Below are 134,275 nucleotides of genomic sequence, written 5' to 3'. Positions count from 1 at the left end.
CCGGTGCAAGAATAACGCCGACTGTCTGTCAATGGTTCGATGTTTATGGAACATAAATCCGACCTGAAGGGTCATTCACTAATTGGGGTTTTGCCTTAATGGGTAGAGGTTTTTATGGTCGACTGGCTTAGGAATGAATCAGTTGGGTTCGTATTTGAAAGATACCTCCATTTCAGTCTTCTTTTACAGCAAATTCTGTTTTACGTTTTCTGTGGTACATCTTCAGGTATTTGATTACTGATTGATTTCTATCCAATTAGTAAAACTAATTTACTATTAATATTTACTTCTTCGTTTACAACAGAATGAATTTCCTGATTTCAAGGAAAAAATATTTAAGCTTCTGTGTAAATTATATTTAATATATAGTTTAATGTTGCCAAATCGCCACTCATCAATGTTCCACACGTCAGTAATTCATATCCCATCAACGACCTTTGATTTCATGGAACTCGCACAAAATTATTTCCTTCAAACACACAAATCAACTACAATTATGTCCGAATTCCAATTTAGAGTGAACTTCCGTAACAACCCTCGCTGCGGCCAGTGCCCCACCAAATGCCAGTTAAGTCACACAAGAGACCAAAAACAAAATAACGAAGAAAGATCTTTGCATTTATAATTTCATGCCAGAATTCCTCGATAAATTGATATATATGCTGGTTCACTTCACCGGCTGACTTGCTGCCCGACCATGGCCAGTGCCACGCCCCTTTCGGCCCACCGAGAGCCCGGCTAATGGCCTGGCCAATTGTCGCAAATTAGTGGAGGCCAGCCCAGCACGCACACATGGCCAACACACACACAGGCGGACGGAACAGGTGAAGTGGAGTCAAGACAAGACAACTGGAGTCAAGACAAACACCTAAAGCCAATCCACATGAGCACCCAAGCTAACGGTACACCGGCAAACAGAAGATGGCCAAGAAGGCAAGAAGACGGCCGAGAAGCCGGAGAGAAAGAACAGCTATAAAGAAGTTTACTGCTACAATTGGCAAATTGAAAATTGCTCGCTGGTGGCGGCGGCGTTGGAGTTTTGAGCCCAACTCGAGGCCCCAGCCAAAGCTGATGTTCTCAAGTTGATTTTGACCGGGCCAAGGCGGAAGCTTCAGACCAAAAGACCCTGAGCGGGCCTAAAGCTAAGGCCCCCCTATCGCAACTCCGCTCACTCCCTGCGATGCGTTCGTCTGACCAGATAAGCTGACATCCACAACGTGCCACAGACGATGATGCATTTGCCAAGGTACTCGCAACTAGTTGCCGCATCAGTCGCTGCAGTCGCCGCACCAGACAGAGACGTTTCAATTTCAAACGAGAAGAGCTCTTTCAACCGACGCCAGAACTTCGAAATACTCTAAGTGGAAATTAATTTTGCATACCTGTCGCATTTGATACGCATTCATTTTATCCACAGTTACTATGTTGCATTAAATTCTTACAAATCAATGATACCAAGTATTGTAAGCCACCCTTAATTAATATAGTATATGAGTAATGTTGTAATTTTAAAAATTTATTTGCTTGTTATTGAACTAGAATATCAAAGATACCCTACCCGCCTAACTAAAAGGTATTCTTAAAACGCAACAAAACGGTTTTGGCCGGGCCAATCTGGCAGGCAGACATTTTAATGAAGCCGCCGTCAGGCAGCATTTGAGGCAGCCACTCTTGGCCGTCTGGCTAGTAACGGTGCCAAGTCCACGGGTCTATATAGCGATAAGTCAACGCACCGGCGTCTGGGGCCGAAACGAATGACTTAAGCGACGAACCTGCTGAGCTAAGTTAGTGCGTTAGATTACCTAAGTTTTGGACTTTGCCTTATATACAAACGTGCAGGTGACTTCAAGAACACCCCGAAAATAGGGCCAAAAATGTCACTTTCAACTTTCGCTACCAGTTTTCCCTGCCAACACATCAAACTTGACCCAATTCTGTGGGGAAACACCCACACGGCGTTTTATGAGTCGGGTTCTCTATAATTAAAAAGACAAGCAAACGAAACGAAACGAAATGAAATGTTAACTTCAAAGTCCACTTGATTTGGGATCCACGCACTTGATTGGCACTGCCACACTGAAGCTGAAAGAGAGAACTGGGCCCAGTCTGTTTAGGCGTTAATTGCGGGTTCTGGCAAATTACAGACTTGGCCAAGCGGCCAGAAACATGAAATGCACTTTCTCTTTGCCGCCGCGAAAAGTGAGTGAGTTAAAATGGATTGTTTTGGATTGAATTGGATTGGATTGGGACTTGAGATAGATGTGCGCGGGCGTAATGCCAAAATCGATGGCAGCTGCTGCTTACCTTTTGTTTAGTCTTCTAATTGCTCCCAAAGATCGCCGATCACATTACCGCTGCAAAAAAAAAGCAAAAGAGAAACACATGAGTAAGCAAAAGAGAAATGCAAATTAGTTTATGAAAACACTCAAGCAGACAATGAACTCCTCAACTCGGTTCCTTTTATGGACTCAGCTCTTCACATATGAGTATGAATCTCGAAAACTACCTTTGCCGTCAGCTACAAATTGACATTGTTTCTGTATTTATTTTCGACACATTCATGTGGCGGCAACTACACGTGTTAGCCCGTTGTTCTGTAAGTGACTTTGATTTCGATTTGATTTATTGCCTGCAATTGTCGCGCACAGCTGAAAAGTGAAAACTTTCCGCCGCGGTTTTGTTCACTTTTGCTTTCGAAACTTTCAATTCGGTGACTTAATTTCTGTGCAGCGCCGGCGGCCTAATGAAATCGAACTGCCGCTTAACAATGGCAATAGCACTTTTATTGTCAAGGCATTGCTTTGCCAAAGAAATTATCAAGTGCAGTTTTTGGGCTTTGGCACTTTTACTTTCATTGTCGTGGAAGTGCTAACAATCGAGCAAACGGGCTCAAAACAATTTTCAATTGAGTGAGTAATGCCCATTTTCCATTTAGCAGCGGCTAATGAGTCGAAAATGCTTTTCGAGCCCATTTTAAAGGGTCGGCAGTCAGTCACAGAGCCAAATTACCAAACAATTTCAATGTCTTTGAATGTGAAGTCGATTTTTATGGGAAAATGTTTCGGAGCGAAAATGAAATGAAGCTCCCATGAAGTGTTAACAAAAATGTTTATGTAAGTAAAATGTAATGAAAAAAAAAATCTTAAGTTGGATTCAACTTTCTAATCTCAATATGAATTCTTTACATTCTTAGAATATAAGCCCATTATTTGGTCAAATATGTAAATTTATTCCCGAATTTGTAAACAACCTTTTATAGTTAAACTAAATGATCATAAACTGATGCCATAAAAATGTATACCGTTGTGTTATGTCAACAAATCGTTTGATTATATTTTAGTGTTGGCCAATCAAAATATTTATGTATCTTTTATTCTTCACAAAACTCTTAGCGTGTCTTTCATTTATGGGAATTAATATTAACAATTTCTGGCAACGTTTTGTAATAATCTAATTAAAGTGAGAACTTAGTTATAAAAGCCACTGATGTATGGCATATTAGGTATAAGGCAATTACTAACTATATGCAAGAATTCCCACAACTTCTGAGCAGTCTGACAATGAGTGTTCCCAGCCGCGAAGACAAGGGCATAAATTGCAGTTGGCCAGTTTTGGTTCACTCTACCGTGGCGGCGACGGGGGCGGCGGAGTGGGCGTGGCCGTACTGGCAACTGCAACTAGTTTGCATGCAAACCATGAAATTATCTGCAGTTGATCTCTAGCAAGGGGCAGCTTGGTCTTGGACATGTTTGCTACTCGAATTAAAAAAAAAAAGAAATACAAAAAAATAGAGCCAACAATAGGAGAGGCAAACAAACGTATCAATTAGCAGAAGTCAAATACCCGAACCCAAGTGGGCTGAGAAAATATTTACCTAAACATTTCCTAAAGATATATATTTTTATAGGAGTTGTATCTTTATCTATGAAACACAAAAACAAAGTACTAGTTTTCGTTTTCCAATATAATTGTCGTATATTGGACACAAGACACTCGTCACTATGAGAGTTTTTAAGAAACAGCAGACGAAAGTCAAGTCTTTTTTCCGCAGCGAGGACATGGATTTGTGCCAACTGTTGCTGCACACGGAAAATGCCTTCGATTGCCTCATAGAGCTGGGACACCATGGAGCCGTGCAGTTCAACAATGTCTACGATGAGGACCGATTGCTGAACAACCTCTACTCCAAAAAAGTGACTCAGTGCTATGAACTACTACGCATCGTGGACAGCCTGCACACTTACATCGTCCAATTGCATGTGAACGAGATATTCTATCCGGATGTCGATCGAGAGAATCGGCTGAAGGAGAAGGATCTGGCCAAGTATAGTGATAGTCTGAAACGCATCCATGTGGAGGCCAGCGCCGTGACGGAGCACTACTACCGACTGGACAGTCGTCGAAATCGCATGATGGAGCACAGCTTTGCTTTGAACAAGGCCAACAAGTATATGGTTTCCGACATGGGCAGTGAACTGCTCTATTCGGAGAGCACAGTGATTGGCTTGGTTCAGGATGCCACGACCACCTCTGGAGCTTATCCGGCTCATCTGAACTATATGATCGGCTGCATCCGAGCTGATAAGTTCTATAGCTTTGAGCTGCTGCTCTACCGCTTGTGCTCCTTCAACCTGATCATACGATTTGCCGAAATGCCTAGTCCGGTCTACGAATATCATTATGGCTATAAGCCGGAAAGGGTGCGAAAGTTTGCAATTCTCATGATGGCCAGCTCAACGATGATCTGGCCCAAGGTGCTCAAGATATGTGCTCTCTATCATGTTAATATCTACGATTGCCCTAGTTCTGCCAGCCAGCGGGAGGATAAGGTCAAGGAGCTGAGCCAGGAGATAGTGAACGTGGAGAAGGTCCTCAAGGAGGCCGAATTGATGCGCCGCCAGATCCTGGAGGTTGCTGGTCGGGATCTATTCATTATACGTGTGAATCTTCGCAAGGCGCTGAAGGTGTACGATCTGATGAATCGCCTGAGATTGGTGGGCGGAGTAGAGGTACCTCGTTATCTATTGGCCGAGGTGTATATACCATCGTCCGATGTTCCCGAAGTGGAGGCAATCCTACGAAGTGCCTCTCGAATAAGTGGTGGTGCGGATATTAATGATTCATCTGATGAAGACGAGATGAATGATATGAAAACAATGCCAGATACTACTCCCTATCCCATTGAATCGGACTTCCAGCCGCTCGAGGATATGAGTGCTGGAGCTATTCTGCTAAAGAAGAACAGACTGGTCAGTCATATGCCACCAACGTACTTTCGGCTGAACAAGTTCACCAGGGGATTCCAGAACCTAATAGACGCCTATGGTATGGCCGATTACAAGGAGTTGAATCCCGCTCCGTACACCATCATCACATTCCCCTTCCTGTTTGCCGTTATGTTTGGCGACCTGGGTCATGGAATTCTGCTAATTTTGTTCTCCTCGCTCATGATTTGGAAGCACAGGGAGATCGAAAGGTATCAGATTAACGCGACCTCGGAGAACGAGATCCTGAATATCCTTTATGCGGGACGCTACATAATCTTACTGATGGGTGTATTTTCCGTCTACATGGGCCTGGTCTACAACATAGTCATGGCCAAGGGCTTTAATCTTTTCGGTTCGAGCTGGAGTTGTCGGTACAATGAGACCACTGTGTATGATCCCGCTTTTCATGTGACCCTGGACTCTTCGCATCCTCACTTCTACTCGGGCCATCCGTATCCATTGGGAATGGATCCAGTGTGGGCCGTCTGCGGCCAGGACTCGATAACCACGACCAATTCGTTGAAGATGAAGATGGCCATTGTCCTGGGCATATCACAAATGATGTTTGGACTGGGCCTGGCTGCCGCTAATTGTGTGCTGATGAAGCGAAAAGCAGATCTCATTCTGGTCGTAATTCCGCAGATGGTCTTCATGCTGTGCCTCTTCGGCTACCTCGTCTTCCTGATCTTCTACAAGTGGCTGTCCTACGGAGGCCATAAGCCGGCGCCCTACAATGCTGCGTGTGCTCCCTCCGTTCTGATCACCTTCATCAACATGATGCTGATGAAAAAGGAAGAACCGGTGGAGAACTGCCTGGATTATATGTATCCTAATGAGCGGATGATAGAGTTCGCCCTGGTGGGGATAGCCTTTTCTACGATACCCATTTTATTGGCCGGCAAGCCAATATATCTCATGCGGCGTCGCAGAAAGATGGAACAGGAACGGGAACGGGATTTTAAGAGGATGCGCCGCCAGACCATCGCGGAAATGCGATCCACGATGAGGTACACGGATGACGATAACAGTGAGACCAGCAGGCAGAAGAGCGTTGACAATGAGGAGGAACACGAGATGTCGGAGATTTGGATTCACTCTGGAATCCACACGATCGAAACGGTCCTGGGCTCGGTATCACATACGGCCTCCTACCTTCGATTGTGGGCCCTCTCATTGGCGCACGATCAGCTGTCTGATGTCCTGTGGCACATGGTACTGACCAAGGGATTCGCCAACACTCTGCCATTGTACTATGGTGTGCCCGTGCTCATGGCCGCTTTCTTCGCCTGGGCCATTCTCACAGTGGCCATACTGGTGATGATGGAGGGATTGAGCGCCTTCCTGCACACCCTGCGGCTTCACTGGGTGGAGTTCCAGTCGAAGTTTTTCGGCGGAGCAGGCGAGTCCTTCAAGGCATTCAGTTTCCCGCCGTCAAACCAGAGGAGTTAGTTATATTTCGTACAGTTTTCAAATAAAATTTATGGTTTGAACTTTTTAGCGATTTCTGACTTTCTAGATAAGTGCTATTATTTATAGCTATTATTTCCATCGTACTTATTAAGGCTAAGTATTAAGATTAAAATCCTTTGCAAGGTGATACAACAACAATTGAATTAATTACTCTATGTAAAGATCCTGTTGAAGAACTACTTAAAGCCGCTCCAAGATCGAGTGTTTTTTTTTTTTTTTTGGATGGACTTTAAATGTTGGCTCCCTCTATCTTTTGGCAATTAACTGTGGCCAAGAGCAAACCGAGAGCTACCCACGCCCGCTGTTTTCGGACTTGTACATTCCTTTGCAATTAGCATTGGCCCGGGTCCATGCAAAAGGCCATAAACCAATGCTGGCTTTAAACAATTTCCATTTGTTTGCTTTATGCCACTGCCAGCTGCTGCTGCTGCTGCAGTTGCTGCCGCTGTTGCTGTTGCTGCTGTTGCAGTTACGACTGCTGCCGTGGCAGGCTTCCTTCCTGCGATGCGGGCGCTGGAAGTCGTCGACCCTTTGGTGCTGCTCTTGTGCCAGTACAGCTATAGCTGCTGTTCTATTCTACATCGCTGTTCTTGTCGAATACCCTGTTTTTGCACAGAAAAGGGGTATAGTTTTACAGGGGCTTATATTGGAAATTGCATGCCATAAATGTAAAGGCAATAAAGACGGGATGAAAGGCTTTTATTGTATCCTGCAGCCTGAGATTGATTTGCTTTAATTATTCTAACCCTCTCTCGGTAATAAAAGTGCTGATCACTTTTAAACCGTTGCTTTCTAAAATTTACCCGGAAAGACAAAAACAATTTACAAAATTGTTAATAGTAAAAAATGTATTTCCTTACTTTCCAAAATAATAAAATGCAAGTAGGAATAAGTTATATGGTTACATTTGTAAGAGGAAATCAAATCCTTCTTTGAAATCTAATATTCTAGTAATGATGACCATTTTATATTTATGAAATAAATATAAAACTTTCCCCCTGTCTTTGGTATGACAACCATAAACCATATTGTTGGGTAATTTCTTGTCGAATAGTTTGACTGCCAACTTCTTGCCAGTTTTCCACACTCACACACACACACAGAGCCAAGTATTTTAGTGTCTTTGCTGCTGTTGTTGCCGCTCTGTTTGCCATTAACACCCACGCCAGCAACTTTGGTTGCTGTTCTCTGGTTGCTGGTTGTTTGGTTGGTTGGGCCAAGACTTGGCATAAATTATGAACAGCAACCGATGACGCATGCAGGCCGACCTAAGTAGACTGGCTCGTGCATAAATAACTTTCGTTAGCCACATGGCCCGTACTGACTTGGCCTGACTTTATTAGATCGCTGCCACGGAAAGCAGAACTAACTCGATGGCCAGTAATGTGCAGTAAGTTTCATGACCAGAGCAGGTTTTTGGCCAGCTATGTAGCACTCTGAGCACTCTACGCAATTGCCAGCGCAAAACAGGCTTTGACTCCATGGCTTTGGCTATAACTTTAAACCGCAGCACGCGCCATTGTTTAGGTGGTGCAGCAAAAAGCAGCAACAGGCAGCAAAAAAGCAGCGGCAGCAGCGGCCCGGGTGGGTCAAGTTTGTTGCCCAAGTCTTTTGTTTATACTTTCCTTGATGCGGCCGCTGTGCGTGGCTCTAATGCTGGGCCCAATGGCCAACTGCTTAGCACTTTTATGGACAACAATTGTCAAGTCTCTAAGGGGCAGCAGATTGGTTCCATGGCAGCTTAGAACGGCTGCACTGCAAGAAATTTATCAAGCACTTAAAGGGCTAAATGAAAGTTGAAAAATAGGGAATATCAAATAAAGAAAATCATTAAAAATATGTTTAGCTTACAGAAAATAAACCTCCAACCAAACTTAAATATGCATTCGGTATGATTTTGATTTTGATCAAAACGATCATAAACTTGGTAATATTTTCGCGCTGTGTGCACTGCAAGAAAAGCAAGGTCGCATTGTTGTCTGGGGAGAATCAATTTGAGACTTAAATGCGGATGGCTTTCCGTTTTCTGCTCGTCAGTCGCATCACGTCACGTCACGTTCTGCGACTCATGCTCTTGGGTCGTCAGTTTTTTGAGTGCATTGCCGCTGTCCTTTAAAGGGTTTTGCCCGTGGATGTTGCTGCTGCTGTTGCTGCAGTTGCAGATGCTGCTGCGGCCGCTGTTGTCATTGTTGCGGCAGCTGCAACAGCAACAGAGAACAACCATTGTTGGCACTGCGACTGTGTCTAGTTCTGCTTTTGGGCCTTTACATGCGCGGCCGTAACAAAAAAGGTGTTAAATTCAGCCCATGGATTGGCCAAAGCGAACTGCTGGCCAAAAGCCAGAGCCGGAGTCAAAGTCAATGCACTCTAAAGAATTCGCTGGCTTGGCAGAAGGACATTTGCAGCTCCAAACTCGGAGGCTGAAGCACCTCAAGTGCTTAAAGCGAATAATCCAAACATTCAAATGAAGTCAGCTTGATGAAAACGTCAAGCGAATACAATAACATGCAGATTTAAATGAAAACATCTGTGAGCTATTAAGCCAATTAATTAACTGGCTACACAATTTGTTGGCCTGGCACATTTCGGTCATTTCGCTCGACGGGCTGTCAAGTGGAAAAATGCCATTTAATTCGCCACAAATTGTGCATTGTTTGGGCTTTAATTAAAATTGTCTTTTGTTCATCTTCGTCTTCATCTGCCTTTTCGACTATCTTTTTTTTTGTTTTTGCAGAACGGAAGCTGACAATTGACCATTAAAGAAGCAAAAACAAGCAAGATCTGCTAATGCGAAGGGGAAAAACTTTCACTCAGCAGAAATGTTTTAATTAAAAATGGCAAAAAAACACACAAAGCTCGAGAAAGAAATTAATTTAAACTAGATATTGTGTGTGTAACCGGTTGGGAGTTTGCATTCGCAATGCTCAGCTGGAAAAGTGAAATTTCTCAGAACCCAATTTTGGCATTTAGCAGTTCATTAGCAAGATAGCTACAAAATATGCATAAAATTAATCAGATGGTACCAAATATGGGCCACAAAGGCGGAAAGTGAAAGAATGCAGAAATACACGCGTGATATGCCCAAAAATTTTGAGAGAAATTTTCGAATATAAATAATACGTCATTTATTTATAACCATATTTTAAAGAAATACTTAATAATTACGTATCAGCAACTTTCATTGCTTTAAAAAATTATTTAAATATTCCAAAATCAAAGACACACAGTTCTATATTAAAAAAAAAGTCATGCAGTTGACATCATTAATTATAGTAAATTATATCAATTAAGAATGGAAAAATCATTGTTTGCTGCTGGTTAAAAGACCACTTAAGTGGATCACACGCTTAACAATTCCCGTTGGGGAAATATTAATTGGGTTTAATGTGGTGTTTTTGTGTCACAGCGAAGATAAGAATCCAAAATTAGTTAACCCAAAATGATGAACTCCAGCAGGAAAATACAACCGTCAGCCATGTGACCCTCATTAAAAGTAAGTTTCATGTATTTATTCCTTTTGATCTTGCAGCGGCGGCGACCACACAAAAACTGCGCAGAACGCTTTTGATTATTTTCACAAGCGGTTTCTCTCCGCCATTTCAGCCTTTTGTCTTGGCCCCAAGTCATGCATAATGAGAACCTGATATATGGCAATATACTATATGCTATATACTGCCCGTATATATGTCAATTACAGCACGATCTTTTGGCAAATTCGCGACACATCGCCAGTGGGTCAGCATTCTGATGTCTGAGCTCTGAGCTCTGATACCGATATTTATGTCACCGGCGACAATAAATTTGTCAGCTTTTTGTTAACCGTTAAGTAAACGCAATGCATGATTTGTGTTTTGTAATGAGGGCGAGTGAGTGAGTGAGTGGCGGCGCGAAAAATGTCGAACGAATTCGAATTCGAATACGTATCTGTATCTGTATCCGCCGACGAAGATGAAGTTGAAGTTAAACTCTGGCAGTCAAGAAGTGAACGAAACGGGTTTGTGTTCAGTTCATAAAATATTCATGATATGCCAAATGTTTGCTTTCATTTGACTTTTTGATTGTTTTCGTATTGTTTGGGTTTTGTTTTTTTTTTTTTTTGCCAAGCAAAATTGCTCAAGATTGAGTCATGAAATATTGTTGGGACATCAATATTCAATAGGCAAAATAATATTTATTACTCGGCGGAGACAGTAAATAATTTAAATAATCTGTTGACTCCTCTTTCGTTTAAAAAACAAATTGCTAGTAGAAATGTTTTTGTGAATTCAAAATTATTATTCAAAGGTGTATTTTTTACGTGGGCATTGTAATTAACCAACAGAAATGATTGAAACAAACAATTTGAAGTCTGACCACAAAAGCGGCATTGACCATTCAAGTGCTCAAAATTCGATGGCTCTCAACACATTGTTTCGATCACTTTTGGGCTGCAGTGGCAGCGGCAACAACAACCATTGTATTAGCAGCAACAACAGCAAGGGGAGCATTACCAATGGCAATAGCAACACCAATTGCCTGACCTTCAGTGGGCCACTTGAGGCACAGCTTCTGCAGCAACAACTCGAACTCGAACACGAAGTTCGCTGGCTGTCAGCCATTTGAGTGACTGACATGCAACACTAGCAACAGCAGCAGCAGCAGCAGCAACATCGCAGCAACAATGCACAATAGCGTGCCACAGACAGCCGAAAACACCAATTGGTGTCAAAGCAACAAAATGCTACCGTATTGCAACTGCCACAGCAAAGGGAATTTCTCGCTGCCGAAATTAGCAATAAATCAAAGATTTCGAGCGCGGAAGGCGTCTAACTAATTTCACTAAAGGGAAACGCGCTGCACAAGAAAAAAATAATAAATTCTTTTAAATACTGAATGAAAAATATCTTTCTATCATATTATAAAACATCCGTAGATAGTTTTTGCTAATATTATTCATTTGATAGTTCAACACGCGTGGCAATATGATGTCACAAATAAATTGATAATATTGGTATTTGTATGGAATTTTTTTCTCTCTGCACTGTAGCACTTTGCAACCGTTTTGGGCTGCCGAAAAACGCGCAGAAAGGCGGCGAAAAGCACTTGGGGATTCGTGGAGCTGCCCACGCCTCTTCAGAGAGCAACAGCAGCCCGCCAGTCACATAAATAAGTCACCATCAGAGTCAGATTCAGATTTAGATTGAGAACGAGCGACGCTGACGCCGAGCGCACACTTGGCCATAAATCTCGAGAAGCGTGGGCAGGTCGGAGCCCCCGTCCTCGATGCCATTCCTCTAGACCCAAAACGAGAAAGACGTAAGCGGCAAATGGGGCCACGCCTCATCGAGCATGTTGGCCAAAAAGCCGCAGATTGAGAGGTGGCATCAAGTGCGTATTAAACACTCTGGTAGAGCCATAATCAAGCTAATGCCATCTTATGACTCAACTTGAAAGCATCTCCTTCGCGTCTAATGGCAATAAAAAGAAGAGTGAGCATGGTAATATTGGTTGATAATCTGTTTATGGTCAACAGAACTAGGCCTCATTACCATATGAGCCACTGCGAGCTGTCACAAACATATATAAGCCAGAAAGTTGCCGTTAGGCCAACGCACTTAGCACCAACTTCACTCCAAGTGGAGCTGGGGATGCCCCCCAATTGACACATTTGGCACACTGAGCACTGGGTTGCTTTCTGGCTCTGAATTTGCATTTATTTTTAATAAATTGTAAGGAAGTAGGAAGCCATGCGCTCGAATTCATGCCAAACCAGTGCCAAATGGGAATATCTATTAAATCGCAAAACTAGTTCATTTTTTTACACAAAAATATAAATAGGTCTTACATATTTTATTTGATTATTGCTGTCATGCGCAAGATATGTTAAAAATTGATATACCAATGCATTATTTAACTAAAAACGTTTTAGGTTTGGTATTCAACTATTCAGTAGCATAAAAACAAATAGCCAAATATGTATGGGATGTGCCTTTAGAAAATTCCTAGAGTTTCTAGCTTGATTGCCATTCAATATTTGCAAAAATTAATAAGCAAATAAGCTCGAGATTTGTTTATCCCCAACTTACCCAAACAAACACGTCGAGATGCGTTAAAACCAGTTCAGTAGCCTTTTCTGTAACGAGCGAAGGGGTAAAACATATTTTTTTTAGTAATTTGCGAGGCATTAAATCAAAATTCTAACAAAATACTTCAACATTTATGGGGCATAAATCTGATGGGTTGGGTGTTAAGAGTAAACATAAATTGATTTATTCCCCAAGTCACGTCGCAGTTTCGACTCAAATTATCACTTGCATCTGATGTACGAGTTGTTAGAGCAAACACTTTCCATGACAAATTCGAGGTGCTCATATACTCGTATAGAAGTGCATACGTGTGCATATGGCAACAATGGTCAGTACATGTACTACATACACAGTGGCTGGCTAGCTTGTTAACTCATCCAAAAAGTAAACCACATTCTTGAAAGCATTAGAAACTGAACTAACAACAAAAAAAAGAGCTCGACAAAAAAACTACAGGCCAAACAAAAAGATAGAACCATGAATAGCCAGAGCACAAAAAACATGTTCAGCGCGTGTAGCTGCAGCAGCAGCAGCAACATCAACTTAAATAGCAACAACACGGGCGGTGGGCGTTGGGCACACTGGGCGTGGCCGGAGTGCAAAATGCAAAACAACATTGAAGACGAGAAAATCTGGCTACTGTAATTTGTCTGCCCACCAAAGACACGACCCCCTCCCGCTCCACCAACAGCTGCTCCTCCACCAAATTTCCACCAAAGCCCCTAAACTTGGTTGGTTGCTGATCGCGTTTGGCCAGCCGGTTGTTGTTGCTGCTGCCCCGACTTGACTTGGTCCGGGCCAGTTTGCAATTGCTGCTCTACTTTTGAGTGTGTGCTCCACCACCCCCTCCACTGCCGTCGCCCCTGGGCAGCCCCCTGCGCCCCCACTGCTCCCCTTTTGGCCGCTTGTATTTGCTTCCTAAAGTTGCCGGCGTCGTTGGCCGCCTTTTGTCGCTGAGGTCAATTTTTATGTTGCAGCCATTTTTCAGAGACACAGCTACAAAAAAAAAAAGTAAATAGGAAAATTCGCTTTTCTGCACTGAGAGAAATTATTAAGGATTCATGCTGTGATATTGCTATCATTTTAAGTTGTTTCCTGTTGTTAAGCAAGTTTTTTTTATAAATTTAAGTCATATTGTGTTCCACCAAAACTAGAACGTATTTTTGCGTATTTAATATTATTCTCTCAGTATATCCTTGGTTTCTTTTCCATCGCCATTTTTTAATAACTTAAGCCGTTTTTATACCTCTTTTTACGCCCTTACGAAATCAGTATTTGTGCTATATAGTATATGTGCCGCGACTTTAATGATGATTATAATTCTTCGGGTTGGTTTCTGATTTTTCTTGGGTTGTCTCTAAAAATTGGAAGTTTCAGAAATGTTACAGAAAGTAGTGGTGCATCATTTTAATTTTTACAGGATATTAATGTGGTTCATATGCCACCGAACTTTGCTTCTTCATCCTCCATTTCTATTTCAATTCTTTTTTTTTTTGTATTGTAAATTTTTTATGTTGTCTGCTGCACTTAAAGTTACGTATGAGCATTTTGTGTAGGTCTAGTTTGCCAGCTTTTTTGTTGCAACTGCCTTTGTTGCAGACAAACTTTTTCAACTTGACACTTGAACCGAAAGAACTCCAGCCAGAATGAACACTCGACTACAAGAGGCGGCCTCAATGGCCTGACACTTTCAGTTGGTAATTAGTTTTGAGGCCATGCATGTGAAATGCAATTTTCCGCCGAGTATCTGAAGGGGAAGCTGCACGAATCGCTCAACCAAAAGGGTCCGTATTCACTCTGAACTGAAATGATGAATTTCGGCTAGACAATCGATTATGTAATCTAGCATTGAATAAGTTTTTGGGGCATTGTTTACTGGCAACCTTGAACTGTTGCAGGCTGAAACTAGGATTGCAAACCGTCTGAAGTGACTGGCAAATGATTGGGCCAGACTTTCGAGTGTCTGTCAATCAAGTCGAATCCGAATTAAATCATTGACAAATAATCAGTAACAAGGCTGTAACCTGCTGTTGCTGCTGATTTTACTTATAGTTGCATGTGGCATGCAATGTTGCCGCTGGTGCTGCTTCTGCTGCTCCTGCCGCCCTGCAGCAATGAAAAGTGAAAATTCTTGGCTGGCTGCTGAAAACTACAAAGTTTTGGCCCACCGACGGGGATTTCTACATGTTCGCCAAACAAATATGAAGAGGCAACGGCGCCCTTTCTCCTTTTGTTGATCGCAAACTGTGCCGTCGTCATGTGCCACATTTGCAGTACTTTCAGTAAGCTGAAAGTAAAAATAAAGCCCAGTGAACTGAAACTGAAACTGAGCATGCAGCATAAATATGTGAATAATGCATAAACAACTAGAACACATTGCACCGGCAACTGTTGCTGTGTGTTGCATGCTCACATCGCAAAAACAACGAGAAAAAACGTCGAAAAAAATTGCTCAACTGCAAAAATAAATATGAACATTTACTGGGAAAAGTTGATGCACAGGTAATTAGAGCCAGCAGTTTTTGTTTGCCATTGCTCATGTTGAATGCAACTGCGAATGCCTTCTTTTTTGCGCCCAAAAAACAGGAGCGTCCAGACTTTGGGGCTACTTTAATTAAATTCTTCGGGGGTGCAGCGGATTCCTTTGCCGCAAACAATTTTCAAATGCTCTTTGTGCACAAGTTGCAATTCATAACATGAAAGGTAGCCGGCAAAGTTGCAAACTTCAAAAAGGAAATGGGCATATAATCAAACGAATCGTACACACTCTTGAAAATAGGGAAAAACTAATAGGACCAGGTACTTGTGCTCCAAGTTCAACACGAACTTATTCCAATAAAATTGCATCGCAGAGTGCTTCCTTTTCAAGCAAATTTTAATTTGTTCTTGAGATGTCGTACCCTGGCTGAGCTATCTCTAACCCAAATACCTCAATAACGAGGAGCAGGCTTTAGGGCATTGGATAAAAACGGAGGAATATTGGGGAGACGAGGAGTTTTCACAGTTGCAGCCCAAAGTTCATCACAACAGCATAGCTGCAGCCGCAGTTGCAGTTGCAGTTGCAGTTGTAGTTTTCCGCACTCAAAGCCAAAGAACAGAGCCACCCCCTCGGCGTTAAAGCGGGTAAATAGGCCAACGCGAAGGGGGTTACTGCCAAACAACCGAACGCAGTGGCGTTGGGGCTAGAAGGGGGCCAAACTGGGCCCAAGGGGCTCTTGGCTAACAATGCATATGACAAACTTTTGTCAATTTATTAAGAAGCAAAGAAATATGGCTGCTCTCCTGCGAGCCAGGCTAACCTGATTCCCAGGAGAAGCCATGAAGCCAGGCGGCAACGTGGTCAGCCGGAGAAAGAGTTTCCTGCTGGATGCCCTCGTGGTAGCCCCCTGTGAAAAGCCCCTCATGAATTTCCCTCATGTAACCACTGATACTCATCATCATCATCAGCAGCAGCAGTTGCTGCAGCAGTCAAGACGCAGTTCAAACAACTTTCGTTCGCATAAATTGTTGATAACAAAGGCCGGGAATCAGTGTTGGGGCTACCAAAACTGGTTGCATCAAACGTTTAGTGCACAGTGGCAAATCTAGAAAATTAATACATCAATATTTTTCTTATATTCAAAATAACTAGCTAAATCTGCCAATCAATCTTTCATTTGTTCCCTGACACTCAGATCATTTGTACATTTTGTGCATTAGGATCATAGTGTTCATTGTATTAATTTTGTTATTTTGACAGCTAATATTGGTTAATTTTTCTCAGTGTCCTGTTGCAGCGGCAGTTATGAATTATGTCAAATGGCATAATTGCCAGTCCAGCTTCAGCAGCTGCTGCACTCGTCGGCGGTTTTTAGTTTTCGGTTTGAGTTTGACTTGCAGTTCGAGTCGGAGTTTTGGGTTTTGGCATCGCGCTCTGGCAGGAAGCAATAAATTCTATGCATTGCACTCGATACAATTTGTAGCTGATAGGATGGAATGGCGATGTCGATAGCTGGGGATGCTGGGCAAGCTGGGTATAGGATGCTGGGGATCGCCAGATAGATGCCAGTGGATAGATGGCTGGCACAGATGCGGAAATGCGAGGAGCAGGCTAATGAACGTGGCTCCCTGCCTTAACGGTTCTGGCTAAATTGTTGGTAATTTACTTTTTCAGCATGCCGCTGCCGATCATCAATTTATGCATTTATCGCTATACAGTTATGGTACGCATCTTGCTATCTGCTCCACATATATAGTATATACTGTACTACTATTTGGTACCCCTTGTTTACCCAACTTTCCCTTGCTCGCTGGAGCTTTGCGAGCAGATTTGTACTCTAATTATCAGGCCTCATGAGCTTCAGATGTTTTATGGCTAAGATTTCACACTCACGCTCTTGAGGGTCTGCCGCTCGCCTACCTCCCCTCCCCACCCCTTTTGGGGCATTTTTTCCCCACCGTCCCTGCTCGTCATGCACTTGAATCCGAATCTGAGAACTCGACTGGTGAAAAGTGAAACCGAAAAAGGGAAAACTCTGAGCGAGTAACATGAGAACTCCCCGAAGACTTTTACCCTTTTAACAACAAATGGAAGATGGCCAAGAGCGGCGGCATTCGAGTGTGAGTGTGTGTGAGTGTGTGCAACTCATATTGAGGTTATTAGTAACAAGGTCACTGCAGCCCACACAAAAAGTGGGCGGTGGTGGGAGGTAGGAAGTCGAGCTTGCAGGCGGGTGAAGTCTTATGCACTTTGGCTCACAAAATGATAATTTATGTCGGCAATATTTGAATACAATTGAAGTTGCCAGCCAGCTGGCATAAGCAAAATTTCAAATTTTCAATTTCCCTTTTACAGAGAACGGCAACGGCAAAACAATGAGCAATCGAAAAATGCACATTTGAAATTCAATGTGTAACTGTAGCTCGCTCGGGCACAAAAGTGGCAGAAAATAAATGTTCACTAGGAAATTCAGTCACTTTTGGCTCAACATGTGCTTTTCAAAATTTTGTGTCATGCTGCAAGGCCCAAAACAATGAATAAACATTTTTATTTTTATTTTCTTTATCTAAATGTTTTCATGGAAAATGCAAAATATTAATTTATACTTGCAAATGCAGACAAATGCAGTAGGTCCAGCTGTTTTTCCCAAAATTATTTTATTTTTATTGAGTTTGTTTATTTCAGGCAAAAATCCTCAAACTCACACTGGCAAACACACATGACTTCACATTATGACATCAGAGGCGAGTTCTCGGGGATTCTTTAAGCCCCTTTTGATACGCAGAATGACAATCAAAAACCCATAATTAACCAAAATTAGCGGGTTATAACATCATAAAACAAAAACAAGAAGTAAAGCAGAAAAACAAAGGCTGATGGAAAAAACATAAAACATATGAGACCAAACAAAAGCATAAATTTCGCATTCGATGAAGAGGCAAACACAGAACATGCACTATGATGTTCAACTTTTTAGGAATAGGTAGGAAAAAATATATATAAGCAATATATATATTTATTTTAAAAATTCGAGTAATGTGAATACAACTTTTGCATATGTAAAACTATATTTAAGTCCACTATAGGATCTTAATTTATTTTTAAGAATAATCAGTATAATGACTTTGGCTGTAGCTGTAGAGAGGGCGTCTCGGATTAAATAAAATCAAAATTGTAGTTAATTTGCATGATTCCTGGGCGTTTCGGAAGAAACAAAAAAAAAAAAATCAGCAAGAACAAAGCAAATAAATTATGCTGGGCATTTCGAAAGAACTTTGTGCAACACATCGAGGGGCTGGCCATAACCACGGCCACGCCCACCATCAAGGCCAAATACCTTCATTTTTTCGCTGTATTCTTTTGGGCTCTGAGAATTTATTACGAAATTGATGCGGCCGAGAGCTTGTTGCAACAATTTGGCTTTCAGGCAGCTCCAAGACATTGTTTTATTCTTATTTTTTTTTGTTTTTAGTGCTCGAATCGAGCGCCGAGTTGAAGTTTGCCCACTGACCAAACATTTAATTACAAAAAACGTCGCGACCTGCAATAAATTTCATTCCGCAGTTGCAATCGCCTCTTTTGGCCGCAGGCCGGGCAAATAAATACATAAAAATTGCCACTTTGCCCGCCGCAGCCCCAACCCCTTTGTTCTGGGCCAAAAAGTTGCTACAGCACTTATCCGGCAGTTGCGAAAAGGATCATCCTTATCCTTGGTCTTAGCCTTGCATAAATATGTTTTTATTTATAAGATGGGCGGCCGGGACTGAAACAAAAAGCCAACTTATTCAAAGCCAGTGAAATTTGTAGCCCTGGTCGGCCTTTTGTTCCGGCTCCCCTCCACCACTTCCCTTTACCCTGCCCCCTCTTTACACCCTTGCGCATAAAGAGTTGGTGAAAAGAAAAAAAATATATATATAAAATATATATATGTATATATAAAACTGAAACTGAAACTTTGTTGCCGCTTCGATGCGCCTTTTTGCCGGACTTGGTTGCCCCTTTTCTGTTGCCTCTTCAGTTAACAGAATTTATTTTTCTCCAGCTTGCCACCCCTCGGTTCCCCCCGCCGCTCCACCGACTGCAGGAGCAATCTAAGTTGGCGCACTATAGGGAAATTCATGTCGGTGGGAGGAATAACTAACTGATAAGAGTTTTAATCGGATCATCATCAACTTGTTCGCGCAAATTTTGCTTTTCGCCTTTTCAGGGAGTACACATAAAGTGAGCAAAAATAATATCAGATGGCAATATGGTGTAAAAAGGAATCAAAAAAGTGGTGTATTGTATAGTTTACAATATGGGTGAAGGGTTAAAGATAGAAAGAACTTTTTGAAGTCTTCCTAAAAACCATTATAACGTGCCCTTATCAACATTTTTAACGACAATACATACATTCCTTCGAAGCTGAACAAATTAATTACAAATTTATGAATGAACTTCAACCCCTTGAGTGTCCGACATCCAATCAACTTTTTGCTCTCCTTCACATTGTTGCTTGATATGCATTAACTTTCGCTTGGCCAACAAACACTCACACCTGTTAATTGCATTTCAGCCACAGTGAAATTGTTACAATATTACAATTTATATTGCGAAAGTGACTTACATCACAGTTGGCTGTGTCCACTCGCCCGCAACTGCCACAAACATCTGCTTCCACCATTCTGGAGATTCGCTGTCCTTTGGGTTAATTTCGTTTTAATTAAAACACCAAATGTGCAGTGGCAATGGCAATGACAGCATCAGCTCTCAAGGGAGAGAGTCCTTCGACATGGGTATTTGGCTTCCACTTCGAAAACCACTTTTTCCTTCGACAAGTTTTGTGCTGACGACGCCCATGCGGCGTATACGTAATATAATGTGCTCGACGACCATTAACGATTGCTGCTGCCACAGAATTACCTCCGAAAATTCGTGACCTCAGCCAACACCCACCAGCGGGCACTTTAATGCCATTCTAGCCGAAAACTCCCCATTCGCCAGTTCTTAGCCACTTTAATCAAGTGCACAAGTTGAGGAGCTTAACTTGGCCGAGTCGCTTTATCAGGCCATGTTGTGTGCATGTTTATGGCCAGAATGGCATGGTGCGGCGAATCACCGAAACAAAGGGCCAAAAGGGAGCCAAAAACAGCAGACAGCTTTGCATGCCTTTTCGCTTGGTTTTAGCCCGATGTCAGCCAAAGTTTCATATGTCATAATTTTATCAGCCAACTCGGTACGTATAGAATGTACATATGTGTGCGCTGGCAGCCCTAAAGTGGAAACATTGCGATGCCATTCATGACACGCAGGCATTAAAGCTTGCCACAGACAACACAGGTGAGATGGGAAACCATAAGGCTGCGGATTCGTTTCAGTAGACGACGAGAGAAATACTCTAACGTCAGTAGATAACATACATATTTCTAATTTAAATACTTTTGGATTATAGTAGCAACAAAAAGGAAACAATATTAACAAAATATATATATTTATTATTTTTGAAGGAGTAGAATTGTACATAGTACCTTATTTTAGGGCAGAATGACAGGCGGCAAAGTCAACTCGACTCAACCTCAAGTCAAGTCGAGTCACAGGCAGGTGCACACACACACACACGCGCAAGCACACACACATATGAGAGTGTTGAGCATGCTAACAGGTACGTTTGCTGTTGACTTTGATTATGGCCAAGGGACTTTGGCGGACTTGGGGGGCAAGGGGATACTGTGACTGCCTTGAAGGGTTCTGGCATTTTATTAACTATTAGCTTTAAGCGCCCTAAGCACTCCGATTCCCCCCGGGCATACAACACGCAACTTGCAACACATTTCTTCAATTCGAGCGCAAAGTGCAACAGCGCAGCTATAAGAACTATGAAAAATATTATGTTATTTTTAACACACTGAAAGCGTGTGGAAAAGTTATTTTTAGACGAGTCGCCACGCCACAAAAAAAAAGTGGTAATACTAGGAAGAAAGGGAGGGTGAAGCGGTGGTTGTGGGGATGGAGCAGCAGGGAGCAGCAATGCCACAATTTGCGGCAACTCGAACGTTGCCGCAGCGGCAAGACGTTGGCTTTCTCGTATTTTTCTTGGTGGACATTTTCTCCATGCCATTTTCCACTGCTCCTCCATTTCTGCGCTCCATGATTTATAATAAATATGGCCAATAAATTGCGCTTTTTAAGTGTGTACTTGCTTGCAGCGCACAGCTTAACGAATGAAAATTGCAATTTTAATAGAACAAAATGGCATATTTATTTAACATATGATTCGGTCGGTTGCCGATCGAAAACCAACAAGATATTTTATTTTTTGCTCGAAATTGAAAATAAAGTTAAGCTCAACAAACACTGCCGCAAACACGTTGCACAAACAGTGAAGGAGCAACAACAACAACTGGTGACAAAAATGCAACTAAAAAAGCAACGAAAAATGCAAACAAAAAACTTCAATAGCAAATGCATTTCGTTGAAGTTTTTAGTGCTGCGGGGATTGTAGATGCTGGGTGGGAAATCCAAATCATAGTGTGGCTGGTTGGGCAAACAACAGGAGCACCGAGAAAAATTCTGGCAGATGTTAAAAATTTCTTAAATATTTTAATATATTAAGAATACCTCTACATATTATGATGAAATTTAAATTAAGTCTTAATAGCATCTACCAGTTTCAAAATATACAAATCGAATGGATCAACAATTTTTTTCCGTGTACTTGCAGCCACTATGCTTAACGCATATTAAAACAAACACAGATACACACACGCGAATGCAATTTCATCGATGGTTTAGAAAGGGGAGTGGGTGGCATTTCAGGGGGGGTTTTCCACGAGAGACATTGATTTGTTTCCCTCTCAAAGTTCGACTTGCAGTCTCCTTGGGGCAGACAACTCACGTAACGCCAAGTTGGAGGTGCAAAAAACACATAGCCACAACAAACAAACAAACATACTATAGAGGAAAAATCGCTTGAAAAATACACACCGAGATTTGAGTGCCAAAAAGTTTTTGAATGGAATTTACGACTCTGCATATTAAATCATTTGGAACACGGCAAGTAGAAATAAAAGAAACGGCCGGAGAATGTAAAATTTATGGGGAGATAGGGCAGACAGCAGCAACAATTGCAAATAAAATATTCATCGAACGGGAAAAACAAATAAAATTCAGTGAAGGACAAACAAGAAAAGTTTATTGAATCGTTGTCTTTTTTTTTTAGCCAACGCCGCCCACATTTCTCCATAAAATAGTTTAGGTTTTTCGCATTGAAGCGGTTTAAAGGTGAAAACCAAATGCTTGTACATATACTATTACCATAATAAGCAATAATAATCTTAACATTGTTCAGGCAACAAGATTCTCTTACAACCCATATTAAATGGTATTCAAGTCAAGCTATTTATATATGAAAATTGTTGATGAGCCCGCAAGGAATTTGCGGCAATAAATTGTTTTAATTAATCTCAGGCGAAAGCAACCTTCATTAAGTCTTGAATTACCGTACCCCCGCTTATCCCTGGCAATCCTTTCACTGGCAAACCCTCTTCAGGAATCGGTTAGCCCACTCCATCATTATCGCCCGGCATTTCCGCAGACGCCTTCAAGCCATTTTTCATTGTAATCCAAAACCGAATCCGAACTCGATGCTGCGGTTACCACGTCGCTTTTTGTGACAGTAAATGTTGCTGGCACCGCGGCAAGGCCGCAAGTCAGCCGAAAAAGAAGTGGAGAAGTGAAAAAGGTTTTTCACACTTAATTGGTAGCACTGAAAAGTACAAACATTCACGCTCCCAAAAGTATATCTGTGAATGTATAGGTGTATCTGCTTATAGACCAAGTTACCCAACCCGCAGCACCGGTGATAAATTAATGAATATGAACTGCAGCCGAGTGGGAGAGAACCGAAATTGCCACATAACTGCTGGTTATGAAAACTCGTTTCTACTCCTAAATGTGTAGCGCATAGATGAAAAACAACAAGAAAAAACAACAAATCAAACCGAATCGAAACAAAAAATATTTCAGTAATTTAAAACGGAATATTTAAGCCAAGTGACGTTTGGGCTTTATTCGTAAAAATGTGAAAAAAAAATCAAGTTGCGGCAGGTCAGTTAATTTGGTTTGCTGCGAGTGCTGAAAGCCGAACTCAGTTGGAAATGCCAACTGAATACTGTCGACAAATAAATAAAATAAAATGAGATGTGTAATTTATGCATAAGCTTGTGCGAATTGAATGTGGGTCTAATCGATTCGAAATGAGTGGTAAAAGCTTGTTAACTGATCTGTCAAAGAGTGAGTTATGTATGCAAGCTGAAATAATGTTCATATTTGGCATTACTATTACTTATTTAGGTTGATAATAATTAGGATTATGCCAAAAATACATTATATGATTTATAAGCATTAGGCCTAATTAAAGTTGATTTAAATGTATTCGATAGTATTTATTGGCTAATAAATAGCCACATCTCCCATTTGCACAGCATTCTCAACTGCTTTCCTTCTGACTTAAATGCCATTATAATTAGCCAGATTTCAGAGCACTTATGTCGAAGATTTTATACTCATCCCAGCTCGTTAAGAGAACTCTGCAAATATCATTGAAAATTCAACTGGAATTTCCACTTAATCGAAGAAGTCGATGGCTGTCAACACTTCTACCCTCCAAACATCTAATCCCAATGTTCCTTTTCTACATGTATCTATATCTACATGTATCTATAGCCCTTTCTGCGCCACCCAACCAGATGGACAACAAATTGCATAATGGCATTTAAATGGCCCAGACGCATAAATGTCACAAAATGCTACAAATTGCCTTACCAAATGAACATCAATAAAAGCACTTTATGTCGCAAGTCACTTACAGACACAAATGCAGATGTCCACAGATACAGATACAGATACAGACACGGATACAGATACGCACACAAGCTCGCACAGCTGCGATAAGTAGCTGATGAGGGCAGTTGGCTCCTGGCTGGTCAACAAACATGGCCAACATGTCTATTCAGCAGAATGCAAAAAAAAGGAGGACATACCTCCAAAAGGAGTCGCCATCGGGAGACGTCGCTGGGCAAATGGAAATGCGGACAAACCTGGACTGTGGAGTCCTAACACAACCCAACGAATCGAATCGAATCGAAACGAAACGAATCGAAACTCAATCAATGATCAATGAAAGGACCTGACTGTTGGCCCACAGGGATGGTGGGGAGGGGGGTTCAGCGTTGCCGGCGGCGGCGGTGCGGCTGCCTCTTGGCGGCATTTAACATTTCCGTTGTTCGGTCTTTGGGGAGGCCCCAAGCAAAACGAACAGAACATGGTCGATGAAGAGCTGCACTGCAACAAAAAGCTAGCACTTCATTGTGTGGTAACCATATGCAAATGGAACTTTAAGTGCTGTGTTCCTTAAAATATATGTTCCCTTTTTTCTCCGAGTGTAGCTGATAGCCTGCGGAAGCTGACGAGCAACGGATGTCACTTGCCACTTTGGCCCCTCCCTCCTCGCATCAGCGTTCCCCCTAACCATCCCCCCTCGCCCTTGATTAATTCAGTTTTGTTTCAGCTGCATTGCTGCAATGGCAAATATTTTTATTGCTCTCGAATGCTCTTGCTGCTCGACACGAACTAATCGCTTTGGCAAATGCAAATTTGCATTTTATGCGACTGCAACTGCGACGGGATTGAAGTTGAGTGGAGCGGAGTGGAGTGAAGTGCAGAGCAGAATGAGAAGCTCTGTCTGTTGGCTTTTATAAATGGCCATATCCATGGCTGATTAGCTCCATCTGGCCACTCGATTATGAGGCAGCAGTGGCCGGTGCATCGGTGGCTGCCACCGTATCCTGCCACATACATAGGTAATTAAATGGATCGTCTTTGCTTCCCCCTCTCTCTGCCTTGCTCACACTCTCTCTGTCTCTCCCTTTCTATCTCTTCCTGGCCAATTGCCAACTTCCTGCCCGCAGTCATATGGCTTACAAATTATGAGCCAGCTGCCAAACTGACAAACGGGCCAGGAGCACTAAGAGCAGCACCACCATGCCGCCGATCGATCCCCATGGGATGCGTTTCGTTTCATTCCGTATCATTTGGCTGGGCTCCCATGGAAATGTGGAGTTTTCCGAGTTCGGGGTGTGGGGACTCGAGTGGTTCAATGGGGAGCAATTTGTTGTGGCGACAGAAAAATATTTGCAAATTAAGCCGCTTGGGAGCCGATCTAACAACAACTCAAATGCCAAACTGTGATTAAATCTCATTTACGTTGAGTGCTCGGATTTGGCAAATATTTCCGATATATGCAATCAAACGTTTTTACGGTTGGACAAATTTGGCAAAATGCTTTTTGGCATTTGGCGAAGTCGGCTTAGCTAATTTAATTAAAATATGTTTAGATGTGTTTATAATAGAACGGATTACTGGCTCAATGAACCATTAGCCATTAGATACTCCAAATAATTGGCGTGCAAAGCTAGGCATTTAAATTGTATGTTAATAATAATAGTTTGACTTTGATTGAATAATCCAACAACTCATACGTAGCTTACGAGATACTTTTTGATAATTTCCAAATATTTCTATCAGATGTTCTGTTTGAATTGAACTCTCACTGCCGCTTTATTTACTTTTACATTCCACCAGAAATCAAATGATTGTGTGTCCAGTCCAGCTGCTGCTTGTTTTCATAAAATTCCAAATATACTTTCACGAAATCAAAACTGTCAAGCTGCTCGAATACATCCGCTTACAACCAGCACCCTTTTTTTCATTTTTTGTGGGGGGAATCAATTTCGCATGAGGAATTCGCCATAGCAATGCTTTTTCAATTGAACTGTCGCACACGTGACAGTAAATGGAAAAAAGTATTCGAGACCAGCAGGCGAACATGAAATTTTCATCAGCGCGCCAGATGATGACAGCTGCTCTTCTGGGGTTAAGCTGATTTGCTCGGAGCGAATAAGTTTATACTTGTATACATACGTGGCTGCTACTCTTGAACTTGCGAAGAAGCGAGCCATATGCGAATTTTTAGCCCTGATGACAGCGCGAATATCTCGCTTTGCGATTCGCAAAATCCTCTCTTTTTGACCTTAAACTTCAACTTCATATGCGGCGTGGAAAAAGGCGAGAAAAGCGAAAAAATAAAATAAAACAGAGAAAAGGCAACGCGAAGACAACACGGCCAAAAGCACGCAAGCCGGGCCAAAAGCAAATAGCCGCCAGCTCCAGCGAAGCTTGATGCGATCGTTGGCTGCCTCGCCAAACGACATGAGCAATTAAAAATTTGCTAAATTAATTTTTTCTCCTCCTTCTGTGGCGTCGGTTTTGTTTTTTTTTTTTTACCAGTTTTCAACTTTAAATAATTTTTCATTTGTTGCGCTCTCCCGCATTTTTGGTGGAATTCATTAGGATGGCTGCCGTTGGCTATCCCTTTTCTGGTTTATCCCATCTTTATTGCTACACTTGACATTTTGTCAGCAGTTGTGGTATATTTAATTTCATTTCGGTTTTATTAAATGCGGGCTCAGCTCTTTGGTAAAAAAAAAGTGGGAAGGGGGAGAGGGGAGAGGGGAAAAAGGGATAGCTGCAGTCGCTTCTAAGTTGACATTTATTTGTGCATATTGCGTATACGACATGTGTGCCAGCAGAACATGGAATGGCATGGAACAGCGTACAGCATGCAAAACTCTGCCATGGCGGTTAGCCAAGTTTGTCACAAGTTCTGGCAACCGACCACGCCCCCTCCGGACCACCGCCCCCAAAACATGTGTGCAAATGTTTGGGTGTTTATCTTCATTTCGGACTTTTGGCTCTGGGGCTCTTTCGGCTGCTAAAGTTTCCAGTCGCATTTTGCTCAGAGTTTGGATTTGGCCAGCATTGAAGTGGCGCCGTACAGAGTGCTGTGATTCAATTAAAACCCTGTCGAATTTGAAATTAATTTAAGAAAATCATAATCTACTACTCGTAGTGTCCTACCGAAAATGGAAATGCTAATGACCAGGAAATGGCCACAAGATGGAAAAGCTTTGCTCGATTAGCATCGCAATTTAAATAAAAGTTAATGAAACGTCCCGTCTTTGTACGAAGTTCTTTAAAACACAATTATGTTTGTATACCTTTAAAGAAAAGTTTATCAAAAAGGGTTCAAATATTTTCAACAATTTTCTTGAATATTTAATTAATTCAAGGAAATCATAGATCTCAACAGTAGTACGATTGTTGCCCTGGAGCGAGGGAAATGCTGATGCCCTAGAAATGGCTCTAAGATGAAAAAGCCAGAAATTAACTAAGTTCACTCGATTAGCAATTAGAACCCGGTGAATTTGAAGACACGATCTTAGAGGGCTAAGAACTTGGGAACTCGAAGCTGAGAGCTATCAGCTATGAGCAATGAGAAACCTGACAGCACGATTTAGTGACAGCAAAAGGGCCAAGCTCAGGAATTATGGGCCATATTTTGCGGCTGCAGCTGCAATTGCTTGCCAACAGTTAACAGTTGCTGGATTTGCGGATTGCGGATTGAGGCTCGTTGACAGTTGGCCCGGTCAAATCGAAACCGATTTCTAGCCCCGAGCGGCGGTCGCATTCCTTGGAGAACAATAACAAACTGAATGAAAATTGTGAGCATCGATCACGATCTGACAGACTGACAGACTAACTGACTGGCTGACATCACCCGCGGCCAGTTTATGAAGGGAAAAATCAGATTTTTGATTGCGCCTCCGCCTCCCAACTCCCCCTCTCCCAACTCCGAAAATCCTAAGGTCACCGGCTTTGAGGGGTAACCACAACATTTTCTGGAAATCTCGCAACCGAAAATCCTCTTTCTTTCACTCCCCGTGGCGCAATTAAAACTTGTTGAATTGTTTGAAATTTAATTCAGCTTATGCTGCACACAATTGACAATAATTTCTAAAAGCAGGAGCCGCAGCAGTAGCGGCCACAAAAAACAAACAAGCGACGGCCAACAAACAACAGACAATTGCCACATGCAAGCCGAAAAGTTGAGTCACTTTTAAACCGATTATCAGCCCGAAACAAAAATGCTTTCAAGCCCAGTCCGAGCCACATTGCTGGCTGGTTTTGGCCTGGTCTTGGCCGGACCCGGGCCACAATTAAACAATTGCAACGGCAACAAACAAATTTATGAGCAACTTACTTCTTTTATTCTCGGTTTCCTCTTATATCCAGATAAGCATAAAGTTGCCATATGGAGAGGCCACAATGCGCAGGCAACAATTAAGTTGGCTTTTCTCTGTTCGAGACAACATGTCAAATGTCATTTGTCTGGCAATCACGATCCAAACGTATTGGATAACTCCGGGATTGCAGAATCGTTCAGACCTGGCTGATCTAATGATTGCCCGAGTCAGCGCAGCTGGCGTAGCTTTCGGTTATTCATTATTTTCAATACGAAACCAATCGGCCTAATGACACGAATCAATTAAAGACTTATGCAAATCGAATGAGTGGTTTCGTTTGGAGAGAAAGAGGAGAAATGCAATAACATTAAGTCATAAAATGCGAGCAAGGGCATTGGACTTGGTGTTATGTCTAACTGAATAAAAAAAAATAAACTCCAACAAATCTTTAATTTGTTTGGTTTCCAATCCAATAAAGTAATAGATTGCCTCAACTAACTTTGCGCATTCCCACTGCTGAATTGCATGCAAATATTCGCATATCTTTTGACTTTGATGAGCGCCGCCATCAAAGGCTTCCCCCTTTTTTTGGTTCCTGCCTTGGGGCAGTGCACTTCCTGCCCCTTAACCCATTACTTACTCTCCCTTAACCCTGCGCAACCCCACTGCAACGATTGCTGACAAATCATTTGGTATTTGACTGCGCTGCGTTGCCTGCATTTTACCTTTGTTTTTCCTTTTTTTTCCTATTTTTATTTTTTTATGCGAACACATTTTTTGTTAGTTTGGCATTTTTACGCTGCGGTTGCCATTTTGGCATGTGCCAAGCAGCCTTTTTTGAGCCCCATATGTCTGGGTTGCCAACTGTCTGGCCATCTGTCTGTCGATTGTTGTTGCAACTGCGACTGAGATGTCGCAACAAGAGTGCTGGGCGAGGAGTGGCATTGTGGAAATGTGGAAAAGTGGAAAAGTTTACCTGTCGGTCCTGTATCGAGGTATTTGTCACTTTTTTGGGCCAATTTGACTGCGCATTGTTGGTGTCGCTGCCAATTCAGTTGGCCATTTTTCACACATATCAATATTCTTTTTCCTTTTCAGTTTTTTCTAGCCCCCCCTTTGTCGGCCTGTGGGCGCGTGCCCCAAATTGCACAGCCATGTCCGGTGCAAAAAAAAATTAAAAGCAAAATAAAACGAGCCAAATATGCATGAACTGGATTTATGTAGAAAAATGCTGCAAATTTATTTTATAGTTCTTTGTCTGCTTTTGGGCACCGGCTAATGAAATTATTTACTTAGGGCAGTGTGCCATTTTTGCCAGCAGCATTAAATTTAATCTGGATAATTAAATCCTTTTCAATTCTCGCAGTGAAATAAGCACATTTTTCCAGCTGGTTTATGTCTGCTTGGAAAAACCATCAAAATTCGACACATTGTTCAATTAAACAAAAAGGAAGGTGGAAAAAGCCATCAGTGAAACATTGGACATAATTGAATTTGTTAAAACTTCTGTGGACTAAAAGTACACTTGGATGGCGGAAAATTCCCCTCAGGTGCTTGGCTAAAAGCCATTTTCTGTGCTAACATTGTCAGTTGGGGATTTTGCTTAATGCTAACTGAAGTAATCGAGAATAAGCCACGATTTGTAGCCAAATTATGAATGGCAAATATTACAAAATAATCTCTGTGAATTTCAGCATTCGACAAAAGAAATTTGAAATTGAGTGGTTTGTGGAAAGGCAAAATTATGTAAAATGTGCAGAAAAACAAATATTACAAAAAAATCATCAATTCGTGCCCGAGCCATTCAAGTTCCCCCCTCGAAAATAGTTTTTGCACTCGATGATGCTTTCAGCATTTTCCACCTCTATTCCAGCTTTTTCCTCCAAGTTGTTTGCCTTTGTCCGTTCAGTATGTTTTTTTGCCCAGACTCTGTCACCGATTGGTTTTTGTTTTCATGACTTCATTATTGTCTTTTTCTTGAACAGTGAATTTCATAACATCAAAACCAATTTCGTTTGGTTGCAAACTTTCAACGAATCTTGTGATAATTTGAAAATAATTGTCAAAAAATGGAAATCATTACCGAATAAGTTTTCCGGTTGATGTCAAATGTTTGTAATTCCTATTGAAGTTCAAAAAAAAAAATATGTTGTATTAAAAAATACAAAAATATAACATCTACAATTTTTGAAACTAATAAATTTTCTAAGTGCTAAGCATTGTCTTTATATCACTCTCTAATTTTGTGTTTAATTTGTTGTTTTCACTCTTCTAAGAAATTCGATTCTTCATTAATTCTTTCTTGGCAATTTCTGGGCCATAATTGATTTGCTGAAATCTTGATATGCCAACTTGTAATTGAATATAATTTGTGGGCATCGATGGCGCTGACCTGAATCTAATCCCCCACTGAATCCCTTAATTTGTGGCTCTTGTCTCCCGGACTTGACTTCTTTTTCGTTTTCTATTATTCTGTTCTTAAGATTTTCTCGGAGTTATTTCCTGGCGAAGGTAGAAATTCATTATCATTGCCATGGGCCACTCAAAAAAAAGGGGGAAGTTGAAGAAGAACTTCACGATCTGGTCGGCAAGAGCAACAACAGCAACAACAACGACATACTTGCCACATGCAACATGTTATTTAAGCGTAAATCATTTCTCAACGTTGGCCAAGAAGAGCTGGCTGGCTGGCTGGTTGGGCTGGAATGGCTGGCAAAAGTTGCGACTTTGAATTGGAATTTCGATTTTTCACAAGTTCACATGTTGCTCCCCGCGATTTCCTTGGCCGTGGTGAATCCACTGGAGCGCGGAGATGATAATGATGATAATGATGGTGGTGGTAGCGATGATGATGAAGCCGCCAACGCCGCCAACTACAAGCTTAGTACAACAAATACATAGCAGACACAAGAAGAGGCAGCATTTTCCATTTTCATTTTCACACGCGGTCATTAGAGTTGAACCCACTTAAGAAGAGAGTGAGACTCGGGCTAGAACTCCTATTTGGCTCATTTTTCACACAGCAACAACAATGGCAAAAATGAAAATAACAAAAAAAAAGAAAATCTTTAAAAAAGACTCCTCTTCAAGCTCGGCAATTGCTGGAGAAATAAATTAAATTTAACTTGCATTTTCCCCGCCGCCGCGAAGGGCCAAAGTTGTTCTCATTCTACCACTTGGCATTGCATGTACGAGTATCTTACAGATACTCGGTTCAGTTCGGATTGGTTTGGTTCTGCCCTGGGTTCTTCAGCTCCGCTCCAGCGCGTTCTGCCATATGCAAATTAAAATTAAAAGCCTTTTTGTACTGCTTAACTTTATTTTCTGCCTTCCCCCCATTGCTCCGGCCACTCGAGGAGGACCTGGAGTTGGTCATGGACTTGGTCTTCGTCTTGGACTTGCTCTTGGACTTGGAGTTTGCGGCTGGTCTCGTCCCTTGCCTATGACTTTACAATTTGTTTGGCCTGCTGAGGCCGCCGATAGGCCCTCTGAAGTGTGAAACATGGCTCCGCACAAATGTGCACCGAGAGAAATGTTGTAGTACAAGTAATTCTATACTAAAAATGCTCAAAAGGCAATTAAAGTGACCGAACTCATGGAAAAAATATCTCAGAAATATAATGAAGCTTTTTTCTTACAGTGCATCAACACAAATGAAGATTCAGACACACAGATACAACTCAGCACAAAATGACTGCGGACAAGAGGCTTCGTCTTCGTCTTGGCTTGGCTTGTCATTCCAGCGACTCCCCCACCTCCTGCTTGCCAACAATAACAACAACAATAATAATATTAACAACAACAGCAACGAGCAGCGCTACAATAACTATAACAACAACAAAGTCCGCTGGCCAACTCTGACTTCATTGGTTTTGGCCCGGCGCTCTGAACTGCGCTGAACTTCTTGAAGCGGAAGTTCAAGGCGTTCACTCAATTGTATCGTGTAATGAAATGTTTTATAACACCAAAACAGACACCAAAACACCAGTCGGCTCTTTTGGCCGCTCTCTGATCTTGGCCTTCTTGGGTCTTAGGTCTTAAGATTCCATCAATCCAGCATTTTATTCCTCTGTGGGTCATTGGCTTCAGCCAATCCGCTCGTAATCGTCAGCCATTTGATGCCTCATTAGCATTAATATATGTAATATTTATGCAAATATTTACGCGCACATCCAGCACTCTGGAGAACTTCTGTTTCTGCTGGCTGGTTCACATCATTTGTCATGGGGAAACCTATCAGTTTATAGCAGCTAATTATGCGCCAAGAATTAAACTGAATCAGGAAATATGAGGGAATCGGATAGACGAAGTTAAAGATGCCCTATTATTATCTACCTATACATTGTAGTAACAACATGCTTTAATAGGCTTTAAATGGTCTGCTGGGCTTAAAAGTCATATGTCATTACGAATCTTTACTGAGTAGATATAATTCAAAATCCTGCCTCATCCTTGCAATCTCTATTCCTACCATTTTGTGTGGGAGGCCAAGTCTTTGCTGGCGTACCCTTGGCAGAACAGTCTGTCAAGAGGAAATCTCCCATATCGCCGCAGTTGAAGTGACAGCCAGCTCCAGTAAAGCTGACTTAACTTCGCCAAGGTTGTAGACCTTCGGCTAGCGAATACCAGAAAAAGAACCAGAATTGCCGAGGAAGGGGTTTTTGGAGCAGATGGAGGAGTAGGAAGAACAAAAAACGAAATGATAAAGTATTCCAAAGGCCAGGGCAGACAGACACACATACAACACACGAAAATTGACGTAACTTATTCGCATTTATATCACTCCTCTCATCGGTGGTGCCTCCGATATAATACCGACGAACCATCGGCATCGGCATCGGACATGGCTAAAGATTCAGATACAGATACCATCATCAGTGTCGGCTCACGCAACAAGCATAAACAACAACTACGGCCCGGCGCGTCAAAATTAATACGTTTTTAAATGCCAAAGCCACGCAGCTTCCTGTAGAGAGAAAAAATACAATGGCTAGGGGAGGACGGGTTGGGTAGATCCGAGACCCTATACCCCAGAGCTCAAAGATCCAAAAGATCTTCGGGTGCCCAGTTGGCCCAGCCACGAAGTTGCCAAAGTCTTACGCACATGCGTGTAATTGTTTTTATTCTGGCCCGTCTCCGGTTTCCAGGTCGAAGTCAAGACCGTCGGATTTTGGCGGAGGAAGTTCGAAGAGTTTCGAAGGAATTTTATTAAATATTAGAGAAATTTGACTTAGAAATAAAACAATACGATTTGGGAAAGACACTTTAATATTATGCACTATTAAGTCATCTTGAATACTAAAGTGCCTTATTATATGTTCTAAAATTTGTTTCATTAAACAAATTAGGCAAATCGTTTTGAAACTTTAAAGATTCATAACTCTGGAAATGGTTTCTAGCGCATGTTTAGGCAGAAATAGTCGACAAACTCTTGCATCAGCCCTCGCAAAGTAATGATGACTGGAGCTGCGATCCCAAAGTGAACACTTTACGGAAAAGCCAAACCGAATGTAAATTGAATTTTAAAAGGCAATTTAACGTGCTCGCCTGGGCCGACTGTGGGCATAATTAAAAATTATCTTCAATTTAACACTCGACAGGGCAGAAATGCTATAATTCCTGATCTACGCAATTTATTCATTATTTTTTGCCCTACCGTTTGTTGGGCTTTAAATGGTGTTCAATGTTCTTTTTTTTTGTTTTTGGGTTCTTAATTAACCGATACCAAAAGCCGAAGGCAAATATGAGTTATGTGGTGCATTTGAAATTATGGGAATCCGATTTCCGTGTTGATTTATTGGCCTTTGAGATAAGCGAGCAAATTGCATTAAAATTAATGCCAAATTAATTAGCTGCAAGAGGAAAAGAAGGGCGAGGCAAAAGTGATTCGGTTCCCACAGCAAATTTCATTCAGAACCATTCCGCCCACAAGCTGCTGCATTTAGTGGAATTTAATTGCATTTCTGTTCCGGCATTCAAGTGGAAAATATTTTTGGTCCAACTGAAACTCGAATCTTCATTGGGGATTACCGCAGGATTATGGCGGCAAAGGAATTCATTTCTGGGTAGAAGCAAAAGTTTTGCAATGAAAAATGTTTAAGCGCTATTTCATTCAAAATGTGCATTACATTTTCCGGGAAATATCTAAAATATTTTTCAAGTGTGAGATTTATAAGCCATTGTGTGTTGTTTCTTCACGACGGCCAATCGTAAAGTGCATTTTAATCTCGCCTCTCAATTATAACTTTGTTTTGCTATGCGAACAGTTTCCAATTTACATAAATCAAGTTGATTCGACCTAAGCCAACCAATGCCCACGTGCCTCATTTGTACACACACATTTTCATTTATGAAATCGTTGATACAGTGCGTTTCGTGGCTGTAGTTCAAAATCGGAACCTATAAGCCAATATTACATAGCAGTTATTGATTTTTTAATATGAACGGCTTGCTGCTCTATCTGCATCCACAAATCGACCTATGTTTATGACTGTAACGTTACGTGCCGCATCGACAGCTGGCGAATAAATGTTGTAAATAAAATTTTACGCCTTTTTTATGATTAATTCGCTGTCATTTAATTGCCACAAAATGCGACAAAAACAGATAAAATGCCAGCAGAAATTGTCAAACAAAAATATTATTCGACGCGTGTATTTGCATATTTGGCAAAAAACTTTGCCCAATTGGCTTTTGAATATTCGCGAGTTGGTTAAAATACAAAACACAAAACGACAAAAACGCAACAGCAACAGAAATAATAATAGTGTATTGGAATTTATGCAAATGTTGCACGCGTTTGTTGATATTTGTTTTTGCAGTTTTTCGGAGGCGCGTCCCGCTGCCTTTAAAGTGAGTTTTAAGCGAACAGCATCATCATTTAGTCAGTGTGGTCGGAAAATCTGTGAAACTTTAATTGATTTGCCTCACTCGAGCATGCCGAGCACGTTTCGTTGGGCTACCATGTCGTATGGGTAATATTTGCTGAGCTGCAGCAGTGGGTGAGTGAGAGGGTGTAAATATAAACGATTAAATAATGGAAAGATGCTGATTAGATGGCATTACACACGGGATATGAGGTAGCAAATGAGATGCAAAACAATCCAATTTAATTGCAAATTTAAATTGAAATTGAAAATTTGCCAAATTTGCTTAAAGGCCCCCCGAGAATTGGAGTGGGATGGAAATTTCAATGAGGACTGTAATTAATCGCAGTTCAAAGATATATGGATAAGAAAACATAATTGCTTTGCATTTACTCACATCGTTCACACATAGTTTTCCATGTTTTGTCTCTGAATTGTCTCTCAATTTGTTTGACTGTTTCCACTTGATGAACGTAAATTGTAATTAATAATGCAAAATATCGACACAGAAACGAAACCGGCTTCAAAGTAAAAGACACAAATATTCAATAATACACATCAATATTTATGAGCGAAATTTCAATATTTTTGGTTACACACTTTCATTCAAAAAACACAAGCACAAATATTTTCGGAAATTATAAACCAATTTAAATGGTTTTTCGATTGGAAATTAACTCCTTGTTGTATGTGGAAAATGCTGAAACAATAAAGAAATACGAAATAATGAATAAATTAAGAGTTAAGCATTACATGTTGAAAATAAATTTAAACATATAAACATGAGCTGCCAAAATGTTAATTAATTGCTCAAATTAAATATTAAAGGAGTAATGCAATTTAAAAATTACTTCTAATCCAAAAGCCTCAAGCCATTTTAATTATGAAAAAATCTGCCGGCAAACAAATGTCTGCAAATTTTCCTTTCTACTTGGCTAACTGCCTGCCCCCCGGATTTCGTCTTTTTCGCTGGATTCCGGTGGGATTAAGGCTATATCTGGGGTTCTAGGGCTCGAAAGAGAGTGCGAAGGGGGACAGTGGCTACTAAAACTGTCTCAAGTTAATCGCTTTTATTTATTTTCGCCCTGTGCCAAGCGAAAAAAGCCAAACACACGCACACACACACACCCAGCGACTCGGGAACCTTAACTGCAACCGGTTTTTCCACTCGCACACACAGGGATTTTTTCTTATAACTTTTTTTTTTTGCGCGTTTTTAGCTATTTTCTTCTTTTTAATATAAACTTTTTTCGTTTGTTTGCTGTTGAAGAATTTATGAAAATCATAAAACAAAAGCGAATTTCATTCCACATGTGCAACAGTGTGTGTGTGTGTTTTGTGTTTAGTCTGGGCTTAGTTCCGCTCGTGTGTGTGTGTGTGTGTGTGTTGTGGAGCGCTTAGGTTGCAGTTGCAACAGATAGACACCACAAGCACAGGCTTTCATGTCTAGCCAGGTAGCTATATAGTAGGTAGTAAAGGTAGCTGCTCTTGGCCAGGTTAACACGCCAGGCCTGGCGACGTCATAAAGTCAGCTGCCGCTTCTGTTTTCTTTTGTTGTGACTTGCTGCCAGCCTTTTGTTGCCAGTTGTTGCTGCTGCTGCTTCGGCTGCTGCTGCTGCCGCTAGATGTTGCTGTTGCAGCAGCAACTATTCGGTTGACAGAGGCTGCCAGCCAGCTTTCAAGGCTGTTTAGAAGGCAGCCACACTCACACTCACACACGCATTCGGCCACACTGGCATTCATTTCTCCTGTCATCAAATTCAGCGATTTGAATTTGCTCAAAAATCTCTGGCAGAACTTGAGAAAACAGGCTACCGTTTTTAATTAATTCAACAATTTTGTTTGGCTTTTTGTTCTTGGGTTCAAATTACCGTTTTCAATGTGCGGGAGTAAAACGTGTTTTGATTTTATTGCTGCTGCCGCTGCTGCTGCTGCTGCGAGTGATGTTGCTGCTGTAGCAGTTGCTGCTGCTGCTGCTGCGAGTGATATTGCTGCTTCTTTGGGTTTTCAGTTTTCTAAAGCGCGGACACGAACTGAGAGATTTGTATTGGGAAAACCAACACGCAAAGAGACGCAGCGTCGAGTTCGACTTCTTCGTTCGGCTGGCAAAGCTCAACTGAAATGCCAAACAAAAACGCTCGCCACTGAGTCGCTGTTGGCCAAGATGAAGAGGAAGAGTTGGCCACGAACTGGTTTTCGTGCAACGCCGGCATGGCCCGAAGTCGAAGGCTTCGGCTTATAGCTGTTGCTCTTTTCAGCCGCATTTAGTAGTAGAAAATAGTAGTAGATTTTTAGATTTGGTAAGAAATAATAAGTGGCCAAGAGCCAAAAAAAAATCCAAGGCAATTCATCTGTGGCCACAGCCAAACAAATGAAGGCAATTAGCTCCGAAAACCGAATTCTTTTTTAAATCCCTTCAAATGACTTGACCATTTTTCAAAGCCGCTCTTTGCGTTTTGGCCCGCTCTCTTAGCTGGAAAACTCGCACACTGCTCTCTTCGGCGGAAGTAAAACTGCATCAGCCGGTTTGTTTACCTTTTTTACGTGTCATACTGTTATACCGGCAAAACAGCTGTGACTTGGCCAACACACACACACGCACACTTTCCACTTCCGTGGTGGCTGTTTGTGTGTTGGTATTCAGTTTTTTCCCCAAGTTAGTGGGTGGTTGCCATGGCGTGTTGATAAATAAGCAAATAAATAAATAAACAGTTTCAAGTGTTTGCCCAAATTGAGTCAAATTTTCACTCTTCTCGATTGCATTTGCCGCAAGGGGAAATAAATTGAAATACTTTTGCCCGATTGATGACTTCATTAAGTGCAATTGCAACAATTAGCCAAAGTTTGGGCACTCGATACACTTGGCTTGATTGGCTCCTGCAAACTTAGGGGTATTGATTTACAATTTGTCAAAAAAGTTGATTTTCCAGTGAAATGTTTCCCACTAAAGGTTTGTTAGGAAATAGTGTTTTGGCCAAACAATAAAAATATATTAAAAGTAAATTATTAAAGTATGTATTTTCAATTATATCGATTATAATCCATTGGTATTATTTACCAAATTTGGTAGATTGTATATGTGCATATTAAACAACAAACTGACCGCAAATACCTCAATTAATTCAAAGTCCCAAGACGGGTTATTCCATGTGGAATTTAACTGGATACCTACATAAATGTGGGTAACGTATCTTAAATCAATTCACAAACGATTGGGTTAAATGCATTTAATTGAATCAGTGGAATTGTGACAGATAAACATAGATGTCTGTGCCTGCTTTCAAATCGCTGGCCTCAATTATTTTCACAAATTGTAATTACTTCATCGAAACAATTGAATTGTTTTCCGGCTACTGTTTTTATTTTTTTGGCCCACACCCACTCCACACTCCCCACTCGCCACTTTGCAACTCCACACCCAGAAATACAAATGGTATTGAACACGGTTCGATTGTGAACCTTTTTCTTAGCCATTTCGGTTATTTCATAACTTTATTAATTCACTCGTTCATTGTTTCCGCTGATAGCAGGGGGAGGGAGGGGACCCCGTTGTTTACGGATGCCAATTCAAGCGCGACAAAAGACAAGAAGCCGCAGCCAACCAACCGGTGGCCACCACAAGCAGCGGGCTTCAAGTCGGGCCAAAAGAAATTCCAATTAATGAAAATGAGAACAAGGCACGGGGGGGAATCGCAGGGGAGCGGGGCAGCGAGCTATCGGGGGGAATCGAGCAATAAAATTATGCAAACAGCAGGTGTTGGCCATTAGCTTTTCCAGCGTTTTGCTGCAGTCGCCAATTTGGGTCATTAGCAGGTGTTGTCATCTCGTCCAATTTCCTTTTTTTATGGCCAAGCCAACAACCCGTCTTGCCGACCAAGCCACAAAACTTTGCCTCGAGCTCTGCGCAACCAATCAAAGTTATTAAAACAAAAGAGGAGCATACGAATTTTGTTGTATTTTATACCATTCTTTTCGACCTGTGTTACCGCGGCGCATTCGAAGTGTAGAAAATTTAATTAACTGCTAAATTAAATACACTTTTCGGCATGCTTTTCGAGTTGTTCTAAGCTTGTTCTTTTGGCCGCTTTCTGGCCTCTTTGTTTATTGTGTGTGGCTCCCCGAAGAGTGGCGAACTCCGAACCAGAACGAGCCCAAAACCACTCACCACCCGCAATGGAGCGTCCACTTTGGGGTTGTTGCTGTTGCTGCTTCTGCTGCTGCTGCTGCTGCCGCAGTGCGTCGGAAGTTGTCGCCGGCAGTCAACAAACCATAACGCACAACAAACAACGGTACTCCGACCAGCGAAACATTTAACGCCGCTTGGCCCCACCTTTTGCATCTCTTTCGCCCCCACCGATTGCACATGGCACACGGAAAGAGAGGTGAATAATAGAAATTCATTAAAAAATTTCTTTACCTCGGCGCTGAACAACAAATTAGCCCAAGCTTGATAAGTGGCTGGAAGGAAAATGGAAAAGAAAATAATTAAAACCACAAATGGGCGCTGAAATGTTCTAAATGCATAAATTAAGAACTTTAAATGCGTATATCAGAGGGCGATAAGTGTAGAATAATAAATTAATTAAACATATGGCAAATTAGGAACAATTTAGCGAATTTAACTGCACCACTTATGAATAATCTTTTACATTTTATAACCCTTTCAAAAACGCGCATTTAAATATTTTATTATCCATTTTATGCTTTGAAAAAGTGCACATTGTAGTCATCGATATATTAAACCGTTATCACATTTAGTGCAGGACATTTGGCAATATCAAAATTATCGATCGTAATGAATAGTTGTAGTTCGACTTAAATCGTCCATTGTTTACGTTTATCAATTTCCCGGCCATAAGCTGTCAATTTTATGGCCAAAAGCGGCGCTTCTCTTTATGAGTTTCAACACCCATTCTCCAAACATTCCCCCTCTCCCCCCACCACCCCTTACAACCCAACGCACTAAAAGTAAATTTATGTTGATGATTTTGTGCGCGGCGGCCTATTGCCATAGTCAGAAGTTGAAGTTTCGGTATTTACACCCATTACAAGCTGGGTAGTTGGGTATACTAGACTCGATAAAAAGTATGTTACATGGGGATAAATAGGTTTCGATCATAAAAAGTAGGTATGCACATATATTGTGGTGCAAGATCTCGATTATTTTTAAACTATCTTGTATGTTTTCAATTCTGTTTGAGAATAAATATTTAACTGCTTAAAATACGACTATTAATCATTTATGATAAATTGAAGTAGGTAGTAAATTAATTGAGTAATAGGTATGAGTATAGGTAATATGATAGTCGTGACACTCGACAACGACGCTCTCTCTTGTTTTTTCTATTTCGCTGGCGGCGCACGCAGACTGAGAGCCTCAAATTGGAGTTTGGATCAGAAGTTGCGAGCTTCTATATAGTATCTGTGTATATGGAAGGAGGCGGCTTCGCGAGGGACAGACAATGCAGTTTGGACCGCGGTCATTGGACTGCTGCCCACCCAAAAAGGCGGCACTAAATTGCTTTGAAATGCCGTTAGAACAATAATTGCGCGCACACCATACTGCCAACATATGATTGGAGCTCGGAGATAGAAAAGCCTTTGCGTTGCCAATTTATTGAGTTGTAAAATTTGGCGGACGGCGGCGAGGCAAACGGCCGACTGCAGTGTGCAGCATATTAAAAATAAATAAATTAAAAGATGTAAGCCAGACGCGGAGGCTGCGCTCATTAGAGGCCAGCAGTTGGGGCCAAATGGAGCTCGAACGGCAGGGCAGGGCAAGGGGGGGTGGTGGGTTTGAGCCAACTCCAGACTAATTGCACAGCATAAGTGGTATGGGGAAAATTTGCACGATAGGCTATGGTGTTCTGGCCAAAATGTATAGATGGAATAGGGCTAAACTAAGCAGCATACAATATACAATGTATAGTTAATTTCTTGCTTAAAATCTGCTACTCCATTAGGGCAATTATTTTTTTCCAGTGCACTTTTCCGCTGCGGCTTTTGGTTGAGACAGTGACGAATGTCACTTCCTTATTGCAAGGTCAGTTGGCAGCCCACCGCTCGCTGGGACTTCGGGATGTCGGGATCTCGGGACTTCCCTCCCACGAGCTGGTGGTTGTGGACTTGGAAGTGGATGCAACTGCAACTGCAACTGCATTCGCGGCTGCATTGATTGATGCTCTGCCAGCTGCCGTTAGTCGCCGACTTGAGCCGCCAAAGGAGCAAATGCAAAACTTCACACCAAATTGGCAGAGCCTAATCTGTCCCAGACCCCTGGAAGAAATTCCAAAAATAGTCAGCCAGGCCAATTGGCAATGGTCTCTCTTCTGGCGAGTGTGTGTGTGTTAACAATAAACATAAATTAATGAAATGCTAAAACAGTCGCGGCAACGCAAACAGCGAACAAGCAAATTGGAATGGGACATGTTTATGGGAACTGATGGGTAGCCAGCTTCCTTTTCCTCCGCATTACCTCCGCATTGCCTCACTGTACAGGTCGCACTCGGCGTGTGTGTCTCACCTCACCTTGTTTGGCGCATTTCGTGTGGCCATTTTCGGGGTAATTTGTTGTATCTCCACCGCTTAATGTGAGGGAATTTGTTGGTATATTGTCTTTGTTAGTTTATTTTATTTTTTCTTCGGTTACCAGCACTAAATAATTAAAATATCCCGAAAAGGGGGAGAGGAAAAAAACGGGAAAAGACAGGAATGTTAACGACTCAATAAGAGATGCAAACAAGTGACACCTGTGGCGGAACCAGAAGTTCTATCCACATTTCGCGACGCCTCATAGTAAACTGCACACAGCGGTTCTTGAAATTACCTTTATGAGTTATTAACGTTTGGTTACAAAGTTGTAAGCCTGAAATAGTTTTAATCCGATAATACATTCGAGTAAAAATAGCACAAGGATATAAATGTTGAACCTAAATTGAAGATAATAGTTCTTTAACAAATATCGTACCAGAAAATCAATTTAAAAGACATTAAAGCTGTTGTCAGTCCTATTTTTCCGAGTGTTTCAGGCTCCGAGTGTCTTCCTTCTTCTTCAGCTGGCCATGCAAATCATTAGAGTGCCACGGCAGCCTCCGAGAAAAAGATACCACAGCACAGTAGTTGAAGCTCATCATTCGGATGTGATTAACTTAAATACACAAGACATAAATATTTAAACGCTTGCGGCCATGGACATGGAGCGTTGAGCGAAAGCGGCCGTCGACAGTCAGCAGTTTGGTCAAATGAAGCGTGTTAAGTGCGGTTTCAGGGATTCAAGCGGTGCGCAGGGGCGCAGGGGGGCGTGGCAGCATGGGGGCATAAAATTGCTTTTAGCTGGCAAAACGGTTAAACGGCTTTATGCAAATGCCCGGCTGGCTGAATGGCCAAGAAGACCACGCAGAATTAACAGGCAAAGAGGCAAGTACTTGGCCATGGCCGATTGTGGCACCTTGTTGATCAATAATTGCCACACGACAGCTAAATGGGCTTTAATGCCACGTTAGCAGCGAAGGCCAAGGCGAAGGGGCAGCAACAGCCGCATCCCAAGGAAACGCAAATCAAATTCTAATGATGTTGTAATGCAGACACCCTGCGATGAAAAAAGAAAACCCCACAAAGTGGGTTGGAAAATGGAGGGGATCCCCCCAACCCACCAAAGCATTTAGACAATGCCCAGGCACGCAAATATTTCCGAAGCAGTGCAAAGTAAAGGCCGCAGCTGTGGATTATATTATTAGAATTGAACATGCAATCTGACAAGTGTCTGGTCCAAGGAACAGTATGGAAAGCAGCTGGAAACAGTCTGGAGCGCTTATACCCTATACTTCAGTTCGTCCAAAGGATAATGCCATTGAATTATTGAGGTATTACGGGAGATCAAGGTAAGCTAGTCCTAATGACTCCCATGCTATATGAAAGTACCATTTATTCCGCCTACTAAACGTTTTTAAGTAGACTGTGTTTCTGAAGATCAACCTTCTTCCTCGACAGCACTTAAAATTTCCATTTGCAAAAAAAAAGTGGGATACCCTACGCATAGAGTGGCGAGAATCGTTTCCTGGTTGAGCCCAGATCTCGGCCAGGCTAATTGCCCAGCCATGAACATAAACATCGGCCGACGTCCGAGGGAGGAAGCCAAAGGAACGGGAAAGGGAGACTTAGCCACGGTCATCGTCATCATGGGCGATTTATGATTGCATTTCCTGTGACTGCAACTGCAACTGTGTGCTGCACAAGCCAAAAACCGAAACGCGAATTGATCGGTCACCGTTGGTTTGTCGCCCATGGTGCCACCATGGGACTAGTTGGTGGCCAAGCGGAAATGCCACCGCGCTCGTTGCCGCTGGTGCCGTTCTCATTGATATTCCATGGAGACGGATTGCCGGCGACTACGACCCTTGTCTAATAAGGTATTAATAAGTTTTTGCCTTGGCCAAGACCAGCCAATTGCCGTTGCATTGCATTCTTGGGCTTCTTTGTTGGTTGTTAGCAGTTTGCCGATTGTTTTTTTTTTTTTTTCGATCGTGCTGCTGAATTTTAAATGCATGATTACAAATCCACACTAGGCAGCAGTTACTTTACGTACTGTCAGCATATCTGCCCATAAAGTGGGATTATTGTTCTGGGAATGATGAGATATAAATCTGTTACATGAACTTTATTATTCGTAAATATTTTTCTTAACAACCCATAGATCATAAATTAATCAATAAACAATAAACAAGCCAGTTGTATCCTTTAATTGATCTATTGTTATTAATGAGTTAATAACACTAGTGAAAGGCAGAGCTAGTACATTTTCATTCAAGTGCCACATTTTTGCTGAGCAGTGTAAATGTGAGAGAATGACACCGACAATCTGACTGATGCAACAAGCTAAAATTAACGTATGAATGTCAGATAAGTGCTGCAGCTTTTGCTGTTGCTGATGGGTTGATGCTGCTGCTGCTGTTGCTGTTGCTGCTGCAACAAAGGTCAGCCAACGCGTGCTGTTGCTGCTGCCAGTTGCCAGTTGACGTGACCCATTGTTGGCCAAGTTGAGCCGGCCAGGCCGAGTCGTTCTGCAAGTGAAGCTGAGGCTAAGAGTGGTGATTAATCGGACACATGACAAAGATGCGTCAGGTTGTGGGAACCGCACGGAGTCTGCGACCTTAGCCGAGAGTTGGACGGCAGCTTCTGGGACTTGCCATCGATTGGCAACCACTTGGACTGGCTGGACTTGCAGTGGTCACTTGTGACACACTCGAACGGGCTACGTGAGATTGGGGAAATTGGCTATGGAGAGAGTGGAGTTGGTTGTCGAGGGGGAAGGATGGATTCTAGTATTGGGCCTGCTGCAGATGCCAATCGAGAGATAACCACACACAGATACAAGCACACACTCACACTGGCCTACAATTTCAATACAATATTTGAAATAATTGGCCACAAATCGTCATTGCAGTTGCTCGTTGCTGTGTTGCTGCTGAAGTTGCCTCTGCTGCAGTTGCTGTTGCTGCTGCAGTTGCTGCTGCTGCGGCTGTTGCTGCTTCTGCTGCTGCTGCTCGCAGGCCACAAATTGCAGTCGGCTTAAACTGCTGCTGCCGCCTGACCTACGACACTATTTCTCCTCCCCCAAATAAACCGCCTCAAATTACTATTGATACTGATAGCAACTGCAACTGCAACAGCAACTGGCAACTTGCAGCAGCAGCACTAGCAACATCAGCAGCATCAGTAACTTTTGTTCTTGTTCTCTTAATGCGTTACGGTAAATATTTTTGTCTTCATTTTTACTGTTAAGATCGAGATGAAGTTGAGGCATCATTCCCTGTCTCTTCCTGCTGGTCAATGTTGCCGGTCGGTACATTGTTGCAGTTGCGGCTTGCTGCTTGCTGGACTCCAATTAGCCAAGCACTCCCCATGCAACACATGCGGGCTTTCATGCCTAATAAAAAAAAAAGCCTGTTCAGTTTGAGGGGCTTAGGGCCATGGTGGCTTGGAGGCTTGGCCAGGTGCCAAGAACTCAATCATTGCATTCGTTGAAACAATTGACGGTTGCTTAATGCGCAAAACGTGAGTCCAATTTGCATGACAACTGCAATTGCTGCCTGCAACCAGCAACAACCACAAGAGTCAACCTTCATTAGGTGAGATAAAAGGCATAAGTATTCTGCAGCCAAAGATTTGTGCACCTTTTGATGTCGATTTATTTTAAATCTAAGTCGAACAATTTATTAAACTGTTGCCCATCACAAACCTCGCTGATCTTTAGAGATGGCAGCGTGTGGCTTCCAAAAGCTCTCCTATAACTCAAGTAAGTAAGCAAGATAAGTCAGAACCTTAATCATAAGTATTAGACATTACATAAATTAAGATTTCCATGTTGGGAATGAACTTGCTGACAAAGCCGCCCAAGAGATGAGGCTTACACCATCAATCCTGTTCACTCCGTTTAACTCCAAGGACCTAAAAAGTCGAATCAAGTTATACCTCAAAGAAAAGAAACTCTCCGAATGGGCACTCTTCATGCACAGGTACCAGTCTATCAATCCGAATTGCATCATGTTCAAGCCACCAACGAACGTACATAAACGGGAATGCGCGACCTTCATCCGTCTACGCATCGGGCACACCCAATCCACACATCAACACTTACTGATGAGATCGGCGCGACCAACATGCCAACTATGCGGGGACGAGCTCACCGTTGACCATATTCTCAACGCCTGCAGTCAATTGCACTCAATTAGATCTCACTTATTTGGTACACATAGTCTCTCGAATTGTTTAAGTATCCCATCCTGTGAAAATATCTCAAAAATTTACAAATTTGTCCAAAAAGCTAAGTTTATTATATAAAGCAATTAACCCATAAGTCTCGAGTCGAAGGCCCCCGTAGCTAGTACTCATTAAATTTAATTAGGTTTAGTATTGTATACTATATTTAATTTTGTTAAAAAAAAAAAAAAAAAAAAAAAAAAAAAAAAAGATTTCCATGTTATAGCAAATTTATGACCCCGATTCGGTACCTTATTTCGTGTCACGCAACCATCGCGAGTGGCTCACGCTCTTCGGCGATGTTTCATCGGCTGCTGGCGCTGCTCCATTGCATAGGTCACGTGTTTCGTCGTGTGTCTAGCCAAAATATCAGCAATTGAACTATAGACATTTTGGCCAAATGCAGTAAGCAGGCCAAAATGCCGCGATCCCGCTTTTTGACTATCGCGAGTGGGGTGGACGAATCGGTGCGGTGGAGCGCAGGAGCTGCAGTTGCAGGTCGGCGCATCTTGGCAAATGTCAGATGCAAATGCGAAAAGCCAAGCCAAGTCTGTGTGGCACCTGCTAACTCTTGCACTTTTCGCTTGGCCATTTCTTTGGCCGGCAAGCAGACGTTGTCAGTCATAATTAATACGCTTAGTTTGAGTAACTTAGTCGCGCTGAGAGGAAGGGAACTTCTTTGGTTCTTTGGTGTTCTTCGGTGGCTTCATTAAAAAGCCATTAGTGGGAGATGAATTTCGCCGCCTATCATCCGCCACCCTTGGCAACTTTCTAATTGGAAACTTTTCCTATGGAGAGCATAAATTTAGCAATGTTTGTTCGGTTTCCGATACAATCAAAGACAAGAGCCGGAGTGCCGAGTGTTGAGTGTGTCAAACAATTTAGTTGCCTTTCGGTACCAAAAGGCAAGTTTTGCGTGGGAAATGCCGTCGATCGTCACGATCAAAAACGGCGACGGGGAAACCTCACCGTCAACTAGAGGTACATGGAAAATGCAAAGTTGATTTTATCGGCCGACTCTAACTCGGTCTTTGGCTGTGTGTTACTGTCCTGGCCTAAACTGATTTGCCACTTGACAAATGAGTTGACTGCCACATGTGCAATTTGGAAAACAATCCACCCACTTTAGATCTTCCCCGATACCTCCCCCTCCCACCCTTTTCCATCAATTTTCCGAACGAGCCAATTTTCCCCCCATGTCAGACGAAAATGCAAAGGAAAACAGAGCGAAGCTAAACAAAAGAAATTCTACCGCTTTTGACTTTGACAATTTGCGCATTGATTTAGAAAATAGCTCTTCCATTGAATTGGAGCACTCTCCATATGAAAATGACGTGGAAACCAGAGGTGGAAAGTGCATCCGCGATGGGTTCAGTTTTCGGCGCACTGAGGCTCCAAATACTCTTTAAGAAAAAAAAATGGCAGGTAGGGAAAATAAATAAAAAAGAGCATATGATTTTGCTTTCTATAGCTATTTACTCAGTTTATAAATGGCATTTCAAGTTCGTATTATTTCAATTTGAAGCCAGCTCTTGCCCCAGTTTTTTGAGCTCTGAATTGTAAAGGGTATGCATAATGCAGGGCATGAAAAGAAAAATTGCTCCGCAATTGAAGCTATCAAAAAGGAGCTTGGCCAGTTAACCCAAGACGGCGAGTTGGACTCAAAAACGAAGCAGTGGCAAAGCGCAACCAAATTTCTGTTTCGGTAGTTTTTCTCTTTTTTTTTGCTGTGAGGATGGGGGCAGGAAAAAAGTCATCATAGCCTGACCTTCATTGTTGAGTCGCTTCTAACATTTAAATTTGTTTTGCTTTTCCATTATTTTCGGGCTCTGTTGTGCTGCTTTTGTTTTGGCTTCTTTTCGATTTCAACAGAAAACGTGCCAAATTTGGCTGCCAGTTGCACGTTCCCCCCAAAAAAAAAAAAATTTAATACAGTTCAGCTGGGTTGGGCATTGGCTTTGGCTCTAGCTTTGACCTGGTCTCCGTTCCAGGGGCTATGGTCTTTTGTCTGGCCACGAGCTCTTGACACACATCCAGACATTCGGTAGTGTCGGCCTTATCGGGCTCTTATCAGCTGGTTGAGAATTGTTTGAGAACGGGGGCCAAAGGCGTTTCAAATCGGGCTATGAATTCAGTCGGACGCAGCTTCTCCCGGTGAAATGTTGCTTCTCTGGTTTATTCTCCACCTAATTGGCCTCATCCAAGGGCGTTCTGTGGGCGGTGGGTTTGGAAACTTGGACGACGAGGTCAGTTTTGACTTTAGGGCTTGCTTTATTTGTTACATTTTTGTATTTCTCCCTATAGTTTTTCATGCCTCAGCCAGATCCCACTATATTTGCCTACAATCAAACTGATAAGGGATCATCACCCTGGGACAATACCTGGAACTAAATACTTGTAAAAAAAAAGTGACTTGTAATTGTAATAAATTTATTTTATTTAATAAATATGATGTAGCTGCAGAAGTGCTCTAGAACCTAAAGGTGTACACTCCACCGGCTCCCCACTGAGGGCGACTGTTGCCATAGGGTCCACCAAGGTGCTGGGCATACGATCCCGTGGCATCGAAGGAGTGGCGTCCATTTGGGCTCTGCCAAACGGGAGCACGTCCATTGAGGCTCAGATCGAATCCCTGTCTTGGGCTTCCACCGCCACCGCCATTCAATTGGAACTGGCGACGCACTCTGTGCAGGGGCACTTCAAAATTGGGAGCATACTAGAAAATAAAACTCCATTAAACTGTTGCTCCAAGTTAAAAGTTACGTAATAGCTTACTGCCAGGGGCTCAGGCTGCACATTCACAATCTCTCGGGGATCAGGATAGGGATAAGCCCAGGCACTCGAGAAGGCACAAGCCAGTCCAATGAACAGAAGACTAGAGGTGAAATGCATTTTGATTTGATTAGGCTTTGTCAATTGAATGCGGCTAGAGTCGAACTGAGCTCTTATATAGCTCGGATCTGTGTCTTATCACTACTCGCAGATGAGATTCCCCAATTGGGAATCACTGTTAAGACGACGGTGCAGTGGTTCACCAGTGGATCCCCACATCTCGTTGATAAGAAAATACGTGTAGGCTCCACAAACAGAGGCAGATGACAAAGTGAATCCCAAGTAGAAACAATGAATGTAGAGGTACTCGTATTTGGATTGGGATCCATTCATGTGTGGCAGCTGTGAAAATAATATACTACTAATAATATACTACTACTAATTGTATTTCAGATTCTTAGGGTAATATTAATTCTTTCTAATTAATAAGATAATTAGAACAATTAAAATGCAAATCTTTGTGTTATCATTTTACCACGTACTTTCTTTCTGGTGACCTGAGTTTTTATCCATATAATAAATTTTCATTTATCATATATTCTGTTTTTAATCAACTCCAACTTCGTGTTTCCTATTAGTGTACCTCATGTTACTTTCGCCAAAATTTGATTTCCTCCCAAGAAAAAGCCAAGCAAAATTACCTTACAGGTTCCGCAGCCCCAAGCAGAATTCAGTTTCCCAAATCGATTCATCATTTTACAAGGTCAACTCAATTTGGCCATTCTTAGCTCGAATTAATGATGTGAAAAGCTTTGGTAATCCCCAAATTTGGTTGTAAAAGAGTTTAGAACACAGCCTCTGCACGAATCATTTTTCAAATACTCGAGTGAATCTTATTCGCTTTCGTTGGGGATGGCGTAATATTTTAATCTTGGGGTTAGGCTGCGGATGTTGGATGATGCGGATGATGCGACGGCGGCATGATAAATTTCCATCGAAGGTTCTCTCGACAGTTTACGCAATAAATCCAATTAGCAAAAAACATTTTGTCTTGGCAGGTTTCATTAAGACCGCCTGTCATCGTAATTTGTTATTACCCAACGGAGTTGGCCAAACAAGATGTATCAACAATTAGCTAAACTGCAAGATCATCTGTGACCCACCAGCCTCTGTCTCTAGAAGTCTGCCTCAATGTTCCGGGGTAAACAAACAACGCCAAGGACATTGATGGCATTTGAGATAGTGAAATTATGGTCAGGTATGCATATCGTTGTATTCGGTTATATATTTTGCAATTATCTGAATATACAAAGTGGGTATGGTCTTTATAAAAGCTAGACTCGGATTACAATCGAGATAATATTTGGTAAAGTTTTTTACAAAAAATATTTATGAAGCTTATTAATTCGGAAATCTGTAGGTGTAGGTGCTTCCCACTTTCCACCTAGGTTCTGAGTTGCCATATGGTCCTCCCAAGTGCTGGCCATATCCTCCATTTAGTCCAATCTCGTGGCGTCCGTTGTCGCTGGTCCACACCTTCTGGTGTCCCTGGACTCCAAAGCCAAAACCATCGCCTCTCTGGCCACCGCCGCCTCCCTGAAGATTGAGTGGGTACTGCGGTGGTGGAGTGGGCTTCATGGTCTTGTCGTCGGGCATCGGATATATCAAAGTAGCGTCGATTGCGCAGCAAAGTAAGGCGAAGGCAATGGTGAACTGAACTAATCTCAATGGAAGAACTGGAATATGCTGACTGATACCTTTGCTGCAGTTTTGATGCTCTTTTATAGGCCGATTTTCAAAAGGAATCCCCGATCTACCTTATCTACTCAGAAAGTACACCCACGGCGGTTATTGTCTGATAATAAGATTGCTGGTTATAAAAAAGGAATCCCCGGTGCAAAAACACATACCACCCCAGGGGATCTTTCTTAAACGATGACTAACATCTTATATTCATTTGACAAACAAAGGTTAAATAATTATTAAATGATATAATAAGTAACCTTTTATTCTATGAAGTTATTTAATGTGTATCTTAAAGAACAATATCCCGTCCTAACAGCTTATTATTAACAATTAAAACATTAATGATTTCCCTTCGAAATGAAACGAAACTTCATCCTTTTCCCAGTTCCACGGATTAATTTTAAAACCTCTCCGCGGCGACAGATAAAGAGTGTTGTTTGTATTCAGGAAAACAAAAAACCCATAATAAATATTTAATAAGTGATAATTGATTAAAAGCAGAGGTTGAGCAAACGCAAAAACAGTTTCCCATCAGCAGTCGAGTGCCGAGGCAGCGGAGAGAAATGTTGTTACAATCGATATTAATGAAAATATTGGCCGTTTTTTTGGTCTGTTGGGTGAGTGCAGTAAAGGAAAAATATACAATGAATTCAAAAAAAAAAACATAAAACAAATATATGCATATTTACTTTCCAGCTGGGACACGTCACAGCTCAGTCATCTGCCGATTATATAGAGCTTGAAATCGGTTCGAGGGGTGAAGGCCCACCGGAAAAGAAGGAATTTCCCTGGGGCAATGATGACCAGGATCTTGAAGCAACATTTTAAGTTTCTTACGATTTTTTAAAATACTATACATTGCATTCTTTGTTAAATATATTATAAAAAGAACCCAGCTCTTATCAGTTAAGTTACTTGGTATAACCAACATTATAATATACTTTTGGGCCTGTAGAAAAATATCTTACTCTTGTATGACCACTGCTGCTTAATTTAATCGGTAATATTATATATTCCACCAATTGTTAGTCATATCTGGCTTTATATAAAATTAAGACTTTTTATTTTTGTATTAAATTGTATGTTTCTACATTATAAATATATTCCATATCAATACAAATAATCCCAATTTTTAAAAGAATGAACGTGCAAACACATTTTGATAGCCTTCTTTTAGTGTCGGCCTTATCGGGCTCTAATCAGCTAGTTTGAGAACCGGGGCAAAGGCGTTTCAAATCGGGCTATGAAATAAGTGGGATGCAGCTTCTCTCGGTGAAATGTTGCTTCACTCTACCGGCTCCCCACTGAAGGAGCTTAGGGCCACTGGGTCTGCTTCGGCTCACCCGAACGCGACGTCCATCCGGGCTTATATAATATGCCGACCATAGGCCATCACCGCCATCGCTAGTCAAATGGATCTTCCGACGCACTCTGTGCAAGGGCACATCAAAATTGGGAGCATACTAGAAAATAAAACTCCATTAAACTGTGCTCCAAGTAAAAAGTTACGTAATAGCTTACTGCCAGGGGCTCAGGCTGCACATTCACAATCTCTCGGGGATCAGGATAGGGATAAGCCCAGGCACTCGAGAAGGCACAAGCCAGTCCAATGAACAGAAGACTAGAGGTGAAATGCATTTTGATTTGATTAGGCTTTGTCAACTGATTGCGACTAGAGTGGAACTGAGCTCTTATATAGCTCGGATCTGTGTCTTATCACTACTCGCAGATGAAATTTCCCAATTGGGAATCCATGTTAAGACGACGGTGCCGTGGTTCACCAGTGGATCTCCACATCTCGTTGATAAGAAAATACGTGTAGGCTCCACAAACAGAGGCAGATGACAAAGTGAATTTCCCATTTTGAAACAATGAATGTAGAGGTACTCGTACTTGGATTGGGATCCATTCATGTGTGGCAGCTGTGAAAATAATATACTACTAATAATATACTACTACTAATTGTATTTCAGATTCTTAGGGTAATATTAATTCTTTCTAATTAATAAGATAATTAGAAGAGGAGTTATATTTCTTTTATGCAATCTAGTTAAGATGCAAATCTTTGTGTTATCATTTTACCACGTACTTTCTTTCTGGTGACCTGAGTTTTTATCCATATAATAAATTTTAATTTATCATATATTCTGTTTTTAATCAACTCCAACTTCGTGTTTCCTATTAGTAAAAATATCTCATGTTATTTTCGCCAAAATCTGATTTCCTCCCAAGAAAAAGCCAAGCAAATTTACCTTACAGGTTCCGCAGCCGCAAGCAAAATTCAGTTTCCCAAATCGATTCATCATTTTACAAGGTCAATTCAATTTGGCCATTCTTAGCTCGAATTAATAATGTGAAAAGCTTTGGCACCAGCCTCTGTCTCTAGAAGTCTGCCTCAATGTTCCGGGGTAAAGAAACAACGCCAAGGACATAGATGGCAAATGAGATAGTGAAATTATGGTCAGGTATGCATATCGTTGTATTCGGTTATATATTTTGCAATTACCTGAATATACAAAGTGGGTATGGTCTTTATAAAAGCTAGACTCGGATTACAATCGAGATAATATTTGGTAAAGTTTTTTACAAAAAATATTTATGAAGCTTATTAATTCGGAAATCTGTAGGTGTAGGTGCTTCCCACTTTCCACCTAGGTTCTGAGTTGCCATATGGTCCTCCCAAGTGCTGGCCATATCCTCCATTTAGTCCAATCTCGTGGCGTCCGTTGTCGCTGGTCCACACCTTCTGGTGTCCCTGGACTCCAAAGCCAAAACCATCGCCTCTCTGGCCACCGCCGCCTCCCTGAAGATTGAGTGGGTACTGCGGTGGTGGAGTGGGCTTCATGGTCTTGTCGTCGGGCATCGGATATATCAAAGTAGCGTCGATTGCGCAGCAAAGTAAGGCGAAGGCAATGGTGAACTGAACTAATCTCAATGGAAGAACTGGAATATGCTGACTGATACCTTTGCTGCAGTTTTGATGCTCTTTTATAGGCCGATTTTCAAAAGGAATCCCCGATCTACCTTATCTACTCAGAAAGTACACCCACGGCGGTTATTGTCTGATAATAAGATTGCTGGTTATAAAAAAGGAATCCCCGGTGCAAAAACACATACCACCCCAGGGGATCTTTCTTAAACGATGACTAACATCTTATATTCATTTGACAAACAAAGGTTAAATAGTTATTAAATGATAAAATATGTAACCTTTTATTCTATGAAGTTATTTAATGTGTATCTTAAAGAACAATATCCCGTCCTCCCAGCTTATTATTAACAATAATAAATATTTAATAATTAAAAATAAATAATTTAATAAAAAAAAATAAATATTTAATAAGTGATAATTGATTAAAAGCAGAGGTTGAGCAAACGTAAAAACAGTTTCCCATCAGCAGTCGAGTGCCGAGGCAGCGGAGAGTAATGTTGTTACAATCGATATTAATGAAAATATTGGCCACTCTATTGTATGACTACTGCTGCTTAATTTAATCGGTAATTTTGTATATTCCACCAAGAGACCAAGAGACACCAAGACTTTTTATTTTTTTATTAAATTGTATGTTTCTACATTATAAATGTATTCTATATCAATATCCATAATCCCCATTTTTAAAAGATTGAAATTGCAAACACATTTTTATAGCCTTCTTTCAGGCAGAAAATAATATTTTTTATAGGACTGGGACCAAAATAAATAGTTTGCAGTAAACATCAATTTTTTTACAATTTTTTTTAAATTACTCAAAGTAATAACTCAGCGCTACCAAAACAAGACTGACATGTGTTACTGTTGGAAAGCATTATTAGTTGCCACGGCAAAGATTTTTGAAAATTTTAAAAACTTACCAGCTAATGGCCAAACTGGGAGACACGCACACGGAAAAGCCAAGCTAATGAAAATTCCGTAAATAAGACATGTTCTTTTCTTCTAAAATGACATCTAAATATTATACTGCCAGGTTTTCATATACTACAACTTTACCTCATCTAATGCAAAGCAGAGTAAAATCGAAGATACTATCTGACTTAGCATAACGACAGTGATTCCCATAACTATATCTTTGTCAATTGTTCCGGCAAAAGTGTGATATTTGAACTGCCTTCTCTGGTGATCAGGTGGATAATTTACTGAGGGAAAATATAAACATTAAATGGCTGACAAATCGAGTACTAACTGACCATAGCAATCCAGAATGTAGGCGTAGAAACCGAAACCACTCATTAAGTTCCACGAAGCCAGTGTTGCGATGACAAACCAACGCTGATTTGATCGATCTGGCATAGTTTACCTACGATTTTGTTTAGCATATACATATATATATATTTTTTTAGCAGGTAAAACATGCTGAATAACTTTTCCAGGCCCGCCCCCAAGGGGAAATCAATTTAGCGTCAGGTTCAATGGACTTTTACGACAAGTGCGTGTCAGCTGGATGAAAAACTAATTGCGACCATTAAGACCACGCCCCCTCTTCGAGGGCGAGGCGGTTGCCAATGGCAGCGTTGGTGCCAAACTTTGGCCGTAACTGGAGCACTCAATAAAATGGGAATTAGCCCTACGGAGCCGGCATTAATGGTCCGCGATTCGGGTCCGGAATAGGAACCTCTCCATTTCCCCCGGAGGTGGCAGCTTTGACACGCTTCCAAGTATCAATGCGATTTGTTTTTTGCGGCACGCGAACAAACTTTAGTCTTATTTTTTTGTATGTTTTTCAGCTGCAGTGCATCGAAAGGAAGTGAATTTGAGTCCTTTGACTGCGGCACGGTAATTGCGTTAATTTCGCTCGAATTACGTTTCCCATCATTGTTTTTGCCACGGCGTACCAGCCACGCCCCCTTTTGGATGTCTTGCATGTTTGGCGGCACTTTTGTGGTTTTTTCGAGTCTCCTTGCCCCTTGAGTCCTTTTGATATAGTTGCATGTCGACAGCATTATTGGTGCCCTTACAATTTATGCGAATTATCCCCGTCCCTTGATGCACCCAGAAATAGAAATGTGTAATATTTAGACAATATATTACCAAAGCTATGTGTATATTTCTATTTTACAATTTTTATTCAATATTTTCAGTGTACAATATGTCGCCTGCTGACCCCTAGTAGTTCACTCCCACTCTATTAACTTGGCTTCATGGTCTTCGAGCACTAACATTCATCTACAACATCGATGATGTCATTATCCTCCATGGCCAAGGAGTCAAATGTATCCTCCTCCTGGATTTTCTCCCCATCAAAGGCCAGGATCAGAGTCTCAGTAGCAACTCCAAATGCCTTTGCATATTTTTGCCTAAGAAGTGCGGCCAACGGTTGATCCGTTCTCACATGACACCGCAGTTTGGGTAGATTTGAGGATAGAAGCCAAATGGTTTTGCTTTGATTGGCCATTAGATGTAAAATATAATTACTAGGACTGTATTTAGATAGTGTGATAGGTGCCACGTGGCCTTCTGATCGGCCGACTTCATTTCATTCATTTTTTGCAGCCACATCATCAGTGGCAGAAGGGCTGAGATTTATGATCAGTTGCCGGCGGAGCGCTTACCAATAAATAAGTTGATAAGATAATGGTGGCCTATAAGTAGCTGGGACTATTCCCAAGTCACCATCGCACTTGTCTCATATGGTACTTATGTATGGGTCACCCTATCTCGCTCGGAAATCAATGGGCTATTCAAGGTGCAGACGCGGGAAAGTAACTCAGTACCAGGCGGACTAACCGCAGTGCACCTTGGGGTTGAGTCATTTAGAAAATGCTAGAAATATAATAATAAATTAGCAAAGGCGTTAAAAATATAGTTTATATTTACTAGGAAGTTATATAGTTATATATTATAAAGTAATAAGCTTTAACGACATTTAAATATATTTGTACTTAACTAAATTACATATTTATTTCAACTAAGTAACAAACGAGTCGTCCCAAACCTTTGAACTGCGAGCAGACGACCATTATAACCGAACATATGGAGCAAAGATCAAGGTGACAGAGCATATTGTGAACCACGGTGCACGATAGCCAGCGCTATCTAAACGAATTTATAAATATTATACGAACATACATATACTATAACGGCGACAGCGAATTTCGATAGAGCTTTGCGAGACAAATCGGGGAATGAGTATATGCGTTGGCAGTCAGTTCTTCAGCGGCTTTCTGGGTGCACGGTCGTCTTTGTTCCGGATTCGGGTTCGGAATCACAAGCCATTATCTCTTCTGGGAGCTACGAGGTGGCTCATTTAAATTCATAACGAGTGGAGGAGCTAATTGCGCCTGTGGCCAGAATGAAGTGCCTGATAGTGTTTGGTCTGATTGTGGCCCTGTTTGGTGCCTTCGTGGGCTATGGCTACGTGGTATTCACGGATCTGACCAAGCCGCTGCCCAAGCCGGAGTTCAAGGATGACACGTACTGGGGTCCTGGCGATGTTAAGGACTTTGTGCCCGACAACAAGATCTACGAGTTCAAACTGCAGGTGCCGCAATCCGAGATCGATGATCTGCGAAAGGAACTCAACCGCACGCTGAGACTCACCGAACCGCTAGACGGGATCGCCTTTGAGTACGGATTCAATACCTACGCGCTGCAGCAGTTTGTGGACTACTGGCGGGACAACTACCTGACCAAGTGGGATGAGCGCCAGGAGCTGTTCAACTCGTTCAAGCAGTACAAGACCGAAATTCAGGGGTGGGTACAAGTGCTTTTTTTTCATATGAATGCCATGCTAAAAATGTAATACACCCGCAGCTTGAATATTCACTATATTCACGAGAAGGTATCGGAGGAGGCTAAGGAAAAGAAACACGTGTATCCTCTGCTCCTGCTCCACGGCTGGCCAGGATCGGTGCGCGAGTTCTTCGACTTTATACCCATGCTCACCAAGCACTCAAACATCACGGATTACGCCTTTGAGGTCGTGGCACCTTCCCTGGTGGGCTACGGATGGTCCGATGTGAGTGTTATTTGTTTATCATTTCTAAATTTTAATAATTATAATTATAACATTAGGCTGCCACGCGTCCCGGATTTAATGCCGCTGAAATGGCCACTGTGATGCGTAACCTGATGCTGCGTCTGGGCCACAAGAAGTTCTTCATCCAAGGCGGAGATTGGGGCAGCATCATTGGCAGCAACCTGGCCACCTTGTATCCAGAGAACGTGATCGGTTACCACTCGAACATGTGCGTTCTGCACTCGCCACTGGCCATTCTAAAGGGAATCTACGGCAGCTTCTTCCCGGAGAAGTACCTGCCCTCCAGATTCTTTGTGGATCATCATTTCCCCGTGTGGGACAAATGGCTGGATCTGTTGCAGGAGAGCGGTTACTTCCACATCCAGGCCACCAAGCCGGATACAATTGGAGCGGCTCTGACCTCCAGTCCCGTCGGCTTGGCCTCCTATATCCTCGAGAAGTTCCAGACCTGCACGAATCCCGGCCTGCAGCAGGACTTTGGCGCCATAGTTACTGTCTTCGGCTTGGAGGCTGTGCTGGACAACCTGATGGTCTACTACCTGACCAACTCGGCCACGACGGCGGCTCGTTTCTACCTGGAGAACGTGTCCAAGGCGTACAGGGATCTCCAGCTGGATCGTGTGCAGTCCCCGGTTCCCATGGGCTGTGCCCGCTTCCGGTTCGATCTGGCCTCGGTGACTGACTGGCAGCTCAGGGACAAGTTCCCCAACCTGACCCACTCGATGTACTTCCAGCAGGGCAGCCACTTTGCCGCCCTGGAGATGCCGGCCATGTTGTTCAATGACTTCACCGCCTTTGTGGGAAAGATTGGCCTGCACGGTGAGAAGAGGAAATAAACTGTTTTAGTATAATTACCAAACGGATTTTGTACTTTGGCTTGGGTATCGGGAGGCACATGAGATAGCTTTTAAATTAGCAACCCGACAGGAGGTCACATATTTTAAGTGCAGTTGGCAGTAAGGTGATTGGGACCACCTCAGTACCACCATAACGTGGTTACATATTAGTTAACAGGGCGTAAGACAAAATCTTCTTTAATTAGACTGCAGTGGCTGAGGGTCAAAATGTTAATAGGATTATATGGTACAAAAAATATGATGATTTTTCGCTTTATAGTACTTAATTTTCATTCAGCAAAATTTAACAATCTTCAGAATATCAGTCGATAAGAACTGTTAGTGGCAAGTGGTTATATATTTTTTAATAAATATTATCTATATACACTGCCTACCAAAACGAAAGTTCTATAAATCGAATAGGGTATCTGGGCTTAAATGTAACTCAGTATTTTGTCGGATTACATTTCATTGAAAAACTAATAAATATAAATAATAGGTATGGTTAATAACTAATTGTAAATAAATACTATCGATTGTATGTATGTATATAAGGGTTCCGCGTGTTGGCAATTACTTAATTTAACAATTTAGTTCTCAGCATGAATCGTTTCTTGTTCAGTCTACGTTCGTGGATTGACCTAGTGATAAATGGAACTGCTTGATCATCTTCCTAAACTAAATGTAAGCCTTAAGTACAAAAATTGCTCTTCGTCAATTTGTTGCTAAAAGCTCGCCGAAATTCTCAAATTATTTGCCCAATCATGCTCGCATTGCATTGCAGTGTAGAATGCGATCCACTTGAAATCCACAAGCCGACAAAAAGCTTTTGTTTGCCGGTAGCTTGCGCTTTACAAATCATTTGTGCTCGACGATCGTAAGCGAGCAGTTGCGCAGTTTGCAATCTGTATATATAAAATATATATAGAATATAGTATAGACACACCATGGCGAACATCTGGGCACGGATCCTGGTCGGAGCTCTGACCATCCTGGTGGCCGTTGGCTATAAGAACTATCGTGATCTTTCGGCGCCCGGCAAGAGACCCGATCTGGACAACAACGCCTACTGGGGTCCAACTTTGAAGGAACCTTATCGGGAGAACAAGGCCATCCTACCCTTCGACATCAGCGTAAAGCCAGAGGTAAATCAATATACATATATATATGTACATATATAAATGCAAATAATCAAATCAGTATGATATGAAATTAAACGTATGTATGTATAGTAAGTGCAAATATTTCAAATCATGCTGGTATGCAAGTATCATTAATTATACGGAATTTATAATAATTTGTACAAATTTATACTATTTAAACTTATATTTGACCTTTTTTCTATTAATCCTTCATCACTTCTTACCAAAGGTTATTGAGGATCTTATCGGTCAGCTGAGTCGTCCTTTGAAAGCGCAGGCGCCACTGGAGGGTGTGGGCTTCCAATACGGGTTCAATGCCAACGAACTGGCCAAGGTGGTGAAATACTGGCGCGATACATATCTGCCCAAGTGGAGCGAACGGGAGCAGTATCTCAAGAAGCTGGATCACTACCAAACGGAGATTCAGGGGTGAGTGCGCGGCAGTACTTATGGAAATCCAAAGTGTTCCACGCTAAATTAGTGGCCTGCTTTTGCACATTAACCTGAAAAGTTAACCGCAAATGTTTTTCCATTTTTTTTGCAGTTTAAAAATTCACTTTATTCATGCCAAGCCGAGCCAGGTGAAAGGCCAGAAGCCCAAGAAGGTTCTGCCTCTGCTTCTGATGCACGGATGGCCGGGAACGGTCCGCGAATTCTACGACTTCATCCCTCTCCTGACCACGCCCAGTGACAAGAGCGACTACGTCTTCGAGGTTATTGCTCCCAGTCTGCCCGGCTACGGATGGTCTCAGGTTAGATTTGTTTCCAAATGGGCAACAAGAAATTGCTAACCAAGTTAGGCTATATTCTCCAAAGGCCATAAGCTATAAAACTTATCGCTTACTCTGACATTAATATATAGCACTTAGGTAGACAAGCTATAAGTCACCCTTCCCCAAATTACAAATTGAAAAATTACTAATTTTATATTCCTCTAACTTCAGGGCTCTTCAAAAACTGGATTCGGTGTGGCCCAAGTGGCGGTGGTGATGCGCAACCTAATGCTCCGAGTGGGATTCAATAAGTTCCTGGTGCAGGGTGGCGATTGGGGTTCCATAATCGGATCCAATGTAGCCTCACTTTTCCCGGAGAACGTGCTGGGCTATCATTCCAATATGTGCGGAAACAACAGCCCTATGGGTCAGTTGAAGATGGTGTTGGCCTCCTTCTTCCCCAGCTGGTTTGTGGACAGCGAGTATGCGGACTTCTACAAGGGACTCGGTCACTTGTTCAGCACCATAATGGAGGAGATGGGCTATGCCCACATTCAGGCCTCCAAGCCAGACACCATCGGCAATGCTTTGATCGACAATCCAACTGGTCTGGCTAGCTATATTCTGGAGAAGTTCTCAACGTGGACGAATACGGCATTTAGATCGCTCCCTGACGGCGGTCTGACCAAGAGATTCACCTACGATCAGCTTTTGGACAATGTGATGATCTATTACGTGACCAACTCCATTACTACCTCCATGCGTCTGTATTCCGAATCAATGGTTGCCTCGCAGTTTGCTCTGGCCGTGGACTCCTTGCCCATCAAGGCCAAGGCTGGCTGCACCCGTTTCGCCCACGAGATCACACATGTCTCCGACTCGGTTTTGGCCAACAAGTTCCCCAATCTGGTGCACAGTAGCCACCACCGGGATGGAGGTCACTTCCCGGCTTTTGAGCTGCCCCAGCAGCTGTACGACGACTTTGTGTCTTTTGTCCAGAAAGCTAATTTCTCCTAAAAGAATTTGTTTATCATTAGTTATAGGAGTCCATTGTACATTTTCATCGTGATTCTTGAAAGAATCGGTAATGTTTGTTGCGAAAATTAAATCAAATCGACTTGGTGATTGTATTTGCCTTATCTGCTTTGAAAACCGAAAGTTGAAGAGTTTTTTGTTTGGAATACACGAGTGGCGAGCAAAAGGGCAGTGTGTGTTTGTTTTCGTAAGTACACATATATGATATATCTAAGCTCGGAACGATGTTACGTAACTTATGCCCATGGGATATAGTCGACATTGGTGTACCCTTTATAAGGAATCATATAATATGTTGGATTATTACTTAACTAAATGGCAATAGAGTGATATTAAGCTAAATGAACATCAAGTTTTACTTGGCTACAAAGATCTCACACATGTTTAGTCTACCCCAGTGTATTTCGAAAGTAAGGGGTATTTTTTACCCAATCTGGAAGCCCAGCTGCGTCGCAAAATACATAAATAATTCGCGGGTCTAATTCTTTATGCATATAGTACATACATACAACAAACCCCTCCGGTCTTTCCCCGAAAAAGCTTCAAACAAAAAACCGGCATGGAAGCTTTGTTGAATAAATAAACAAACAAGCCGATTCATTCGAGTCATCCCCGATGTGGAAAGCCGCTACTCCGTCTCAGTGGAGTCGAGTCCAAAGTAAGCCCGCGATAAGCCCCAACTGATCGGCGTAGGGTGGTCACTCAAAGTCGCTTATCATCATGAGCGTCGAAAACGAGAGCTGTGCCCACGATGATATGGTAGAATCAGCGGAATCGTAGCTGCAATCCGAGGCAGTCTGAGTGGAATCGTTGATAGGAACAGATGGGTGTCACTGTTAAAATTCTGGTCTTGATACTGGCGGTTGCCGGTGGGTTGGTCTATAGGAATGTGACCCAGCTATGGGCGGACTTGCCCGCACCAAAGTTGGATCCCCAGGAGTGGTGGGGCGATGAGGCGCAGCCCAAGGATTACGAGGCCTATTTGCAGAACAGTTCGGAGGTGATAGGCAATAGGCTTAGTTATCCGGATAAGGTGAGTGGGTATATATAATATTATATATTATATATTCACACATATCATTTACAGACCATTGCTGATCTGAAAGAGCGTCTCAATCGCACCCTCCGCCTTACGCCTCCGCTCGAGGGCGTGGCTTTTGAGTACGGATTCAATACGGATTACCTCAGGGAGGTCGTGGAGTACTGGCGCGATGACTACCTGCCGCGTTGGCGCGAACGCGAAGTGTTCCTTTGGCAGTTCAACCACTTCACAACCGATATTCAGGGGTAAGATAAGGTGCCCACTTATCATATCCACAGATAGTAACGATGGGTTTTTAGGCTACGCACACACTTCCTCCACCTGATGGTTTATGATGACAACAAAGTGGGTAAGAAACACTATCCGGTGTTGCTGCTCCACGGATGGCCGGGATCGGTGCGGGAGTTCTACGATTTCATCCATTTGCTGCATCAGACCAACCTGGACAAGAACAACAAGTACATCTTCAACGTGGTTGTTCCCAGTTTACCTGGTTATGGCTGGTCACAGGTGCGTTTTGTCCAATCTACGTGGTGTATCATAGGCTTATCTATCTCTTATCCTGCAGGGCACCTCCAGAAAGGGTCTGGGTCCCGCTCAAGTGGCGGTGATGATGAGGAATCTTATGCTGCGTTTGGGATACGACAAATTCTTTATCCAGGGTGGAGACTGGGGCAGCATCATTGGCAGCAACATTGCCACCTTGTATCCGGAGAACGTGCTGGGCTACCACTCGAACATGTGCAACAATTTGAGTCCCAAGTCGCTGGCTAAGGGTTTAGTGGCCGAGTTTTTGCCCAGTTTGTTTGTGCCCTCTGGCTTTGAAGATTTCTTCTTTCCCAAGTCCAATGAGCTGAGGTACCTAATGGAGGAGAGTGGCTACTTCCACATCCAGGCTACCAAGCCGGACACAATCGGAGCCGCCCTCACCGATAACCCAGTGGGTCTGGCCGCCTACATCCTGGAGAAGTTCTCCACGTGGACGAATCCAAGCTACCGATCTCTGCCAGATGGAGGACTCACGAAGCGCTACAAGATGGATGCCCTGCTGGACAACCTAATGATCTACTACCTGACCAACTCAATCACAACCTCCCAGCGTCTCTATGCAGAGCAGTATGCCCAAGCACAGCGCGACCTGCACCTGGAGCGGGTTCCCACGCGAGTGCCAACTGGATGTGCCCGTTTCAAGAGTGACATTATGCAGTTCCTGGATGTCCAGTTGAAGGATAAGTACCCGAACCTAGTGCACAGCACTTACCACAAAAAGGGCGGGCACTTTGCCGCTCTGGAGGTTCCAAAGGTTCTATACAAGGACTTTATAGACTTTGTCAAAACGGTGGAACGTAAGTTTAAAATTAAGACTCTGTAGATATCTTCCAATAAAGGCTTAATTGTTTTTCAAAAAAATCGGTTTCTATTTGGTATCGATAACTTAAAGAGAAATAGTAGTAGAAGAAGTTATACAATTCTATGGATATTCATATTTTTTATATTAATCAAATTATTTGTATTTAGTTTAAAAATAGAATGCATAGATTAAATTTTTAGAAGAATAATCCCGAAACATGGTTTATTTCTTAGCTTAAACGGTATTTTTAAAGTGTACCTGAGCAAACACAAAATACTAAAAAGGGTACCTGGTTTTAGGGCCAGGTACACGCGCGAAGTTACCTCCCATCCCTGATCCTGAAAAATTACAATCGGGAATCGGAGTTAAAGTGGCCGCACAGATGGTCAAGAATACATAGAAATATTAAGCAATTATAAATTTGGCATAAAGGATTTGTGTGAGATACAGGCTGGTCCAGAAGCTCATAAAACCAAATATTTATACCACGATCAAGGAGTTAGCCATAAAGTTTCGAAGACAAAGAAACTTAAACTTGGAGAAACGCCAAAAAAAAAAAATAGGAGTAACAGTAAAAGGGTGACATTTTCTGAAACACGAAAAAATGACTGATTTAAAGTTAACTGTGGCACTAACCAGCGTGAATGCGGAGAATATGTCCCGGCACGACATGCTCCAGTGGGTGAACAACATGGTCCAAGGTCACTTCAAGAAGATCGAAGAGCTGTGCTCAGGTAAGACCCATAAAGAGCATAAAATTTGACAATGCTGCTAGGTTCCATGGTCTTCTCCAGGTGCTGCTTACTGCCAGATGATGGAGATGATCTTTCCCAACTGCATTAACCTAAAGCGCGTCAAGATGACCGCCAAACTGGAGCACGAGTATCTACACAATCTTAGGCTTTTCCAGGAAGCCTTCAATCGCTTGAAGCTGGACAAAACAGTGCCAATCGATCGACTGATCAAGGGACGCTTCCAGGACAACTTTGAGTTCCTGCAGTGGTTCAAGAAGTTCTTCGACTCGCAGGCTCCGGGCTTGGAGAACATTAAGTCGCTGGCTAATGCGCCGGTGGCCAAGCCCATCAAGCCGCGTCAATTTGCCAAGGAGCGATCTCCAGTCAACGCCAATGATGATGCGCTCAAAGAGCTGATTGATGAAATGAAGAACCTAAGCCTGAAGCGAGAGGACATCATGGAGGCCAGCAATCAGATCTACAACAAACTGCGCCTGGTCGAGGATCTGGTCAACGACATGATCAATAACAACCAGCTAGTTGAGTTGTGCAAACGCATTCAAGCGGTGCTCTACAAAACGATAGATGGTGAAATCAACGAGGAACCCGTCGAGGTTAATGAGGATAATGGTGATGAAGGCGCCGAACCCGCGGATCCCAATGACGGATTATATTAGGGCTCTTTTCATTTGTACACAGTCTGTTTTTTACAATCATTTAATTATTTATAAACAAAGCATTATAAAATCAGCCATTTGAATCATTGTCTGATGAGGAGTAATCCCCCACTAAGCTCAGGAATTTTTCGTTCGGGGCTGAAGATGTAGTCTCGTCCAACTTTCTACGCCGTATGCCCAGATCCTGTACTTGGAGCTGGGTATTCAGAGCCTTTTGTCGCTTGAGTCCACCAAATGTGGTGACTGTTGCTCCGGGAAGCGCTGGACGCATAAGCAGCTCCAACCGCTGCTCGGATTCCCGTTCCAGAGCTGACTTCGTCTGCAGCTTCATCAGGGCTGCCATTTCCCGATCCTGTGTACTCTCGGGAAGAAGAGCAATGTCCAAGCTGCTCTTGGCCAACAACTGTCGATCCAACTCCTGCTGACCATTGATCTCTTTCTTCTGCTGGCGAAATTCGGCGCGTAGGCGACTATTGGCCATATAGCTGTCATCCCATACGCTCATGTTGCGTTCCACTAGTTTCTGGAGCACGGGCCTGGCATCTGCCCCTGCCTTGGCATCCTTGGCTTGATGCTCCAACTTGTACATGGCATCGTCGAAGAGACGCTTTTGTACCTCCTTAGTTTCCGGTACAACTTGCTCGTTCTGCAAGGGATCCCAGCGGTTCTCCTGCCGTCTAGCCCCCGAAAGTATAACATAGTCCAAATTGCCGGGATCCGTCTGGATCTCGAAATGGTTGTCGCATAAGTGGCACTTCATCCGGAACTTAAAAACCGGCGTAGTGTAGTACATGCCCACCTTTGTCTTCTCCGCATTGTAGCGCACGCCCATGCCTATGTGATTCTTGCATCCATCGCACCAGATATTGTAGGGCATCTCAAAGCGGATGATGATGATTCCCAGGTGAATCTTGCGGGCCCGTTCCCGCAGGGCGTGGGTGCCCTGGAACTTGTTGAGACCGCCCTTCTTTGGATCATAGTCGGGCGGATAGTATTTGTTTTGTCCTTTGCGTTCACCCATTTTTTAGGTGGATTGGATTACTAGAATATTTAAACTAATTACAAGCTCAATCTTTTGCTGTCAATGTAAATAAACAATTTTGCCTTTTTTCCAATCAGCTGTTTCAGACCGCTGGTGATGACACTATCGCTGGTGCGAAAAAAGCTAAAAATGGCCAGAATATCATATGGCTTATCAATTTACAATCATAACTAGTCTTGTCTAAAATGGCCATACTAAATTCAATACTAAAAAAATATGACCTACTATATTACCTGTTACTTAAATGCCAACTGTTACTAAAGTTATTTCCACATAAAATAGATAAGTAATCGATAACATAACCGACGGCGTGACAGCTTTTCCATCTGTCCCATCACCAAAATAATAGTTTCTCGTGGGCATCGTCAAAAATTTGGTTGGATTTTTAACCCTTTTTGCCACGTAAATTGAATTAGAATTAGCGTCCGCTCCCGGCAAAATGATAATCTACACGAATGAGGGTAACCCGCTGGGACTGCAGCTGCTAATGCTCGCCAAATTCGCCAAGCGGCCGGTGAAGGTGCAGTTGGTTAACCTAAATGGTGAGTTCTGCCACGGAATCCCTTCGAATTCTGGGGAATGCCCTTAAAATGACTCATTTCTGATGCAATAACTATTGTTGATTGCAGACTCCAAGTACAAGGACTTGCTGGTGCTGCCCACTTTGGAGCTGGACAACGGATTGCGTCTGTTCTCGCCGGCGGCCATTGCCAAGTACCTTCTCGTGGGCGAGGGGCAGCAGCGCGATGAGGTAGGGCTTCCGAAAATTACTTATTGGCCCACGACCCCTGAAGGTTAAACTAATTTCCGTATGTGCTCTCCCCCCAGTGGCTGGAATGGTCTGCCACGTTGCTGGCCCCGGCTTTGGCCCACCACATGGCTGTGGGCCACAAGGCAGACGCAAACGCGCTGCCCGTGCTGAATGCCCTGGTCAAGAAGCTCGATGACAAGCTGAAAGCTACACCCTACCTGGCTGGCGCCAAACCCAGTGCCGCCGACATCGCCATTTGGTCGCTCCTTGCTCCCGATGGCACACTCAAAGGTGCACAGAATGTAGACAACCTGAGGGATTGGTATGGGAGGGTGAAAGCCCTACCCGAAGTGCAGGAAGTTCTTGCCGAACAGCCACTGAAGGATCTCAGCTTTAATGCGCTTCAGCAGTCAAATCGCTATGGTGGTTTGCATCACGTACCATTAAAACGTCTCAGTCTGGCGGATGCAAGCAAACTGCTTGTGGATACTACGCCAACGGTGGCGGATACTGTTACAAATGAGGAAATAAGCGCGGCAAAGGCTGCCTTTACTTACACAGCTCCAAAGGAAATCAAGGAGGAGCGAACTGTTCTTCCCAAGCCCGGTGAGCGTAACGTGCTCATCACCTCCGCGCTTCCCTATGTCAACAATGTGCCACATTTGGGCAACATCATTGGTTGTGTTCTCTCCGCTGATATCTATGCTCGTTACTCGCGTTCTGCTGGCTACAACACACTCTTGATTTGCGGCACGGATGAGTACGGTACGGCCACCGAGAACAAGGCACTGGCAGAGAACCTTACTCCCCGTGAGATCTGCGACAAGTACTTCGAACTGCACAACGCCATATACCGCTGGTTTGGCATTGGCTTTGATTACTTTGGACGCACCACAACCCAAGAGCAAACAGAGTAAGTTTTGGCTGCTTAAGTAATGATATCCTAATCAAAAAACGCTTGTTTTCTACAGCATTGTGCAGGAGGCATTTAAGGATGTCCTCAAAGCTGGCTACATCATCACAGAGAGTGTGGAGCAGTTGCTTTGCCAAAAGTGCGATCGTTTCCTGGCTGATCGGTGGGTATTTTTGATACTCTATTTGAAGCTCAAACTTACCTATTATTCTGTTACAGTTTTGTCGAGGGTACTTGCCCGCATCCTGGCTGTGGCTATGAGGATGCCCGCGGTGATCAGTGCGACAAGTGCGGAAAGCTGGTCAACGCCACTGAGCTGATCCGTCCCAGATGTAAGGTGTGCAACACTGCCCCAGTGCTGCGTTCCTCCGATCAGTTGTTCATCGATTTGCCAAAGGCGGAACCACAACTCAAGGATTGGGTTGATAAGTCAGAGGGAGGATGGACGCATAACGCCAAGGTGATCACAAGGGCGTGGTTGAAGGAAGGCCTCAAGCCGCGTTGCATTACACGCGACCTGAAGTGGGGCATTCCCGTTCCACACGAGGGCTTTGAGAAGAAGGTCTTCTATGTGTGGTTTGATGCTCCATTTGGATACGTGTCCATGACCAAGCGCTACACGAAGGAGTACCAGCAGTGGTGGCAGCCGGCCAAGGGAACAGACGTCGAGCTCTTCCAGTTCATGGCAAAGGACAACGTGCCCTTCCACTCGGTGGTGTGGCCCAGTGTCCTACTGGCCATCAACAAGGGACATACACTTGTATCGCACATCATGGCAACCGAGTATTTGAACTACGAGGACGGCAAGTTCAGCAAGAGTCGGGGTATTGGCGTATTCGGCAACGATGCCCAGGAAACTGGCATTCCAGCTGATGTTTGGCGATTCTACTTGGCCTCTGCGCGTCCTGAAGGTCAGGACTCCAGCTTCAGCTGGAATGATCTGGCTGCCCGAAATAACTCGGAGCTGCTGAATAACTTGGGAAACTTTGTGAACCGCGCCTTGGTCTTCTGCGAAAAGAATTTCAGCAGCACTGTTCCCGAAGTGATCACCACTCAGGATGAACTTGTTCTGCTTGCGTTGATAAACCGAGAGCTGCGTGGTTACATCAACTCCATGGAGAAGGCCAAACTTCGGGATGGCGTTCGTCATTTGCTGGCCATTTCCCGACATGGCAATGGATACATGCAAAGCCAACAGCCTTGGAATCTACTCAAGGGCACTGATGATCAAAAGAAGCGAGCGTCTACGATAATTGGTCTCTGTGTCAACATCGCCTGCCTCTTGGCGAACCTCCTCTTCCCCTACATGCCAACCACGGCCAGGACTCTCTTTGGCCAGCTTAACGCAAAACAGACGCCGCTCAATGCTGAGTAAGTGCCTCATAACTGAATGATTAAGTTAAAGTTAGATTATAACTTTCTCCATCGTAGGAAACCATTTGTCACTTTGCTTCTGCCCGCCGGTCACATAATCGGCAAACCATCTCCGCTTTTTGCCAAACTGGAGCAGTCCTTCATCGACGAACTTAAGGGCAAGTATGGTGGAGCTCAGGACACAAATGGTGCTGCCCAGAGACAAATTAGCGCTGCTGATTTAGAAAAAGCCGTGCAAGCTCAGGCCGATAAAGTGCGTGAGCTGAAGGCAAGCACCAAGGATAAGGCCGTGTGGCAACCGGAGGTGACCAAACTGCTGGACCTTAAGAAACAGCTGGAAGAGGCTAAGAAGAAGACTGCAGCTGCCGCCGCGCCTGTCGCGACTCCAGCACCATCGAATGGATCACAATCAGTTCAGGATCTGGAGAAGGCCATCCAAGAGCAGGGCGACAAAGTGCGCAAGCTTAAGGGCAGCACAAAAGACAAAGCTGTGTGGCAGCCGGAGGTAAATATCCTGCTGGACCTCAAAAAGCAACTGGAGGCGGCTCAAAAGGCGGCAAAGGCAGCTCCCGCAGCAAATGCAGCTCCTGCTGCTTCACCAGCCGCCCCGGCTGCTGCTGCCCAGGTGAAGGCATTGGAAGGCAAGATTGCCCAGCAGGCCGAAAAGGTCAGGACTCTTAAGGCCACTGGCGATGCCGCAGTGTGGAAACCCGAAGTTGATATTCTGTTGTCCCTCAAAAACGAGCTGGCGGCGCTGACTGGAACACCAGCTGCTGGTGGACAGGGCAAGGGCAAAAAGAAGAAGTAGACATCACACTTCCTAACTAAAAATCACGCTGGACGCTTTTACCTCAACCTAATCAGGCATTCGATGGCAAATCTTTAGTCACGGACTGGCACAGTTCAATTCATCTCCCATAAGTTTTGCGTTTGCATTTAACAACGTTTTGTATTTATTCGAAGTATGGCTAAATATTCAGTTAGTAATTTATTGAGTTTGTGAAGAAAAATAAAAACACAATTGACTTTCAATGGAATTGAATTTTAAATTTCGATATTAGATTACAGTGTTAGTTATCGATAAGCATTGTTTACTTATGTGACACAAAGATTTTTTTAATATGGTAAGTGCAGTTTTGTAGTAAATTTTTTGGTTGCTTAGCAGTTAAATTCTCTTTAAAAATTAGTTTTAAGCTTGTGTGTTAAATTCAATTTGCAGTTTTGTTTTGCCAACAATTGGTTATCGCGACTTAAGAATATCGGTGAAGAAGTCACGGTTATCATCGGAGGTCCACCGCTAGCGAGTTACAGCAAAAAATTTGCCATGTAAATGCAACACGAAAACAAAAGTGCAATATTAAACAATGTAAAATGTGCTAGAACTGAGAAACATTCGCTGTGGTAAGGGGGGAAGTAGTTGAAAACAGTTGAGTAATTTGTGAAAAGTAAAAACAACGAATGGGCGACACAAACAAAGTGTGTCTGTCCCGTCACGCGCCCCCTTCCCCCCCTCCATCACAACGGTTTTCATGAAAACAGCAGAATATTCGTCATCAGCTGGTCCCCTCTCTTCTTTGCTCTAACTGCACTTCACTGCGGAGAGAAGGAGAAAGAGTGAGAGAGAGAGAGTTGAAATTTATTCAGAAATTAATTTATTTTGTTCCTGCCACGCGACATTACTTTCAAACCGATTTTGCAGTCGAGCGCGTCGAGGCATCCCATATATATATACACTCGATGTAGGGTCAATTGACAGACCCTCCAATTAGGCGAAAGAATCGCCAGTTTTTCACAGGTGCTCCGGCTGCCACACTGCTCCAATATGCAATGCATTAAATTTTTAGTGAACTAAAAAAAGAAAATCAACCATTTGTGTGGGGGAGTTGGAATTCAAGGACGCAGCGCCGCGGGCAACAAGTGTTTGCTAATTGATTGCCATTGATTATTCACAGAGAGCTCTGCCACAAAGCCAACCCATCAAGAAATCATCGAACCCAAGCGAAAAGCAACATTTAGAGCCAGCTAGCCCACTGGCAAAAGACGTCGCCATGGAATCCGCGGACGCACTCGTCGAGGAGCAGAAGCTCATGGCCGAGGCCAAGTACCGCACATATATGACCAATATCGACAAGGCGCTGCGCAATTTCGAGTACTCCAGCGAATGGGCGGATTTGATATCGGCTCTGGGCAAGCTCAGTAAGGTATAACACTCATGGTTCCATCTGTGGCAATACAGATAAGCGTCGGAGCTACTGACTCACATCAGTTTCCGGAAACCCATTCAATTTCAAAAGCCTTATCTCGACTTGTTTTTAATTTGTGCCCTCCTCTTTCGACAGGCGATATCGAGCAATACGCAGTACCAGGTCATACCCCGGCGACTCAAAATAGCCAAGCGTCTGGCCCAATGCATGCATCCCGCCCTGCCCTCCGGGGTGCATCTGAAAGCCCTGGAGACCTATTCGGTGATATTCAGCAAAACAGGACCGGAGCGTCTGGCCACGGAGTTTATATATAGGTCAGTGGACGAGATAACTCCGATTGTTTTCTTACCAATATGTATTTTTTGCCTGCAGCGCTGGGCTATTCCCGCTCCTTGGGTATGCGGCCATGAATGTGCGACCCGCCTTGTTGGCCATCTATGAAACCTATTTCGTACCCCTGGGTGACAAACTGAGGCCCGCTCTGAGCGGTTTCTTGAACGGAGTGCTACCTGGCTACGACTGCGGTCTGGATCACTTCGAGCGGATTAGCGCTTTACTAAAACAAGTCTGCAATGCCGTCAATCCCATGCACTTTTACACAGTTCTGTGGGAATCGGTGGCCAACAATGCGGCAATTCGACTGCCGGCCATCACCTACCTGCTGGAGCATTTCAACAAGCGATTGGACATGCAGGAGCAGATCTACATTATGGGGCACAACAGAGAGATCATGATGTCAGCTTTGTGTGTCTGCCTAAATGACTCCTTGATCCTGGTGCAGCGAAACACCCTGGAGTTCCTGCTGCTCGGCTTCCCCATGCATACGGTGCTGCTCTCCGAGGATGATCTAGTGAAACTAGTCACCAATGGGCTCAATACTATACTGCGGCGGGACATGTCGCTGAACAGAAGACTGTTCAGCTGGCTTTTGGGCAGCGAGGTGGCCAAAAACTCACCAACCTATGATACCTTATCGTTGGACACCTCAAACGCCCCATTGGAGGAGGAACCGGAACCTTATTTCGTCAAACACTCGCGTCACATTCTTATCAGAGCTTTAATCACCACCTTGCGACTGAGCTTGGAGTGTGCACCCATGGACCTAAAGCCCTACAGGATCATGCTTTCCCTTCTTGATAAGGCAGAGATTGGCAGCGCCGTACTTGACTATGTGCTTCATGACATTATTCGGGCAATGTATATCTCGAGTGGCAACGCGGAGGCTTTAAAATCTGCCAATCTGCTGTTTGCCACATTCGACCCAGCATATATCTGGAGCTACATGACGAACATGTTTGAGAAAGCCTGCCAGCAGGCGAACTCCACGCAAGAAAAATCCCAGGCGGGTGAAACCTCCGGAAAATATGCATGCGACGTAGGATCTGGAGATCCGTGCGTACTAGAGATCTGCGTGCTGACAGAATTCCTGTTGGAAACCGTTTCTCTTGAGATGTACACGGAAACCACCAGGGTGTATCTACCCAAGGTGTTCCTGGCCATCACTCAACTTCTTTCCCTACACATGGATCACGTCAGCAGCAACGAGATCACGGCGTCGCTAAAGCTCTGCATGAAGATCGTCTCGAGGGTGCAGCCCATGATAACGTAAGTTAAAAATGAGAAACAAAGACCCATCAGGCGATCCCTATTAACCACCTTATCTCTTTGTTTTCGATGCAGAAGTCCCATAAAACTGAATAAGCTGATAGAGCAGAGCGGTGGCTCATCGTCGGATGAAAAGATAACAATGAATTCGGCTAGCGATGCCAGCAAGACCGAGGCCGGAGCGCAGGGTAATTCCCTTGAGAAGAGCAAGTCCGACTCTAGATTAAATCAGTTTGCCGAAAATACGCTGCACAGCACAGATCCCAATGATGAAGAACTCATCCGTCGTTCAGCGTCCAATCAGAGCGTGGGGCGTCAAAGTCCCAACAAGAAGAAGGCCAAGTCAATATCTCGACTTTCTGAGTTGGATAAAGATGTGAGTAACTGGTAGACAGATATGTCAGAATCTCTTATTTATCGTGTCTTAAATACAGATCAGTGCCTCGGACACTGGACAGCAGTCATCATCGGATCTGGACACTCCGCGGAGCATAAAGAAGCTCAAGGCCAAGGCCAAGGTACCATTTATACGGAGCCCCAAGAAACAGAGACCCAAGGATATTGTATTAATTCAATCAAATGCATCCGCTGAAGTGGCAGATGGACCTAGCGCAGAAGAACCCAAAAGTGCTCCACCCGATCAGACGCCGCCGTTTCAATTGGATGAGGAGAGCCGGGCTACCCAACAGCGTGGATTCTCGATTCTCGAGAAGTGCATACGACAGTATGAGATCTTTTTCGAGGTTTACTTGTCCCGCAAACTCCTCCATATCGAATCGGAACCAAAGGAATGCTCTGTTAAGGTTCAGCTACAGCGAACCACTAGCACCATCCATACTTCCAATCTGTTCATGGCTGAGCAGGTGCTGGATCACGAGTGCCCAGTGAGGGAGTCACAAATCGAGCGACTGTTTAACTTGCTACGCGTTGACATTGTGCCGCGTTCCAAGCAACTACAGCGATTGCTCAATCGATCTTTGCCGCTGCCCGCCAGTGCTAGTGAGCTAAGTAGCGATAGCGAAGCGCAGGAAGAAAAGCAACAGAGCCTGCTCATTGATGGACAGACCCAGCGCAGTGTGCAACAACTATCTGAGCTCCAGCTGAGTTCTTCTCTCCGCGGGGCTGTTAAACTGGCGGCCACTCTACTGGTGGAGATGTCAACCTTTCCCAACTGCAACAAACACGTTGTGCTGGACAAAAATGGTGAGTTGTTAAGATTCTTTAATACTTTTGAGTTTATTCCTTACTCTGCTTTAGAGCCTGAGTTGCCCAACTGGTTGAAGGTCCTATGCCTGGTGGCATGCTTTGCCCAGAGTGACAAGGAGCTGCAAGTGGCTTCTATTACCACATTATTCGATCTAATAAGGTAAGCGAAAATAAACTTTATTGAAAAGATTATAATAACCCATTACTGTCTTTAGCCTACTGCGCTCCCAAATCGAGCACACGACCAGCCCAGGAGTCACCTTCGTAGTGATGCTGCCGCTTTTGAAGTTCGGGCATGTCAGCTATATGGAGCAGCACACGCGCGTCTTTCAATTGGTGAGCTCTATTCTGTGGGATTACCTAGGAACCGCAGGCATAGATCCTGCTCAAATAGCAGCCCTCCTTCATCAGCTACACAGCTGCCTCGAAAGCGGTCTGGTAGAAACGGTCATCGGCAATCGAATGCAGTCGCAACATTTGCTTCAAATGCAATCACAATCACGCTCAGACTTGGGAAAGGCAGCCATACGTAACTTTCAAATGGAACGGCTGGCTGAAGCTCAGCTGCTCTGTCCAACGGAGTCCACTGAGAGATTAAGAGAGAGTCAGGCCCGAAGCTTCAAGAAGTTCGAACTGCTGTGGCATCTGGGCAGAGACAAGCAGACAGCGCGCGGTTTCGAGAAAACGCTGTTGAAAGTGCTGGATACACTCGCATTACCACACTACATGTCCGAGCGCACGTTTGTGACCAACTGGCTGCAGGCATCGCTTCTGCGTGGTGATCTTGCTCGGCTGACGAAGCCTCTCTACAAGATCCTACTTTCGGCCAGCTCCAAGCGCGTAGGCATCGTCCACATGCAGCAGCTGTACCGTGAATCGGAGACGGAGGTTACACCTGCTTTCGAGCGGGATGTATACGCTATCAGTTCGGAACAAGGCAATGTAAAGTACCATCACATGGAGACAGCCAGTGGAAATAAGAAAAAGAGTCCCATTCGAAACTTCCCCAAGAAGATCTTTGGAGTGACATTAAGTGGAGGAAAGGCCAACAAGGTATCCAACTTTGTTAGCGACAAATCTACGGTCGCCACTTGCGCTGAGGCAACCCAGGATATGAACACCATAGGTCTGATAATCAATCCACTTGAGAATGCTAACGACTTTGACGACGAAACGGATCTGGAGGAGCCGCGTATTGAGATCCCACACAAGGAAACCCCGCTGGAGCAGAAACTAGCCAGCGCAATGGACGAGAGTGAGCAGCCATCACAGGAGCAACCTACAAATCAACCGGATAACAGTCTTCAATATGACCAGGATATCACAGACCATTCGGACAGCAGCGATTTTGAGTCGGACTCTGAGCTTCGCGAAACGAGCATAGAGAAGGAAGACAGCATCACTGTCAGTTCGAGTGCAGGAGTTAGCGATGATGTCAAGCGCTTCGTGGGCGACTGTGAAAGTGTCACTGACGCTTTGACTCAGCACGAAAAGATCAAGAGCCGCAAGACCTATCGCTTAACCAGGGAGAAAACCCCAGGAGAAAACAGTCTCAACTCGCTCGAGCAGAAAGATCACGATAGTATTTCTGACCTTCAGGCAGATGCGCTTCCTGCTGATGAATATTTCCGGGAAGACAAGAAGCTGGGAAAGCGTAAGAAGCTGCTCACTTCTGGGGACAAGAAACGTCTGAGTTGCATTTCAAAGACCTCCACGGACAGCAACATCAGTGGCTCCCATGTAGAACAACCGGAGCAGGAGGAAGAAACAGAGCCCGGCACCGAATCCACCATTAATGTAGAAGACAAGCGACGCAACCTCAGCTTGGAGACCAGCAAGCTTCAGCCCGATATGCAGAAAACCCTAGAAAAGGGCAAGCAGAATGTGGAGATTCTGCGGCAAAATAATGCAGCTGCAGCTGCTGCAGCGGCGGCGGCAGCAGAGGAGCAGATCAGTGTGCGCAGTTCCATGAAGAGCACCGTTTCCCTGACAGATGCGGCTCACCTGTACCACAACCACTTGTTGATTTACTTGGCTATTTACGATACCCGTCAAACGTTGTATGCCCTGCAGACACTTCGCAATATCATTTGCTGCGACAAACGTACCTTCCTTTGCTTGTCCATCACCACATCCTTTTCGAGCGCAAGTCTGAAGCAGTTGCTCGTACGCCATCGTAAGAGCATTTCCGGCAAAGGATTTGATGGGAGCGTAGGGAACTCCGAGTATGCCCAAGGATATCGGGGTTGCATGCAACTGGAGCTCCTGGTCACGCTCTGTTTGTTCTATGCACGTGGATACTTTCAAAAAGAATCGCTAGATGCCCAGCGGCAGTCTCCAACACTGCAGGACATTGTAAATAATCGAAGGATTCAGCTGGAGAGCATTGAACTGCTGACCCTGATCTGCTCGGAACTTATAGAGATTGTCAAGGGCATGGGCCGGGGTCTGGCCAACTATATTGCAGATTTATTGGCGCGCGCTAAGCTCCAGAAGGTGATGCTGCACTGCCTCAACAGCTCTGTGTGCAGTTATGGTCGTAAAGGCAACACAAACAGTGGGAGCTATGCGGAGCAGGTCCTCAGCTTCAACGATCCTCAGGATGATCAGCTGCATGCAGACTGCTTCCAGCTTCAACTGCTACGTTTGCTTTTGGCTGTAATCCGCCTAGAGCACGAGGTTCATCAGCTCCGCCAGGATACGCCGCCCGCACCCGGGGAGGACTCAGCAGGCAATGCGTCGCCCACTCGCTTAGCAGAAGGTGCGACGGCCAATGTAAAGTACCTTCCCAATTGTCTGATTAGCCAGCAGCCGATGTTCCTGGCCGCAGTGTTGGGTGCACTGCAGCAAGAACGGTTGCGCCACTTGCACCGCAACTGGACTGATTTGGTGACCTCCTCGCTCAATTGTTTTTCCTTTGGCTCACTCACGAACATTGTGATCAGCGTAGTGCATCAACTGTGCAGCAATCTTGACCGCATTTCCAAGATGGGTCTACCCCAGCAGCGCCACTTCCCTCCGGACTACGTGGTATCCCAACTGGAGGCTTTAACCATCTTGTGTCACTACTGTTTACTAGACAATACGCAGCAGACGGCGCTCTCACACCTGTTTAACCAAGCTTACCCGCAGACCAGCTCGTCGGCGCAGAGTTCCAGCACGGGTCAGTTGCTCAACAGCATCGTTCATTCGTTCCTCTCGGCCAGCGAGTCCTCCACTTCAGCGCCTGCTCCACGGAATCCCCAACTGCAGGCTGCTCGCAATGCGGTCCTATCTCATCTTCCAAGGATAATGAGCAGCGTGGCTGCCATATGGGACAGCGAGCTGGGACAACTGCGACCGGTTCGCCAGCAGCTTCTAGAGTTCCTATCCCCGGTGTCCCTGCATCACGGCTGCAATTTCCTCGCGGCCGTCGCTGTCACCTGGCAGCAGCGGGGAATCGCAACCAATATGAGCGGATTAAGCATCGCAGAGCAGTTCCAAAGGAATTCCGTGCTGCAGGCATGTCCTGCCCAGCTTTCTTTGGTGTCACTAGTATCCAGCATACGTGTAATGCCCATGGACTCCTTTGTGATGACATTGCACCATGTTGTGCGCTCACCTCCGCCAATTCACCGGCCACCTGCCCAGCTCAGCATTGAGGTGAGTGCTCTGGAGCTCTTCTACTTCTACATGAAGTCGGCTCCAGCTCCTCAATTAGCGGATGCATGGAGCTCGCTGCTGGCCCTCATCCGCGATGGCTTGAATCTGACACCACCGGCGCAGTTCGCTTTGCTGATGCTACTCAACGAGTTTGTCCAGCGCTGCCCGCAGATGCCATTCCAGGACAAAAAAGAAGTGCGTGAGCTACACGATGTCACCTCTCGTTTGGTGGACTCTCTCTCTAGCGTGGCTGGATCCTGTCTAGAGCAGACGACCTGGTTGCGTCGCAATCTGGCTGTAAAAGAGGATACCGATGGGCTAGCCAAGGATAACAGTGTTGGAGGCGGAGGTCTACAGCAATATTCGCTGCAGGCTCAGAGTGTTCTGGCAGCAATACTCTCAAATCTACTGGACGTGGCCTATGGTTCCCAGGAGAAGGACAAGGTGGTGAACATAGTAACCCCACTGCTGTACAATATTACTCCGTATTTGAAGAACCACACTGCTCGGAATGTTCCCTTTTTCTACGCCTGCTCTGCCCTGCTGGCCAGCTTGAGTGGCTACCAGTACACCAGGAAGGCTTGGCGAAAGGATATGCTGGATCTACTGCTGGACAACGCCTTCTTCCAGATGCACCTCTCGTGCCTGCCCTTCTGGCGCATGATCATGGACAGCCTGATGACCTACGACAACACCACGTTCCGAGAGCTGATGACCCGCGTCTCCCTCTCGCAGGCGGGCAGTCTAAACATCTTCACCTCCCGGGACCAGGAGTATGAGCAGCGGTCCATGTTGCTTAAGCGACTCGCCTTCGTTATCTATTGCAGCGAGTTTGACCAGCACAACAAGTACATGCCAGACATCCAGGGTAAGTTAACGAAATGTTCCTCCTTCGTTAGGTACTGAGCAAATAATAACAAACTTTACACTTTTAGTAAATAAAAATATAATTACTATTTATTGCTTAGTACCATCACTTTGGGGAATTAATTAACATCAGCACTAACATTCTTAATTCCCTCAGAACAATTGGCCAACAGTCTGCGGCTGGTTCCCATGGGTCCTTCCGTGCAAGCGGCCGTTTTCCTGTGCTTCCGTGTGCTGCTCCTTCGCATGTCACCCGACCACGTCACCTCGCTGTGGCCCATCATCATTGCGGAAATGGTGCAGGTGTTTCTGCAAATGGAACAAGAGCTCAAATCGGAGAGCGAAGAGAGGAAGTAAGTCGAACACGAATGAAAAAAAAAAACAGTCAAACTAATATTATCATTATTTGCAGCCAACAACTGCGCCTGCCTTCTGGGATTGACGTGTCCTGGTCCGCTGCTTCTGGAGCTAGCAATGGTTACAATTCCCAAACACCAATGCAGCACTGGCGATCTGTGCAATTGGAGGCCTGCAAGCTGCTTGAATTGGGATGTGTGCTGCCCGCCACCAAGCTGCCACATTTCCAAATGTATAGATGGGCCTTTGTGGGCACCGAGTTCGATGTTCACGAGGAGGAGGTGCGCCTGCCCAACGGAAGTCTAGAGAACCTGGCTACCTTGCCCAGCGCGCTCTATGTGCCGCATGTAAGGCGTGTGGCCAGGCTGATGGACATGAAGTACACCAGTCAGTCGCCGGTGAGTAATTCCCTCTCCCATCGTATGCGTCATCTGGCTAACTAGTCCCTTTTGGATTTTTTCCAGATACTGCAACGCCCCAGCAATAGACACCTGATGTTGCACTTCCAACAACTGCAGTCGCTGCAAGAACTGTATGCTTTTTTCACTACGCTGGGCATCAGTTGCCCCCAACCGCGTAACTTTGCCGACACGGAGAACGATGTGGCCAATTGCTTGAAGGAGATCGAAGAGGTGTTGGCCAATGATTTCCTAGAAAAGCTGCCCAGCATAACCACGCCAAGATGAAAACCGGCTGTTGCCCACCGGCAGACGCAGTCGCAGATGCAAGCGAGTGGATCACAATTCGAGCTCAAGCTGAACCTGAACCTGGGTATGGAGTCTGCCATGGAGTCGGGCAGCGCTGGCCAGGCTGTGCGAATACTGGCCGCCGTGCAGGCTAAGCTAACTACCCAAAATGCCGAGACGAGCTTTACGCAGTCGCAAAACATCAATAACAGCAGCAACAATAAGAAGACCAACTTTCCATTTTATGTCTAAGTAAGCAGATTGGAGCAGAAGACGATGCCGAGTATGATAGCTAGCTATATACATAGATAGAGAACTGTGTCGAGAGTATATAATTGTCCGTAGTGTGATCGATCGTTTTAAATGTTGAATGTTTAAGAACGCGGTAGCCCAATAGCCAATAGCACCCTGTATGTATATGTATGTAACCAATGTATTTAACTGTTGATAGTTGATCCCGAGTCGATGTGGGTAAGAGATGTGCGTTAACGACAAACTGCAATCAAATAAAAAACAAAGCATTTTATTGCAAACACTGAGATGAACGGTGGGCTTCACCGACAATTGATGTAGCATGTTAAGAACTAAACCACATTCATGGCGTGCGGCGTTTGTTTGCTGGCTTCGCTGTTTTTCAGCTGGAGGTAGAAGGAGTACACAATTCGGGCGCTGAAGAGGATCAATACTGAAAGTGTAGCGGAAAATATGTATGATCTGTACATTTTTGTTAACTCAATTTGATGTCCATAGCCGTTACTTACGAAATGTGATGATGTAGACGAACAAGGCACCGAAAATGTTACTCATTCCGGTAGCCTCGCGATATCCTCCGTAGTGGAAGATAACCCCGAAGATGGCAAACGGAAAGGAGATGGCTTCAATGACAGCAAAGATCAGCCAGACGAACACCAGAATTGGCTTTTCCTGCAATTCGGAAAGGTGGATTGGGTTTTGTTGACTCAAAAAAAGGGGATCGGTTGTATTCTACTTACCTTGAGGGTTCCTATCATTAAGCATATATTGGCGACTACTATGATGGCGAATCCAATAAAGTTAAGAACTGCAAGGGAGTCAAATGAATTTAAATAGAAATTATTAAACGTACATATTTGATTTATAAAAAAGCCGTTAAAGTCAGCAAAGTAAATATAAACTTGGGATTATAAGTGACTCAATGAATTCCAAGCATAACTTAGCTTTCTCAGTGCTCTTATCTTACTTCCCGCTTGAAATTTGAGAATACGACTTCAAAAAGTATCTTTGTATATGAGTACACATCATTTGATGCACTTCATGTACATAAATATTCACTAAAACATAAATTCTTCAGATGTCCTAAAAAATCAGTTCATTTATAATTTAAACACATTTCATACTTTAAAACACAAAAATAATGTTCATAGAACTTCTTTAGGACATGGAGTAATGCAGGCTTTAAGTGTTTTGATGACATATGGCAGTTCAACCATAATTCAATAATCTTTTAAATTAAATGAAATGTCAGCTCGAACATGTCGGCGATGTCGTCATCGATGGAGCGGTGATGTATCCAAAATGGTTGTGAATTGGAACGCGTTTGTCTCGAATGGATTAGCTCATTCGTTTATTTCGCATGTGAGAACATTCATGAATGTATTGTTTCTCTATGGAAATAGCGTCAGTATGGGCAATCATCTTCTGAAAATAAACAAATGCCACGCCTCGCATTTCTCCTACCGTTTGGAGCGAATATCACGCTGAAAGTCATGCTCAATAGCCAGTAAATCGCGATTCCCAGGCACCAGCTCCGCAATTCGGTATTGCACGGGCCATTATCCACCGTCAGGTCGATTTTCATTTTGAAACTCTTTTGTTTACAACAAATTTTTCCAAATACAAATATAGTACAGCTAGTATGGCACTTAAACCGGTTTGGGGACTCCTAGCGCACGGAAACACAACCGCACTGGGCAAGAATCAAATGATAAGTGTAGCGCAAATGCCGATGCCGCTCAGAAGAAACGGTTGCGTAAACTATGCAGCACGAAAATACTTTTTGTTGAGCTCTACTACCTACTACTACCACTGTGAGTAGTGCTAGCATGGAAATTTATAAAAAATGTTAATTATATAAATATTAATTTATCATTTTGACAAATAATAAGTTCATAAAAATATTTAAAATATAAAAGTGTTATTTAAAAAATTGTATGCAACCGTTAAAAAGTCACATGAAAAGCTGGTGAACAAGTCACAGTTTCGGTGCCAACTGCTTGCAGCAGTCTGGCAACGCCGCTATCCCCAAAAGCTTTCAATTGTCAGTGAATTGCGACTTATTAAGCAATTGCATTTTCGCTCTGCCGGCGAACTGAAGTATAATTGTTTTTATCCGCATTCGCACGAAATCAAGTGAATCCAGGATGCTGTCCAGGGTCTTCTGTATGCGCCTGAACACCTATGGTGTGGTCATTGGATGGCTGGGCGTGATTCTATCCTTCTTGGCCACGATCCTTTTGTCCGTGGCCCTGGGATTCGTCGATGAAATTGCGCAGCAGATCGCCAAGGAATCCAAAGATTCGGACATGACGGTCACCCAGATTCGCAGTGGTAAGGGCTAACCATCGAGTGCACCCACAACCAATCGTTTATTTCATTGTATTTCATTGCTCTTGCGGTTATTGCAGTGCTAGTAATCATTTTCAGTGTTTACCTGGCGCTCAAGGTGATTAATCTTCTGGCTTCGGCCATGTTGGTCGCAGGTACCGTTAAGGTAAGTCTAGTATCAATATGCACTCTGTACAATAGCATATATAAGTGTATACTATATATCTAGAGCTAGACCTTTTTGGTCTGCAAAAAAATCCAAGGCTTTTAGCACATACAAGCGTGTTCACCATACTAACTAGAGATAAAGATGGTTCTAATAGCGTTTTCTTGTCTTTCAGGAACGCCATTTGCTCCTGCTGCCCTGGCTGATCAACAATGGAGTGTTGCTTGTCTTTGGAATTGTCACCAATATTGCAATGCTGGCCCAAGTCATCGGAAGTACACCCTTCCTGAGCGCTCTTCCAATCATTTTGGTGGATGTGGGCCTGCTCGGTAAGTGAATCACCACTTCGTACATACATAAGCTCTATCTGGAAATGGGTATACACACTGTCCGTTGTTGCGAAATTGTGGATCCCCATTTCGCTTATCGCTCGGCGGTTTGCGATCGTTCCGTAATTGCGCTGGTACACGATGCTTATTTTTCTCTCGTTTTCGCTCGTTTCAGTGCTGACCTGGTATCTCTACTACGGCATCTACTCGCTCTTCAAGCAGATCCAGGCATCCAGTGAGGTCCAGCGCCCGCTGATCCCAGCGCCGACCCAGCAGCAGACCAACTCCTATCCCAGCTACACCAAGATTTAAGCTCCAGTGCAGCTTCCTGTTTCGCGAGCTCTTATTACATCATATCCCTTTCGAATGTTTCCAGTGGAGCCTCCCCGATTAAAGTAATATTTTTCTAGCTAGTAACACCAAAATTATATACTACGTCGTATTTCATGCACCAGAGAACGAAAATCTGTGTGTACATCATATATATTTACATTAACGCGACTGTATCCATACGTATATTCGAACGAAATGGCCAAAACACGATTTTTCGATTGGCTCCAAAAAAAATATATATATTTTATATACACAATCACATGGATAATTATTTGGGTGCTGGGCGTTTTGTTTTGCTCTTCGTGTTATAATGCTTGAAGATTTGGGACAACATCTACTATTATTTGTTTGCAGTTCTAAAATGTTAATACATACCATTCCTTAAAACTTAACACACATTTCTTCGTTTTTGCTGTGATAGACTTTCAAACATATATTTCTACACACACAGAGGGCATAAATTAAATCGAATCTTGGGGCGGCATTCGTTGCAGCTACTTAGGTAACTATTGATGGGTCATTCTGCTGCTCCGGCGGTCTCACTGTCATTTGCCCAGACCCAGCCACATGTAGCTCGGATCTATGAACTGGGAGCCGCGGTATCCCTGCGGATTGCGCGACACCAGCGATCGGATCTTCTGGGAGGGCCTGTAGCTGCGCAGGGCCTGCAGGAGCTTCGATGTCTTCCGGTCGTGCTCCTGCTGCTGCTCGGAATCCTCCGGAGCGTCGGGCGGCACGGGCGGCAGGTGCAGTGGGTGCGGGTGCTTACCCTCCAGCATTCGCGTCTCCGACTCACCCAGTTGCGACTGCTCCGCGAAGCGCAGGTTCGCCTCCAGGCGGTTGAAAAAGCCGCCCAGATTGGTCATGGCTCCTGGAATGTAGAACGAATGTCACTAGCAATGGGTTCATTTGTTAAGGATTAAATTAAAATTAAAGAATCCACCAAATTGCCAAAGCTCCGTGGTGTACTGCCCGAATCCTATCCTATACTCCATTACTCACCAGCACTGATCGAGGGCATATATCGGAGTGAGTCCGGAACCTCCTTTCGTTTCCAGGGCAAGGTGTAGGCGTAGGGGTGCGTAGGCGGTGGCTCCTCGTCGTCGGGTGGCCAGTTGGCGGGATCCCTCTTGGCCTTGACCTCCGCAAGTGGAGGTGCCGGAGATTGCCACTTGTGCTGCACCTGCAGCTGCTTGCGATGCTGGAGGTGCCACTGGCGACCGAACAATGCAGGATACGGGGTGAGATAGCTATCTCCGAATTGGTTATCCATTTCCGTTTCACTGGTTTTCGGCGGGGCATTTCCGCCATCGAAAGGGTAAAAGTTGTCCAAGGAGCGTGACGTCGTCGGCGCGACGGAGTCCCTGTCCTCACTTCCAGTGAAATCCCAGTCCGGATCCAACTCCCAGTTTCGCTCCCACTCCGGCGGAATTTGACGGTCACGACCGGTGGTTGGTGATGTCGCTATCGCCACCTGTGCACCGCCGAAAGGTGCGTTTCGCAGTGGACCTGCCGGTGGAGAAACATATCGGCAGACGGGCCCATTAATTGTGTGTGCTCCCGCAGGATTTGGGTTAGTCACTTGGGTACGAACAGGGTTGGCTTCGCCAAAAACGACATGACATCCAATTTCCGCTAGTGCCCTACAGATTTTAATTAGTGATAGGCGCAATGGCGGCTAATAAAAGGTCAGGTTTCAATTTGAAACAATTGCCGAGAAATGAAAAATTGCCGAAAATGTGAGATAGTTACGATAAAGTTTGCCCCATGGAATTGATGTCATATCTTCTGTTTAATTTAATAAGCAGGGAAGAACCACTCACTAGTTGTCGTGGTAAAATGTATTAGTTTTTAGTTTAAGTTTATAAGCTATTAGATTTAATTGTTTATTAGATTACTTTCTTAAAGGTGGTTAAAAAGTATTTAAGCACAGTATAGCATAATTAAATAACTCTTTGTGCATTACATCTTCTTTTAAAGGCTATTGCAAAAATGTATTTTTTAAAGTTTATTATTTGGGATTTAAAGAACTTATGTTGATTCAAAGAAGGATAATTTTGGATAATGAAGTTTTCTGCCACTTTTAAAGGATAAATTGGAAAAAAAGGGTTTCTGCCATTTTTCAACGGCGATAACGGTTATTTTTTTAAATCGCAGGCCCTTTTCAATAGTATTTTTTAATTTTTTTAAATTTTAAGATTTTTTAAAAGCAGAATGGGATGTTCTTCTGAGAAAAAGGCTCTTAAACAAGATATTTTCAGTAAATTTTAATTTAACTTGAGATCTATAAGATTCCAACTCCCTACAACAAAAACCATGATCTCAACTACTTTAGCTAGTATCTTTGAAGTGTTTTCTACCAGATTTCACAGACTCTTGGAACGGATTGACTTACCTGCAAATAGCAAAACCATAAGCAGAATCCGTCGCCTCATCACCAGGTGCGACATTGTGTGTCTGATTTTCGAGGACCGTCTTCTGGTTGCTGTTACATTTTACGGATACACCGATGCTAAATAGTTTGCAAACACATTTCAACCGTTGGTGGCTATGCTTTCACGGAATACAGCTGCTCCCACGGCGGAGATCGAGTTCCACGCCGGAGGACTGACGACTAACGGCCAAGTTGCTCGCATCGTGCGCTTTTATAGCTCCTCGCGGGCAGCGCACCAAACCCAACTCCATGCGAATCCTTTCGGCCACCCCGACCACGCTCCGCACGCAGCGAGCACCTGTTGCCCGACGAGCAGGAGCAGAACGATAGGGCAGGAGGACGACGGGGCGGGTTGGAAATAAAGGACGCTAGGGACATGCGCACAAGCTGGATGGCAGTGTCACCTTTGCTTGGTTTTTGAAGTGCGACTTGAGCTTCGGTAATTTTCTAATATGCACGGAAATGGCGAATGGCGCACAGCATTCACAGCAATTGGGAGTCGAGTGTCCAAGCTGGATTCCATTCCACCATTGATGCGAAGCCAAGCCAATAAGTCTCAGGTGTGCCAAAGGACCCTTTTTTTATGCAATTATCTTGTCATATTTCGCAATTTCTCCAGCAATGGATATTGCTCCAGGTGTAAGCCGGTCTTGCCACATGCCATTGTTCGAGGGAACATCCCAGGCATCCATCCATCCATCCATCCATCCATCCAGGCATACATCCAGCCATACCGCGTCCCTGCATCCAGCTGACATGACGTCAAAGGCTTTTGAGTTTGGCCACCGTATTAGCATAATTGGGTCAGTGGCTGGCTTCGGTGGCTTCCACCGTCCATTGTGAGCCACCGTGCATCCATCCAGGAGCTGCACCACCTTCGGGCCTTGGCCGCTCCACGCTCCTAATTGGATTTGCATGCAGCTTCTTTGTGACACGCTGGGCGTCCTAATGGTCCGGAGATCTGGTTTGGCCAGCTTTGCTTTGGTTTGCTTTGGCTGGGCGACCACCCCTGCTCCAAAGGTAAAGGTCCACCAGCCAGTCGGTTGGAGCACTGAAAGTTTGCCTCCACAGCGTTTGAAAAACTTGGGAGCACTAACTGTTTGTTAATTAAGCTTCAATTACAAGTTAGCTCAAGTCAACTCACGGCGCATCAACATTCGTTTGAGTTATTCACAAACGCAAGAAAGTTTTCCCGTTTTTAATCGATTTAGGGGGAAATTTTTAATTTTAATCATATTTAGATGGCCACTAAATTTATGAATTTTGACAGCAAAACAGTCAATGGTTCATATGCAAGACCTTTCTTGCTTATATTATTTTTAAATGTATAAAATCTTTAAATAAACATTAACTTAAGAATCAGAGTTCTGAAAAAATATTATTAAATTTGACGTTTAATTTTGCATTGTTTACAAATTATTTTATTTTATTATAAAATCGTTCCAGTGTAGAGCGTTGAAAAGTCGTTGAGAACTTTCAAGCTTTATTGGTGTTCCAAAACCCAAACATTCCGTTTTAAGAAAAGCTTTGCGGGTTTGGTTTTTGGGGCTCCAACGGATTTTCGCTCAGTCGCTCTTGAGCTTTCGTGCCGCGAAGTTGCCGTCAGCACAGCGCCGACCAAATAATTGGCTTCACAGCAGTTGAAATTCGTAGTGAAAAGTGAACTCCAACCGGAAAAGGACTCGCCAAGGAGCCAGCAAAGAATTAAAGTGCAATTACGATCGGGAAAATTGTGAAGGAAAAGCAATATTCAAGGAAAAAGTCATACATTTTTGGATAAAGGTGCGGCGAATGCTCTTTTCCTTACCAGATTTTTTTTTTTCTTGGGAGGAGTATGTGCACATGCCGTTGCATCTTACGAACTCCTTCTTGGCCACCCCATGGAGTTTTTCACAGGCCAGTGCGCCGGCGCCATGGGGGAAAACGGCTGTTTTTCACATTTCCCGCGCTGACAGCAGGTTGACGACCCGCACCCAAAACCAAACCCATACCTAAAATCCCAAATGCCGGCTTCCACGCTCACTTTCGCTGTGCGCTTTTCCCAGCCCTTATCGCATTTTCCACGTTACCACATTTCCTCGTTCCTTTTTCTCCCTCGTTTCTAACATCTGGGCCCGCCTAATAGACCAATCTGTCGGCTTACGCTGCGTATACTTAATAATGGCTGGCCATTGGTGTTCGTTTTCGTTGTTGTCGCTTGTTTACTTGGCCCACATCCAGCTGTAGCCCTCAACCAAATCCGGAGGTGGGCATCTCTTTACCAAGCACGCACTGGCACTTGATTTTCGATTTGGGCGCGGGCGTCTTCAAGAGACTCTTGTTCTTTTCGCTAAAATCGAAAAAATGTGCTAAACATTTGTGGGACTCTTTTGCGTACGACGAAGTTTGGGTTCACTGCAAAAGAGTATTGAAGTTACAAATGGTTATACACCTTAAAAGCACCTGCTAAAATATTCAAACAAATATTATGACCAATCTCTGTATAGATTTATGTAAAAAACTAAATTCTGGGAAATTTGTATTAATCAGCTACCCAGAAACCCAAAGTTCAGCTTGATCACACTGGCAATTGCTTAGAAATGTATCCTATTCTCCACTTGAGTTACCTGCTATAATCTGCATCTTATTCACCAATTTTTAGCTGTAACTAGCGCTGAGTCCGCAGCACGATCTCTCGATTTCCGCTCGATTGCAAAAGCAGTTGACCTTGGTGGCTCGCAGAATATTGCATTGCAGCAGCAGCAGCAACAATGGCGGGCTTAATCATCAATGAAGCGTGCAAGAAGCATGCTTGAGGCCTTCCGATTTTGCATTGTGATTTCAGTTGGCCAAGTCACGTGGAAGTGTGGAGCATAGCAGCATAGGTGGAGAGGTATCCATAGGTGCTGGCCAACAACAAATGGGCGAGTGGTGGTTGGGCAAAAACTACAACCGGTTCAATGTTTGCACAATTTTTGTGTGTCTCCGTGTGTTTTTTGGGTTCTTTTATTTGTTTTCATATTCCGCTGTTCTGCTCTGTCGCCAAAAAGCATTTAATATTACTGAATGAGTGCGGCTCCGGTCGTCGGTTTACCCACATTTCGGGCCACATTTACGAGCGGGGAGCATGCTGGGCAGTTAATTTAAATTTCACACTCGTAGCCGCAGATGTTGCTAGGGAACAGCTGCCCGCTCTCCCAGCCAAGTGCTTCTTTGATAATCATATTTTTAGTTAGATTTGTTAAAAATATAATACCACCCTCGCCGACTGAGTCAGCGACCCCCAGCTCATCGCACACCTGAAGGTCAGCGAGAGTTACACCTTGGGTTAAAAGCCACTTCCTGCTCCACCCTCAGCACTTCCGGTTCCTGAACCTCCTCCCTTTTGTGCGGCATTGCGTGTGTGTTAGACATGATTGCCCCTTTAACTACACTAAGAAAAAGTTAGCTGACTTAATCCCTTCAGTAAAATAAGGTTTTCATGCCAGATTATCATTGCTTATATTCTAAGCAAAACATCAGGTCGTGTATTTGGATTTATACATATCTTTTTATAAAACAAGATACCACTTATTCCTGGCAATATTATATTTATTTCAAATATGTTAAAATTACTTTTGAACTAGCTAAATTTCCCAGCTCTTTGCCTGCGTGCATAAATGAGCTCAACTAGCTCGTGAATTAAGTTCACATTTAGCATAATTTCATTGTTTTTTGTTGGCCACAAACAGCCGTTAGACGTGTTAGCTTAGTTACTGAGACGACCGCACCGCATTCTGACCCTGGTCGGAAGCCTTTAATTACTCATACGCCGCGTGTGACGGAGAGTGCTGACCCCGCCCAAAAAAAAAACAGGGGAAACTGACTGCAGAATGCAACTCAGAATGCAATCGAAGGCTGTCCCACGATGGCAAGCTGGCCTGCTTTTGCTTTGGCAGCGCAGTAAACATTTAGCCTAATGGGGCTTCTCTTCGAGGGGGGATTCTTTGGCGTTTTAGGTGGCTTTTGGGCGCGTTTTTGGGGAGGGTGCTGAGCAGAAGCAGTCGGCGGCGTACATTGCCCTCCAGCACAATTGCGCCCTCAAGCATGGCAGGCCGCCTCGATGGCTGTTGCTCAGTTAAAAGCTAAAAAAAAAATAAAACACCGACTGAAATTGTCATTAATTCGTGTTGTGCGCAAAGTGAAATTTTGTATGTTTTAAGCGGTTGCTGGTTGATGTTAATGCTGCTACTGCCATTTCGCTGCCTTGTTTTGTTAATGCAGCGATAAATTCGTGACGTTAAATTCACAAACATGTGCCAGCGACACGTTTTGTTGACCCCAAAGAGCGCTTTCCAAGCGCGTTAAAGAGAAATTTCGTTTTTAGGCCATAATTCCCTATATTCAACACCTTTTAAATACTATAAAAATGTAAACAAAATATTATAACTTTTGCCTACTTTTCAATGTCAACGAACGCGGCATTTATCTTATGCAAACGAAATTCGACTCAGGAAAGCTTTAAATACTTTATAATCCACTTTCAACAGATATTGTATTGCATCGAAATAAACATTTTCAAATTACCCGTCACATAAATATTTATTAATTTATTCTGCTGCATTATTACTTTTCTTTCCGTACACAAATCGCGGGGTTTTTTTTGTTCGCCAGTAAAATGGCTGTCAAAATGCGCAAGTTGCATGCGACAAGCAATTTGGCGAGGCCACATCCTGGCCCATTTCCTGGGTCCTTCAAAGGCTCCCACGCATAACCACTTCACATCCCCGACAAAAGCAGCAAACAATGGTTGGGCGAAGGGAGGAGGCACTTAACCCAGTTTTTAGTTTCATTCAGATGCTTCCTTCACTTTGACATGCCAAAAAGCCCGAATGATATCATATCCAGCCAACCACCAATCCCTCTATCCGTCTGACCCAAATTCGAAGCTATTCTCTGCCATGCGGGTGGCCACAACAATTGTCCACAGTATTGATTTTTGCTCCCTCCATTTCAGCTGAAGTTGGAGCTGAACTGCCAATAAAAAAGACTGAACCGAACCGAACTGAAGACACCAACCAAGGACCAAAACGAGGAAATGTTTTAGGAGCAAGCTGCAGCCAAGAGAGATAAGGGAAGTGCCGCACTAACCCCCATCATTAGCATAAACATCGACCAGACAAAGTCGCAATGTTTCTGCCCGTGAAATCCAATCAGTAAGTACACGGGAAATAAATCGAATATACTAGCTAAGTGCTAATGATTTTACCTTTTTCTATATGCTTAGTATAACAAACATTGTACTTTGATTTCAATGCTTAAAGTTGAATATTTTTTGTGCCTAAGCGCAAATTTAAGTGGCGACTTGTGGTGCTCCATGTTCGCTTCATTCAACCCCCAAAAATGCCAGCCCCCTCAAAAACGACATGAACATAAACATGTAGCATAAACAACCCCTGGCTTTACAGCAGTGGAGCAGTTCCTGTTTCTGTTTTTGCCGACACCTTGTCGCCGCCATTACCATTATGTTTACAAGACTTGATTTTGTTGGGGCGAACTCATTTTACGAACTCATCAAATTCTCGTTGCAGTTCCGGCGAGGCGAGTGGCAACAACGAAGATGTCACCACCACCAGCAACAATTCCACACAGACGCCCAGCGATCTGAGCCCACCGGGACCCAATGAGGAGGTCCTGCCCCAGGCGCATCACCAGAATCCGGGCCACTGCATCGCCTCCTTTGCAGCCATCAACCAGATGAGGAACAATGCGCAGGTAAGGAAAAAATCAGACAAGAAAATCTCATCTTTCTGAATTTCAAACAAGTTATGATCAGGTCAATTTCTTCTTCAAAAATCAGCAAAGCCATAACATACAGTTCAAATTCATTCCATTAATTGACAGATCTTGATATTGCCGTACTAATTGCATTAGGCGCGAACATAATTAAAATATTTATTTAGAATGGGCGCGTGATTGAGGTCGTCGCAAGTCCGACTCGACGCTGGCCCACATGGCGCATACATAATGTCTTTCGCGCGTTTCTCTTTCATTTTGGGCAGTCGGCAACATTAATTGCGACCGATGCCGCCCCCTGCCTCGCAAAGTTCAGCTGGGTGAGGCTATTAGAGCAAATTGCCATTTTAGTAGCCCGGCGGGTGGATGGATGAGTTGGCCTTAACCAGAAGCGCGCCATGATGTAAGCGACACTTTGCCATTCAAAAGTGCCTCCACTATCAGGTTCATTGACTGCGGGCTCCCTGTCAAAAGTTATTGATGGAGAGTCCTTCTAAGGATTCGACTGGTCGTGGGAGTGAGGGATTTGGAGTGCAAATTGAGCACGTAGTCGGGCATTAATCGGATTTGTAAAGCGACCCTTTGGCCGCGTCAGCACCCCCAGGTCTCAACAGCCTTCCCAGCTCCATTCTCACTCGTTCTCCTGCCCATTTCAGCTCTGCGATGTGCGCCTGGAAGTGGGCGGCGACACCATCAATGCCCATCGAGTGGTTCTGGCTTCCGTATCGCCCTATTTCTATGCGATGTTCAACGGTGAGTGCACTTCTATAACAAAAAGCAATCCTTTCCTGGATTTACCATCCTATCGATATTGGATATAAATCCAACTTCTAAAGCAATATGTAAACTGATACATACCAATCTCATTTACCAGACGACATGCTGGAACGCACTCAGGGACTAGTCCGACTACACGACGTGGACAGCTCGGCGCTGCGGCAGCTGATCGATTACACCTACACCGGCGAGATCACGATCACCGAGCAGAACGTACAGGTGCTGCTTCCCGCCTCCGGACTGCTGCAGATGCACTCGGTGCGGGATGCCTGCTGCAAGTTCCTGCTGCGCCAGCTGCATCCCTCCAACTGCTTGGGCATCCGCAGCTTTGCAGATGCCCACTCCTGCAAGGAGCTGCACACAAGATCACATAAGTACGCCCTGCAGAACTTCCAGCAGGTGGTGGGTACCGAGGAGTTCCTGCTGCTGCCGTTCGAGGAGGTTCGCGAGCTGATCTCCAACAGCCAGCTGAACATCAGCTCCGAGGAGCGAGTATTTGCCGCCGTCATCAATTGGGTGAAACATGACCTGGCCACAAGAAGACTTCACATTGCCGAGTTGATGTCGAACGTTAGGCTGCCGCTGGTGAGCAGGGATTTCCTCATGAGCTGCGTGGAAACGGAGACCCTCATGCGCGATGACTCCGAGTGCAAGGAGCTGCTGCTGGAGGCCATGAAGTACCATCTGCTTCCGGAGCAGCGCAGCATAATGGGCAGCCAGCGGACCCAGGAGCGTCGTCCGGAGGGCATGAAACCCTACGTATTTGCGGTGGGAGGAGGCAGTCTCTTTGCCATTCACAACGAGTGCGAGGTGTACAATCCGCGCTCCAACTCATGGAGTCCAGTGGCACCAATGTTGTGGCGACGATCCCGATCCGGAGTAACTTCTCTGCACAAGCAGTTGTACGTGGTCGGCGGCTACGATGGAGTCAGTGATCTGGCCACGGCAGAGAGCTACAATCCTCTGACCAACAAGTGGAGCAACATCACCCCAATGGGTACGAAACGCAGCTGTCTGGGCATCTGCTCCTACGATGCCTTGATCTACGTTTGTGGCGGTTACGATGGCGCCTCCTGCCTGAGCAGCATGGAGCGCTATGATCCACTCACTGGCATCTGGAGCTCCTGTCCGGCGATGAGCACAAGGAGAAGGTACTGCCGACTGGCTGTGCTGGAAAATTGCATATACAGTCTGGGCGGCTTCGATTCCACCAACTACCAGTCAAGCGTGGAGCGGTTTGATCCCAGAGTGGGTCGCTGGCAACCGGTGCCCAGCATGTCGGCACGCAGGAGCAGCTGTGGCGTCGCCTCCACCGACGGGCATCTGTATTGCATTGGTGGTAATGATGGCACCATGTGCATGTCCAGCGGAGAGCGATTCAATTTGCGCAGGAACAGCTGGGAACCCATCGCAGCAATGCACTCGCGAAGGTAAGGAGTCTGAATTGACAGTCCAACTTCTTCCCTATACTTAATAATTGTGTACTTTTCTAGATCCACCCATGAAGTGGTCGAGGTGGAGGGCGCCCTCTTCGCCTTGGGCGGCAACGATGGCAGCTCGTCGTTGAACTCTGTGGAGCGATACGATCCGCGGCTAAACAAGTGGAGCGTGGTCAACGCCATGGTGGCTCGACGCAGCTCAGTCGGCGCCGCCGTCCTGGAGTGCTTCCATCTGGAGCGCGGACTGGTGCAGACGACGAACTTATGACCCTTGGCCAGCATAACCGAGTCCTTCGCCGCAGCTGCAGCGAGCGGCACTAGCAATGGCAACAGCACCGTCAACGGGATTGGATCCGGTGGAGTCATACCTCCGTCATCGGGCGTGGGAGGCACTCTGACCGTTCCGAGCCGAGCGGAGGCTGCTGCCTTTACGGCCAACATAGCTCTGAGTAGTTCCGCGCCCTCGGCCAGCTCCACGCTGCGTCGTCATCGGAGGGACACACCCGGTCTGGCTGAGAGCCGCAGGGCCAACAGCAATGCCAGCAGCAGTGGCAGCGAAAGCGGAAGTACCAGCGGCGCCAGCGGATCCGGAGGAGGAAAGCCACCGGCGACGGCCTGATCCTGGTCCATGTCGCGTCGCTTTTAAGCCACCTAACAATTACAAATTAACTCACATACAAAGCTAACCCCACGCGCCTAATGCAGGAATTTGATTGTTCGAGTTCGTTATGGATAGACTTAAGAATATTTATATGACTTGGAGACCCCGGGCGGTGGTTCGATTGCTCAACATCAAGGATGAACATCGCAGTGGATGCATGCCCATAATACACACATGTTTCTAGTCAAGATCTCTCACACACACAACATGGGAATGCCGCGGGGACACAACTCCTGGAGAAGCAACCTAATCTGCCTACAATTTACATACATAAACCTCTATACACTTAAATTATATACTGTATACACTCTTATGTACTATTCTTATGTATTTTATACACGCAATTAAAACGATAAGTAAGTGTTTCGTAATCGTATGCGACGAAGTCGGCGTTCTGTTTGGCTCTGTTCTGTATGCGCTTTGTACTAGTATCTTGACAGGAAGCCCCCGCTAAGGTGTGGATCACATCATCCGCTCGGCCATGCTGCTCGCCACGTTGCCCACGTTCTTCTCCTTCTCCGCCGGCTGGGCGACCTTCGAGGCCATTTTCCGGGCGTCCAACCAGTCCTTGGGCAGACCGGTGCCAACTGCAAAGATTGGGGGATTGGGATTAGTGGAGGGATCGCTGCACGGGGACGCCGCTTCGTTTTTTCACAAGTGGTGTGCCCCGGCAGTTGGAGCTAAAATCAGTTGCAATCTATAAAGGGGACACAACGATCTTCAGACAGTTCTCAGTACGCATTTATTTTCAGTTTCCGTTTCACGTGACTCTCGATGATGGGACATGGAAAGTTAAATGCTGATGCGGCCATTTGCCCGCATTGGTATCATTGGTCCACAAAAAGCCGGGTCGTGTTTCGATCCTTGGCACCCAGTGAACGGATGTGGGATGAAGCTGCCTCCGGGTGACAAGGACCTAGCACTTGGCAGATAATTCGTGAAAAAATGAAGCCGATGCGCCGCTTGGGAGTGGTTAAAACTAAACGGTACTTAGGCTCTAGCTCGAAGGAATTTCAATAAAAATTAATTAACAACGAATGTGGATCGCCTCCTAGTCCAGGTCATCGGCTACTGGGTTGCGCGATCGGGAGAAACGTTAACAGAACGAAATTTTGTGCGGCAAATAGGAAGAGAGATGGAGTACGGAAAACGCGTTAGAAATTACTCAATTATGAAGGCTATGTCTAAGTTTTGGCCAATGTGATTGAAACCAAAAGCACAAGTGTTTTCAACTTAAAAGTAAACTCTTTTTGTTAATCAAAACGAGAGCTATTTACTTTTGTAAACCTTCTCGGTCATGTCATCGAAGCCAGAGTCCTGGATGTTGAGCATCAAGCTATCCGCCGACAGATAGACCTTGTTCTGTGAGCTGGCAATCTGTTGATAGGGGAAAAGCATTTCATTAATTTTAAATCAGAAGAGATTTATAATATCAATCCTACCGTGCGTGCAATGCTTTGAGCGGCACGCAGCTTGCGCAGCTTCAGGTAGGCTGGGTTTTGCTTCACGGCCAGACCTAAGTAAACATATCAGTTAAGAAGAACCAGTAGGTGGCAAAAAACTGGGTAAACCTAATCCCTATTTACATGTTTCCAGAAGGCCAAAAGTAAATAATGAACATGGAAAAACAATGCAGTTTTTCCAGCTCACAACATACTAAAAGCCTTTTAGTCAGATGTAAAAGGGTACAAACTGTTCTAGTTAGTGTTTTGTAAAAGGATATCATTTTGGCAGCCTCGGCTTCTCCCTCAGCCTGCACAATCTTCTGCTGCTTCTCCTGCTTGGCGCGCTCCACAAAGAAGACAGCCCGCTGTGCTTCCTGCTGGGCCACTTGTTTGGCCTCAATAGCGGCAGTGTATTCCTTGCCGAAGCTCAGCTCGGTGAGGGACACATCGTCCAGAATGATGTTGAAGTCGCGGGCGCGCTCGACCAGCTCCTTGCGGATCAGTAGGGATACCTGGTAACAGACAAGTACTATATACAAACTGAATTAACCATGGATAGTTTAAAGATTTCTACCTGCTGACGCTGGGTAATAAGCTGCGAGGCATTGAACTTTGCAATCACGCTCTTCAGCACCTCGTTGCAAATGGAGGGCAGAACCTTCTCGTCGTAGTCCACGCCCAGCTGCTTGTGCAGATACGGCAGGTTGAGGGAATCGGGGCGCGACAGCACACGCAGCGAGATGTTGATCATCTGCAGATCCTTGGAGCCAGTGGGCGAGGATATTTTGCGGGGACGCGAGCGAATGTCATAGATAATGGGGTACTGGAACCAGGGGATGCGCACGTGCAGGCCCTCGGAGTAAATGTCGCTCTGGATGCCGCCCAGACGGCTGAAGATGATGGCGCGGTGACCACCCTCAACTGTTGAAAGGAAAATTAATCAAGTCAGTGGGTTTGCATACATAGTGTAGTAAATGGTAAAATATATATCTTATATGTAATTACGTTGGACTTAAGACCCGAAAGTAAACACAAATATAATGGAGTTTGTTATGCAATCATGGGGAGATGAAATATGGGATTGGCTAACAATGACAAGTAACTAAATTATATTATTATAAATAATAAGTTAACGCATGTTCCTTACATGCATCTTATTAGAATCTAATAAGAATGTTGCAAATCATATTGGAAGTTATGAAATCCGGGAAACAGCAGAAACACACACACATAAAGCAACATCTCTATGCACTCTGTAATCATTTGAGGTTATGTGCACATGCCGCTAGTGCCCGTGTTTATGCTTTTAGCCCTCAAATCGGTGGCTATATCCGATCGGTTCTGTCCTTACCGGTGTACAGTGACTGGCTAACTCCATAGGCGGCTGCTCCCACGGCGGCCAGGACCTTCAGTCCGATTCCCAGTCCCGGCGGACCACCTTTGCCCAGCTTGCCGGCAAGATCGTTCAATTTGCTCTGTGCCATCTTGTTTGTCTTCTGCGACGAGGAATTACAAAAAAAATAATATTAAATGTCCGTAAACGCAGAGCACTCTCTATGGATTTTGTGATAATAAACGTATGATTTTTAGACGTACAAAATTGGGAAACTCTCACGCACGTTTGGTTCGGTGTGACCGTATGTGACGTTGTCACATAATCATTCGTTATTTAAATCGATACAAAAATGTAATATTTGTGCTATTATCGGTTTGTGTGCTTGCTAACAACTATTTGTATTTTAATTTTTAATAAAAAACTTTCCGAGTTAGTTATATGTAATATTCCATTCTTTTGTGTAGCAGTATTTGAGTGATTTTTTTTTAAAGAATTTTAAAACTAATTGCTCACAGGTGTTTGTTAGTATAGAATAAGGTTTGATCGTTGGTTTTGATAAATGAGCATTGCGGTTTGCACGCGATTTCATGCGGCGCGTTTTTCTCGTTTGGCGCGTTTTGTGAGCGATTAGCATTTGAAAGCGATTTCTGTGCGGATTAAGCGCGATTTTAGGCGTATTGGTAACGGCTTGCTTTAAATTTTGAAATCTTTACCCAAAATTTTGAAAATATATTATAATGAAAATATGTATTAAGAGCTTTAAATATAAACATAATAACGAATTAGAATACACATAAAAAAGATATGGCAAACAATAACTCATGGTGCGTTACCACTAATCACCTAGAGCTGTAGCCAAAAGTTATAAATAGACGATGAAACCTGTGGCCTGGTGCTTTTTGTTTTTGTTGCAGCACTTAAACTCACATGTTGTGAGTTTTTTGTAAAATTGTGACAATTACATTTTCAAGCGAATAGCTCCAGTGTGCTGGAGCGGAAAGGAATTTAAATCGGCCAGAGAAATTATTTATGCCCCTTATCAAAAGGCTGGCGGGGGCCTCTGTTTTCGTCATGTTTTTGCCAATCTGATTTGAGGATTTACCCTCTGCGCAGTGTTTATAGATTAGTATTTATGGCTTAGTTCCCCCTGATGATTGGGCCTTATTGCTTTATGGCGCTTGTCGCAAATTGGCCACTGATGGATTCGTAATTAATTTCGGACCAGCATCGATTAGATAAGGGATGTGATGGAGGGACAATGTCGTTTTGCCTCCCATCAAGTGGCGCGGAAAATTCCTCGAATTAGCCGCGCTAAAAGCCAACATTTCGGATGGCCAGCTGACGCACCTGCCACCTTTCTTTTGATCACATCACGTTAAGATGCTAACAGGTGGCCCCTAATGGCTGCTAAATTTCGATCTGACGTCGAAAATTAAACTGCGAACCTAAGACAACCCAATTCGATGGGGTTCATTTGGAATTCGCGGTGCAAAGTATGCATTAAAATATATATGACGATGACGCTCGTATTCGCACTTCCAGAATTCCCCAAGGAAATCTACATATTAAGCTTCACAGCACTGGAAAAATAATATTTGAGTTAATTGTAATTCTTGAATGAAGAAATCATGCTATAAAGTTGACTATTGCACTAAATAATCATGATAAAGTGGTTGAAAAGCAGAGATTACTACTCTGCTACTATAATTAATCAAATATGGGGAATAGGTCATAATTTCTTCGCGTGCACTTAATTCCTGATGAGTTCGGTTGAAAGACCGCAGAAACTCACCAGCGGAATACCCAAGGGGGCTACACAGCCACAAGTGGGTGGAAGTGGGTGGAAATGGGTGGAAGTAACCTAGTCAATGTCATCTGAGCCAAAATCGGCTATTGGCCAGCAATTAACATGCGCAACGGGCCGCTCGAAAAGCCAATTGCGATCGGTCGACTTTAGTATGGCCAACACCGAATCGGTCGTACTTAGCTTAGTTATGTGGATTATGTGCTTGCTGACGGGGCCAACAAAGCTTGCCAATTTGGCGGCAGTTCGTTCGGTTTCCATTGAACGACAGGCACTTGAACTTGAATTTGAGGGGGTGTACATAAGCCTATACTTTCGTATTGAGGAACTAAAGTCGTCATGTTGGCCAAGTTCAAGCCAAACAGCACGTTTTGCATATTAAGAACCTGGGCATCATTCATCACCAGTCCGGCGGGGAACTTGTGCAATCAGATGCAGACTGAAAGTCTATATAGTATAGTACGAATCTGTAATCCATTAGAACAACTGCTCATTTCGCCGGGCTGCAAAAAAATGTGTAACGGATTGTAATTGGTCCGAACAACACCCGCCCGATAAAATCCGACGGAGGATGTGTAATTGCATTGACTGGCAATTATTTCCAGCCAATACTCCGCCCCTTCTGCCACCTGACACGTGAAAAGCGAAAAGCTGAAACAAAAACACAGACATCATACGGATTTGCCAGTGGAGCATAGCGTGATCACTACGCTGGTGGGGATTGATGGAAATTCGGTTGGGAATCGGAAAATGCTGCATCATTCGGCAACGGAAGAGCTGCTGCGCGGTAGACCTTTCCAATTTACATAGACCAATAATCGATTTGCATACGACAGGTAGCTATTTTAGCCACCGATGGATCTATTAACGGATATATTTTTGGCGCTTTGTGGGGAACCTTTTGTGCCATGCACGATATTATGGGTGAATCTACAAAACATTCGGCCATCGAAACACAATTAATTCGGTACAGCCAGCTAAGATTTCAAAAATGCATAAGCCCGATTGGGTAAATGGCTAAGTAGCGTTACTAAAACCAAAGTTAGATTAGCTCTCTATGTTTGTAATGGATGTAAACAATGATAGTATGGGGAATTCTGTGATCATGATCTCTACGGGGGTTTCTATGGGGATAAATTCCAGCCACTCCATTTAATGGAAGTCCACTAATTATTATTTGGTTTTTTAAAGCTCATAGAATTTATACTAAAGCTATAATCTTAAACACATAAATCACACCAAAATCTCTATTGATTGAAACTTGGAATTTTGGAGTCACAGTGATAGCATGAAATGTGATACTACTTCAGCGTTTTACTGACACAATCATTGGTTTTCAAAGGAGATTCATTGTGTTATATATGATGCGACTTATAGCCGTAGTCTGTGTAGCGCCTTTTGATAATTTTGGAATACCCAGTGAATTTCCTATGGAGTGAGTAGGGTATTAAAGTCTACCAAAACCCGCCAAAAGAGCTTAACGAAACTTAACCAATCGATTCGTGACTCGAGCATCATTGACTCGATTCTCATTGAGTCGTCGTAACTCGTTTGATGAGATCGAAAACCAAACAGCGGCATCATGACAAGTGTATTAGGAGGAGATCCGTAGTCGCAACCCCCCGCCTGGTACCGATTTCCGATGGGACACGTTATACGAGCGGACTTAAGATCGTTTAGCACTCCCATTCTGGAGCACGCGTTTGTCTACTTTTATTCGTTATGCCCGATTCCACTGTTTAGCGACTGAAGATAATCAGTTTGTTTTCATTTCCAGGGGACATGAGACGGGCATGTGTCCAAATATCTGCCAGATACAGATACTTCGACCCAACTGTCGCGGAGCTATCTAAGGCACTTGTTTGCTCTGCTGACGCACCATTAGATCGAACTTTCATTTGCGGGGCCGTAAATTTGGCAATGTGATGTGCGTCTCAAGAAAAAAGTCGGAGATACAATGAGTTATCTGTGTACAAAGTACGTGGTAATGATACTAAGTTGCAAGAAATTCCAGTTATTGTCTTAAAAACACACAATACAATCGCCACATAGCGAAAGGTAGATGGGATCCCAAACGAATTCCATTGGAGCAGCCAGGCATGAACTATGCATAACTAAGAATCTCAATCGACACCTGCTGACTGGGCGGCGGTCGAGAACATTTCTAATTGTGCCCCTTTGGATGGATGAAAGTGAAAGTGCCCTAATGTCAAGAGCACTGCACTCCACTCTAATCTCGGCCAGGAATTTCCAACCACACACGCAGATAGTTTGATAGATCGTTAAGCTCGAAGTTCCGTGGCATCCACGAGTACGGCAAGTGATCGCTTAACCAGTTTTTAAGCTACGCCACTCTGCGCTCTTTTTATTCGTATTTTCGTATTTTTCGTATTTTATTTTTTGTTCATCGGGGTTTCCCTTGACGCCCAATAATTCAATCTGTGTTTACCAAAAGCGATTCATTCACTCGCAGAGCTGAAGACCCCCAGTTAGCCGGCTGTAAATTTTCCACTGGCCCATTTCGATGTGGCTGTTGGCGGGGTGCAAGCCATTCGCATCGCCCTCGGGATTGATACCATAGAATATATCATTATGTCAAGATCATCAAATGAGCCTCCTTTGATTGGGTGCGAGGTCCGGCCACTTGACTCGAACGCGATGTGTTTCCCTTCTGCTCGTACATATGTACACTTTGTACACGGAGTCCCTGACAAGTCGGGTAATCTAAAGATGACTCCGATAAGATTCGATTTCACGGATATCTCTGCCACAACGCCCACCCCACGGGCTGTCCACGAACCGGGCAAGTGGTCTGGTTCTGGGGAATTTCTCTGTCCGCCGGATTTTGCATTGGAGAGTGCTTTGAATGGAGTGCCTGCTGGCTAGCTGGCTAGCTGGCCAACTGACTAGCTGGCTAGTTGGCTCAAATCTCCGATGACGTATTTTGGAGCGTGCGAGCACGGAGCGTGTTTGAGTGGCGATCGATCGAGCAGCGTATAAATGGAGTCGCCGCGCCGACTCAGCGTTCAGTCGGTGTGAAAGCGCAGCGTCGTCGAGAGCGGTACTCAAGTACTCAAACTGAAACTGAAACTGAATAGTTGACAACATCCTATTGAAGCGACCCTATCGAAATCGGGCGGAAACGAAAGCAATTGCATCGGTTGTGAATATGTTGACATTTGCTTCGACCGCTGGCAAATATTTAATTACCACGCCGCATTAAGAACGGCCCAGGCGAAAAAGTGTTAGAACAATACAACCACCAAAACAACACTGCCCACAACACACGTTTAGAAAGTAATTTATTCGAGAGAGTAAAAACCGAAATCTAGTAGCCATCATGAAGCTCATATGTTGCGGCGGCAGCAATGGAACCATGGACATGGAAGCCAAAAACTCCACCAAAGAGGATGAGGCCGTGGGCAAACGTAAGTGGAGCAGTTGAGTTAGATAACCCCAATGGGTCCGGTCCTTAACTTATTACTGGTGGGTGGAGATGACAGCTAAAAAGTAGATTGAAATCAATTTGACAAGTGGGTGGCGACAAGGGAGGCGGTTTTACTTTCCAGAAATAATATGGCCAATAGTCTAATTTATTTGGAAAGCCATAAAAGCCACAGACCATTCAAGCGAGAACTTTAGTTCGAAAGTGATTTAACCGATGTGTTGCATCATAAAAAGTTATATAAAACTAATAGCTGTGACTTTTTTCAGTGATTTGCAAAAGCCAAAACGATTGGCGCGAACATAAAACATCGTTTGCCGAAAGTTTTCCAAACCTGAAGTGCTGTTCGATTACGATGAACAATTAATTTTGAAGTGCGGCCAGTTTGCTAATTTCACAAAATGTGATTAAATCTTAAGTGGCAGTGACGGTTAATTATTTGCTTTTGTTATTCACCTTATTTCACTTTTTCGTTCTGACTGCATCAAGTGTTTTCTTGGTGCCAAAATGTGTTACGCTCGATGGGTGTTAGTCATTTATAATTATTATTATGGTCAAAAACAGAGGCTGGTCGTTAAATCTGAATTAGTTTAGTTGGGATGAAAGGGGCCTGTCCACAGAACTTATTCGATAAATCGGACAGACAGGAAGTGGCTTTGCAAATATAAATCATCAAAGTTCGTATGCAAATCGCGACCCAGGGCAAAAGTAAGAACACACACACAGCGTATCGAATTATTTCATTTTTTGCTCTTTTTTTGTTTGGGTGGCAGCCAACCGGGCGTATGTGGAATACTGAGCTAAACAAACAAAACAGAGTAGATCACAAAGAATGCTCCAATACGCGGGGACAGGCTGTCTGAGGCGAATCCAGTTTAGTGCCGGCGACTAATGAGCAACTAGTGCACAAATACTGCTACTAAACAACAGCAAACATCGGCTACGGACTCAGATTCAGATTGAGATCGAGAGAGATACGATTCTTTGAACAATTAGAGTCGGCCGCGTATATGGCGAAAACATAAATCTCGCATATTTCCTATTATGTTCCTGCTTTGACTAAACGACTCCGGCTGTCGAGGGGGAAGTGGATTTGGATATCTGATGATATCTTGGAGCCAAGCCTTTAGGGATAAGGCACGTGGCTAATTAAATATGCACATTTATCGCTAATAAATCGAATATCTTTATTTAGAGCTGCGTGCAATTATCGGGCGCCAAGTGCGCCTGCATGCAAATTCATTAGCACTTGACAAAATGCGGGAAACTCTTCCGTCAGAGCATAAATTACACATGTACGCTCAAAATAAACAGCCAAGTTTGGATTACTTGTAATTGCATATTTAAATAATTTCACTAAATATTCAAATTGGCAAGGCAGGCGCCATGGCGCCCGCTAAATAACGCAAAAGCCTCATAACGAGACGAGGCTGACACCGCAAGTCGGGTCACAAATCACGGGTAGAACGGAAGGTTATGGAGCTGATAGGCCACCAAAGGCACTGGAAAAAATTTATTACTAAATACATAATTATTTAAAAATTAATACAATAATGTTTAAAAGTCTGTTTCCTCTTTTCAATGCTTAAACTTGAGAGTATTAGTTGTTGTACAAACAAGTACCACTTCTTCTAGTACCGTGTAGTATTAGAATCTAGCCATTTGACATAGACACACTTTTCCAATACCAACTTATTGAAAAACCATATTTTCAAATGCAAATTAGTCATTAGTTTTCGCCTGCGTTGTGGGTGGTTCTATCGCTTGGAAAAACTCGCTCCGCCAGTTTTGCTATGCGTTCGTCTGTACCGCACCAAAAAACTCGGCCAAAATGCAGGCTTATCAGCCGTCCATCCATCCAGTCGCCCAATCACCCATCCATCCGCACGGCGGCACAAGGTGGCCAAGTGACTGGACCTTGTCTGGGGCAAGTTGTGACATCTTGCCACTTGACGGCCATTATCCCACGAACAGCAACGAGACCCGGCTATCAAAGGAAACCCTATCTAGAATGTCATCGAGTGGCGCTCGCTATCTGGTCAATGTGAAACTGAAGTGCCTGGACATTTGAAAGTCGTTGGTATTAAGGCCTTCGCAGCGGAGTTTCCACCTGTCACATTCGCCATATCCTTATCAGACCATATGATAGTGGCATTAAGACCCCTAAAGCTGTGATGTGTTTACCCCAGAAGCGTGTCCAGCGGTCTCCATTGAGTGACTGAACATCAGTGTGGGAAATGGAACTCAATTAAAATGCATAATTCCATTTTACTATTCCGTAATTACGATTCTAATTGCGTGACTTGTGGTTAGCGAGAGCTTTGAAGTTTCGTTCTGGTTCTTTATAGCCACTACCCACCGTAGTAAACAATAACATTGCAGCTTTGGCCAGTTGGCTTTTGGCGCTTGAGCTTTGGCGCTGAATGCAAAGCTTCGCAATATGGAATACGATCCAATTTCCACCCGCTTTCAAGTTCAAAGCTATCGGAAAACGATTTGAAAACAGCGGCTAGGTAATAAATCTCAGATAATTTAGGATCTGTGATAGGATCGTAACATGCGGCGGCCTTGTGATCAGCATAATGCCTAAATTGGTTACATCAAAAGCTGGAGATAAGCTGTATGATACCCCCACAGGGGTTGAAAATGTGTTTGTGTTTTGGGGTGGGTGGGGTTGCAACTGCCACGCGCTCTTACACTGTCAACAAATCAGAGCGACAGCCAACGTCACAGTTTGAGATACAGATACAGATACAGCTGTAGCCGCGAGCTGTAGCTCAACCAAATACAGATAGGCTTACCCACATAGCCACACGACTGCCAGGCGATGCTGGTTAGATGATCTGACTATTTGCGTAAAGCACCTGCTGATGCTCCGCCAAGAAGCCATCAGTTAGTGAGCAGGCTCCAAGCCGAACGGTAGTGCCTTCGCCTTAAATTCCACACATTAAATATTCATAGTTAGTAACTAAAGTAAATCCAAGTATGGTTACCACTGTGAAGAATCGTCGCTTTGAGGATGAAGGTGGGTCCTGATTCAAGGGGTTTTATAAAGAACTAAAAAGGCAGTAAGCTTAGTTAAGTAAAAATGCATTTTCAATAAATTTAAATACCTTGAGGTATTTAAATAACAATGTGGAGTGTAATTTTAGAAAGCATTCATATTTAATAATATTTCTTGTTAAATAACTGCTTGCCAATTTTTGTTTCATAAAGAATGAAAACTCACATTACTAGCCCGAATTTCTAAGTTTATGTATAATTAAAAGCAATATATTTTTTATGTCTATTTTCAAATTTATTAAATTGACCAAATAATCCCAAGCATTGGCACAGCTTCTTTTCATTAGCTAGAAAAAGATAGATTTACTATAAACAGCTCTCCTTCAACTGACAAGAAATTGCTTTGAAGCTCTTATCAGCGATGATAAGAGAATATCCATAAAAGACGAGCCCCCAAATTCAGTTAGAGCGCATAGAAGCGAAAATGGGGATTAATTCGGGATTTTTAAGTAGCTCGGTGTAAAGCGGTTGTAACTGCCTTTTTATGGCCCACTCGCAGCTAGTTAATCTCTGTCAGCAAACTCGAGATAAAACAAACACCGAACATTAGCCCACAACTACATAGAGATATAGTTTCATATCTCAGTAACTTGGGGCCAAAGGGGTGGAAAGTGGGTGGTGGATGGGTGGTCCGGAGGCGCAGACATAGCCGCTGAAGTGTGGCCGACAATTGGGCGCCATATCTATGAATGGAATTTTTTTCGTAATCCAGAAACCAGAAACAGAAGCCGCCCCCCCAAAATGCAAATAGAAAGGCAAATAATTGTATCTCCAGTGCTTGTCTGGCTGATAAGGGATGATAAATTTAGGCGTAAATTACGCCTGAAATGGTAGAAAGAACTACCATAGCAAGTGGACTCTCAGTCATAAATCCGTTCAGTTGGGGGCCCGATCTCGGATCTGTTGGCGTTAGAAAACGCAAATGGAATGACCGCGTCTTGGCCACAAGCGACCTACAGGTGACCTACAGAGACAGCCCCACAGTCATAACATATATGTACATATAGGTACATGTGCCTCTGATAATGGGGCTGATAATGCGGCTGATTAGGAATGCTAATCGATGGGTGATTGCCCATTGACTGGGCTGAAGATCAATATAGGTGTCAGATTACCCCAACTTACCTAATCGATTGCGTCCTGATTGCTTTCAGACTCCGGCTTGGGTGTCCGTCACTTCCAGATCTTCCTGCTCTTCCTTGCCCTCACGGTGGCCTATGGCTGCCGAGTCAACCTCTCCGTGGCTGTGGTGGCCATGACCGATGCCGCCTCCGCAAATCCCGATTTTCCCGTAAGTATATATAGTGCGAAGTCAGTAATGAAGCTAGCAAAATACTAAATTACTTTTTCATCACTTTCCAGGAGTATAATTGGTCGGAGAAGACGAAATCCCTGCTGCTGAGCAGCTTCTTCTGGGGCTATGTGATCACCCAGGTGCCAGCTGGTCAATTGGCTCGCAAATATGGCGGCAAGGTGATGATCCTGTCGGGTCTGGCCATCTGCTCGATCCTAAACATCCTGACACCCATTTGCGCAAAGATCGGAGGCTGGCAGCTGGTCTGCGCCCTGCGAGTGGTGGAAGGTCTGTGCCAGGGCGTGGTCTTTCCCTCAACCCACACGATCCTCTCCCAATGGGCACCGCCCAAGGAGCGTGCCACGTTGGGAACGTGCGCCTACTCGGGTAACCAGTTCGGAACGATCCTCATGCTGGCCACCAGTGGAGTGATTGCAGCCTCGCCAATCGGCTGGCCCAGCATCTTCTATATCTCTGGAGGAATCGGATGCGTGTGGTCGGTGGTGTACTTCTTCTTCGGCGCAGGATCGCCACAAGAGTGCAAGTCCATTTCGGCGGAGGAGAAGAAGCTGATCGAGATGGCGCAGGCCGACGAGGTGAGCGGTGGCCAGGAGCAGCCGACGGAGCAGTTGCCCACGCCCTGGCTGAGCTTCTTCACCTCACCCGCCTTCCTCGTCCTGATTGTCTCCCACTCGGTGCACAACTGGGGTTTCTGGACCCTTCTCACCGAGATCCCCAGCTACATGAAGAACATCCTGGGCAAGGACATCAAGTCGAATGCTCTCCTCTCATCGCTGCCCTATGTCTGCATGTTCGCCATGTCCTTCGTATTCTCGTCGATATCCGCCCAGTTGAACAACCGCAACTGCATTTCAAGGTCTACGAGCAGGAAGCTCTTCAACTCCATTGGTCTCTGGATTCCCATGGTCACCTTGGTTGGCTTGGGCTATGTAAACCCAGATCAGTCGGAGCTGGCTGTGGTCCTACTCTGCTTCACCGTGGGCATGAACGGAGCCACCTACCTGGGCTTCAACATGAACCACATCGATCTGTCGCCCAACTTCGCTGGTATCCTCATGGGCATCACCAACGGCGTGGCCAACATCATGAGCATCATTGCCCCGTTGATCGTCGGATTCATTGTCACAAATGAGGTGAGTCCACAATTGATTTGTAATCATTATATCATTGCCTGACATCCTTGTCAGGATAATTATATTACCGAATGCCTTGACTAACCCCAATCTCCTGATCCTTTCTTCCAGCACGATCCCGAGCAGTGGCGCATTGTGTTCTTCATCGCCGCCGGATTCTACCTGGTGGGCAATACTCTGTACGTGATCTTCGGCAAGGCGAATGTCCAGCCCTGGAACGATCCCCCGGCGAAGCCTCGTCGCAACTCCACGCCCCAGGTGGAGTCGCAGCACTAAATGAAGCTTGAAGCTTGGGTTTAGTTAAATGGGTACCGAAACTACTAGTCAGCTAGTTCCGCTCGCCTTCAAATCCAAAACTATCAATCCTATTTGCAGCCAGGTGCAATGCATTCTCGCATTCGCCGTGTATATTTGTAAATTGTATTTGTTAACTGTGACTATTTCGTATTTGCATTCCACTCGTCTTAAGTTTTAGTTTGTTAATACTATGTGATAAGTTTACCCATGCAAAAAATAAGAAAACCAAAATTACAAAAAAAAAAAAAAAACAATAAAAAGAGCATGAGCAACATGTGAAAAGAAAACCACAGAGATGTTTGATTCCCACATGTGGTGGGCCTTTAATGTGGGTGGGAACTGCTCGATTTTGAAGGTCAGGTAAATTAAAATTACTCGTTCATTTATTTTAAGTTCAGTGCTCAAGATCAATCATAAGCTTAGAAATGTTTACAACACTTTCGTGTTGCATTTTCTGAAGTTTTTTAACTATGACATTTTATTATTTTTGGAAACTGTCTTATAATCAATAGTTATCTATACTAATAACAGGCCCCAAATTAATAGATATATATATATATAGATATAAATATATTTCTAAATTATGAAAATCTGCTTACTTTAACATTTTCAAAATAGTTTCGTCTTGCTATACTAGTAATTGCTTGACGATTTTATGAATGAAATAGCTAGCAATCAATGAAACTTTGGATTTGGGTATCACGATGCCTCCAAAAAGTATGCTTCAAAATTTGAGATCGTTGTAGAGATGTCTTGTATGGTGTAAGCTACATATACATGTAGAATACATGTAGAATTAGCTCATGTAAACAGAAGTTACTAGGTGATCAACCTCAACGTCTTTATCATTTGGTACGTAAATCTGATGTTTTGTTCATGGAATAAAATTTGCTTTCAATCCAAGAAACACGTGCTGAGAACGACCTGTACATTCCAACGTTTTGCTGACGCAGCAAAGATTGCAGACTAGAAATCACAGATTTGTGTTAAATACTTTACTCTAGACTCCGCCAGCAGATAAAGTTGGATCACAAAACTAAGACGAGCTGGCAAATCAATTTTGCAATCACTTAATCCCCATTTCGAGCGTATCTCTCACATTTGAGTGCCGTGCACATTTTATAGCTTCGAACTCGGCGGGCGAATGGAAAGTGGGGGACAAGGCGGCTTGGGTTGGGGAATGGGGGGCCCATTCCAGTGGCGGGGCGAACTTGTTGATAAGCGGAATTTGAATAAATGCCTCTTTTTTTCAAGCACGCGATATGAACAAAGGCAGTGTTACGTATGAGGCGACTTCAGTATATATTTACTTTTATGTATATAATTACACATGTATTTTTAGCTGTGTGACGGGAGTGAGCGAGTATTTGAGTCAACCCAATTTAAATTTGATTCCCAGTAAAACTATCATTTCGAATCGGATCTCGTGCTGGGTAAGTTACGAGTTCTGTTGGCTTCAGCAATTTTCATTCGCCAAGCACATGTGCAGGAATCTTGAGCTCTTAAGCAATCACACGATAAGGAGAATCCATTAAATGCCCATTTAAAGGAGTTTATTTTTATGAAATCTGAAGAGATCTTATCAAGTCGCAATAAAACCGCGCAACGTTACCGAGCCCATTTGTCCTATCGACCAAGAAATGTACACAGCAAAAAAAGTTAATATATTGTATAATGATATGGGACAATTAAAATAATAAATATTATAGGATATAGGAGCTAATTCTCTGGCTAATAAAATGCTTTAGCTGCAACATAAAGTAGAAAAAAGAAATGTATCATTGTGGCATTATTATTAAAAGATTTCAAGGAAGTGAGATTTTCTGTTTCCCGGTGTATGCTGCATGGTCTCGATTAGGTTTCTGGCCTCGGTTTTTGGCCATCATCATAAACTGGTTGGATGGGGGGGCCCGAAATAAAGTGTGCAAATCTCGACCAGAATGGGGAATGAGCAATGCGTGATAGTCGGCCGACTCAATATGAATCGGCAGTTTCTCGCGTGTCTCTCTCAGCGGCGCTCCCCAATGGTGAAATCATGGATAGCGCACCCATGGGTCTCCAACTTCCCCCGATCGTGTCCCGATCTCGCTGCCCCCACCGCCAAAGTGCCAAGAATGGCAAACTCATTTCGCGACTCGTTTTCCACATAAAAATAAACGAAGAGAGCAGTGGGAGCGGGAGAGCCAGCACATGGTTATCACGTGAACGAGGCTCCAAGCGGTGGAATCGGGTGCCTTCGTCGTGTGCGGGAAACGTGATCAAAGATCGGCCGAGAGAGTCCCTCTCTTTCGGGCGGTGTGTGTGTGCATGTGTGTGCGTGTGTTGGTGTGAATCGGATTGGGGCCTGCAAAATGGCAAAAACAATTAGCACAGTGCGGCGCCCCATTCTCTCTCTCTCTCTCGATCACATTCTTTGTCCCCCTCTCCTTCGCCCACTCTCTCTCTCTCTCTCTATCTTTAAGGTTATCGTTTAATCATTTTTGCACTGTTAACGCAAATAAATGTTGTTTGTTGTTGTTTTTTGCCACAAATTATATTCGTATTTATATTCAAGCGAGTATTCAGCTGTCTGTGCGGCGATAATGAATTGTTCATTTCCATTTCACAACCAACTCGATGCCGCTTTTAGCTAATTTTCGATCCTATCCACATTTGCCCAGTCATCATCTTGAGCACCTTTCGCCTGATCTTTGGATCTGGGCCTTAGCCCAATGTGGCTAGATAGTGACTAGATAGTTTTAGTGATGCCCATGATGTCACGCCGCAGGTGATAAATCAGCGCTACTGTTGGAGTCGCCTGCAGATGATAACACAATTGCGCTTGCACAATAAAATGTGATATACTCATATACGCCTTTCTTTATGACTCCTCGAAATCTTCCGTGCGATAAGATTCTAGAAAAGAGATTCTGCAGTCGCACTGCGGCCACGCGAGATTTGTCGAGTGACTCAAGGCAATTGGTTCTTTTTTTCCCACCTCCGGCGGAAATAACCGCTCCCGAATGATCTATTTATAAGAGATTGTCGCTCTGTCCAACCGACCGCAATTAAATTGAATAAAAATTTTAATAAATTTTTTCCGCAAATACGCGGCTTTGAGTGTTTGCCAATTGGCTGACCCACAGACATTTTATTCCGCGGCCACCGATGACAGGGTGCTAATAAAGAGCCACGCCCCCGAATGAGCCACACCCACCTGGCTGATCAATACCCACTTGCATATACAATATCCGATAAAAGTTTCCAGTGGACCCACGCTAATTGAAATTGGCGGGTGGCAGTGGACAATGGACAATTGCCGCTGATTGGACACAATTCAATTACCTCGCCGACAGTCGGTAACTCAAATATGCTATAGGAATTCACACAATCCCCATCGATTTGATCCCCCGCTGTAATGAGGCATTTGCCCAAACATTTAGATGCCACCAAAATAAAAATTCCAATATTGTGATCGATTTATTTCGACTTGTTTGCTCGCAAAGCCTGGTCAAAACAATCGCCGATGGAATACTCTATACAATTTATTCGAATTTATTTCCTGCCCAACGGCAACTGATATTGATCAACGTTAATTACTGCTATCTTTAGGAATGGAAAACTTTGTGCTTTTCAAAGATGTTGGGTAACCGTGTTTGCTTTTATGAGAGCTTCACGGTTAGTTAGCCCAGTTAGGAGGCATCTAATTGGTAGAAAATGTTATGTTTTTTAATGCATTTCGCTTAGAACGTTATTTAGATGCACATGTCAATAATAAAATTCATTATTCAGTAAAATTTAAAGTAGATACAGATTTTTTTTTAAAGAATTTCAGATAATATATCAGCGAGAATGTTAAGGATCATGTGCACCCTATTATGAGCTATACCCCTTCCGAAAGGGTGGCAACAAAGACAAATTTCCATAGAACAACATTTGCGGAGAGCATTAAAATGCTGTTGGCGCCATCGCCTCAAACAATGTCCAAGTGTCCCGGGGACATCATGATTAGCACTGGAAAAAAACTCCCGAAGGCCACTGGCCAGGAGCCAGAACCATCCGCACAGATGGGTACACAACATCATCCGCTCGCAATTAGCCCGTTTAGAGGGTTTTTGTTTGGTTACACCTGGCGTATACGTAATGCAGCGTAAATAATTTTCCAACTGAGCGATATGTATTCGAACAATTCGTGTAAGAAAAGGCTGCATATTAATTAGTCGAGAACAGGGCTCACATGTGGGGGTGCGCCATATGGTGTAGTGCTTCCAAACCCTGCATCTGACCCCCCAGCCCCCCATTTTCCTCACCAAATAGTTGACGTCAAGCGGACTAACTGACTGTTTGCCATTCATCGGGCGATAAGCAGAATAAGCTGTACTCTGCTGTAACAATCGCATCCATCAGTGCCTGCCTTTTCGAGTGGGCGTGTCATCCGATTAGATTGCCATCCAGTGGAAGTTCACCGCATTCTCTAAATTTAGCCAGCCATAAATCCGTATTTCGCCCAAATCACTTACTAAAAAAACGTCCCATTAGAGGCGATGGTTGATTCTTTAGCCGCAGATCCGGTGCTGATAGCCGGGTTATGGATTGGGTCCCGGGGGCTTGGCTAATCGAATGCCCTGCCGAAATCGGAAACCGATAACGTGCAAGTGTCTCGAGATTCGCGATCCAGGCAGTCGACAAATGAACGTGCCTTGAAACGTGTCTGCCATGTGCCAAAATTGATTTGCCATCAACAAACTGCACGGAAAACAAATAAATATATATCATATGTGCAAAGCTGGCACTTTTATTGTTTTTGATGTTTGTTTGTACAAGAAACTCAATCATTGAGGCAACAGTTTTTTTTTCAGAAAAATGAGACACTCTACGATGATCAGCAATTTTCACTTGATTAGGGGCTGATATTTCTTAATTAAACAATACATTTTTACAATAACTAAGCTTTATAAATGTAAAATTTTAAGAGTAGTGAATACTGAATATTTATTTCAGATATCCTGTCAAGCAAAGACATATTCAAATGATGGTTTATCCTAAAACCTAAAACTAAATGTGTACAATTGATTATTTCTTTGTGTGTAAAAACGGGAACGGGAGTGGAGCCTTATCAGCCAGCGGCTGTCGTCATTGGCCCCTGACTCCTGTGCCTGCCCCTCCGCCAGGCCCCCATCCCTGCGTCGATTGCCAGAATCAGAATGAATTTGCAGAGCGTTTCCTGGGCGAAATGTGGGCAGAAGTGGGTTGTGGAGTGCGGATCGCCGGTGGTCGGCTCATTTACTTAGTCGAAAATCAAAGTCTGAAGTGTCGGGCGCTGATAAGCATAAATAATTTGTTTAAAACATTTTACTTTCAGCAATTATATTTTGATAAGAAGTGTGTGTGTGCGGGAAAAGCAATAAGAACAATAAACTAGAGTACCATATAAACAAGTGAAGTAATTAAAGTGGGAGAAACCGGGCGGAATTTCGTGTCGACTTGAAATGAAAATTGCATTGATCAAAGGGTTCCCGTGCATGAAGGGTGTCCATCGATCAACCAGCTCATTGTAATGGATCGTCTCGAGGCTGGGTTATGTCATTAGCCAGCCAGGGCACACACAGAGAGAGAGAGAGTTCTCAGAACTCAGATGGTATGGCACTAGGATGAGGCTACTTCATTCTTATCAGGGGAACGCGATGACCTCGCCTGAGGTTTTTGTGGCACGTTATCTTCGGTGGACGGGCCATGTTGTTTACCTAGGATTCCGCAGGTTGCAGTCCATTCATGCCTCGTCTAGTCGGAATTTGTATCTGGAAGATACCAGATTCGCCGACGAGAGGGTGCACTCTCTCTCTCCCTCTCTCTGTTTCAGGAGAAAGAGAGAAGCTGGGCAAACGATCTGTGACTAATGTTACAGCGCGCTGCAGGCACAATACCCAGAAATCCGAGGTCCGCGGAGCGGCTGGCGGTAACCACTTGGCCTGAACTGATAACCATGTGCTGGTCTTGGTGTTGTTTACTTACTCCCGTTCGTTCGCCGGTTCACCCAGAGAGAAATCCACATCGAAGCACACACACACACACACAGATGCGTGCGGAGTATCTGTGAGTGCCAGCGTGTTCGGTTTGACTGATAGCGGAATTGGAACTCACGCGATACAACACACGCTCTCTCCGGCGATTTGCGAGTGTTGGTGAGAGCGGCTGGGGCCGAGTTCGATCATATTTATAAAAGAATCGACCACCGCCAGCTACTCAAGCAGTCGCAGTCGTTCGCCAGAACGTTCAATACCCGCTCGTCGCTGAACAACTAGTAGTATACGCAGAGTTTTGAAAAGTCCTACGGTCAGAATCTCTGGATCCGTAATCGTTTCGCTATTCGCTATTCGAACTAATAGGGAAAACACGCGCAAAGAAAATCGTGCGCGCACACACATGTGCGGCAACTTCATGACGGAACCGGAAAACGCTGCGTGAGAAATCGAAAAATTCCAGTGACCCAAACGCGAACGGTAACGTTTCGAAAGAGAAGCAACAAAAGCCAAATAAGATATATCAGATATATACACTCAACCCGCGCCGCACACATGACAACTGCATTGACCATGGTGAAAACGGGTGGTAAATACGCCAACGGTGAGTAGAACACGCCCCCACCGGAGATCCACTAAGCCCACCTCCAAGCTCCAAGCTCCCATCTCCGATCTCTCCCAGCCAACCACACCATGCATCATATAACAACTGTCCAAAGCACGTGTCTTATGTAAGCGTCGCGATCGTTCGACTTGATCCGAGCTCGTGTTGCCGGAAACCGCTTAATTGGTTCTCTAACAGCACTCCCATATTCCATCTCGATCTCTATCTGAGTGAGTCGCCAGCTCGCTCCATTTCTAGAATCACTACCTTTTTTTGTTGTTTTGTTGAAATGTGCAACTGTTGAATTGTTGAACTGGAAGCGATGCTTCAGCGATTCAGAAATATGTATCTGAAATAATTTTGCAGCTGTACAGACTATAGACGACCTCCACTGCACCGAAATGCATCCTCCGAGATACAATTAAATTTTTTCCTCAATTTATTTACGTGCGTTGTTGTTTTCTTTGATTTTTAGTTACGCTGACAAACAAAATAAAATCACATTTTAGCACTTTCGGGTGATAAAAATAAACAAAAACGAAGAAAAGCGAGAAAATAGAGATAGAATAGAGCGGTGGCAGTGGCAGTATATCTGCGCCAATGAAATTAAGAATTTTAAATAGATCCCCATGTGCCGGGCATGTGGGGGAGGGCGGTGGCATCGGGATGGGCAACCGACAGTTTAGTCAGCTGATAAGCCATAAACCCAAAGACAAATTCACGGCTGTAAACTGGTCCGCCATCTGTACACTTACACGTTCCAAGTGCATGTGCGTCTCCCATAACTTGGTATTTCGCAGGGCCTAACGGTAAACATAATGGTTGGGTGGGTGGGTGGGTGGTGGTATACTCGTAGCGGGAAAAACGACGCTGTAAGCGGCGATTATCTTATCACCGCTCGGATGCCTCCGTCCGCGCCTGGAAAACTCGTCGGTGGTTCCAGTTTTATCGGGGCCCGAGCTATCGGTTATCAATGCGGCACACTTGACTCACTTAGTGCTGTGTGTCCTTCGATTGTCCCGCCCCACTAACGGGCAGAAATGGCGGTGACTGTACCACCGGACCGACCGACCACCGACCGGCAATCAATCAAAATATACGCGAATATACTATAAATGGCCACCAATAAACACTCCAAGCAAGCTGGTGCTCTGCCTTTATGGCGGTTCATAAATGCTGATTGATTTGGCTCGACATGTATATATTCGCCAGAAAATTAGTTTGCAATCGTTATTGTGATCGTTGTCTGATTCTTTTCTGGGCCTCTCCGCCGCGAGACAAAAAGCTCTATATCTTGGCCATAAATTTGACGGGGCATTACGCCTAAGGGGAAAGAAGACATTGCGCAAATAAATTTAAAAACGTGTCAGATAAAGCGTTCTCACACGACCACGAGTCATCGCATTTAACGCGATACAACCGCACAGAAAGATATGGCACGCTTGCGGGGGAAAGAGAGGGGGCGAGCGTCAGAGAGAGAAAGAGTGATATATAGATAGAGGGAGCGCCACTGAACAAGAGGAAATGGAAGTGGAAGTGGAAGAGAGAGCTCAAAGTTCGGACGTCAGTTTGGTTTTCGGACAGCAATTCAAATGTGAAATTACTGGAAACACAGTAAAACTCGTATGGCTTGAATCACCATTTAAGGTCTTATTCAGGGGAAAATATTTATGGGAGTTAAGCTGTACCATCTATGCTATCGAAAAGTCTGGGCAAGACCTGGTTTTTTATCAGCTAAAGTTTTTATCAAAAGTTAATTTTTTGAAATTTTTTATTCCGAAATTCGGAGTATTATCGTTCACTTGAAAGTTAGAAAAATGTATGAAATATCAGATTATACATTTTCAAACTGTAGAGACTTTCGACTGTAGCTGTAATTAATGGTTTGCAATCAAACCCCAGCTCGGGGTTCAATAGACCCCAGTGCCGTGTAAGGCCGCGTTGCAAGGTTGCCAGTGGTGAGGCGGTGTTGCAATGTGCACCACCCTGCCACCGCCTACCGGCTGCCAGCCCACTCCTATTTATAAAGACTAAGCCATTTATGGCGAGCCAAAGTCGGGTTTAAAAATAGCCAAATGCACGAAAACAAATCCGCGTAAGGCAGAGACCAGGCCCGAAAGAGCTGACCATGTGTGTGTACAATGTATGATGATGGCATATGCCGCGGGCGAGGGATCGTCGTCACGTGAGGATCGGCCGATCGATCGGCCGGTTGCCCCGAACAGGTAGTGTGCTTGTGTGATGTGCACATGTATCTTATACTCTATACTTTAGAGGTGGGGTACATATAGTACAGCACCGTCTCGCTGCATTTTACACGGCAATAACAAAGAGGACGTCTCTCAAAGTCCAATGCTCGATTCTCAGTGTTCGCAGCCAAGTTTTGGTCGAGTGGGTGTCTCTGTATACGTGATGTTACCACCCATCTCTCTCTGGCCCGCTGGCAAGTGCGTGCGTGAACAAGATTTTGACATAGTCAAAGTGTTTTATAAATAAACGCGCCCCACATACTTACATGGCTACCAGTTTGGGGCTTACGGAGCGGCCAACTCGCAGAGAAAGAGAGATTGAGAGAAACAGAGAGCTCCGCGCGTTGATTTTGATAAGGGGCCGCAAGAGAGCGAGACGGAGTAAAAGCGCCACATGTGAAGCACGCCCCAACCCCTCACCACCCGTCTCCCCACTTTGTAGACCTTATGGCATAACCAACTGATCCAATCTCTCTTCCCATTACAGAGAAATTCTTCGGGGTGAGGCATGTGCAGTGCATCCTGTGCTTCTTCTGCCTCGCGATGAGCTACGCCTGGCGGGTGAACCTCAGTGTGGCCCTGGTGGCCATGACGGACAACAGCACCAGCCTAGCTCAGAACACCACCAACACCGGAGTGGCGCCCAGCGAGCCCGGTTTTGATTTCTTTAATTCCGAGGTAAGTGCAGGAAATCACAAACAACCGATCTCTAATGATTCGAAACTCTCCAAACGATCTGAAACTTTGTATTCAAATGAATTTCGAGTGGTTACTCATGAAATTTTTTAATCATTACCACAAAATATTACATTAAATCATTTCCGAATGTTACACATTATGTGGTTTTGAGGTTTATCGTTTGAACTTGAAGTTTGTTTTCTTATGCATATCTTTCCTATGATTTGGAGGTTTCTAGAGCAAATCGCAAGTACCCTTTCTTACCAATACTATCCTATTCACAGCGCTACTACAACTTCACCCAGAAGGAGAAGGGCAGCCTGCAGGCCAGTTTCTTCTTTGGCTACATCGTGACCCAGGTGCCAGGTGGCTATATCGCCCAGCGCTATGGAGCCAAGACCATGCTGATGTACGGATTGGGTATAGCCGCTTTGATCACGATGCTCTCGCCGATGTCCCTGCAATTCGGATGGGTCGCCCTTGCTGTGATGCGATTCGTGATGGGCCTGGCCCAGGGTGCAGTGCATCCGGCCACGCATGCTCTGTTGGCCAAGTGGTCGCCCGCGGATGAACGAGGAATGCTGGGAACACTCTGCTACTCGGGCGCACAGTTCGGAACGGTGGTAATGCTGGCCACTAGTGGTTTCATTGCCGACTCCGTCTTGGGCTGGCCGAGTATCTTCTACTTGGGCGGAGCCTGCGGCTTTATTTGGATGGTTTTCTGGTACCTATTCTCGGCCAGCACGCCGGAGGAACACCGTCTGATTTCGCCCGGAGAACTGAAGTACATTACGGATTCGCGTAGCGATGGCAAGATGCAATCCGCCGAGAAACTGGCGCCCACGCCTTGGAAGGCCATCTTTAGTTCCCTGCCCTTCCTGTCCCTCCTGGTGGTGCACTGCACCCACATGTTCGGCTACTGGCTGCTGCTCATGCAGATCCCCACGTACATGAAGAAGATCTACCACGTGGACATAAAGCAGGGTGCGCTGCTTTCCTCCCTTCCCTACATGGTGATGCTGCTGCTCAGCTTCTTCTTCGTCTGGCTATCCAAAGTGCTCCAAAAGAAGGAGGGCATGTCTCTGTCCTTTAACCGGAAGATCTTCAACAGCATTGGCCATTGGATACCCATGCTCTCGCTGATCGCGCTGGGTTATGTGCCAGCGGATAATGCTCCTCTGGCGGTAACGCTGCTCACCCTGACGGTGGGAATCAGCGGAGCCACCTATCTGGGCTTCCAGGTGAACCACATCGATCTGTCCCCGAATTACGCCGGCACGCTGATGGGCATTACGAATTGTGCGGCAAACGTGATGAGTGGAATCGCACCAGTGATCGTGGGACAGATTGTCGTCGATGAGGTGAGTTGGATGGCCCTGATATGGAAGTGAAACCCAATTAATTATCGTTTTTATCTTTAGACAAGTGTAACTGAGTGGCGATTGGTGTTCCTGCTGGCTGCCGCCTTCTACTTCTTGGGCAATCTTCTCTTCGTCATATTTGGACGCACGGAGGTGCAATGGTGGGACTCCCCACGGGACAATAAGGAGGATGCGGAGCAGGGCACGCCTCTGGCGCCCAATGGCCAGGTCAAATAGAGCCTTGGACGGCATGTTCATACCGCATCCAGAATCATCCGGGCTGTTGTTTCTTAGATTCGTAGGCGTAGTTAGTTAGTTAGACACCAGACAAGCTGAAAGTTAACTTTAGTGACGATCGCGTGCTTCCATTAGCGATATTATACGGTAATTGCTTAGTCCTAAGGCAGCGTAAATTATTATTGTTTGCAGTATTTCCATAATGTACATAATCCAAAAAGAAAGAAAGAAAAACAAACTATCAATCAAACCAATTAAACGTGCAACTTGAGAAAACGTTCAGTGTAAATAGGGACAGAGCCCGCGACGAGCTGCAGCATCAACTCTAGTAATTGTTATGTTTTAGTGTTAAGTTAGGCATTAACAAAAACCAAACTTGTGATGAAAAAAGTAAACTAAAAAAGGCAAAAAAGAATAATGAAGACAACACTAGCCATGAATAAAGCAGCTCACTTCGCAGCTGTGACAGAGTCAAAATGTAACGAAATCATTTGTGTTTCATTTGAACTGGGGTTTGAATTTGATAGTCCGCCACTTGCTTGCTATCGATTGAATAGCACTATCAACCCTAATAGAACTATCGAATAGTGGCGTTGAATTATGAGATGTTTTCACTAGTTGGTTTTGGTGAAAAGACCTTTATGTATTCTTTGTTGTTGAATATTAGCTAAGCAATGGGATACTAATATTAATTAGACAGACAGGCTTTTATGTGTGTTATGAAATTTTTAAACGATGTTCAAGTTTTTAACTGCAGACCACCCTAATCTATCGCTGCACTTGTTGGAGCGATAGTGCCGATAGTGCCGCCTCTATCTAAGTGGGCAGCAGCTGGCACTTGTTGTTGTCATCAGCTGTGTTATGTTTAGACGCTAGTTCCATCCATTCCCAGCCGCCCTTAGCAAGTATCCAACGCATCACACAAGTTGGCTACGTGGAAGACACTGCACCTGCAATATGGTGCTGGGATGCCTGCCATGCTGCAATCACAACGGCTACCAGCAGATCGGGAACACGGGTGGGTGGTGACATGACCTTTTGGCCTCTGTTTCCGCATCCTCTGTGGTAATTACGCGCACCTTTTGCAGGTCCTCGGTTCGGAGTGCGTCATCTGCAATGCATCCTGGTGTTTTTCGGACTGGCCGTGGCCTACTCCCTTCGCGTGAATCTCTCCGTGGCCATTGTGGCCATGACGGATCGCAATGCCAGCAATCCGGATTTTCCTGTATGTATGCAGATAAGAGCGCAGAATGAGTCAACAATTATTTTCGCTTGCATTATTTAATGAGGACCACAATTTGAATTTAAATCAACTTATAATTTCGCAGGAATTCGACTGGAATGAGAGTACAAAATCTTACCTGCTTAGTAGCTTCTTCTGGGGCTACGTGGTCACCCAAATACCTGGAGGTTACTTATCCGCCATTTACGGTGCCAAGTACATGCTCTTCTACGGCGTGCTAATCTGCTCCTGTTTGGCCTTGCTAACACCGTTTTGCGCCGTAAACGGTGGCTGGAAATTGGTGGTTGTGCTCCGAGCGGTGCAAGGACTCTGCCAGGGCGTCATTTTTCCCTCGACACATACGTTCCTATCGAAGTGGGCGCCGGCTGAGGAGCGTGGTCGACTGGTGGGCTACACCTACTCGGGCTCCCAGTTTGGCACCGTCGTAATGCTGTCAGTCAGCGGATACATTGCCTCATCCTCACTGGGCTGGCCCAGCACCTTTTACATACCCGGATGCGTCGGTATCGTTTGGTCATTCGTGTGGCTATACCTGTGCTCTAGTACGCCGGCGCAACACCCAACGATAACGCCAAACGAGCGAAGGTTCATTGAGTCCTCTGGGCAGACGAGAAGACCATCGGATGCAGGACGCGAGGAACAGCCACGTCCGCCGACTCCATGGTGGCGCATCTTCACCTCCATACCTTTTCTGGTGCTCGTCCTAGCGCACTGTGCTAACAATTGGGGCTTCTGGACTTTGCTTACGGAGATTCCCACCTTTATGAAGAACGTTCTCGGCATGGACATTAAGAATAATGGACCGCTTTCCGCGCTACCCTACTTCGCCATGATCCTGCTTACCTGTGTTTTCATCTGGTTGTCAGACACACTGAAACAAAGAGGAACAGTAATCCCCTTGGGTTTCTCCAGGAAGTTCTTCAACACGCTGGGTATGTGGCTTCCCATGCTCGCACTTATCGGACTGGGATACATCACCGAGGGTGAGGCCAATGTCCGGCTGGCCATTGGATTACTAACCGCTGCGGTGGCCACCAATTCAGCCACTTATCTGGGCTTCCATGTAAACCACATCGATTTGTCACCGAACTACGCGGGTACACTAATGGGCATTACAAATTGCGCGGCCAATTTTATGAGCATACTGGCACCCCTGATTGTGGGGCTAATAGTCTGGGATGAGGTAGCATAATGGAATTTTATTCCTTAATGGTTTTTAAATGGTTTCTGTTATCCTTTCCAGACAAATCCGGCGCAATGGCGAATAGTATTCTTCTTCACCGCGTTTGTTTACTTTATTGGGAACCTACTGTTTATGCTTTTCGGACGCACAAGGGTTCAACCGTGGAATAGTCGCCCCACAACGAGAACTCCTTCGCCTGGAGGAGGAGGAGAGCGGGAAGAAGGTACTGAGGATCGAGGTCCGCTCATTGGCGCATAAGAAATAAGACAAAACGTGGCCTAAGGATTGGTTGTAGATGTGAAACATTTGTACCTTGAAGGCGAAGCATTCCTTGGAATTGATGAATCGCAATTAGTATCGTATTACTAGTTATACACGCAACACATATTTATGTCTACATATATGCGAAATATATATATATACAATTTACGTATAAAGCATTAAATCCTAGTTTGATTTTTCGTTTCGTTTTTATTGGTATTTGTATTTGCATTGTTTGTACACAATGATGTACATATGGTTAGACTTATATGCTGGCTATGTGGTATCCTGACGTAATGCTAACTCTAAGGTCTACAAACTAATTGTTCTAACTGGAAATATCAAGGGTTTTCAAAAGAGCGCTCAATGCAGGGAAAGTTTCTTAATAGAAATTTCATTTGTGGTTATTGTTAACTTATTCAAAATTCTGTTTAAAAAAATGTATGGAATTATCTTCACTCTTCGATATTTCATTATTCTTTTAAACTGCTTATTTTTAACATATTTGTAGTTAAAGCTAGGTAATTACAGCGGATACGGTTTTGTATTTTGGGCCAACGCAGCTGGAGGAGCTATCCTCCATCGTCCTGGACCCCTGAACCCCATCCGTATCCCCACTGCCCCTATGTACATGATAAATCTTTCCACTTTCCGCTGCCAGAGGAGTGTGCTCAGTGCAGTTTGTGGTTGGCGGGCAGATCTTCGGAACGGATGCATCGTCCGCGGTAGCAGATCTCCGTTTCGGAGGTGACTTTGGTCGACGTGGACGTGGCGTACACCACATGCTCCATCAGATCCTTGTGGAAGCTGTCCTTTTTGCTCTCCGCCACGGTGGCTTCCGTGGTGGTCGCTTCATCCGTTGGCGCTATGGTCGTTGTTTCCGGGGGCGTGACTGGACTGGTTCGTCGGATGCTTGTGTACTCCTGGCGACGCTTGCCTACGGCAGCGAGGGCGGCGGTCACTGCTTCTCCTTCACTTTCCTCTATGGCAAACAGATCGTGCAGTTGCTTCTTCACCTCGGAGAAGATGCTCGGTTGCACCTCCAGATCGTCCACATCCGCTGCCGTGTCCATGCGGCGTGTGGCACTCTCCTCGCTCAAAGGAAGAGTGGAGGTAATGGTGGCCTCCTCAACATCTTGGGCAGTGGTGACCTCGTACTCCTCGGGCGTCGTGGGGGCTGCCACTGTGGTAGTCACAGCCAAAGGTTCTGTCTGGGATTCGGTGGATGGAGTTAATGGAGTCGTTGTTTTGGGTAGCTCCTCCTTTTCGCTGGCTGCTTGAAGAGCATTGTAGAGCTGAGGTCCTAGATTCTGGGACTCTGCCGTCTCGAAGTTTTCTGAGTTATCCGAGCCAGATAAGCGATTCTTTTTCTGCCACTTGCCACGTCTGCTTAGGCGACTAAAAGTAGTGCTGGTGGTTTCAGTGGTCGACTCCTCGGGGGCTTTGCCCATCACTTCCTCTAAAAGCTCGGCAAAGGATTTCTCTGGCCTAAAAATATGTATTTAGTGTATTGTTCGATATATAAAACCACAGTTCTTACTTTAGATTGGGTGCCATGATAGTGGTGCGCTGAACGGATGATCCACCAAGATCAGCAGCAACATTAATATCATAGGTCTCTGGCTGATTGGTTGGACCTGCGGTCACAATCTCCGGTTCACTCTCGAAGTTATGGGTTTCCGTTTTGTATTTGGGACTCAATGGCTTGAAGCTGTTCGAGTTTGAGTTGCTGTTGGCTGTTTCCGAGGATGGCGACCACTGGGATTCCTGACCTTCCAGTTGAAAGGGTTGTTTGTAGCGACGACGATGGGTGATGGGAGACTAATGGGTAACTTATATTAAAAGGAGTTTTAATATGATTTATCAAACGCGCATACCACTGTGGCTTCCTTTTCCTTTGGCTCTTGGTTGTTGTAGCGGCTCAGCTTGCGGAGATGGCTCTTCTGGGTAACGGGTTCGGATTCCTCCTCGGGCGCCACTGTCGAAGAGGAGGCAGGATGAGTTGGGCGACGCTGTCGCTGACGCACCTTAACCACTCGACGGGGTGGCAGACGGGAACGGATCTTAAGAAATTAATTCATTTATAACCTGTTTTAAAATTTGTAAATATAAGATCTTACCGATGGCCTATCCTCAGCGGGTGTGGTGGAGGTAACTGGTGTCTCTGTGGTTGTGGTTGTACGCAGACGAGGATAGTTTCTCCTCACGAACGGCGAGCGACGCGTGGTTGTAGTCAATGGAGCCTCAGTGGTTGTAGTGGTTGTGGTCGTGGTGGTTGATGGAGTTGTTGTGGCCAGAGTGGTGTAGATCGGGCTCACCTCGTTGCGCACGATGGCCTCTGTTGGATTAAGATCCTCTTGGTTGGGGAAGTAACCCGGTCCATAGTTATCCTTTGAGAACTCTTGGTAGTGCTGAGCAATCTGCATGGGTTCCAAAAGATTGGCGGGAAAGACGCTCTGCTCGTTGCCACCATCGATACTGTTGCTAGGGGTCACCGTGTAGACTTGCTGGGACTCCGATGCAGGTCCTTCGGTGGTGGCCTGGACATCGTAGGAACTGGGAATGGCGGTGGGACTGGTGGGTCGCCTAGATGGGGCCTTGAATACCGGATAGTTTTGCTTGAGCACATCCCGCTGGTAGTCAATGTCCTGATCTTCCTGTGGCTTGCCGTTCTTTGAGCCCTTCCTGGTCTTGGTTTTCAGAGTTTGGCGCTCCTCCGTTGTGGGCCTATAGCGGATGCGATTGGGATTGCGGATGAGTGGGTTCCGGGCACTATTGGGACGACGGGTGGGAGTCACTGCTGATTCCTCGCCACCATCTCCGCTGCCGGTGGAGGCATCTGGCGCGGTGGTTCCTCGGCTGCTATATGGCCTTCTGATTCGGTGAGTGGGCTGTTTGTTGCTGGACTCGGATTCCGAATAGGAAACAGAGGAGGTAACCTTGGTCACAGCTGGCTTACGAGTGCGCAGCACAGGTCTCCTGGTTGGTCGCGTTTCCGGTTCCGGTTCGGCCAATGGAGTGGTTGGAATTGGGGGCTGCAACTTGTCCTTCTCCTGCAGATTGTTAACCAGTCCGGGAATATCAGGAGTCAATGGCGGCAGCTCCGACGGAACATGGTAGGGATTTGGTTCATATTCCACATTGCTGTTTTCCAGAATCTCGTTTTGAACTTGGTTATAGCTGGGGCGATGGTTAAGTGGCCCCTGCTGATTTACACTGTTATAGCCCACATCCGATGTGGTCACAGGGACGGCAGCAGGTGTGTACTGATTCAACCTGTGCTTGGTCTTGATCCTCTGAGTTGTTGTGGTTGTCGGCAGAGGAGCCTCATAGTCTGCAATGCTGGGAGTATATTCGAAGGGAGGATTTGTGGTGTGAGGACGTTGGCGGAAGGCATCCTGTTGACGGAAGTACTGCTTCATGCGGAGCTCCTCCTCAGCCGTGGACGCAGTTGGAGGGCGGGTAGTTAGTCGCGGAAGTTGCTCTTGCACTGGTTGCTGAACATACTGGGGATACAATTGGCCACTGGAGCCAGGGAACTCGATCTGTGGTCGCGTGCTGTACGTGAACAGGGATTGCGGAGCAGCCGTCGTCGAAGTGGTTGATGTGGTGGTCGACGTGGATGTGCTGGAAGTGGAACTGGTGGTTGGCTTGCTGCCCAGGGTTTTGAAGAAGTCATCCCCTCCAATTTGGTTGAGCGAATCGAAGGGATCCTGACTTTGGGCTTTGGTTGGCGACGGACGGTAGATGGATTGCTGCTGCTGCTGCTGCACCTGGACATTCTGGGGTCGCTTCTTCTTATGCCTCTCCTGCTTGGTGGGAACCTTTGGCGAGCTTACTTCCTGGATGCCGTCCTGCACATAATAATAGCTGAACTTGTTGCCCCGCTCGGGTACTTGTCCTTGAGCCTGGGTCTGCGATTGTGTGGTAGTCTCGAATGGATTGCGGGTACTACTAACCGTGGCATAGGGACGTTGGGGGCGCGGAGCAGGTGATATTTGCTGGCTGGCAGCGATATCCTTAGCCATGTTAATCACAATAGAGCCTACATGGGGTTCTGGTAGCAGGATCTTATTGAAGCCATTGGGTGTGCGGTAACTTAAAGGCGCCACAAAGAAGGAGACATCACTCAAATCGCGATTGGAGGTGAGTTGCGACAGATAAGGCAGGTCGAACTTTACATAGCCATCGGGAATGGGCATGCCAGCAGGGCCCACAAAGATTTCCGGTGTCTGCTTGGTGGGTGAATCAATTACGGAGATGCTGTGCGCATTCCTCAGGGCTGCAACTACATCCGTTTGAGAGGGACGAGAGCTGGATCGCAACAGAAACATGGCCAATGGAGGCTGATGGGCTTTCGGCTTGGGCTTGGCTGTAGTGAATTGCGTCTGAGTTTGCGATTGCAGCTGAGGCTGTGGCTGTCTATAGTTTTGGAAGATGCTCTGGGGCTGGCTGGTGGTGGTGCTAGGTCGGGTGGTCGTTCCCGAGCTAAAGAAATCACTACCCACACTGGGATCCTGGGTGTAGAACTGGTTGATTTGATAAGGATTCACGGCGGGCAGGCCAGGATTCACATTGAATTTGTTCACCTCGAAGTTGGAGTTCGATCCGGATCCCGATTGCTGACGCTGCTGGTTGTACAGAGTATCGTACGGTACATAGAGCAACTGGACATCCTGATCTCGGGAGGAAGATGGAGCAGACGACGGAGCCTTATTCGATCCGAAGAGCGTCTCAGCTTCAGGATCCACCGGAAAGACTTGTGGGGTCACACTCTGCAGTGAAGCTTGTGTGGGCAAGGGTTTTCCAAGTGTTTTCGGAGGAAGGATGTCCTGGATGTAGTTTTGCTGATGGAGTGGCTTGTTTAAAGCCTGAGCCAAGGGCTTTTGGGAGCCCAGCGAGTGGAAATCGGCACCAAAAGGCTGACTCTGCTGTTGTCCGAAGAGAGATGGAGGACTGAAGAGCTGAGATGGACTTGGGAATCCTGGCGCTCCTGCTCCGAAGGTGTGCTGAATCTGGTACCCCGTTTGAAGGGTGGGTGGTGCCTGAGCCTGTCCCTCACTGTTACCATGGAAGGGCATCTCGAACTTGAAGAATGACTGCGACGTGGGCTCTTGTCCGCCAACTCCAGACGCCTTTAGCGTAGCGGGTGGTGGTGGTGGCGCCTGACGAAGCGGCAGAGCCTGGCCCGCTCCATTGGGATACCGCTGGAACTGGAAGGGATAGTCGAACTGGGAGCCCGTCTTGGTCAGATCACCGAAACGCGCGCTGGGTGGAAAGGTTTGCGAGTAGGTCAACACCCGTCCATTTCCCGTGCGATCCTTGCTGCCATCCAGCGGCTGAGCCAAGGGCACCCAGTCCAGTGAGTCCGTATCAGATGTGGCCACATTCTCCAGTTGACGCGACCATTTGGAGGAGGATTCTTGGTTTTGAGCCAGACTAGCCGTGGCCAATAAGCACAGCCAGGCGGCGGTGAGTTGCATGCCTCGCTTCATAGCTTAAGTGCCTGAAAGTATTTAATAAGAATAAGGATTTGATGAAACAAAATTCTAGTTTTATCATAGCTTTTATATCCGCATTAATGTAGATTGGCTAATAAGATAAATTGTCTTTTACACGCAAAGCATGACATTATAAAATTCCAATTTTGGAAACAAACCAAAAGCAAGAGGTCACCTGCTGCTTGCTCGTATCGAAACCAACTTGTAATAAGGTAGTTCCGATGAAGTTTCAATTCAACCCACAATTATCTGAATTTCACAATGCAAATACTGAAAACATTAATGAAGTGTACATTGTGATTTTTGGGCCAATCGAAAGGTCACAAATGCTGGTTCCAATACCGAAAATGCCAAAAAACTATAATGCCAAGATCTCGAAAGCGGAACACTCAGAACCGGTAACTAATTGTCCCTTGTAATTATACAAATCCAAATGCAAATTCGCCAAGTTCTTTGAATGGCTAATGAGTTCATTTCCCATAGGCTACGATTGCCCCACCCACAAACCCAAGGTCGCAGTTAAATTATAAGCTCGATTCTGGGCGTATTTGCATCTTTCACGATCGCAGGTGACTGGAGGGGATCAAGTGAAAGGTTTCTCCCCGTTTCGCTGGCTGGCCGGGTTGTAAATCAAGAGATAATTGCCGGGGTCTTGGTCTTCGCTACGGCATCTGGATTGCAGTCGATTGGTTTGCTGGTGTGGCAAGTGTAACTGTCGGTGCAACTGGTCGACGAGCGGACTGTGGCCATAACTGCTCCGGCAGCCAAGTGGCCATAATTGTGCGCTTGTTTTCATTTGGCCAATGCGAGAAATTGCAATACTTAAGGCGAAATGGCAGTTCGCTGTGGCTTTTGGCTTGGCTTTGGTAATGCGCCATTGGGTAGCCATGATCCATGAAACGCGATCAATGATCGGCGACAGATTTCCTCATTGCAAAACCGTTTTGCATACGGCTGGGATGCTAATTGCGTCATCAGTCGGCGTAATCATTAAGTAGTTTCTTCGATTTTTGTTGATGGACCCAGAGCGAGGACGCCAGAAGATTCGACATATGAATATGAAAACGAAAGTGAGTCTGGCAAGCAACTGACCAAACCTGATAATTGACCACTGACCACTACCACTGGCCAAGTGAGCGCACAACTCCAGCACTTTCGTTTTCACTTTTCCACTGAATTAATCGCACATATGCCCCCAACGAACGGATGCCGCATTAAATGGGTTAAACGAAAGCAAAAGTCCGCAAAAAGCAGAAAAAATAACGCGAAATATATATCGTAACAGCTTCGAAAAACGGAACTTGCAGCGGTGCAGCAAAACGGGAGAGCACTGTCTACAGGTGGCACAGTGAAAGAAGAAAGTTCATTCGGCGGCCAGCTATTAAATGGGTACCGCCAGCCAGAGCGGGATGGCAGGAAAATAATAAAAATTGGACTCACTTTGCGGTCAATATTTCGTACCGCCGCAACTACGAAAAAACCAGTTATCAAAAGGTTCAACAAAGCAAACAACGTCACACCTCAGTGGGTTTTTTAGTTTTTTTTCTTTTATTTCCAAAGAGGCGGACTGCACTTGAAATCTACGGCGATCATCGAAAGTGAAATGTGACAATGCCCTCGGAAAAGGCGAAATGTATGGGCTCCAGGTAACTCGAAATTTTAAATTTCCCTTTCATTTTGGAGCACACACACATCCATTTTGGAATCGAAGCGGACTTTCCTCGCTGACGGGGGCGTGTCTGTGGTTGTCTCCCGGATTAATCGTTTTTGGTAACTGTCCAAAAGCCACAGAGCCGGATGTAAACAAGCTAAGAGTTAAGCCGCTTAGATCTGCTCTGCAGTACATGAAGGGATTATGGTGTATGCCTCCTGGCATTGACATTGTTTCATCGCTTTGCTGATCATTTGGGTGTGATTTAATTGGATTACCTGTGTCCACACCCTGATACACCACACCACACCATCTAATCCGCGGGGGAGGCGACAAGGTCACTGCGGCTCCATTGTAGACTTACCATAAACAGCGGCAGCAGTCGACAGCTAACTAACTTGGCCCAAAGATCGTGGAGGTAACTGCAAAGCAAAGCGAAACAATATATCATTAGTTGGCAGGCGGACGAGTAATTAAAAGGGATGCAAATGCTTGGGATTACAAGATGTGTTATTTTCGGTGTGGCAATGCCACCTGCAGACACGTTCGTATCTCGGTTTCTAGAGCTATATATCTGGCTTTAATTGCATCTGGAGGCTGCAGTGCTGGCCACGCTTAGTTGGCCAAACATAAAACGCAAAAAACACATCTACTTTAAGGGGATTTTTCCTCTATTTTTTTTTTTTGGAAACGCCTGCGGATCTGCAGCTGGTTTACTAGAGCGCAGAAAACCAAGAATGTGCGTGACCCAAGTGACTCACTATTGGCAATCCAATTGAAACTGTGCCAACTGTCCGCCAAAAACTTGCACAACTCACAAATTAAATATTGAATGATTGTATCGCTCGGGTGCTGAAATCGCTGATCTTTCAGTTACAGTTATGGCCAATTAGCGTGACTGGCTAACGATAAGTCTGCGATTGATGGCCACCCTATCCATATACTGCATGCATATTGTTTTTGCTGCTGGGCCGCCGAACGCATAAATTATGCAGAGCCAATGAACTCGTCGCCAAACAGAAAATGCAGAGAAATACGAATCCGAAACGAAAGCGACAATGAAATGCACTTTTCTGTCTGATGGCTGCTATTGCTAGGGGGCGTTGCTAGCCAAACCTGCCGGAAAGAGCCACTCGATACCAGAAGGAAAACAAACGGAAAAACACTGATTTCTTGTTCGACTAATTCCTCAAATTTTATGCCACAGCGACCTCGAAGAAATGTTTGAAATTATTAAACAAAATGTAAATTTCACGCAACGCAGAAAAATGAAAAAACAAAAACTTTCATTTCTCGCTGCTTTCCAAATGAGGTAAGTGCCTGTTTAGCTGGCGGAGGTGGCTTTTTGGTTTTGGTTTGGTATTGGCGGCACCTGCTCAGCAAACCAAAACATGCCGCGAGCATTTAGCTTGCGTAATCCCAAGAATTTATGCTCGAGCATTTGAAAGCGAAAGTATTTCTCCCTCGACATTTTGGTATGCGGGGGCGCCGTGGTTGTGCAACACGTAATAAAAGCCGGATAACCGGATACCAGCGAAATTAGGGCCTTAAATATCACTTATCACCTGGACATCGCAAATCGAATTGCGCAAATGATGGGCCAAGCTAATTACAAAACTATTGCCACAGTCGCCGTCGCCACTGAGCCGCAGAAAAGTGTCCCAAAACAATGTGACAATTGCAACAGAGCAGTACTTAAGGTAGCTGCTACTAGCTACTCTATATATATGAAAAACTATAAAGCAAGCGCTGACAAAACAAAGCAGCCGCCAACTGGAGCAGCTGAAGAAAGCAAGAGTGGCTCGGCAAACGTATAGCCACAAGTACCCGTACTTGTTGGCCACGTCTCGAGTGTGGGGCTCATTCTGGCCCAGACCAAACCAGACTTGTGCAACTCGGCAACTTGGCGAGGGTATCCACATAAACCGCCTGCCGCAGATAGATATATATATACATATACACAGATATATGTGTGCCCAGATGAACATTAGCAATCAATCCACATCCGTGACCAAGACACGGAGTGTGAGAAAAAATTCAGTAGGCCAAGATACTTCAACTTGTCGGTCTAGAAGGAAAACACAGAGACAAAACGGAGCAAAAAGCCCCAAATGGTTGCCTTGCTCTGCCAGCCGGGTGCTGACTAATCAACTGTGTGGGTATTCCAGGGGTGCCGAAGGAGGATCAGGGGGTCTTACGGAGGCCGTACATGCAACTGCAAATCACGATTTAGATCCAGCGAACCAGCAATAAATGCCCGGCCTGGAAGCCATTTGAATTGATTTCGTTTTTACCTCCGCTTAAATGCACTTTGAATCTGATATTGCTGAATGCATGGCAATTACTCACATTTAGAATTCAGTGCGTGTCACTAGTGCGAGATAATTATGGTTTTGAAAGACCGCTGGGCATAATCGATATTGATCTTTGGAATTAATATTCTCTATGAAATTAATATTCTCTATCTCATTTGGGATAATTTAGGTTGTAATACAAGCAAAGGTATGGTTGCATTGATTTCCCAATTCGTGAGTAATCAACACCAAAACTTGCGCGCATTAGGATCTGCAACGCATTCCATCGAACAAAGCCAACTAATGAAGCAAGTTTGTGTCTTAAGTCTTTTGTTTGGCCCGCTGAGAAAGTCGTAATCCGGGCTCAACGCTTGACAAATTGAACATTATGTGGTTGAGTAATTGAAAGCCGTGAAAGACGAAGACCACACGGGTAGGATCGCTGGGCACGTGCTAAGTGACGAGTGATGGAAGCTTCTGCAGCTACGCAAAGTCATTCGCACGTTTCACTTTCATCGCAGGGTAGGGGGGAGGGTTAGGAACATGAATTGGCGGTGGAGGAGGCCAGTGGCAAATAAACACATCAGGCGCCACATTAAGACATGACAATAAAGAAAAAGTGAGTCTGAGGCAGTATTATATTTTCTTGACACTTTCGCGAGTTTTGTTTCGCCACTGCCCCCCTCACCACCCCGCTGCCAGCCATCCCTCTTTTATATCGACTGGCATTGGCCGATGCGGCGGCTACGTGATTTCAGCCAGCTGCCAAAGGCTACGATGTGGACTTTGCTGGACGTGGGACAGGCAATTGGCCGGCCGGCGGCCATCGCCTGCGTTTATTGTAATTAGAAAGTATTTAATTTCGAAAACGCTGTCCGCTCGCACATAAAAAAACAAAGTTCGCATAAATATAAATAAAGAAATACATATAAAACGAAAAAGACGCTACGGCGTAATTTATGATTTCCCTCCTCTGTTGTTTGCCCTCATGTTAAAATGACAAGCAAACGAATAAGTGCACACATTAGTTCCGTTAAAGATCAGATGCCACATCGAAGATTAGGGAAGAGAAATGTCTGGCCCTCGGAAGTGGGGTCTGTATGCAAATTGGCCTGATAAACAAGATTTTTCTTGTACGGAACATAAAATTTCTCCAGGTGAAAATTGGGTTAATGAAGTGGCAATGGAGATGGACTTAGAGATGTAGATGGAAAACCCAAACGAACCCACAGAATACTGATGGACCAGTTTCTTTTCTTTTGGTCAGGGGTCTGGCCACCTTATCTTTTAACGAGGAAGTCTGCCCATAAAGCTTGACTCAACTTGACTCTCTAGAGGATGGACGGCTGTTTGGTTGGATGTATGGTCCATAAGTCTTTGGGCAAACAAATTGCATGCCAGTTAACGAGTGTCGGTGGGCAAAAACAAAATGAAATTTCCAAATAATTAGAGCATGAAAAAATAAACAGCAAAATTGCCAAGACAGCCGAATGCGTTGAGTGTGTGGTTAGTTGAATGGAGAGCTGAAATTTCTATTCGCCTTTTTTGGCAAAAAAAAAAAATAAATAAATAAATAACAAATAAAAACACCACTTACCACTCTTCTCTATCGTTTTTTTCTTCTTCTTCCTGAGCGGCGGCTGTTGTTTCTCTTTCACTTGGCTTAATTTAATTAAGATACTAACTGGCCCAACTTGCCAAATTAGCAGCAATTCAAGCGTTTTACTTTTATTTTTGTATATTATTTATATTTTCGATGTTTGTTGAAATTCACTTTGACTTTATCCACTTGAGACGGCAGGAAGCTCACGCACTTTCGGCAAAAGATGCAAAATCAAATGTCGCTGGTACCACTGTGCGTATACTCAATGCGTATGAGTGTTACACTTACAAATCAAGTTATTACTATCTTGCGTTTACAGTTAGCCGGAGCTGGTTTTTAGCCGCGTCTGCATCGTTGGCGTGCCGTTAACAGACTGAAGAAATGAAAAGCGTCGCGGGCCAAAGTAAGTAAGAGTGGTTCGCTCGTGGTTTTCATCCAACTGCCTCCGTCGAAGTCGACGCTGGCAGAGCAGTTAGCAGATCAGTAGACAGCGCAGTCGCAGCCAGCGTCAACGGCGCAACTAAAGCGGCTTTAACAGCTTTTGGGCCAACAAAAGACTTGGTCAAAAAGAGCTGTATAGCTCCTAGCTGAAAAGATCCTCCAATGATTTGTTGTGGTTAATTGAAATTAACGAAACGGGGATGGGGATAGAGATTTGCAAAGGGGGAGTGTCCACAAGAATGCACTAAATGCAAATCAAGTCGGCCATAAATGCTAACGTGTTTTAGCGTTAGTTGCGGCGATGCTGTTCCAGTTTTGCAATCTTTGCGGGCGACAAGTTTTTACCACATTTGCTGGGAAAATCGATCCGACTGTGTGGGGGTCTCATGAATCGTGCTACACCCCTCGCTGATATATGTGATATATGTGTATATGTGCGGCTATATGGCCAGACATAACAACAATTCCATAATTCTGACTCAGTGCCATGTGGCATTCGAGCCGTGCATCTAGCTTTTAATTGGCTTTTTAGGCTTTGCTCTGCAGCCAAGGTCGTTTTCTTGCTACACAAATTCCATTATGAGTTTAATTGAATTGTTTGTTTTGGTTTTTTTTTCTCTCGTACGCGTTTCCTCCTACTTTTGTTTGGTTTGTTAGGAAACACATAAACCGATTGACATTTACCAATTAAAACGCGTAGAAATCATTTTTTCTTGGCTGGCCTTTGCCGCATTTCTTTTGTTACAAATTAGTTACAAACTTCATAAAACCTATAATTACAAAAAATGCGAAACTGGAATAAGCTTGAATATGTGGTTGGAATGTTTTCAATTAAGTAGCGCAGGTAGGTAGAAGTGAAAAATAAAATAAATATATTATAATATTTTAAGTAATTTAATTTTATATATATATATTTTTTATAATATTTTTGAAATAATATTTTGGTATTTAAATATCATAT

At 44.4% G+C, this 134,275-nt stretch overlaps 26 protein-coding genes across 32 annotated transcripts in view; 14 read left to right on the top strand and 12 right to left on the bottom strand.

Annotated features, from left to right (window-relative positions):
• The window catches only part of LOC6735201, an 81,120-nt gene extending 43,723 nt beyond the window's left edge, over positions 1-37,397 (bottom strand). Inside the window, exons 1-4 of one of the 2 annotated variants that reach the window (XM_039291307.2) lie at positions 37,140-37,397; positions 35,666-35,968; positions 12,803-12,849; positions 2,305-2,354 (exon numbers count right to left, since the gene is read on the bottom strand). The gene's annotated coding sequence lies outside the window, so the exon portion shown is untranslated. The remainder of the gene's footprint in view (positions 1-2,304; positions 2,355-12,802; positions 12,850-35,665; positions 35,969-37,139) is intronic. The other variant, XM_039291308.2, reaches the window with a different exon arrangement.
• On the top strand, positions 3,862-6,758 carry LOC27206606 (V-type proton ATPase 116 kDa subunit a). Its single transcript, XM_016181594.3, has one exon. It carries the CDS (start codon positions 4,002-4,004, stop codon positions 6,714-6,716), a length of 2,715 nt encoding a protein of 904 aa, XP_016028481.1. The 5' UTR covers positions 3,862-4,001; the 3' UTR covers positions 6,717-6,758.
• A 10,755-nt stretch (positions 37,398-48,152) lies between the features above and the next one.
• Positions 48,153-48,491, top strand: LOC27207184. The gene is made up of 2 exons (XM_016182921.3): positions 48,153-48,272; positions 48,331-48,491. Exons 1-2 carry the CDS (start codon positions 48,186-48,188, stop codon positions 48,415-48,417), a joined length of 174 nt encoding a protein of 57 aa, XP_016028480.1. The 5' UTR covers positions 48,153-48,185; the 3' UTR covers positions 48,418-48,491.
• Positions 48,443-48,958, bottom strand: LOC6735196 (diptericin A). The gene is made up of 2 exons (XM_002082134.4): positions 48,802-48,958; positions 48,443-48,742 (listed from the first exon to the last, which is right to left on the bottom strand). The coding sequence occupies exons 1-2, from the start codon at positions 48,916-48,918 to the stop codon at positions 48,497-48,499; spliced, it is 363 nt and encodes a 120-aa protein (XP_002082170.1). The 5' UTR covers positions 48,919-48,958; the 3' UTR covers positions 48,443-48,496.
• Positions 48,959-50,063: 1,105 nt separating this feature from the next.
• On the bottom strand, positions 50,064-50,918 carry LOC6735194 (diptericin A). Its single transcript, XM_016168445.3, has 2 exons — positions 50,914-50,918; positions 50,064-50,611 (listed from the first exon to the last, which is right to left on the bottom strand). The coding sequence occupies exons 1-2, from the start codon at positions 50,916-50,918 to the stop codon at positions 50,200-50,202; spliced, it is 417 nt and encodes a 138-aa protein (XP_016028479.1). The 3' UTR covers positions 50,064-50,199.
• Positions 50,919-51,051: 133 nt separating this feature from the next.
• LOC27206980 lies at positions 51,052-51,432 on the top strand. The gene is made up of 2 exons (XM_016182745.2): positions 51,052-51,161; positions 51,241-51,432. The coding sequence occupies exons 1-2, from the start codon at positions 51,108-51,110 to the stop codon at positions 51,370-51,372; spliced, it is 186 nt and encodes a 61-aa protein (XP_016028478.1). The 5' UTR covers positions 51,052-51,107; the 3' UTR covers positions 51,373-51,432.
• Positions 51,433-51,611: 179 nt separating this feature from the next.
• On the bottom strand, positions 51,612-52,223 carry LOC6735195. Its single transcript, XM_016168446.3, has 2 exons — positions 52,066-52,223; positions 51,612-52,007 (listed from the first exon to the last, which is right to left on the bottom strand). The coding sequence occupies exons 1-2, from the start codon at positions 52,180-52,182 to the stop codon at positions 51,786-51,788; spliced, it is 339 nt and encodes a 112-aa protein (XP_016028477.1). The 5' UTR covers positions 52,183-52,223; the 3' UTR covers positions 51,612-51,785.
• A 793-nt stretch (positions 52,224-53,016) lies between these two features.
• LOC120284486 (diptericin A) lies at positions 53,017-53,551 on the bottom strand (the record flags this gene model as incomplete). Its single annotated transcript, XM_039292896.2, has 1 exon — positions 53,017-53,551. A coding segment is annotated over one exon (399 nt), but the record flags the coding sequence as incomplete, so codon positions are not given.
• Positions 53,552-54,185: 634 nt separating this feature from the next.
• LOC27208842 lies at positions 54,186-54,952 on the bottom strand. Its single transcript, XM_016184396.3, has 4 exons — positions 54,730-54,952; positions 54,533-54,678; positions 54,397-54,478; positions 54,186-54,337 (listed from the first exon to the last, which is right to left on the bottom strand). The coding sequence occupies exons 1-4, from the start codon at positions 54,830-54,832 to the stop codon at positions 54,288-54,290; spliced, it is 381 nt and encodes a 126-aa protein (XP_016028476.1). The 5' UTR covers positions 54,833-54,952; the 3' UTR covers positions 54,186-54,287.
• A 596-nt stretch (positions 54,953-55,548) lies between these two features.
• On the bottom strand, positions 55,549-56,001 carry LOC27208297 (small ubiquitin-related modifier). The gene has a single exon (XM_016183901.3). The coding sequence runs from the start codon at positions 55,932-55,934 to the stop codon at positions 55,695-55,697; it is 240 nt and encodes a 79-aa protein (XP_016028475.1). The 5' UTR covers positions 55,935-56,001; the 3' UTR covers positions 55,549-55,694.
• A 659-nt stretch (positions 56,002-56,660) lies between these two features.
• Positions 56,661-58,377, top strand: LOC6735193 (juvenile hormone epoxide hydrolase 1). The gene is made up of 3 exons (XM_002082131.4): positions 56,661-57,232; positions 57,293-57,497; positions 57,554-58,377. The coding sequence occupies exons 1-3, from the start codon at positions 56,832-56,834 to the stop codon at positions 58,352-58,354; spliced, it is 1,407 nt and encodes a 468-aa protein (XP_002082167.2). The 5' UTR covers positions 56,661-56,831; the 3' UTR covers positions 58,355-58,377.
• Positions 58,378-59,211: 834 nt separating this feature from the next.
• LOC6735192 (juvenile hormone epoxide hydrolase 1) lies at positions 59,212-61,367 on the top strand. Its single transcript, XM_002082130.4, has 4 exons — positions 59,212-59,499; positions 59,726-59,925; positions 60,041-60,248; positions 60,441-61,367. Exons 1-4 carry the CDS (start codon positions 59,302-59,304, stop codon positions 61,224-61,226), a joined length of 1,392 nt encoding a protein of 463 aa, XP_002082166.1. The 5' UTR covers positions 59,212-59,301; the 3' UTR covers positions 61,227-61,367.
• A 652-nt stretch (positions 61,368-62,019) lies between these two features.
• Positions 62,020-63,696, top strand: LOC6735191 (juvenile hormone epoxide hydrolase 1). Its single transcript, XM_002082129.4, has 4 exons — positions 62,020-62,277; positions 62,332-62,531; positions 62,586-62,796; positions 62,855-63,696. The coding sequence occupies exons 1-4, from the start codon at positions 62,068-62,070 to the stop codon at positions 63,656-63,658; spliced, it is 1,425 nt and encodes a 474-aa protein (XP_002082165.1). The 5' UTR covers positions 62,020-62,067; the 3' UTR covers positions 63,659-63,696.
• A 257-nt stretch (positions 63,697-63,953) lies between these two features.
• Positions 63,954-65,121, top strand: LOC6735190 (microtubule-associated protein RP/EB family member 1). The gene is made up of 2 exons (XM_002082128.4): positions 63,954-64,371; positions 64,432-65,121. The coding sequence occupies exons 1-2, from the start codon at positions 64,242-64,244 to the stop codon at positions 65,046-65,048; spliced, it is 747 nt and encodes a 248-aa protein (XP_002082164.1). The 5' UTR covers positions 63,954-64,241; the 3' UTR covers positions 65,049-65,121.
• LOC6735189 (coiled-coil domain-containing protein 130 homolog) lies at positions 65,073-66,244 on the bottom strand. The gene has a single exon (XM_016168444.3). The coding sequence runs from the start codon at positions 66,067-66,069 to the stop codon at positions 65,119-65,121; it is 951 nt and encodes a 316-aa protein (XP_016028474.1). The 5' UTR covers positions 66,070-66,244; the 3' UTR covers positions 65,073-65,118.
• Positions 66,245-66,383: 139 nt separating this feature from the next.
• LOC6735188 (methionine--tRNA ligase, cytoplasmic) lies at positions 66,384-70,160 on the top strand. Its single transcript, XM_002082126.4, has 6 exons — positions 66,384-66,632; positions 66,720-66,841; positions 66,919-67,754; positions 67,813-67,917; positions 67,974-69,125; positions 69,186-70,160. Exons 1-6 carry the CDS (start codon positions 66,530-66,532, stop codon positions 69,934-69,936), a joined length of 3,069 nt encoding a protein of 1,022 aa, XP_002082162.2. The 5' UTR covers positions 66,384-66,529; the 3' UTR covers positions 69,937-70,160.
• A 135-nt stretch (positions 70,161-70,295) lies between these two features.
• On the top strand, positions 70,296-80,234 carry LOC6735187 (protein dopey-1 homolog). Its single transcript, XM_044922602.1, has 11 exons — positions 70,296-70,494; positions 71,081-71,329; positions 71,468-71,646; positions 71,705-72,937; positions 73,013-73,313; positions 73,372-74,140; positions 74,195-74,303; positions 74,359-78,653; positions 78,810-79,005; positions 79,065-79,407; positions 79,474-80,234. The coding sequence occupies exons 1-11, from the start codon at positions 70,459-70,461 to the stop codon at positions 79,693-79,695; spliced, it is 7,932 nt and encodes a 2,643-aa protein (XP_044778537.1). The 5' UTR covers positions 70,296-70,458; the 3' UTR covers positions 79,696-80,234.
• Positions 80,203-81,697, bottom strand: LOC6735185. Its single transcript, XM_002082123.4, has 4 exons — positions 81,412-81,697; positions 80,688-80,755; positions 80,457-80,619; positions 80,203-80,380 (listed from the first exon to the last, which is right to left on the bottom strand). Exons 1-4 carry the CDS (start codon positions 81,530-81,532, stop codon positions 80,280-80,282), a joined length of 453 nt encoding a protein of 150 aa, XP_002082159.1. The 5' UTR covers positions 81,533-81,697; the 3' UTR covers positions 80,203-80,279.
• A 287-nt stretch (positions 81,698-81,984) lies between these two features.
• On the top strand, positions 81,985-83,362 carry LOC6735184. Its single transcript, XM_002082122.3, has 4 exons — positions 81,985-82,281; positions 82,359-82,444; positions 82,620-82,773; positions 82,949-83,362. The coding sequence occupies exons 1-4, from the start codon at positions 82,095-82,097 to the stop codon at positions 83,083-83,085; spliced, it is 564 nt and encodes a 187-aa protein (XP_002082158.1). The 5' UTR covers positions 81,985-82,094; the 3' UTR covers positions 83,086-83,362.
• LOC6735182 lies at positions 83,247-85,799 on the bottom strand. Of its 2 annotated transcripts, none has more exons than XM_016168443.3 (3): positions 85,502-85,799; positions 84,109-84,615; positions 83,247-83,974 (listed from the first exon to the last, which is right to left on the bottom strand). In XM_016168443.3, exons 1-3 carry the CDS (start codon positions 85,554-85,556, stop codon positions 83,652-83,654), a joined length of 885 nt encoding a protein of 294 aa, XP_016028472.1. In that variant the 5' UTR covers positions 85,557-85,799; the 3' UTR covers positions 83,247-83,651. The 2 variants fall into 2 exon arrangements, with proteins under 2 accessions (XP_016028472.1, XP_016028471.1); XM_016168442.3 differs by having other exon boundaries at positions 83,247-83,977; positions 85,502-85,763.
• Positions 85,800-87,078: 1,279 nt separating this feature from the next.
• LOC6739471 (kelch-like protein 17) lies at positions 87,079-94,542 on the top strand. The gene is made up of 6 exons (XM_016172106.3): positions 87,079-87,322; positions 90,516-90,714; positions 91,090-91,273; positions 91,951-92,047; positions 92,169-93,501; positions 93,565-94,542. Exons 2-6 carry the CDS (start codon positions 90,689-90,691, stop codon positions 93,776-93,778), a joined length of 1,854 nt encoding a protein of 617 aa, XP_016028470.2. The 5' UTR covers positions 87,079-87,322; positions 90,516-90,688; the 3' UTR covers positions 93,779-94,542.
• On the bottom strand, positions 94,453-97,367 carry LOC6739472 (prohibitin-2). Of its 4 annotated transcripts, none has more exons than XM_016172223.3 (7): positions 97,213-97,367; positions 96,968-97,112; positions 96,191-96,537; positions 95,895-96,128; positions 95,614-95,691; positions 95,449-95,548; positions 94,453-94,758 (listed from the first exon to the last, which is right to left on the bottom strand). In XM_016172223.3, exons 2-7 carry the CDS (start codon positions 97,098-97,100, stop codon positions 94,634-94,636), a joined length of 1,017 nt encoding a protein of 338 aa, XP_016028469.1. In that variant the 5' UTR covers positions 97,101-97,112; positions 97,213-97,367; the 3' UTR covers positions 94,453-94,633. The 4 variants fall into 4 exon arrangements, with proteins under 4 accessions (XP_016028469.1, XP_016028468.1, XP_016028467.1 ...); XM_016172222.3 differs by having other exon boundaries at positions 97,236-97,326; XM_016172221.3 differs by lacking the exon at positions 94,453-94,758 and adding an exon at positions 94,891-95,242.
• A 4,387-nt stretch (positions 97,368-101,754) lies between these two features.
• On the top strand, positions 101,755-108,296 carry LOC6739470 (putative inorganic phosphate cotransporter). Of its 2 annotated transcripts, none has more exons than XM_016172107.3 (4): positions 101,755-102,184; positions 106,419-106,555; positions 106,627-107,712; positions 107,824-108,296. In XM_016172107.3, the coding sequence occupies exons 1-4, from the start codon at positions 102,097-102,099 to the stop codon at positions 107,986-107,988; spliced, it is 1,476 nt and encodes a 491-aa protein (XP_016028466.1). In that variant the 5' UTR covers positions 101,755-102,096; the 3' UTR covers positions 107,989-108,296. The 2 variants fall into 2 exon arrangements, with proteins under 2 accessions (XP_016028466.1, XP_002076369.1); XM_002076333.4 differs by lacking the exon at positions 101,755-102,184 and adding an exon at positions 105,074-105,226.
• A 5,914-nt stretch (positions 108,297-114,210) lies between these two features.
• On the top strand, positions 114,211-119,624 carry LOC6735181 (putative inorganic phosphate cotransporter). Its single transcript, XM_016181596.3, has 4 exons — positions 114,211-114,612; positions 117,349-117,539; positions 117,824-118,900; positions 118,961-119,624. The coding sequence occupies exons 1-4, from the start codon at positions 114,564-114,566 to the stop codon at positions 119,135-119,137; spliced, it is 1,494 nt and encodes a 497-aa protein (XP_016028465.1). The 5' UTR covers positions 114,211-114,563; the 3' UTR covers positions 119,138-119,624.
• Positions 119,625-119,952: 328 nt separating this feature from the next.
• LOC6735180 (putative inorganic phosphate cotransporter) lies at positions 119,953-122,008 on the top strand. Its single transcript, XM_016181597.2, has 4 exons — positions 119,953-120,155; positions 120,226-120,362; positions 120,466-121,563; positions 121,624-122,008. Exons 1-4 carry the CDS (start codon positions 120,095-120,097, stop codon positions 121,819-121,821), a joined length of 1,494 nt encoding a protein of 497 aa, XP_016028464.1. The 5' UTR covers positions 119,953-120,094; the 3' UTR covers positions 121,822-122,008.
• Positions 122,009-122,014: 6 nt separating this feature from the next.
• LOC6735179 (mucin-5AC) lies at positions 122,015-133,269 on the bottom strand. Its single transcript, XM_016168441.3, has 6 exons — positions 132,868-133,269; positions 129,341-129,398; positions 123,945-127,330; positions 123,702-123,887; positions 123,365-123,645; positions 122,015-123,312 (listed from the first exon to the last, which is right to left on the bottom strand). The coding sequence occupies exons 3-6, from the start codon at positions 127,317-127,319 to the stop codon at positions 122,496-122,498; spliced, it is 4,659 nt and encodes a 1,552-aa protein (XP_016028463.1). The 5' UTR covers positions 127,320-127,330; positions 129,341-129,398; positions 132,868-133,269; the 3' UTR covers positions 122,015-122,495.
• Between the last annotated feature and the right edge of the window lie 1,006 nt (positions 133,270-134,275).

This window comes from Drosophila simulans, chromosome 2R, assembly GCF_016746395.2.
Source record: "Drosophila simulans strain w501 chromosome 2R, Prin_Dsim_3.1, whole genome shotgun sequence".
NCBI classification, from domain to species: Eukaryota; Metazoa; Arthropoda; class Insecta; order Diptera; family Drosophilidae; genus Drosophila; species Drosophila simulans.
Note: the sequence above shows the minus strand (reverse complement) of the source record. Positions and strands in the feature narration are given on the sequence as shown.

Coding starts and splice junctions, on each gene's coding strand:
- LOC27206606 (XM_016181594.3), top strand. CDS start 4,002: ATGAGAGTTTTTAAGAAACAGCAGACGAAAGTCAAGTCTTTTTTCCGC.
- LOC27207184 (XM_016182921.3), top strand. CDS start 48,186: ATGTTGCTTCTCTGGTTTATTCTCCACCTAATTGGCCTCATCCAAGGG. Junction 48,273..48,330: donor TTGGAAACTTGGACGACGAG/GTCAGTTTTGAC, acceptor TTCTCCCTATAG/TTTTTCATGCCTCAGCCAGA.
- LOC6735196 (XM_002082134.4), bottom strand. CDS start 48,918: ATGCATTTCACCTCTAGTCTTCTGTTCATTGGACTGGCTTGTGCCTTC. Junction 48,743..48,801: donor TGCAGCCTGAGCCCCTGGCA/GTAAGCTATTAC, acceptor TTTATTTTCTAG/TATGCTCCCAATTTTGAAGT.
- LOC27206980 (XM_016182745.2), top strand. CDS start 51,108: ATGTTGTTACAATCGATATTAATGAAAATATTGGCCGTTTTTTTGGTC. Junction 51,162..51,240: donor CCGTTTTTTTGGTCTGTTGG/GTGAGTGCAGTA, acceptor TTTACTTTCCAG/CTGGGACACGTCACAGCTCA.
- LOC6735195 (XM_016168446.3), bottom strand. CDS start 52,182: ATGCATTTCACCTCTAGTCTTCTGTTCATTGGACTGGCTTGTGCCTTC. Junction 52,008..52,065: donor TGCAGCCTGAGCCCCTGGCA/GTAAGCTATTAC, acceptor TTTATTTTCTAG/TATGCTCCCAATTTTGATGT.
- LOC27208842 (XM_016184396.3), bottom strand. CDS start 54,832: ATGCCAGATCGATCAAATCAGCGTTGGTTTGTCATCGCAACACTGGCT. Junction 54,679..54,729: donor CTACATTCTGGATTGCTATG/GTCAGTTAGTAC, acceptor ATTTTCCCTCAG/TAAATTATCCACCTGATCAC. Junction 54,338..54,396: donor CCCAGTTTGGCCATTAGCTG/GTAAGTTTTTAA, acceptor GCTTTCCAACAG/TAACACATGTCAGTCTTGTT.
- LOC27208297 (XM_016183901.3), bottom strand. CDS start 55,934: ATGGCCAATCAAAGCAAAACCATTTGGCTTCTATCCTCAAATCTACCC.
- LOC6735193 (XM_002082131.4), top strand. CDS start 56,832: ATGAAGTGCCTGATAGTGTTTGGTCTGATTGTGGCCCTGTTTGGTGCC. Junction 57,233..57,292: donor TACAAGACCGAAATTCAGGG/GTGGGTACAAGT, acceptor ATACACCCGCAG/CTTGAATATTCACTATATTC. Junction 57,498..57,553: donor TGGGCTACGGATGGTCCGAT/GTGAGTGTTATT, acceptor TTATAACATTAG/GCTGCCACGCGTCCCGGATT.
- LOC6735192 (XM_002082130.4), top strand. CDS start 59,302: ATGGCGAACATCTGGGCACGGATCCTGGTCGGAGCTCTGACCATCCTG. Junction 59,500..59,725: donor ACATCAGCGTAAAGCCAGAG/GTAAATCAATAT, acceptor TTCTTACCAAAG/GTTATTGAGGATCTTATCGG. Junction 59,926..60,040: donor TACCAAACGGAGATTCAGGG/GTGAGTGCGCGG, acceptor TTTTTTTTGCAG/TTTAAAAATTCACTTTATTC.
- LOC6735191 (XM_002082129.4), top strand. CDS start 62,068: ATGGGTGTCACTGTTAAAATTCTGGTCTTGATACTGGCGGTTGCCGGT. Junction 62,278..62,331: donor GGCTTAGTTATCCGGATAAG/GTGAGTGGGTAT, acceptor TATCATTTACAG/ACCATTGCTGATCTGAAAGA. Junction 62,532..62,585: donor TTCACAACCGATATTCAGGG/GTAAGATAAGGT, acceptor ATGGGTTTTTAG/GCTACGCACACACTTCCTCC.
- LOC6735190 (XM_002082128.4), top strand. CDS start 64,242: ATGACTGATTTAAAGTTAACTGTGGCACTAACCAGCGTGAATGCGGAG. Junction 64,372..64,431: donor GATCGAAGAGCTGTGCTCAG/GTAAGACCCATA, acceptor GGTCTTCTCCAG/GTGCTGCTTACTGCCAGATG.
- LOC6735189 (XM_016168444.3), bottom strand. CDS start 66,069: ATGGGTGAACGCAAAGGACAAAACAAATACTATCCGCCCGACTATGAT.
- LOC6735188 (XM_002082126.4), top strand. CDS start 66,530: ATGATAATCTACACGAATGAGGGTAACCCGCTGGGACTGCAGCTGCTA. Junction 66,633..66,719: donor GCAGTTGGTTAACCTAAATG/GTGAGTTCTGCC, acceptor TGTTGATTGCAG/ACTCCAAGTACAAGGACTTG. Junction 69,126..69,185: donor CAGACGCCGCTCAATGCTGA/GTAAGTGCCTCA, acceptor TCTCCATCGTAG/GAAACCATTTGTCACTTTGC.
- LOC6735187 (XM_044922602.1), top strand. CDS start 70,459: ATGCAACACGAAAACAAAAGTGCAATATTAAACAAT. Junction 70,495..71,080: donor AAAGTGCAATATTAAACAAT/GTAAAATGTGCT, acceptor GATTATTCACAG/AGAGCTCTGCCACAAAGCCA. Junction 79,408..79,473: donor AGTACACCAGTCAGTCGCCG/GTGAGTAATTCC, acceptor GATTTTTTCCAG/ATACTGCAACGCCCCAGCAA.
- LOC6735185 (XM_002082123.4), bottom strand. CDS start 81,532: ATGAAAATCGACCTGACGGTGGATAATGGCCCGTGCAATACCGAATTG. Junction 80,620..80,687: donor TAATGATAGGAACCCTCAAG/GTAAGTAGAATA, acceptor TCCGAATTGCAG/GAAAAGCCAATTCTGGTGTT. Junction 80,381..80,456: donor CGTCTACATCATCACATTTC/GTAAGTAACGGC, acceptor CTACACTTTCAG/TATTGATCCTCTTCAGCGCC.
- LOC6735184 (XM_002082122.3), top strand. CDS start 82,095: ATGCTGTCCAGGGTCTTCTGTATGCGCCTGAACACCTATGGTGTGGTC. Junction 82,282..82,358: donor GGTCACCCAGATTCGCAGTG/GTAAGGGCTAAC, acceptor CGGTTATTGCAG/TGCTAGTAATCATTTTCAGT. Junction 82,774..82,948: donor GGTGGATGTGGGCCTGCTCG/GTAAGTGAATCA, acceptor CGCTCGTTTCAG/TGCTGACCTGGTATCTCTAC.
- LOC6735182 (XM_016168442.3), bottom strand. CDS start 85,556: ATGTCGCACCTGGTGATGAGGCGACGGATTCTGCTTATGGTTTTGCTA. Junction 84,616..85,501: donor TATGGTTTTGCTATTTGCAG/GTAAGTCAATCC, acceptor CTCCACCGGCAG/GTCCACTGCGAAACGCACCT. Junction 83,978..84,108: donor TATGCCCTCGATCAGTGCTG/GTGAGTAATGGA, acceptor TCTACATTCCAG/GAGCCATGACCAATCTGGGC.
- LOC6739471 (XM_016172106.3), top strand. CDS start 90,689: ATGTTTCTGCCCGTGAAATCCAATCA. Junction 92,048..92,168: donor TTTCTATGCGATGTTCAACG/GTGAGTGCACTT, acceptor CTCATTTACCAG/ACGACATGCTGGAACGCACT. Junction 93,502..93,564: donor GCAGCAATGCACTCGCGAAG/GTAAGGAGTCTG, acceptor GTACTTTTCTAG/ATCCACCCATGAAGTGGTCG.
- LOC6739472 (XM_016172223.3), bottom strand. CDS start 97,100: ATGGCACAGAGCAAATTGAACGATCTTGCCGGCAAGCTGGGCAAAGGT. Junction 96,129..96,190: donor TTATTACCCAGCGTCAGCAG/GTAGAAATCTTT, acceptor GTCTGTTACCAG/GTATCCCTACTGATCCGCAA. Junction 95,549..95,613: donor CTCAAAGCATTGCACGCACG/GTAGGATTGATA, acceptor CCCTATCAACAG/ATTGCCAGCTCACAGAACAA.
- LOC6739470 (XM_016172107.3), top strand. CDS start 102,097: ATGAAGCTCATATGTTGCGGCGGCAGCAATGGAACCATGGACATGGAA. Junction 106,556..106,626: donor CCGCAAATCCCGATTTTCCC/GTAAGTATATAT, acceptor ATCACTTTCCAG/GAGTATAATTGGTCGGAGAA. Junction 107,713..107,823: donor GATTCATTGTCACAAATGAG/GTGAGTCCACAA, acceptor CCTTTCTTCCAG/CACGATCCCGAGCAGTGGCG.
- LOC6735181 (XM_016181596.3), top strand. CDS start 114,564: ATGACAACTGCATTGACCATGGTGAAAACGGGTGGTAAATACGCCAAC. Junction 117,540..117,823: donor TTGATTTCTTTAATTCCGAG/GTAAGTGCAGGA, acceptor TCCTATTCACAG/CGCTACTACAACTTCACCCA. Junction 118,901..118,960: donor GACAGATTGTCGTCGATGAG/GTGAGTTGGATG, acceptor TTTTATCTTTAG/ACAAGTGTAACTGAGTGGCG.
- LOC6735180 (XM_016181597.2), top strand. CDS start 120,095: ATGGTGCTGGGATGCCTGCCATGCTGCAATCACAACGGCTACCAGCAG. Junction 120,156..120,225: donor CCAGCAGATCGGGAACACGG/GTGGGTGGTGAC, acceptor CACCTTTTGCAG/GTCCTCGGTTCGGAGTGCGT. Junction 121,564..121,623: donor GGCTAATAGTCTGGGATGAG/GTAGCATAATGG, acceptor TATCCTTTCCAG/ACAAATCCGGCGCAATGGCG.
- LOC6735179 (XM_016168441.3), bottom strand. CDS start 127,319: ATGAAGCGAGGCATGCAACTCACCGCCGCCTGGCTGTGCTTATTGGCC. Junction 123,888..123,944: donor CCGCTGAGGATAGGCCATCG/GTAAGATCTTAT, acceptor TAATTTCTTAAG/ATCCGTTCCCGTCTGCCACC. Junction 123,313..123,364: donor ATCATGGCACCCAATCTAAA/GTAAGAACTGTG, acceptor ACATATTTTTAG/GCCAGAGAAATCCTTTGCCG.